Raw genomic sequence first — 144,179 nt, forward strand, 5'->3', positions numbered from 1 at the left:
TCTGGGTGCACAAATTCAGTTTTTTTTTTTCAGATGCTTTTCCATTATAGGTTATCACAAGATATTCAGTATAGTTCCCTGTGCAACACAGTCCTTGTTGTTTATTTTATATATAATAGTGTGTATCTGTTAATCCCTAATTTATAATAACTTCCTAATTTATACCCCTCCCCGCTTTCCACATTTTCCCTTTGGTAACCCTACGCTTGTTTTCTATGCTTGTGAGTCTGTTTCTCTCTTGCAAATAAATTCGTTTATTAGATTCCACACCCAAGTCATATCATATAACGTTTGTCTTTCTCTTTCTGACTTTCTTCACTTAATATGATAAGCTCCAGGTCCATCCATGTTGCTGAAAATGACAATATTTCATTCTTTAATTTTTAAGTTACCTCAGGATGACATCAGCTATCGAGTAAAAGACACTTCAGTTAAGTGGGCCTTTTTTTCCCTGGTGCCATCATCCTGGGATAAAGAGCATATAGAGAGAAACCAACTGAGTTACTTTTGTTTTTGTTTGTTTGTTTTGTTTTTTGTCTTTTTAGGGACAAACCCACGGCACATGGAGGTTCCCAGGCGAGGGGTCCAATTCGAGCTGTACCTCTGGCTTATGCCAGAGCCACAGCAATGTGGGATCTGAGCCGCATCTGCGACCCACACCACAGCTCACAGCAACGCCAGATCCTTAACCCACTGAGCAAGGCCAGGGATTGAACCTGAGTCCTCATGGATGCTAATCAGGTTTGTTAACCACCAAGCCACGACGGGAACTCCCTGTATTACTTTAGCTTGAATTGATTTCACAAAGGACTTAAATCATGAGATGGGGATCCAATATCAAGCTTATATACCCTGTTATTGATATAATGTCTAAAACAGGATTGCTTATAAGGTGGGGGAAGGCTAACAGGGCAATTCATTGACAGTAAGAGACCGAAGAGTCTATGTTTGGCTCTTATAGTTCGTGCCTAGAGAACAAGCGATTAAGATCTTTGAATAATCTAAACATCATAGTTATATACCACTGGGCAGATCAACATTTAGTATTTAAAGTGCTTAAATAAAGTTTTAGTAAACTGATGGATTTTTCAAGAATTTATTTACTTCTTTTAGTTATTCATGGGGTGTTTCCGTAAGGATTAAAAATACGTTAAATTACGCTAAAACAAGTAGCTAAAACCATCTTCATCTAGTAAATTGTTAAATGCTGGCACGATACCATTTTGATACAAAGTTGTGCTAAAAATGCTTTTCTGTTTACCGATTTTTACTGATAACCACCGTTTCCTCTAAAATTCTGTAGATAGAAACACTTCATTTGAGCCAGAAAATTTTATAACTGATGGAAGCTCTTAAACCATCTATAGGGTTTTCTACTTTTTTGTGTATCAAAATCAATATTTCCTGCTTCAAGGAAGCTCTACTGCTTTTGTTTAAATTGTTATATTATCAGTGCTAATGCACATCTAAAATTGATCACCCAGAATTCCCATCGTGGCTCAGCAGAAATGAATCTGATTAGTAATCACGAGAACACAGATTCGATCCCTGGCCTTGCTCAGTGGGTTAGGGATCCAGCGTTGGTGTTGCCATGAACTGTGATGTAGGTCACAGATGCGGCTCAGATCCAGCATTGCCGTGGCTATGGCATAAGCCAGAGGTACAGTTCTGATTCGACCCCTAGCCTGGGAATTCCCATATGCTGTGGGTGCAGCCCTAAAAAGACAAAATAAATAAATAAATTAATTAATTAAAATAAAATTGATCATCCATTCTGCTTTGGGCTACCTGCCATCACCTGGTGTAGACACCCTTGACTCTGCTTCTAAGTCTGCTGACTACTGACTGGCTCACTGTTCTGAAGCAGCTTATCTTGTTTGAGGCAAATATTAAACCCTTATGGCTGCTGTAACAAATTACACAAAACTAGTGGATTAAAAGTACCTGTATTTATTCTCTTACAATTCTAGAAGCCCCGAGTCCATTTTCACCAAGCTAAAGTCAAGGTGTCAGCAAGGCTGGTTCTGATAAAGACCCTGAGGGCAGAATCCATTTCCTTGCTTTTTTCAGCTTCTAGAGCTTCCTTTCTTGCATTTCTTGGCTCATGGCCTCTCAGAGCCAGGACCTTAGCATCTTCCATTCTTTCCCTGCTTTGGTTGCATCATCTTCTCCTTGTAGTCAAATCTTCAGAAGCCTCCTTCTTATACAGACCTTTGTGATTGCATTGGGCCCACCTGCATAATCTAATCTAATCTCCCCCATTTTAGGATCCTAAACTTAGAGTTGAAAGTCCATTTGCCATGTGGGACATGGACATTTCAGAGGGCCTTTATTCACCCTACTACAAGAGGTATATATGTAGGGTGAGGACAGGGTAAAAGTTGAAAAGCTCTTAGGTGAAGCTTTTAGAGAGTGATACCTCACATAAATTGAGTGTTCACGATGTGCCCACGGTGGCACCATCCTGGACCCTCTGTGAGCATCAGACCATTTAATCTATGGCCATGGACCTTCATCCCAGGGCACCAAGAACCCCAGGTGTTTAGAGTTAGAAAGGACTTTATGTTGTTAATTCATCTCACATCACGCTTGAGGAACAAATCTCAAATTTAAGAAATTAATTAAAATTGAATGAATTAAAATTGGAGAGATTAAGTGATTTATTCAAGGCTACACAGCTGCGGTGGCAAAGTCATTGGGGGCATACTCTGCTCTTTGCACCTAATCCAGGCTAAGACCCCTCGGCTTTCCCACTTCTCAAGGGCACACCTCATGTTATGAGCACATTCTCAAACTCATATATCTAAATCCTAACCTACTGTACCTCAGAATGCAACCATATTAAATTAACTTGTAAAAGTTAATTAAGGTGAAATAAGGCCTCTAAGGTGGGGCTTGAATCCAACACGGTCATAAGATGACAATGACACATGTGGTCATAAGATGACAATGACACACCAGAGGCACAAAAAGAGTGGCCTTCTGCAAGCCAAAGAGACAGGCCTCAGGACAAGCCAAACACTTTGATCTTGGACTTCAGACTTGTTAGAAAATAAATAAATTTTTATTGTCTAAGCCACCCAATCCATGATATTTTGTATGGCAGCCTGAGCGAGAGAGTCCATATACTCCAAGGAGTCCATAGGCCTTAGAACTCTAAAGGACTAGAGGCAGCCAGTTCATGCTCCAGATTCCTGGGATTTCCCAGAAGAAGAAACGGAGTTTATAAGCAATTTGAAATATTTATAAAAGCCTAAGGGAAATGCACAAATAAATCATAACTAAAATTCTAGGTTTCATTGCTTTGGGGTAGAATTGCATAGTCAATATGGCAACATCAGATATTTCATATTCATCTGAAGCTCTACTTAGCAACACATGTCTTAGATTAATTTAAAATTAGAAATTTACTTATATTTCATAAAGTTGATTTGTCTTGTAAGTAAAAAAAAACCAGGCTTTTGGACAGAAAGGAGGCCGAAGAAAAATCACTGCTTCCAGCCCCCAATTCATTTATTTAAATCTTCCAAGATCCATGCTGTTTAATCCTCTTCAAATTGCTAGAGCTCTTTCAGGGGTGAACTGAGAAATTATATGGCTTTAGTCATTTGTCACATCAGGGGTGTTAGAGCCTTTGTTTTCAAATCTGGGAGTATCACTGACATTTGCTAAAATGCTATGTATCTGGTTATTTTCCTGAAAGTCAATGAAATTTTAAGTGAAAATGATCCCAAGTGTATTAGTCAGGGTCCTCCAGAAACTAAACTAATGGGATACAGACAGATAGATATGTATTATGAAGGACTGGCTCTCCTGATTGTGAAACTGAGAAGTTCTACAATCTGTCTACAAGTCAGAGAGGCCCAAGACAGCAGGTGGTGTTGTTCTAGCCCACATCCAAGGTCTAAAAACCAAGGGAGCCAATGGTCTAGGTCCCGGTCTGAGTCCAAAGACATAAGGACCAGGAGCACTGACCTCCTAGGGCAGGACAGGTTGGATGCACCAACTCAAGGAGAGAGAGAGAGCGAATCCTTCTTCTGCCTTTTTATCCTTTTCAGGCCTTCCATGAACTGTCATGTCCATCCGCATCAGTGAGGGCAATTTCGTTTCCTCAGTCTACCAATTCTTTTTTTTTTTTTTTTTTAAGCTGTGTATTTTTTCTTTTTTTTTAATTTTTTATTGTTATTTCCCCAATACAATTTTTTTCTATTGTACAGCATGTTGACCCAGTGACACATACATGTGTACATTCTTTTTTCTCACATTATCGTGCTCCATCATAAGTGACTAGACAGAGTTCCCAGTGCTACATGGCAGGATCTCATTGCTAATCCATTCCGAAGGCAATAGTTGCATCTATTAACCCCAAGCTCCCAATCCATCCCACTCCCTCCCCCTTGGCAACCACAAGTCTATTCTCCAAGTCCATGATTTTCTTTTCTGTGGAAAGATTCATTTGTGCCATATACTCAGTCTACCAGTTCAAATGCTGGTCTCTTCATGAGATACCCTCACAGACACACCTAGAAATCTGGACATTCCTTAGCTCAGTTGACCTGACACATAAAAATTAACCATCACATCAAAATAACAAAATATGAAAATAGCTTAATTCAATAGGTAGATGGACATAGCTCTTTAACCTAATAGAAGCAAAATAAAAAAGCTGCTGTACCCAGTGCATATGTTAGAGTATCAAGCACCTTCCATAGAACACATATGAAAGTTTGAAAAACAGCACTTCCAGCAGAAATGTATTTTATTCAAAAAATAAAAGCAACTATAGGAAGAACACAAACTTGTATTAAGACTGGAGATTTATTCAATGCTTTATCATAAAACATTAAGCCCACTCGATTACAATACACGGGCTTAATGTTCTAACAAGTAATACTGTGCCTCAATCCAGGGAAGCTTTTGATGCCAATACAAGGTGGAACTGCGGGGAGCTACAAATACAAAGGTATCTTCCTTCTCCTTTTCCACAACAACTGCAATACTGATGTTCAGAAATGTTCAGGCATTGGGAAAAACCTGTAAAATTTCCTGAGTATTCCATTAAATATTTTTTTAATTAGATTACCTTATTGAAAAACAGGAAAAATTCTGGTGGAAAATCCATTTTCATAGTTATTCTCTTTGATAACTGAGAGCCACCATCCTAAGTATTTATTACACCATAAGAAAGTCTTTGGAGTTGTCATAAGGCTTTCTAGCACAAGGTAAATTTCAAGGCAATGTATCAAGGACTAAATTTTCTACAACGACCAACTGAGTGATATGTGCAGATGAAAGAAATGTCAAGGTTCACTGATTCTTTTCCGAATAACAGGATCTAAAAACTATCGGGGGAGAAACAAAGATGTGGGAATTAGTGGATATAAGATAATTACAGAGATGACTAGAAGAAGTTACTTAAAACTAGTTAGCATTAACTAGCATATAATATATTTTCATTCATTAGTCAATATTTTCTTCATATACATAATTATTTCAAGATAGTACTTCTAAACACTAAATTGTTTCTTTCATGTTTCTAGTCAGTTGCAAAGAAATTCCCATCCTCAATATCTAAAGTTACAGCTACTAGCATTTTGATATTTACCCCTAAGAATATCTGGCATTCTCAGCCATTGCTCTTGAATACATGGTTTCTTATAAAATATCACTAAAATAGAACTGGTATTGAAAAAGATACCTGGAGTTCCCATTGTGGCTCAGTGGAAACGAATCTGACTAGCATCTATGAGGACGCAGGTTCGATCCATGGCCTTGTTCAGTAGGTTAAGGATCTGGCATTGCCGTGAGCTGTGGTGTAGGTAGCAGACACGGCACAGATGCCCCGCTGCTGAGGCTGTGGTGTAGCATGGCAGCTGTAGCTCTGATTCGACCCCTAGCCTGGGAACCTCCATGTGCCGTGGGTGCAGCCCTAGAAAGACAAAAGAAAAGAAAAGAAAAGAAAAGAAAAGAAAAGAAAAGAAAAGAAAAGAAAAGAAAAGAAAAAAGATAACACCTACTTAGAGCTCAGGGCCCTAGACACAACCAACTTAACCATTTAGTTCACATAGAACTAAACTAATTTTACCAATTCACGTTTTCTAGCTTGCACAAAAGCTAGATCTTTTCCCTTTTAAATAATTTAACCAATACTATATAAAAACAATTATTCAGAAAATCACACCTAGGATTTACATTCACAATCATTTAGAAATCTACGTTGAGTTTTGGGCCCGAATTTGGTACTTCTCATCCACACCTTGGTACCCTGCCTTTTCCAAACTGGACATTTCGTTCTATGAATATGACCATCAATGAAAGAACTTTAAAGTAAAGAAAAGGAACTTTAATTTGGATGGAAGTATTTTGTATTCATATTAACAAAAGAAAAAGTGCTTTCTAAGGAATGGAAAAAACAAAATCATATGTGATAATATAAAGTACTGCAGTCATAAGTAACCCAAAGATATAACCATCTCCATTACAGAATTTAAGCAGCCAGGCCTAATACACTACAAATTATTTGATTAAAAAGGCTTATAACCAAGGCTTTAACAAGGAAACACTGGTGAAAATAGGTTTAAAATATACAGCCTTGTAAAATAATAAATTTTTCAACATTAAAACCTTGTTTCAGAAGTTCCCCGCTTCAAGTTGTTACTCAAAAACTCATCATGTTCAAAACTCAAATTATTGTGAGATCTTGAAATCATAAGAAGCTTCTCCTTATTGGTAAAGTCTTTCTTGACGGCAGCTTGGGGCACAAGCAGCCTCTCCACTGGGTCCTCTTTGTTCTCTAGTTTCATATACCCTTTGCTGTTGCTTCGATCCAACCGAGGCCAACTTGGATGTTTCCGCTGTTCTGCTTGAACAGTTAGGGTGGAAGGACCTCGGTCTAAGTCTAAGGATTTTGAGTGGGACGAGAGCAAATGCAAGGATGTGTTGGACCCAAACTGTCTTCTAGCAGCCCCAGGAGACAAGAGCTGTCCAGCCCCAGGTCCAAGGGCCACAGAGGACTTGTACTGACTTGACAATGACTCACCAATGGAATTATTCCTTGGAAGAATCATACTGACTGGCTGGAAGGGCTGACTGCTATTGGGTAGGGGGAGCATCAGGGAGTCCATTGACAAATTCCTTGACCTACTTTTAAGGGTATCAGCATCCTCAGTGATGTTGTCTATACTGGGCTCATCAATAACACAGTTATTAAGTTTGATCACAGGCAATGTAAAAGCACTGATGGATGATGACACAATTGACTTGGTTTCACATTTCTTAGGGCCACTGGACTTATCCTCAGCTGTCTTGGAAGGAGGTGGATAGAGGCCACACACAGAGGCAGAGTTGTCAGAGAGCAAAGGTGGTATAAGATGCCCCAAACTCTTACTTTCATTTATCACAAGCTCATCTTCCTCAACAGAACTGTCCATCCGAAAACTGCTCCTAAAACCTGAAAAAGAAGCAATGGTGTTAGCTGCCAGTCTCGAGGCACAGGAGTTCCCATTCTGTTTTACTTCTGTTTCTCCCATTAAACCAGTGTAGATGCCGTTCATATGCTTTTGCTCCTTGATTCTTAGCGTGTGGATATCAATGACTGTGGAATAGATATCCCTCATGTGTATGATTTTGGTTTCTTTGTCACGATTCTCATGAAGAATGGCATTAGCACAAATGAAAATGAAAATGCCAATCCCCATTGTGAAAGGGCCAAGCATTTTCATCTTATCGGAATGCAAATGCTGCTCAAAGAAGCGAACCACCACACCGCCTTGGTTCCGGATGACCTCAGTTTCGTTTGTTGACAACGTTGTCTCAGCATCAATAAAATGTTCTTTCTGGGGCCAATATCCAAGGACTGCCATTGCAATTCCTACAATGGAGATAAGTACTCCTAAAATGAGAAAAAAACCAGATGGGGAATAAAGCCGGATTTTGCCTCGAACAACCACAACATCGGCCCGTGGTCGACGTCTGACTGGTTTCTTTTCCTGGGCAGCAGGTGATGGGCTGAGGTTGACATGATGCTGTGATCTGGCAGAGTCTTGCCTTTTCAAGGCAGCCAGGCCAGTTATTACTCCACCAGTTGCTATCATAGCTCAGCCTTTTATTCTGAAAAGAGGAGAAAAAGGTGACAATGTAAGTCCATTCTGAGGTATGTTCATCATTTCAGCCATTGCTTACATATTTTTGTTGTTGTGGTTCATATACTGCAATGGGGCAGATGAATATCTTTTTAATTGACGTAGTTTGGGTAGAAGTTTTGTTTATCAACTAAAGTAAAATTCTGGAGATTTTTTTTGCTGAATTAATATTTCTATTAATAATGAAATGTGAGCTCAAAGTATATTTTACTTAATTTTATCATTTGTTACATAAAACAGTTCCCTGGTCACAAGACACACATATTCCCTCCCTCCCTCTCTCTTTCTCTTTCTCTCTCTCTCTCTCTCACATACACACTATTTGTTATTTTAAAGAAATAGAAAGATCCAGAAAACTTACTAGGCACCAAACGCTATATTTATAGACAGAATATATTCCAGCAACTCACAGTTCTAAGGCCACTCTTGTGAAAGTCACCAGTGAAGTCTTAACTATCACATTTCATTCTCCTGCTCAATTCTCATCTTCCCTTCTTCTCTGTTTCCATGATATTTCTTGATGCCCTCCTTTCTCGAAACTCTTTTGTCCAGCTTTTTATCTAATCTTCCGGCTCTTCCCTGACCTCACTGACTATTTCAATTCTGGCTCATCTTCCCTCACCTAAAAGTAGACCTCTCCCTAAGTCCTGTCCTTGGTCATCTTCTCTTGGCATTCAGCTTCCTCCTACCCCTCTACCATTGCCTTTAGGCTAATGAGTTCCAAGTCTCTATTTCAAACCACAGCCTGAGTTTCGATTTCACATTTCCAAGTCTCCACTGGGGAACTTATATACATACACTCATGCTCCACCAGCAAAGGTGAACTCACTTTTTACCAGTATTACTTGACTTGTCTGACTTTTTCAGCGTTCTCAGTTCTCAGGCTTGACTCCTCATAGTTCTCTTTAACTCCTCCCTTCTTCCTTCATTTTACAACCAAGCTCTAAACCTTAGAAATGTTCATGAAAGAATGTCTCTCAGTTCCATCCCTTCATTCCAATTCTGCTCCTCCCAGCCTAGTGCAGTTCTTATTAATTCTTACCATTTATTACCATTATAATAACTTTCCAACCAGTCTTCCAAATTCCATTTCTCTTCCTCCACAATCAAGCTTACATGCTGAGGGCGGATTAATTATCCTAATACAGACCTCCAAAGAACTTTGTTTAAAAACTGGAAGTATGGATAAAATATTTCTCACTACCTGCCAAAGTTTTAATTGGGGATTTCAACCCTTGGAATTTAGCTTTATCTCTGCTTGCTTTCATTTACATAAAACCAAAACCCAACAATATTCCCTATACTCCATACTAGACTGTTTCTGAGATTTTGTTAGTAAAATTTCATCAAACCCCCTTTTCTTCTCCCCCCATATTTCCCATATTATCACATACTCATTAAAACTAATATTCCACTTCCTTCATAAAGCCTTCTCAGAACTCACTAAGCAAATCCTACAAGAGTTCTTTCCTCAAAGCCTTTCGTCAAGTTTTCTATGGTACCACTGTACTATAATGTCTTAGTTCTTCCACTTCTTGTCGAACATCAAATTTAATTCATATTTTTATTACCAGAAACCTTTAATATAAAACACATAGCTAGTGTCACAAGATATTTGCTAAAATACTCAGTAAGAGAGTAATATTTTTCCTGAGATTTGCTGGATGACCATCATATTACTATACTAGCTTTCCTAGTTAAAAATTTGAACAAATTTAATACCAAACCAAAGCAACATTTTGTGAGTTGGTAAAATATTTGTCTTTATTTACAGTGAATAATTCTCAGGCTGCCAAATCTGACTGGTAGGAAGCAGAGGATATTTTCAGACCCACAAGGTCTCTGGCATATTTCTGAGAAGGTTTCTTCATGGCACTGAATTCTGTCGTGTAAGTTCTCCTTTTGAATTTCTATTTATAATTTCTGAATTATGTTTAAATAAGAGAGTTGTGGATGGTATCTACAGTTGTAGCTAGCTAAATTAGCTGGTGAGTAAATTTAGCCTTTGTTGGAATTATAACCTGGAATAAAATAGTTTAATGTTGGAAGAACAAACCATATTATAACCTATAGCTCTGGTCTATGGAATGTAGCCAAGTATACATCCTACAGTTTAGAACTTCTTTTTTTTAATTTTTCAAAAATTTATTTATTTTTAAAATTCTATTGGAATTCAGTTGACTTACAATGTTGTGTTAGTTTCAGGTGTACAGCAAAGCGAATCAGTTCAACATATACATATATCCATTCTTTTTCAGATTCTTTTCCCATATAGACCACCGCAGGGTCTTGAGTAGATTTCCCTGTCCTATACTGTAGGTTTTTGTTACTTATCTACCTTACATATAGTAGCATGTATATGCCAATCCCAACCTTGGCTAAAACAAAGCTTAGTGTCAACCTATGTTTTCTTGAACCAAAAACAGTTTCAGGAGTTTTGTTTTGTTTTGTTTTGTTTTAATGCTTAGATAAGATAGCAGATATCCCACTCAATTATTTCCATATGGAAGGATAAAGATTCAGCCTGAAATCCTTCTGAATTGAATGAAAGCAAAGGCAAAAGGCTTTTAAATGGTTTGAAAGCAACCACCATGAATTGCCATTCCATAGACATTCCTTGTCTTCCCCAACTTGTTAAAACATTTTCTGCTAGTGATGCCATATTCTATTCCTGAAGCTGATAGAAAAAAAAGGGGCTGGAAGAGAAAAAATCTACATATTTTGAGAAAGACAGATGAGGAGAGGAAGGTGGAAAAGAGCAGCCAGTGACCAGACTTTTGTGAGCAGGCAAAGCCAGTTAGATGAGATGGGAAGAAAAGGCAAGGGCAGACTCAAGAGTGTGAATGAATGGAGGAAAGACCCCTGGAGGAGTTTAGAAATCAAGACTAGAACGAGGGGGAAAGGGAAGGCTCACACAGCTTCTGCAGCCAGTGGACCCTGGCCTGGCAGACAAGGGCACCAAGATGCCCAAGGATTAGCGAGCTCAGGTTGGGAGCCAATGTTCTTAATTCAATTCAAGACAATTCGACACTAAGTGAGCCTCTTTTAGGACTCGGGGCCCCACACTTACCGTGAGTCGGGAAAGTAAAAGAGCACAAACTCAGTCACTGCTCCAAAGAGCTTGAAAGCTAACCAAGAGCCTGAAATAGCTACATAAAACAGAATGCAGTAACCCCTAGAATAAAAGTTTCAATCAGGGAAGACCTTGACAGTAGGCTTCATGCTGGCAATAGCATTCTAACATTTATCACTGTGAATGGCAAAAAAAAAAAAAATCAAGTGAATGGACTTCAGGTCAAGAGAAATAGAGGCTGGGGATGGGAGCACTGGGCTGCTCTGAGCACACAGACGGCTCGAGGGAGGGGGCTAGAGAGGAAGGAGAGAGCTGGGTCCTGGAAAGGAGCAAGAGTCATTCCCAAACACTTGAATGGTACTCTCACATGCAATGGGTTTGGGGGAGATTGCAAAATGCTGTTGTGGTCATCTTAAGAAAATTAACCTCAACTTGCAGATGAAAGCCTTAATGGGGGACAGATATTGGGAAAGAGCATGCGGAGGCTAAAGACGTTTTTCAGTAAGAAGGCTAGTGAAACTCTAAGACCTAGAGGCAGTGAGTACACATCTTCATCTGCACCATCAACTTAGTCCAAAGTAGTCAGTATACACAAAGACAGCTTAAGTCTCCCTTTTTTATTTATGCTGCAAAGCCCCATCTTCTTGGACCACTTGGTTTGTGGGGTTTTTTGGTGGTGGTAAGGGGTTGCAGATAGGAACCCTGTCAACTCCAGTCTTCTTATTGTGACAAATCATAGCATTTTTTCTAAGTTTTAATAATGGCAATCATAGGAATAATAGCTAACGCACACTGCTTATAGCCAGGCACCATTCTAAGTGTTTTAGGCATAAAAATATATTTATTCACACAACAATTCTGGAAGTGGACAGAATCATGATGATCTCCATTTTACAGATGAGAAAACCAAGGCTCAGAGAGTTTAGATAACTTGCCTAAGGTCACACAGCTCGGGGGTGGCTCCAGAGCCTGTGCTCTTGCAGAATTTGAGATGCAGATGGGCTTCCAAATCTACTTTCACTTGAGGTCTTCTTTCCCTGTCTGTTTTTCTTATTTTGATTCCTGTTTCTCTCAAATCACCAGACCCTAAAGAATGCTTTGTGCCTTTAAAACTAGGGCCATGAACCCACTGACTTGCATTTCTCAAATCACACTGACAACCTGGGGAAAACCACGGGGAGTAGAGGACAGTGAGGCCCATTCTTGGGTGAGCATCAGCTTGTCACATCTGCCAAAGTCCCCTTCAGCACAGGAAGGTGCTGGCTCAGAAGGGTCCACTCTCCACCCCCTTTCTCCCCTTCTCTCTACCCTCCTCGGTGGTGTAGGACCAGAACTTACTTCCTCAAACATCCATGCAAAGCATTTTTCTACACTGAATTTTATTTTGTTAACTTGACCACAGAGTTTTTGTTGATCAGTCTCTCTAGATCTGAAGCTTCACTCAAACTTTTGGAAAGCAAAGAAAGCCCTGTGGTAGGTATTCCACCAGAGACTCCCTCCTAGGTGGACATTGTTAATTTGTGTAGACAGTCATTCATGCAATTAGTAAAAACTGATAATCTGGTACTGTAGTAGACATAGGACTCAAAATGTGTATTCTATCCTGAAAAATATAATGATTAGCAGTGATCTTGTTGAGGAGGTCATTCAACTAGTTGTAAATAAACCTAACCATAGGGTCCGCCAGACTCAGCATTTCCATATTCTCCAAAAAGGTATCATCATTTTGTCAAATGCCAAACTAAAAGACAGATATACTTGTATTGACAACCCAAAACAAAAAACAATTAGTTTGGGTTAACTCTTGGCTGCATATAGATGATCCTATTTTTCATTCCCAGTGTTCATAAATCAGCTACAATTTTATCAGCAACAGCTATCAAGATTTCCAGCCTAAATTTTGCACAACACACCTTCTGCTTCAGGTACAAACCAGGATCCTTCTGGGCTATCTCCTGAACTTTGGAATCATACCCATTCATGGCAGATCTCAGAGATTACCAGTGGGAATCCAATCTCATTTGCTGTCTTCCTCACTACAGACATAGATTCCTGCGTTCTTTCAAGCACTATGTTACTGTCTACCTTGGGTGCATCTCCCCTCTGGACCTTGTTTTTTCTATGGCAAATCAAAGAAGCTCTTTGCTCTTGACTAAGAAGATTTCTGCCAGTGTATCATGTATTAACACTACACCATCCCACCTAAGTGTCAAGTTCATCCTCTCCTATTCTTGATCTGATTATATTTCTAAAAGCCTTATTGTTGTTGCCCTTTACCCTTTTCATAAGCTTAAGCTTTCTGGAATTTGCTTTCCATCGCACTAATCCATGCCAGTTTTTATTCACACCCCGTACACTTAAGTCTTCTTCTGACCACAATGACCTACTAGTCTGACCACATGTGAGCCTGCTCTACACCAGACGTGATTCTAGATGCATTCTGATACTTATGTCTGCGGTAATGGTAGATGGTGAGACGAGCAGAGTTGAAAGCTTTAGAAAACTCAAAACATTCCTTTCAGCCAGCTAAGAACCAAAAATGTTGTCTAAGATCCAACAGTGAATTAGAAGAAAGAATAGGATTGGAATTCAAGTTTTCCAACTCCCAGTCCAATGTTCATTTTTGGTTAGACATTTCTTTTTCGGTTTTTTTTTTTTGTTTTTCATGCCATCTCACTCTACCTCACAGAGTGCTTGGAATGTAATAAGTTCTCAGCAAGTTTATCTGCTGATAGTGAACTGCCTTGCTGAATGCTTGAATATGAGTGAAATATGTTAGAGAATTCCCATCGTGGCTCAGTGGAAAGGAGTATGACTAGTATCCATGAGGAAGCAGATTACATCCCTGGCTGCATTCAGTGGGTTAAGGATCTGGCATTGCTGTGACCTGTGGTGTAGGTCACAGATGCAGCTCGGATCCTGAGTTGCTGTGGCTGTGGTGTAGGCCAATGGCTGCAGCTCTGATTTCAACCCCTAGCCTGGGAACCTCCATATCCGCAGGTGTGTCCCTAAAAAGACAAAAAGTAAACAAATATACAAAATAAATAAATATGTTAGGCACCAGGGACACAAAGTTAATAACACCCAGGCCCTGATTTCAAGGAGTGTGGAGTCTAGCTGGAAAGCTGTCAAAGTACATGGTTTTTTTTGACCGAACCCATGGCATGTGGAAGTTCCCGGCCAATGATGGAACCCGCACCAAAGCAGCAACCCAAGCCACAGCAGTGACAATACCAGATACTTAACCTGTTGAGCCACCAGGGAACTCCAAGGTACACACTTAAAATGAATCAATTGCTCTGATGGAGGTATACCAGAGAATGCCCTTCCACACCGTCTGGAGGAATCAGGGGAGACTTTTGAGAAGCAGCAGCAGGTCACAGAGACATGGCGCATCAGGAGGAGTTAGCCACACAGATTCTAAATCATCCTCATTCCTCACTGTTTGACAAAGGTCCTTGCCCTATGGTTTTTCTTCCTCTTCTCAGCTGAAGTGTGCTTATTATTTTAAATACATTTGATAATTGTTTTACTTATACGTCTGAATTTTTATTCTTATCTTGAGGTTTAACAAGTTGCCAGACGGTAAGGCTATCTGCCAAAAGGAAGTAAAAATTAATCTAGGCCTTCAGGACCAAACAAAAGCATTACATAAAACCCCCATGTGGTATCCACAAATGTGACAGATGGAAATATTTTCTGTTCAAGCTAGAACAGTTTTAGGACTTCCTTCCCAGTAGAGACATTTTAAACTTTGAGAAGAGGATTTCTAATTTATATCTTTGCCAGAGTTGAGAGAGAAAATGCCTATGGGTGACTGATAGTTCAATCATATTAAAGTTTAAAAATAAGAATAGAATAGAAATCATTTTGTCATGTGTCGCAGGATGGTTTTGTACATCAGCCTTGGAATCAGCAAGACAGGGGTTCACATGCCTGTTTTATCACTTGATACCATGCAATCTTGGACACATTGTTTTAAACTTTTCTTATCTTAGTTCCTCTACCAGTAAAGTGGCAAACTCCTCTTTAATTTGGAGTATTCAGTACAGCGGGGTCAGAAGACCAGGGAGGACTTGAGTCTCTACACTGCACTTAATAGTCATCCTTGGACAATGGGCTCATCCTCTTGGAGCCTCAGTTTCCTCATATGTAAAAGGAGGATAGTAATAGTACCTATAGGGTTGTTGTAAAGCAAAGGCAACAATAAATGTAAAGCATAGCTCAGGGTCTCAGAACTAAGGTCTACACCAGTGACACAGCTGTGTCTGACTTTAAGGTCTTTTTAAGGATAAAATGCATTAATTTACATATATAGATAGTGTTCCTTATGGCGTTGTTTATAGTAACTTCTCAAGAAACAATAGCTACTATTATTAGCTCTTCGTTGTTCAGTATTATTAATCCCTTCATTGCTCAGCTAGGCAAATCAAAATATATTTTAATATATTGTGTTAAATAATTCATGACAGGAAATTATGACTCCAAGTTTGTACTGGGATTTAGAGTCAAAAACTATCTAAGTGGAGTCTATGTATTTTAGTGGCCGAAGCATAATAATTTGGTAGTTGAAGAGTTGAGTGTATGTAAGAGAGAGACAGGTGGGAAATTTATTACAGAAAGAATAAAGCATGATTTTTCTTTTTAATTCATTCTACTTGTTGAGATTTGGAGACTTGTCTGTGTCAAAAATAATAGTACTAATTTAAAATCAAGGTAAGAAAGCCCAAACCGGTTCATCTGATGTTTTTCCTATCTTCATGATGCAACTGAATCAAATGCCTGGGTAATCTGATCAATTCTGCAAGCACCTTCCTGTTTCTACTGGACATCTAGACATTTAAACAGTTTGAAAATAAAGAGGAGTATAGGGTTTGGGGATATGAGGACTAGAGAAGATGCTGTAAGAGTGATATAAATTGAAAATTTACACAATGTGAATTTTGTAACATGAAGTTTAAGCTATGATTTTATGTACATTCTGAAGACCTTTGCTGGCCTGCCTTGGAGAGAATGGTTTCTTTTCTTTTCTTTTTTTTTTTCTTTTTTGGCTGCCCTGCGGCATATGGAGCTCCCAGGCCAGGGATCAGATCTGAGCCATAGTTGCAACCTAAATTACAGCTGCGGCAACGCTAGATCCTTAACCCACTTGCTGGGCCAGGGATTAAACCTGCGTCCCAGCACTCCCAAGATGCCACTGACCCCTTTGTGCCACAGCGAGAACTCCAAGAACAGTTTCCTAATGCTTAGCATAGTTGTACTTCCACATGAATGCTAGAACCAAAGAGAAATATAGATTTTTTTTATAATTAGCAGCATGATACTCAAATCATTAAAGATAAAATATCACGTACACCCAAGTGCCTGCTAAACATGCAGACAATGCTAGGAATGAAGAATGCACTTGGAAATCTATGTTATGTTCTTTGTTCCAATGCTTTCATAACCTGCCAGCCTGACAAACTCTAAAATACGAGCCTAAACCAATTACAAGCTCTGTAACAATGACATGGAGCAATTTCTCTCCAACGACTAAAAGCCATGAAGCCCACAGAACACAAAAATCTTCAGGAGGCCAAATAACAAATCCATAATAAGCTGTTAGAAAAAACCCTGCTGAGAGCCAGTAGGAGACATTTTCCACAGGAACAGAAAAAATCAGAAACCTATTTCCCCCAAAGTCGAAATACCCTCCCTGCCCCGGACCCCAATTCTTCACATCTGGACAAGTTCTTCCAATGACTGTCACAGTCGCTGTTTACTGCATTTCCTGGCAGGAAGTTGACTTGAAATTGGTGTAAAGAAACTATTGCTAAGGAAGTCACAAATTTACTAAGATGCAGGAAATTAGCTGAGATATTCTTGGATAAAGAGCTGAAGTATTTAATATCACCACCTAGACTTTTTATGTGGATCCATCCTCTATAGGAGAACATGTTTGGTAACTTCATCTCTAAGTAAGTGACCATGTTTTTGAAGACCGTATTGGAAAGTGAATTTCTTTTCCTTTTTTTTTTTTTTTTTTTTTTTTTGTCTTTTTGCCATTTCTAGGGCCACTTCCCACGGCATATGGAAGTTCCCAGGCTAGAGGTCTAATCGGAGCTGTAGCTGCCGGCCTACACCACAGACACCGCAACGTGGGATCCGAGCCGCGTCTGTGACCTACACCACAGCTCACGGCAACGCCGGATCCTTAACCCACTGACCAAGGCCAGGGATCGAACCTGCAACCTCATGGTTCCCAGTCGGATTCGTTAACCACTGTGCCATGACAGAAACTCCGGAAAGTGAGTTTCTAATAGGTAGTAATGTCCTTTCTGGTGATTTTAAATGCCCAAAAATCTAAACAAACTGCTGACATACCTAAAGGACAAGAGAAAATCTGGATGGCCATAGTGAGTTTCAATCCCAGTTGCTCCACTTTCTAACCAATATCTTGTATATGTCTATCAGTTTTGCACATAACACAGGTGTGCCAATACCGTTCAGAATGCAAAAGATCTTACCTTATTCTCTACTGCACATAAGGAACCATCTCTCACCAGAGCAAAAACACCATCTAAATTAGCACTGAGCCATGCCATCTCTTAATCCATTGTAACAGTATGGTAGTACCTCAAATTTCTTATAGTTTTCCAACTGACAGTAGCTCTAAGCTACATAGCATTTTTAAAACCCTAGAAAAACATAAGGAAATAGTCCAAACTATATCATTTCCACTAGAGAATTTACTTTTTTCCCCCATAAATAAAATCTGAGCAGGATTGCCTTTCAAGTAAAATGGAGGTGTGGAGGCCTTATGAAGGATGGCAAAGTGAAACTGCTCACAACTCATACACACAAAAAGAATCACACAAAAAAAGTTATTGGATCATGCTAAATTTCTACATAAATATCAGGATAGCTGGCATTGTTATACTACTACAGCATCTTATCTAAAAAAAGGTTTATTTTATGTCATACCTTTTTTTCTTTTTGGGTGTGCCCATGGCAAGTGAAATCGAACCTGTGCCACAGCACCAACTCAAGCCACTGCCATGACAACACTCCATCCTTAACTCGCTGTGCCACAAGAGAACTCCCTGTCATGGTTTTTTTAAAACATTGCTCCTTATCATTTTTTGTTACTTTTTGTTTCCTGAGTATTTTATCACTGGGTTTCTATTGCACATCAGTATTTTTTCTGTCACTATCATTTCTATCTTCAGAGGGTTGTTGTTTGGATGTAGAAAGGCAACTGATTTTTGTACGTTAATTTTGTACTAAGCTACTTTACTGAAGTATCTCACTTAAAAAAAAACTTTTCAGTTCATTCTCTTAGTTGTTCTAGAAATAGAATTATATCATCCAGATATATTTTTGCCTCCCTTTCCCTGATTTTAAACCTACAATAGCTATTATCTAACTGTATCATCTGGAGAGCAAAGGTGAAGAAGTAAAAGCAGGGGTGACATGGACATTCTTGCCTCGCTTCTGGATTGAATGGGAACTGTTCCACCACAGAAGAAATACCAATCAATCAATGCCTGTTTTGACTTAAAAGATTTAAGAAGGAGTTCCCATCGTGGCTCAGTGGTTAACAAATCTGACTAAGAACCATGAGGATGAGGGTTTGATCCCTGGCCTCGCTCAGTGGGTTAAGGATCCGGTGTTGCTGTGGCTCTGGTGTAGGCGGCAGCAACAGCTCCAATTAGACCCCTAGCCTGGGAACCTCCATATGCCGAGGAACAGCCCTTGAAAAGACAAAAAAAAAAAAAAATTTAAGAAGATGTAGTTTATATACACAATGGAATACTACTCAGCCATAAAAAAGAACAAAATAATGCCATTTGCAGCAACATGGAAGGAACTAGAGACTCTCATACTAAGTGAAGTAAGTCAGAAAGAGAAAGACAAATGCCATATGATATCACTTATATCTGGAATCTAATATATGGCACAAATGAACCTTTCCACAGAAAAGAAACTCATGGACTGGAAGAACAGAGTTGTGGTTGCCAAGGAGGAGAAGGGAGTGGGATGCACTGGGAGTTTGAGGTTAAAGGATGCAAACTATTGCATTTGGAGTGCATATGCAATGAGGCCCTGCTGTATAGGACAGAGAACTATATCTAGTCACTTGTGATGGAATACGATGGAGGAAAATGTGAAAAAAAAAAATATATATATATATGGTGACTTTTCTGTACAGTAGAAATTGACATAACACTGTAAATCAACTATAATGGAGAAAGTAAAAAATCATAAAAATTTTGAAACTAAATTCATGGTTACCAAAGGGGAAATGTGAAGCAGGAGGGACAAATTAGGGTGTTGGGATTGACATACACACTACTGTATATAAAATAGAGTGTTAACAAGGACTTACAGTATGGCACAGGGTAATCAACTCAATACCGTATAATAACCCGTATGGGAAAAGAATCTGAAAACGAATGGATATAAGTATATGTATGACTGATTTACTTTGACATACACCTGATACTAACAAAACTTTTGAGGTCAACTATACTCCAATTAGTTTTTTTTAAATCAATGCCTGTTTTACTGAGGGTTTCCACCTAGACTTCTGGGATTCAAAAATAGTTGATTCAGAGCTGTTGCTAGAGAGGAAGAGGAAGATGGAGAAAATGGGCAAAGGGTAGAAAAGAAAGAAGAAAGACAGGAAGAAAACCCGGAGGGCGAGACGGAGAAATGTACTGGGAGAGAAAATTATGGATTACTAGTGCAACGTTAACTATCCAAAAGCATGAACAACTCTTGCATATGTCCTTAAAGGTCCTTATTTCTTTTCATCTCTTCTTTTAAAAAAACATTTACATAAGGACAGGAATTGTCCTCCTGGAGTTGGTGGAATGACTGAACCTTCTACAATTCTGACTCTAAATAAATCAGCGAAAAGGGAAAAATTGACAAGAATGATAGGCTGCATAACACGTCAGGAATATGAAAAAGGCTGGAAAGAATGCTTGGCAGTAAAAATGATTCAAGGGAGACCTAACCTAACATCAACGGGGGATAAAACTCTGTTTCTAAAAGCATTACACATACACTTTACGACTTTCTACAAAGGTAGGTTATTTGGGGGGTCATGCCTGAGATATTTTTAGCTCCAAATATCTGTTATACTTTAAAATGGTTGGCTTCACTGATAATTTTCTGTGAGAGGCATCAATCCAAGAGAAAAATGGACAGAAGACGTTAATAGTGAAATCATAGAAGAAAAAACTCAAATGTCCAGCTAACAAATGAAGAGCGCACATCAGTAGTAAGCAAAGAAATGCAAACTGAAGCAATTTCAAAAGTAAAGTTATAACTTCACTTGTTAATTGACATTGACACAAATGAAAAAAAGAAGGATTGATTAGGCTCATTACTGGTGAGATGTACGAACATAAACTCTAATCAGCTGCCAGGGAGAGGACAAATTGGTACTTTTTGAGGTTAATTTGAGAATGTCTTTCAAAGTGTAAATATCAGTTCCCTTTGCCATGCCCCCCCCCCCACATTTCACCTCTATGAAGACATCCTTTAGAAAGACTTGAAGAAGGATACATAAAAGTATGCATTCAGTGCTACAGTAAAGACAACAGCTTGAGAATAACTTAAAGGTTATCAGTAGAAGACTGGTTAAGTAGATCGTGTTATATCTCGGTAATAGATTATTATACAGATACTCAAAATGATTAATATAGACCAATAAGGAAAATTTTCACATCGTGTTTTTGAGATTGTGCAACAGAAAGAGTGAGATGGTGTTTATGTCAAATATACAGACTTGTGTTTGGATAGGCATGAAGTAATGGGAAGGCCACATCACAGCTAACGGTGCTTGTGCTTGAAGAGTGGGATTGTGGGGGATACCTAACAGAACCCTCACTTTCTACATATCCAAATACTCTCCTTTTCGCGAGGTGCAGGCACTGCTTTCATTCCATTTCCATCTGGGGGTTCTAATTAAATACAGAGCAAAAAAAAAAAAATGCTGAAGCTTGAAAAATAAGAGTAAAAGGTAGACTAATTTGATAGATATTTAGGTAGTATGGTGGACTTATAAATTTTAAAACAAATATAATGTAAACTTTGAGGCAAAAACACAGGACTTGACAAAATAGAAAATGGCTAAAATTACAAACTCAACTGAACCATAAATTCAGGAATGAAAGATGGACTTATGGGAACTCATAATCTTGAAGCACAGAAAGCAATTCAACCTACCTGGGTGACCCTTGCATTTACTGGGTGCAAGGAAACAAAGGATGAATCAAGAATTGATATCTGTCTTAAGGAATTTATCATCTAGATCATGCTCAAGGATAATGCTGTGCATTGTCCAGCAAATCCTTTATCAGGACTGATCAGCTTCGTCTGGGTCTGGGTCATCCTGACTTATTCACGCAGCTCCTTCTGGCTTTCAGAGAGGATATGGCTTGATTTCTTTCCCCAAAGCTCAGTCCACGTTGATGACTTTTGGTTACTCTCACCTTACAACTTTGATTCACTTAAGTAAATAAGCTTCTTACGAGACTATCCTGCAACTTCAGAATTATTATTCTCATAAAGCAGGCAGCCACAGAGGCTGGACAGAGACCTTCAGCATCATTATGAGAAGGAAACTGGACTGGGACTCCAAAATGTTCTTCTACTTAAACTGATTTATATTCATCTCCTGATAAAGATGACAGAGCAAGACTAAATTTCATTTAATTTTCATGCCTTGCAGTGACATCTCTGTTCTGCCCCCTCCATTTGCCCTATTTCATCCTTTGTGAGCAGCACAGCCCAATGTCTAGAGTACCGTGAGTCACCCCATTGGGTGAAGGTCTGTCTGGGCAGAACCTTATGGCAAGAGAAGGGTGGGATGGTGGGAAGGAGACAGTTCTGTACTCAAGGCTTACCCCATGCCAGCCTTCTCCCTGCTTAATCTGAACCTAAAGAACATATATTTACACTGAACTTTTCTTCAAGGCATTAACATCCCTAGGGCTTATTTAAGATTTTATGCTAAGGTTGAGCTGTCCTATAAATTCACGTGACTTCAACCTGAATTTTTTAAATGCCTTCAATCAAATACTAATAGGATTATGATGGTATTTTTTGTAATGTCCATGCTTTTTAAATAAATACTTCACATTTGTTTACGTTTTTGATATGTTTTTGATCTTCAAACATAACTCCTACAGTACACTGAAGTATTTTTTAGATTTGCTGTCATTACATGCTATACCACAGGTTTCATTTGGAGTGTAACCAAACATTTATTGGCATATTCTCATATCAGCTCATTAAATCCTTACAATAACTATGAAAAGTGATTATCAACATCCCCTTCATACCGAGGAGATAAAAGTCCAAGAAAAAATATAATTTGCATGTTCACTGCAAATATAGGACTTCTATATCACTTCTGAAGCCATGACATTACTTCCTAAAGAACTGGCTATCTTCCAAATGAAAGGGCATAGAGAATTGAAGCAATCACTCAGCTCGTTCAGCTTCAATATCCTTGGCTTTAAACTATGTATTTATAGAGTGTCTGGATTATCTTTGTATTACTGTTCAAATGACGAGGAAGACACTCCTTTCTTCCTAAAGCCTGCAAGATAATGAAATCTTGTAAGTAAATCAAATAACTTTCCTAACTCTTCCAGTTGAACACTGACTATGTGCCAGAGCTTGGAAGTGAATCTGACATTCCCTGTGCTCTTATCAGGGTGGGTGCCTAGAGCAGAGGGACAAGCAAGTACTAAGAAGCGTTCCAGGCTTGATGATGGAAGTATTGATGGGGCACAGGGAAGGTCAAAAGGAGACAGTGACCTTGGGGTAGGGGAGGGGGGAGGGAATGAGCCGAAGAGGTTTCATAAAGAAGGTGACCCTCAAGTTGTCTTAAAAGAAGGGAGGAGGAAAAGCAGAGAGGCAGAGAGGAATTCCCAGCAGAGCAAACAGAAGGAAAATAAGCCACAAGTAGATTAGCCATGAATTCAGACTGGTTGGGAGCTTAGACTCAAGAAACATCACTCTCCACCAGCAATCTCCCAAGTGGAACACAGAATTCAGTCGTAAAATCCTTAAGCCTTGCTTGATGGAGATACTAGTCACCTCATAGCTCCCCAGCCAGCCCTGCCTGCTTGACCCGTGATCTCAGACAGTAATTCCTTCTCATAAAATAGCTGAGGACTCTGTTCTGCTTAAAAAGATATTTTAGGATTCACTCAGACTTAACCAGAATAAAGTTGACTAAACCAAGGTCTTTAGACTTACTGAGATCAAAGTAAATATCAGTTAAATGGTGACTTCTTAATACTGATGAATTCCAGAAAGAAGAAGAAAAGTTCTCTCTTGAATCTTTTCCAAGAGAATGCCAAGAAGTTCAAATGATTCATCTGGAGATTCTGGGGGGAAGGACATAAATTGAGAAGAAAGAATCAAAAATTAAAAATGAGAAAGGAACTAGTGTTTACTGAGCTCTGATTTACGTTTTAGGGATGTAATACATATTATTGTATTTAGTCTTCAGAAAAAGTCTGTGAAGGAGGAAAAACTGTACCATTTCACTGAAGATCAGAGCGTGTAAGTAATTTGTTCAATACACAGCTAGGAAGCAGAAAAGCAAGATTTCAAGTCTAGATCTGTTTAGCTTAAAATCACGTGACTTTTGCTTCAATCATACTGCATGTTAACAGCCATAGGATTAGGGGAAGGAGGCATAATTGGCGATCTTGAGAGAAAACAAGGAGATGAGGGGGAGAAAGAAGAGTTTGTGATTGTGAATTTAGGATGCAGTGAGGTAAAATACATCATTTAAGAAAAAATATGTTATTTAAAGCAAGACATCAAATGCACCTCTGAATTATGCAGCACAGTGCCATGCCCTCAATAACTTGCAGTAGTTGGTGATGACAAAATGAGTTCAGCTTCTAACCTTTATAAAAACCCTAACTTTATAAAAGTTATCAAGATAATACATAGGAAATAATCAAGTTCCTCAAAAACAAACAAACAAATAAACCAAATACCACATCACCCAATGCATAGATAAAATAAAGATCAAATATTCTCCCAAAGCAAGTAATAGATGGTAACACTGAATCTACTTAATTGCTATGCATCCTATTGCTTTGAGGCATAATTTTTAGTATTTTATCTCTTTATTTCTAGAGATTTGACTGTCTCCAAAACTAAGAAGGAGATGAAAAACTGACTCCTAAACTATTACATGGGAGGATAAGCAATGAGGTCCTACGTACAGCACTGGGAACTATATCTCATCTCTTGTGAGAGAACATGATGAAAGAAAAGATGAGAAAAAGAATTTATACAACATATACAATACATATATGTTGTATCAGTTTCTGCTATGACTGACACAACATTGTAAATCAGGTATACTTTAATAAAAAAAAATTTTAAAGACAAAGAGAGGATTTAAAACTGAAAGTTATTGGAGTTCCCGTCGTAGCTCAGCAGTTAACAAACCCACTAGTAGCCATAAAGACGCAAGTTTGATCCCTGGCCTTGCTCAGTGGGTTAAGGATCCGGTGTTGCCGTGAGCTGTGGTGTAGGTCGCAGACAAGGCTCGGATCCCACGTTGCTGTGGCTCTGGTGTAGGCCAGCGGTTACAGCTCCGTTTGGACGCCTAGCCTGGGAACTTCTACATGCCACAGGTGCAGCCCTAAAAAGACAAAACAAAACAAAAAACCCTGAAAGTTATTGAAATATAATTTATATACAACAAAATGAACACAGTAAATATAAAGAAAAACCTGTCTCCTGTTATCCTAAACTGATAAATAATATTTTAAATCAATCGGTTTAAAGATTTTACTTTTTCACCTAAAGTATCACATGAGAAGTATGAACTAAGGAAAAGTCAGCCAAAGGTTTTTACTAGCAATGTTTCTGCAAAAGTTTTTTCTTTCTTTCCAGAGGGTAATTTGGCAACATGTTTTTTCTTTTCCTTTTAATTATATTAACATTAATTACATATCAACTAATTATGATACATTCAAATAAAGGAACACTACATAGTTACAGTTTTTTAAATGCAGAAAACCATTTAATGACCGGAAGTAATGTTCAAAAAATATGCTAAATGAATATAAAAAACAATGTGGTGAGCAATCTCATTAATTTGAGAAATATATTTTATACACACACACACACACACACACACACACACACGGCTGGAGAACAGACACCAAAATGTACACAGTTGTTTATAGCCTACTGATTGAATTACACAAATGCCCCTGTTGTACTAGAGATATACACAGAGAAAATACCCAGGATTTCCCACTGTGGTGAAGTGGGTTAAGAATCTGACTGCAGCAGCTTGGGTTGCTGCGGAGACATGGGTTCAGTGTCCTGCCTGGCGCGGTGGTTAAAGGATGCAGGGTTGCTGCAGCAGTGTGGCTTGGATTCAATCTCTAGCCCAGGAACTTCCATGGGCCATGAGTGAGGCCATTAAAAAAAGAAAAACCCCAAATAAGCCATTTGGAAAAGAGCTGATTTTATGGTCTATATAAATATAATTTCTAGTCTGCTCATCTATTAATAAATACGCCAAAGAGGACACTTAAAATCTGGACTTTCATTTCTTCAGGCTCATGTGTGTCTTTATTTATTCTCAAAAGTCAGATTATTCTGTTGTTAAGTCGAGATCAACTTCAGAGCTACAGCCATGAATTTAAAGCTTGAATTAGTCAACTAAATGATAAAACTCTTTGAGCAAAATTGCAGACACATTAATTTTATCTCCTACCAATATAGTTGAAGTAATTTTTTGTAATGATTTTGAGAAGGCAGACCAACTAACTAGCTAGATGCCCTGAGTATAATAATAATAATAATAAAAAACTCATAAATTTCTTAAATAGTTGGTTAAATGGTCCAAATGTTTTTGCTACAAGGAAACCATCCCTTTATTGTTCTGACCAAATACAGCCTTCATAAGCGACGGGCAGGCAACTCCCTTGACTTTCTCTCTCTACAAGGTCTTCTGGGATGAGACAGTTCCCATGCGTAGGAACTCATAATCCACAACAATCAAAATAATATTTGGGTAGACCCATCAAAGAGAAGACAAGTATTATAATATCAGAGAGAGAAATAACTGGGATCATTACAACCGTTCAAAAGCAACACGCAACACTGAGCAAAGCCAGAGCCTGGGAAGAAACCAGCCCTGGGAAATGGGGGGTATGATGGAGAAGGAGCACCAGAAGAGGGCAGATAGAGGGGTGCCGCTCAAAGCTTGCAGCATTGGTAGAAATGCCAGCTTGTTAGAAATGCAAATTCAGCGACCCACTGCCACACCCTGCCTCAGGAACCCTGGGGATGGGCCTAGCAACCTGTTTCCACAAGCCTCCAAGTGACTGATGTGTACTGAAGTCTGAGAGCCACTGGATGGAGGAATTTTCTTAGACCCAGTCTTACTCCAATGGAACAGTAAGAGAGACTGCTGACTGTTTCTTCTAAAACAGAATGCTTTTGGAGTTCTCACTGTGGCTCAGCAGTAATGTACCCAACTAGTATCCATGAGGATGTGGGTTTGATCCCTGGCCCCACTCAGTCAAGAGCAGCAGCATAGGCCAGCAGCTGCCCCTCCGATTGTTCCTATAGCCTAGGAACTTCCATATGCTGCACTTGCAGCCCTAAACAAACAAACCAACCAACAAATAAAACAGAATGCTTTTTCAGGAATGGAAGGAGGTGGGGAAGGGAATGTTGTTGTTAGGGAAATATGACTCAGAAAGACAGTGTCCAGCAGTGCTGTTGTATCACAGAAACGCCTCCTTGCTTCCCCAAGAATTATTGCCAGGCCACGAGGATGGAAGAAATGAGAAAGGAAGAAGTTAATTAGCATAGGAATCCAAGGTCCCTGCAGTGAGAAAATGTCCCCTCATTCTCTCTTTATGGCTGAACTTCCTTTGAATGGGCTCAATACCTTTGTTGCACAGTTATTCTGTTCTTCGTTCACAATTAATGGAGACAGACTAAGTTCCAGATGCTTCTGGGCACTGGGGATCCAAGGCTAAATGATGACAGGGTCTTCACTTTAGAGGTGCTCACAGGCTAGAATAACACATTTAAGATGAAAGTGCCAACTCACATACTTAAATGTAATCAACCAACCATCCATCAAAAGACCCAATGGCCAATTCTTTGCTATTTAGCAGGAAAGAATTTTTAAAAAAAATAAGGCAAGAGAAAAGTCTCCTGACAAGTAAAAAAGGGGAGACAAGAGAGGAGGACGAAGTGAACCTATTTTTGTCTAAACTCTTTAACTATGATCTGACCTGCTTACTATAAGCAAGACTTTGCAGCTAAACATGGTGCAAAGGAAGGTGCAGAAACAGGGTTGGACACTCAAAAATAATGAACTTGGCTCCATACAGTGAAATGTATCATTCCAATTCTCTTTGTTCTTTAGCAGTTTATACATAACAGATTTCCCATCTGGACAGAAAAGAATAACCTGACCACTGTCACCTCTAAGTCATCTGAGTCCTGATGTTGTATCTGTGTACCACACTGAGGTTTTTTTCCCTCATGCAAAGTTAGGAAGTCTTGCAGCTCTTTTGTTTTCCAGACACAGGCTTTACTTTAAAAGTTTTATTTTCTTAGGGGACACACAGCCACAAACTGGAAGCAGATTCAAGTTATCATTATGAACAATGTTTGTAAGCAATGTAACTTATAACAATCTCTAATATTTACTCAGTCCTTGTAAGGTAGCAGCATTGAGCTTAGTGTTTTATTTACATCCACTACATTAACCTTTCTGACCATCCTAATAGGGCAAGATGGTGATCATTAGGGCTGTTCCCCAACATTTCAGTTCTCTTTCCAAGTCTACAGGCCCATTGCTGGATTTCACTTTCTGAATCCTATGAATTTAGGTAAGAGAGATGGCTTGTCCTGGTCTGTCAAATGCAAGTGAAAGGATGTATGTCCAAAGACAAAAGCCTTTAAGAGCCAGTGTGTGATTTGCTATGATCCTTTCTCCTTGCTATGATGATTGACAACCTCCCAGAAAGTAAAAAGTCAATCATCCCAGCTCCTCGTATGTATGATGTAAAAGAGCTACTGGTCAACCCACAATGGACATGAGTGAATGAGAAATATATCTTTGTTATTATAAATCACTGAGACTTGGGGGTTGTTTGTTACTGCACATAACCTATTCTGACTGATACAGATAGGTACTACTGTTATCCCAATGTTATAGACAGAGAAACTGAGAGTCTAATGGCTGAAAAAATAACTTAATAAAACACAGAGGGTTGGTGTCATCAGGTAAATGTCTTTTGTTTAACACCTGATCCTCTGGCTTCAGGAGCCAATAGAAATTCATTAGCTGATTCCTCAAAGATTCCCCCTAGTGGCTCTAGTTCCCACTTTGCCAAACTGATATGTGATAATATCGCATGACTATATGGCTCGTTTGCCCTCATCTAAAGAGATTAAGCACCTTGCCCACTGTGATTCAGCTGGCATGTGACAAAAGGAAGGATACATACCTAGATGTTTCCAACACTAAAGCTTGCTATTTTATCACAATGCTATACTGCTTTCATGGTTAAATGTATCCAGAAAAACTAAAAGTTATTGTCCTTAATGGCTATAATCTTGAGGTAATAATTTTAAGTTACAGATTTAGGTTTTTACTTGTAAAGTGAAATTACTTACCCTCTCTTCCTTATAGGCTGCTATCAGCTAGGTTGTTCAAATGTTTGCAAACTATCCATCAATAGAATCAGAAGTAGTAAATAGTAAAACTTCAGCTCTGAGACATGGTTTTTAAATGGCTCTAAATAACGGAAGTAATAACTTTGGATTCAGCTCTTTTAGAAGAAAAGCTCTTTATTTCCATTATTGGGATGAAAACATTTCTAAAATATAATGCTTCATTCCAGCCTCCTCAAACAATATTAAATATAATTTAATTTTCTCTAGATGACTCACAGTTGTTTTGCTTTGTTTTGATTATGAATATCAACTACGGCATGATTTTCTGTGATACTCTGAAAACCTTGTGAAAAGTCAAGGTCTCTCCTTAAGAGCTCATGATCAAGAATGGGAAATGGCTTTTTAAAAGCAAAATCATGCCACTAGGCTAATGTGGTTAGTGCTGTCACACAAGTGTGGTTCCACAGAAGCATGGAGGAGGGTGAGATGAGATGACTGCTATCAGCTACACTGGCACTGGAAACAGCGGGTAACTGCAACTACCTTTTCCTGTCCAGCTCTTCTTTGGGGCTTTGGCCTTAGAAATGAGAAAGCCAAGCAAATAGATTTATTGATACCGTGTGCAAATTAAAAGCAAGTGAAGTGGGAGTGAAGACTTGGAGGATACATACGCTCTGGGCTTTATGACGTCTATTTAACTTGTTTTTGAGTTTGGGTGTGTGTGCCTACTTCCTGGTTTTGCTGTACTCTTAATAAGCCTACATATTTCCAGTAAGCATGAAGTATTATCCTAGACCATCCTTTATATGTTAGAGAGCTGTTTTGACATGCAGCATGACTCCAAAAAAAAAGTCTTTTCTAGATTTTGCATTTCGTAGACATTCTTATAATGGAAAATCATTCTCCTTTCTACATTTAAGGGCTTACTGATACATTTAAATGCCTCCACCTGAAATCTTCTTTCTACATATACCCACACATTGCCAAGTCACTTTGAACCTAAATAGACAAGGTTGTTCATGATACTTTCAAAAAACTTTTAAAAGGCACCACTCACTTGTGCTCAAATTTTCATCATTTGCTTTTTTTTAAGCTCAAATTGTCATAATTCAACATCAAAAGTAACTTTCATACCAGTCTTCCATTCATTCATTTTTCATTCATCCTCAAATATTTATGACACATTTACTATGGGTCAAGTACTCTGCTAGGGGCCAGGGATAAAGTGATGGACAACTCAGACTTGATCCTCATCTCCTTGGATCTACCTGTTGAATGGTAAAGGTATACTTTGAACAAATAACTACAAGTGTTGTATGTATCAGGAATGTAGGGTGGCGTGGAAGTCAATATCAAGGTGACCTAACCTAGTCTGAGAAGTATGAGGTAGTGACTTTACACTGAGATAGTGCAGGAAACAGAGAGAAGAACAGAAAGTTTCAGGACTCTGAAATAGTAGAGTACACAGTTCTCAAAGAAATGAACAAAAGCACTGTGACTCAGGCAAGAGGTTGAATGTAAAGGTTGAAAGGTGGTAAGGGCAAGATCACGTGAGGTTTCATAGTTCATATTAAGGGCTTTGAACTTTACCGTAGGAGACACAATGAATGTGTTTTATGAAGGGATAGACCAGGATCATAATCTGCATTATTATAAGATTCCTGCCACCATAAGAAAGGAGGCAAAAATGGATCTAAGAAGACCCATTAAGAATCCTACAGCAGGAGTTCCCCTTGTGGCTCAGTGGTTACAAAACCAACTAGTATCCATAACAATGTGGGCTTGATTTCTGACCCTGCTCAGTGGGTTGAGGGTCTGGTGTTGTCATGAGCTGTGGTGCAGGTCACAGAGGTGGCTTGGATCATGTGTTGCTGTGGCTGTGGCATAGGTTAGCAGTTGAAGCTCTGATTTAACCCCTTGGCTGGGAAACTCCATATGCTGTAAGGTGTGGTCCTTAAAAAAAAAAAAAAAAAAAAAAAAAAAAAGAAGAGGAAGAAGCCTACAGCAATCCAGGTAAAAGATGATGGTAACTTAAACCAACCAGGGTTGTGGCCATGGGGTGAAGAGGTAGACAGAACTGAGAAGGCAGTTCAGAAGGTAGAATAAAGAGATCTTGGCATTAGAACAGATGTGGGAGGTAAAGGAGAGAAAGTTGTCAAGATGATGCCCACTTGCCGGCTTGAGCAATTGGATAGATGATGGCACCTTCTAGAAAAATAAGGAATAAATGAAAAGCAGCTGTTGGAAGGGAAAGTTTAGTTTTGAATGTTACTGGTTCTTATATTCCTAGAGACTTACTGTTAATTGACCATATGTATACACACACACACACATAAATCTGATAATCAAAAGCTGGAAATTTAATCCACTGATAAAACAAGCATGAGGCTTAATGACTATGAATCATAATAATGTTGTTTTTCTTAATGAAATAGAATCTTTGAATCATTACACTAGTCAAATACTAAATGATGAATGTGATTTTGGAACTAATTTCTGTTCTCTTGCAGCATTATTTATGTTATAACTTGAAGGGGAATCTCTGCAGCAATTAGCATGGAATAATTATTAAACTTAATTTATCATTAAGAAAACAAAAAACAAAAAAGCCTGATTCTAAATAAATGTCTTAATAAAAATCAATGTAATCATGACATTTAAAAAAGGAAAACAGCACCAAGGTCTATAAAATATTCAGTATGTGAAACACTTTGAAGGCTTGGAAGAAAAGCGAATTCAAAATGTTATTGTTATCAAATTATTTCTAGTTTAGTTTTCAAATGACTTGTTTCAACAAAGATGATAAATACAAAACAAAGTCATTTGAAACTTAAACTGGAAATAAATTTGGTAACAATAACAAAACAGAAACAGACTCACAAACAAAGAGAACAGACTAGTGGCTCCCAAGGGAGTGAGGGGAGGAAGGGGAATGGACAGGAGTTTGGGGTTGGTAGATGCAAACTTCTACATTTAAAAGGATAAGCAATGAGGTCCTACTGTACAGCACAAGGAACTACATCCAATCTCTTGGGATAGAACGTGATGGAAGACAGTATGAGAAAAAGAATGTATATATATATATATATGTATGACTGGGTTACTGTGCTATATAGCAGAAATTGACACAACACTGTAAACCAACTATACTTTAATAAAAATAAAATAAAATAATCAAATGTGTTCATCTATCTGCAAAAAAGATGATACCTTTTCACTAATGACATTTACAAATACTATAATACTTCCTTACACACACATAGCACAGTAACTCTTTTACACATCAGATTGAAGTTTCCTTTTAAATAAGGGCATGACCGCAGACACCCTCCAAGAATCATCTTGTGGGCAGCAGGGAAGGAGGGGTCTAATAACACTTAAGTAGAGAAAAAGAGATCTCATGAGCAGAAAAGGGGTGCCACAATTACTGTCATTATTTAGTAACCTAAGAAAGAGGGGTTCAAAGGAGTCCCAAAGTCCTTTCAAAAGTTAAGGATATACTAAGTTATAAAAACTTTGGTTCTCTTTTTTCTAACTACTGACACGTAGTTTTACTAAAATTATAAAGAGCTGACTTCTTCACCAAGCAATGATGCAATTCATTAATAATGAAGCTTGCTGTTGGTCAGTCAAGTACACAGAATTGAGGAGCACAGAACACATGGTTCATCTCTTCAGCTCCCAGTTTTATCTAGTGGTCTCTACAGGGTGCATGGGGAGTTACTCTCTTCTGTTCATCTTCCTGACTTGGTACCTTATCACGTACCCAGTAAGAGGAAAAAACCCTCCTCCTTTGGGCCAGACCTCTGATCTTTCCATCCTCAACTGTCTCTAATTCCCCGGCTCTCTTTTCCTTGCTTAGACATCTTCAGGGGCTAAATTTGCAAGTCCTTACATTCCACTGAATTCTATTCTGGATGGGGTGGTAGGGATGGGTTTTAAGTTCTCATGGATAGATCATCCACAAAAAATAAAATCTTTTATACTGCTCCCCAATAATTTGCAAAACAATACAATCATTTACAGTGTCTTAAAATGATTTACCTCCTATGAGTTAATCATGACAAGAGTCTCTGACTCTTCTCTTCCTTTAGATTTAATATCCAAAGCTCAGTTTGAAAATTCAGGATATTCCTGGCTCCAGAAAAACAGTGTGTCAAGCAAGGAAAAATCTCTCTCCAACCACATATATGCATTTGCTGGATGACTTGTTTATTATGCATTTCCTCCATCAGACCACAAGCTTTAAGAGAACATTTTTGCTCATAAATTCCTAGCATAGCACTTGATGCATAATATACTCTCAAATAATAGTTATCGAATGAAGGCGAAGTCTATAGAGAACTGGATTTGCCCAAGTGATGCTACACAAGTCATTTTCTGTGCTCATGAGGTTGGAATTCGAGAGATAACGTAGGCACATATTCTTGTACCCCGGACTGCACAATGTACATGTAAAGAATTATATATAGTATTTCCAAACACCATTAACAAAAATTCATCATCTTCACCAAAACGGGTCATGTGAAAGTTAAATGGGTAGTAATTTGGAAACAATAATACATTTAATTCCCTTTTCTTCCAGGGTTTCAACATGTATAAATATTCAATATACTGAATATTTTATAGATATTGTGGCTTCTTTTTCCTTTTTACATTTTAAATGTCATAATTACATTGATTTTTATTAAGATTTTTATTTTGGAAGCAGCTGGAAGCAGACTCTTTCTTGTGGTTTTCTTAATAGTAAATTAAGTTTAATAATTATTTCATACTAATTGCTACTAAGACTCTCCTTCAAGTACCAACTAAATAATACTGTTAAGAGAACAGAAATTAGTCCCCAAATCACACTCATCCGTAAGCATCTGGCTCTAGTGTAGATTCCAAGGTTCTATTTGGAATAGGGAAGTTAATGATATCCTAGGCAAACGATGTTCAAAAGCTCTAAGGGAGCAAAACATTTGGTATGTTCCAGGAAAAAAAGAAGACCTATTGCTTGGGGGTGAAAAGCACAAGATGAGCCTGAAGAGATGAATGGGGCTGGCCATGCAGCTGTACATAAGAAGCATGGAATTTGTGAAGTGTGTTTAAGTAGGTTAGTGACATGATCCTATATGCAGGCATCACTTTGTCAGCTGTGCGGATAATGAATCACAAGGTGTCGAGAATGGCATTGAGAGGTAGAGCAGGTACAAGAGGTTGGTGGATTGGACTAGGATTGAGACAGAAAAGGTTAAAAAGAACAGAACATCCCACAGAATATAATGATCTAGTCTACATAAAGGATAAAGGAGAAGAACCAAGAACATTTTCTGATCTCTGACTGGGGCGATGACTGTCCCATTTATTGAGACTGGGAAGAAGAAGATTTGTGATGCAGAGGGCAGTATGGAGCACCAAGAATTCCGGTGTGAGCGTGCCAAGTTTGAGATGCCCATGGCTTCCAAATGGGAGATGTCACACAGGCAGCGGCTATAGAAGCATGAAAATAGGGGATGCCTACTTGACATCTGCATTTTACATTTCACAGGCATCTCAATGACAAAAGTTTAGCACAACTGAGACTAAAGGGTAGTCCAAAGTAGAGGGAGTCTTAAAGTAATTCCAGGACCAAGATCTGGGCTGGAAATACAAATTCAGGGTCATTAGTATACATCCCACGTATAAAACGGGAAGTACCTTAGACCTTTTGTCTGATTTAAAAGGCCACAGATCTGATGGAATGTAAACGAGGAACTGTTGGTACCTGGACTCTGAAATTTTCATCATGGATTTGGGACACAAAATTCTCTGAAGACAAGTTACTCCTTACTAATTAATGCACATGTATATTTTGAAGAAGATATGCTATAAATATGTTTGCTTATCTCTGAAAGCAGACTCAATTAAACATCAAAGCTTCGCTTTATTAAAATATGTATCTTCACATTAAAAATAAATCTTAAAAAAAACTGACATGAGGAAACTCAAGGAATCATTTCTCTTCAATTATATATTCCAGAACCTTGGTTAAAAAATATGACCACAGATATTCCAAATTTGGCAAATTATATTAGGTAACTTCTAAACCCACATTTTTATTTTTACGTTTTTTTATTTTTTGACTTTGTTTGTTTGTTTGTTCTTAAGGGCACACTTGCAGCATAAGGGAGTTTCTGGGCTAGGGGTCGAACTAGAGCTGGAGTTGCTGGCCTATGCCATAGCCACAGCAATGCCAGATCCAATCCATGTATATGATCTATTCCACAGCTCATGGCAACACCAGATCCTTAATCCACTGAGCAAGGCAAGGGATCAGACCCACATCCTGATGGATACTAGTCTAGTTCTCAACCCAGTGAGCCACAGTGGGAACTCCTAACCCCATATTTTAAAATGGCACTGAGTTCCAAGTTCCTGTTGCAGCAGAGCAGATTAAGGATCCAGCATTCTTTCTGAGATGGAGGTTTGATCCCCAGCCCAGCACAGTGTGTTAAGGATCTAGCATTGCCACAGCTCTGGCATAAGTCACAGATGCAACTCAGATTCAATCCCTGGCCAAGGAACTTCCATATGCTGTGGATGTGGTCATAAAAAATTCTTTTTAATTTTTAAATAAAATAACATAGCTTTGAGTTCCATTCCCCTTCGTGAAAAATCCATTCCTAAAGCCATTTGGTGAGGCTGAGCAAGGCAGAAATCCACACGGAAGTAGGGGAGCCATGATGGCTGAGAGTGGGGTGTCAGAGCTTAGCTAGAATGAGGAAGACATATACTCAGATGGGTGGCAGCCCCAAGCAGGGGGTCGAAACCCAAGTGGAGGAAAGAAGTCATCCCCACGGGGAGAGGGTTGGGATGCCCAACCATAAAATTGCAGGGCCTAAGCAAAGAAAGGAGCAAATTCCACCTGCAGCTATGGCCCAGCACAGGGCATCAGAGCCTGAGCAAGGTGAGGACGCCCTGTGTGAGGAAGAAAGGTGACCTGACATGGGTGTTGAGACCTAGACAGCATGTGGAAGGAGTGCTGTTCCACTGCAGCCCAGTGCAGGGAATCAGAGCACTGACAACTAGGAAGGAGTCCCCAGGCAGTGGGGTGGGAGCAGCAGTGAGGAGAGATTGTGCACTTACTGAGAGGGTCTGTGAGCAGCAGCAACACTCTGCTGGCACACCTATCATCTAAATCTTAGTTTCTAAATACCATTCTCCACTAAAAGAAATCACAGCTTCTGGGGAAATGGCTAATTTCAGAGCTAAGGCATGGAAAATATAAGATGATCTCAGGGCGTTCCCATCATGGCGCAGTGGAAACGAATCCAACTAGGAACCATGAGGTTGTGGGTTCTATTCCTGGCCTCACTCACTGGGTTAAGGATCCGGCATGGCCATGAGCTGTGGTGTAGGTTGCAGACGTGGCTCAGATCCTACGTTGCTGTGGCTGTGGTGTAGGCTGGCAGCTGTAGCTCCAATTAGACCCCTAGCCTGAGAACCTCCATATGCTGCAGGTGTGGCCCTAAAAAAAAGCACACAAACACACAAAAAAATGATATCAGAAAAACATCCACCCCAAAAAAAGTAAGGAAATGCTCAAAGCATAATAGGAGGGTGTGTCAGAAAGGGATAAAAGCAAACTTGAATAAGCTCCCACTGGCCAAATATGGGATAACTGAGCATCAAAATAAATAATGATAGTAACAGATTATAACTCATTAAACTATGAGACTATAATAATATAAACTCATTTATGTGTAAACTGAAAGATATTCACATAAATTCCAAGTACCCCTCACAAAAAACTTATCAACTAAAAATGGAAAACAACGTGAAGCTTTACAGTGGTGGATACCCATTTATCCAGTAACCAAAGTAAATATCATTATCATGAGACGAACTGAAATCATACACTGAAGGACACAATGAGAATACAGTGCCATGAGGGGATCCAGAATAAGCCACTGTGGCATAAAAATTATTTTAAGCTAAAGGCATTTGAGTTCCTGAAATCCCTTATCTGCCTAAAAGCAGAGCCTCTCAAAAGAACTCAGAAAATTCAGTTGTCATAAATCCCATCCCTGGGAACAACTCCAATCTTCTCTTTCAGAAAGAGAAGTTGGCACTACAACCAAACAGATATGGTCACAAAACTATTGTATCTCTCAGCTATTCTCCTAAGGCCTATTTATCTTTCTAAAAAAGTTATTTGTTTTTCCTTAAGTGCCCTTTCTCTCCACTTCCCTTCTAAGAAGTTATTTGTTCTCCCAGAAGCGTCCCTTTGGCCTTCCTCATGCCCTATGAAGATGGCCTATCAACCCCAAATCCTAACTCCCTCTTTGAGTCTCATTTCTTTGTGAACTCCTGTGCCTGTGTACATTAAATCTGTTTTTCTTTCCTCTTGCTAATCTGTGTTTTATCAGCTTAGTGTGAACTAAAACACTAAAGAGGGTAAAGGAAAGGTCATTTTCCACTCCATCCACCACTTCTGCAAGACTCCCACCAAAACCTGAATCTAAAAACAAGGGAGCATTAGACAAATCCCCACTGAGAGACATCCTACAACACCCGACCATGAAAGTTTTTTAAGATCATGAAAGTCTAGGAAAGACTAAAGAAACACTCTAGATTGAGGGACACTAAAGAGACATGACCACTGAATCCAACACATGATTCTCTGGACTGGATTTTTCTGTTGTAAGTGACATTATTGGGACAACTGGCAAAACTTGAGTGGGGTCAGAGAATGAGATGGTAGTACTGTACCAATGTGAATGTGATGGTCATACTGCAGTTACGTAGAGAAGGTCTCAGTTTGTAAGAAATACACACGAAAGTCCTTGAAGGTGAGGGTATCAGGCCAACAAGTTAATTTCAAGTGATTTAGGAAAAAAATGTCCTTTGCATCATATGTGCAAAATTTCTGTAAGCACAAGATTTTAAAAAAGTAAATGCTTCAAAAAAAAATGGCATTGATTTGCTTTAGTGCCCCATCCACTCATCCCAACACTTAATTACTGGTTTGAAACAATTCTCCAGTGTCCACGTGAGGTGCCATATTGAGTTGTCCAAAACTTCCAGTGGACAAAGGCAGCCTCTTGATGTAGAGAGTTGCCAAGTCTACAATCCACTGTGGTTTCCCTAGAGCTACAACAACACTGATAACTTATTCTTAATTAAATAAGAAAGTCATGCCCCCCCAAATTCAATCTTATCAGAATGAAGATATAAGTTCATTAGCATTTCATTTGGGCTTTTGAAGTAATCACTCTTGTCATGTTCGCTGATTATCATTTAGCTTTGTTTAAACAAGAGATCTGCCACATGAACAGGAGCAACGTCTCAATAGTGCAGGGGTCTTAATAATGCAAAACTATATCATACAAAATCCTTTCACCAGATAGACTTCCTCGCACTATTAGACAAGTTCACAGAAATAGGAGATTTTTCTTTAAGTAGCTCTTTTTCATACTTAAGCAACCGATATGCATTCTTCTTAAATGAAAATTTGCCAGAAAATGCCCACAATCATGGTTAGAGCATTAGGACTTAATAGATACACATTTTTTTTTTTAAAGAAAAGTTAATGTTAAAGGCATTTAGCCGTGTATCATTCCGCAGATTTTTAATCCATTCGAATTTTTGTCAGCCTTTTAGTCACCACTTACTAAAAAGATCCTAATGCATAAAATGACAGCAAAGCAGTGCAGCCAAAACCACAAAGCTGGTCTTCAGTTCCTCCCTAAAGCCTGGACCGCACAGGGAATCCCTGTTCTCAGAGAATTCACAAAAGAGCTCTGATCACAGGGACACTTGAAAGTCTTCCCAGGAGATTAGATAACACTCAAGTCTACAATTTAACTTGAACTGATTCATTTTAGCTTCAAGAATCATGATACTCAACCTAGCATTTTATTTTAAATTTATATATAAATGCAGTGCACAATTTTGCTCTTAGTCATGTTATATAAACTGCAATATGACAGACCTTCCGAAAATTAACTTCCATATTTTTCTCATGGTGGAAGATTACAACCTACTTCAAGAACACAATTCAGTGTTTTTACTTAACATGATTTTTTTTTATTAAAGAGGGGAAGTGTTTTTCATATATAAGGCACAATATTCCAAACAGAAACATTGCCTCAAAAATCACATGGTGATTTACTATAATTAATCCTCTTCCCAAATGCTAGGTCATAGGCTTTTAAGACGCTGAATTATCTTCCTCTTTTATCTAACCACCTGCTAGTCATGAGATATCAAAATACTTTATAAGAATGACAGTCAGGAAAAAAATCCTATCTGTCTGAAGCATTTCCTATCCATCAACTCTTTGAACCCGAGCCAATCCTGCCACGATGGGATGTGGGAAACACACTACTAAGTAGAATTAAGCAAGGCTGGCAGTTCTACCCTAGTCCTCCAGAAGCCTGTCGGATCCCTGGTGATCGTAGCGATTAACTCTTATGGAGAAGCTTGGTGTGCCCAGGGGTCCAAAGTGTCCTGAGATCATTTATTTAAGAGGACTTCTGACTTTATAAAACAGTGTATTTCATATAGAGGAAAGCAGGCTAGTTTAGAGGATAAAACATAAACAACCGCTTAAAGATATACACTAAAATTTAAAAATAGACTTGGAGGCATCATGTGTCAGTTCATGTCCTATGGGAAGCAGGTGTCAAGACAGAATTAGAACTACAAGGGGGTGGGAGGGAAACACCTGTGACAGATAAAGAGGGCAGGGCTCAGGAATAGGCAGAGGAAGCCTCAGACCATCATAACTGCTTGGCACACATAAGAGGAGAGAGAAAGGAGAAGGATTGAGTAGGAGAAGACTCAGAAGTGCAGCTCTGAGAAGGTCTTAGCCAGCCTAGCCTCAAGAAGACCGCCCACTGGAACAGTCCCCGTGGGGCAGAACTGGCCTGGCCCTCGCCCCCACTGTGCTCAGGCATTGCCCTGGGACCAGCCCACACAGAGAGTGGCCCTGTGGGAATGCTGTGACAGATCAAAAGATGTGGCACCTGCAGGCTGTTGGCCTACTATTCCTGCAGCAGTTTGCTCCAGAAGGGCAAGGGAGGTCAGAGCACTGCCTCTCACGAAGGGCTTCAACACAGAAACAATGAAAGTAGCTGCCCGGTACACAGGTACTTACCACACAAGAGTTTTCCTGTCATTCTGCTACCTGAAAACTTTTTAAGGTTTTTCCATTTCCACTTAATAATGCGCAGACTCCTTAGCAAAGCACATATTTTTGGGGGGGGATATGGACCCTGCTTTTCTCTTCCTGGTCAACACCGTTTCCACCAAAAATTATAGCAAAAGTGACAGAGAAAAGAGATGAAGAAGGGCTCTTGCATACAAGCAGATAATCTAAATAGGCAGTTTTCATGGTAACTTAAGAAGATATTACATAAATAACATTCCTAACAGAGGCAAGCGTATTTCACTTCATTGAACATACATACTTTTGATAAACTATGCATGTCAACTCTGTAAAATTAAATAAATCGTAAATCTAAGATTTATAGAAATCCCTCGAGTTTGTTATGAGTTGTTTAAACTGCACACACCATATTATTTCTTTTTGGCTTCTGCAGAATATACTGCAATAGGATATATACACTTTGAAAAATCTATATTATAAGCTGAAGGACTGGACCCAAAGAGGAAGGGAAAATATTGAAGATATAGAAAGGCAGGGATAATTCATAGAGGTAAACTCTGGAAGAGAAGAAGTTCCCATTGTGGCTCAGTAGTAACAAGCCCGACCAGTCTCCATGAGGGTGTGGGTTCCATCCCTGGCCTCGCTCAGTGGGTTACGGATCTGGTGGTGCTGTGAGCTGGGGTATATGTTGCAGACACCACTTGGACCCCACGTTGCTGTGGCTGTGGTGTAGGTTGGCAGCTGCAGCTCCAACTTGACCCCTAGTTAGGGAACTTCCATATGCCACAGGTGCAGCCCTAAAAAGCAGCAGAAGAAAAAAAAAATCTGAAAGAGAAATAGAATTATGGAACATTGAGGAAGCTAAATGAGCCTTACCTCCTCCTAGAAGCTGGGGATAAGAATAAAAAGAAGACAGGAGGAGAGAAGGGTGAAGTTAAGTATGAGGTTGAACCAGATGAAACTGCTGATACTGCAGAGAAAAAAGGTCAAACATCAGCAATTTCATATGGATCAATCTCATAAGCCAAAACAATCACCCACGAACTATTTCCTGGAGCACAGCAGGTAATCAATACATGTTTAGTGACTAAAAAACACAAAAATTAAGTTTCCTTAAAGTTGAGTAGATGCCCAAGTAACTCTCATATGTATAATAAAAGGGTTCTTTTGTAGATCCCATCGAGTTAATAATATATCCCTAGTAATATGGAAACAGATCAGTTGATTGTAGGGTTTATACTTCTTTCATCTTAGAATTGATAGGTCCACCAAGCCTCTTTTCTCCATTTTCTACTCAACTGATTGTCATTTTTCCATGAACAGTGTTGTTGTCTCTCCCCATCAGATGCAGAGGGTATCACTTTTCATTCCTTAAGCACTATTTCACTTTTAAAATTTCATTATTTTAATTATTTGAAATGTATCAATATGTTTTTCCCATCTATCACAGAAACATTATTTTTTTTCATAATGGTTCATTTGCTTGTTATGTCTGATATATGTCGATTCTATTTGTGCTAAATACATTAAGTATGTAAACGTATGTGTGTATATATCTAACATGTATATATATTTATATATTTTTAAAAATCAGGAAATCTATGCCCAAAATATGCGTAATCAATATCTCTGGAGAGAGAGCTTATAGCTGACTTCTATTTACTTCTTTATACTTTTCAGAGTTATCCAATTTGTTTTTTTAACAGACAAGTTAAATATTATTTTCACAAAACCACACTACTAACAATCACAAAAACCTCATCTCTTCTTAAGAAATTTGATTTTTGACAACATTTATCTCACCAATTTGGAATAGTCTTAGTTTAAAAAAAAACTGATCAAAATCCAAAAAGTCTGAGGAATTTCTCAAAATTCCAATAAAAATATAAGCAAACAAAGATACATAAAGAAAGAGTTGGTGCAAAAGACTCTCCTTAAAATTTTTAATCTTCTATATTACCACCTGCTAATATCTGCAAAGCACCCATTGTGCAGTATGAAATGCCTGGCTTCAAGCCCATAAATGTTAGAAACATGAATAAATAAAACCTCTGAGAGTGGAGGAAGTTTTTACAAGCTTTGGTTGATATTTTTAAGCTCCTCCAAAATGTAAACCATATTGATTGTGCACACAAGTTCATAATAAAATATGTCTGATACTTTCTTTTGAAAATGATTTGGACACCAAATATCCCTCGTCACTATTTTCACATTTACTCCAGGAAGGAAGATGACGATGTTGAATTAAAGATGTTAAGTTAAAGATGAAGATGACATGTTAGGTTTTAGCCACTAAGGGCATGATCACAAACTTGATATACCTGCCCTTTTGAGAACTGTCATCAAAAAATAATGATTGTCTTAAATGACCACACCATGATGGTCTCTGTATATTAAACTACCATTATGCATAGCACTTGCTTTAATTTCAATTCAATCTTTGATCCAGCTAGGGTTACCTTCTTGGATATATAACACAATCCAGTCAAGGAAGTGTGTGGTGAGACTGTTCTAACATCGTTACTAGCGAAACCTTCTTCACCTGATCAGTGAATCTAAAAGTAATTGTTATGGACAGAAATTTAGTTCGTTTATTTAAAAAAAAAAATCACAGAGAATGCTACCCAATAGTCTGTGATAATCTGGGTGGGGAAAAAAAAAAAAAAAAAACAGAAAAAGAATGGATGTGTGTACTTGTATAACTGAATCACTGTGGTACAGTAGAAATTAGCACAACTTTGAGAATCAACTATACTTCGATAAAACTTTAGAAATTGAAAAAAATGAAAAAAATCACTTCTTAATATCAAGCGTAGTACGAACTTTGTAAAAATGACTTAATTAAGCAGTTAGGATTCTCAACGAGAATCCGAAATAATTTCTGAGCTACTTTCACTCAAATTGGTTGTTTATATAATCATTCCCTCTGAAGAAACAATTTCTGAGATCTGTTCTTCCTGAGCATGCCTTCACACATGTGCTACTCATGTTGCAGATAGTATAACAGAACACACTGTCCAGGGCAGGCGATTGGAGCTGCTTTTCCACAGCCTCCAAAATTACAGATTGATCTTGACATGTTTCAGCTGGCTGGCATTTCAACTAAGGGTTCCAAGCACTTGGGAGAGGGGGAAAAAAAAGACTGAAATGACCCCTTTTCCGCAACTCAGTCTAGCTACAAGAATTAGAGCCCATCCATCCAGCATGACTATATAGCTAGTTAGAACTGTTTTGTGGGGAAAGGAGTGAGGTTCTTTTTTTTTTTCCTCCATTCTATAGGCAGAAAGAACTATAAAGATAGATATTCAACATACCTAATACAATTTACTGAATACCCACTCCTCTCAAAACATTATTATATAATGAAAATAATACCATACAAAGAGAAAAGACCAGCGTTCTGGCACCGGCTCTAGCACTGGCCTATGGCAAGTGGCCTTAGGCAAATAACTTAAATCTGCTTGGCCTCAGCTTCCTGGGAAATAAAGGCAATGGATCATATGAACTTTCAAATCCTTTCTCACTTACAAGTGTAAGATTCTGATTCACTGTTCGCTAAAGGGTCTTGAGACTTTTGCAAAAAGGCAAGTAAATCACACCCACTATCCTCTGTTTACCCAACACCATAACCTCTATTCCAAAGAGAGAACGCCGAACATCCTGGAAGCTCCAGAATGTAAATTCAGCCTTCACTCCAATGCGCTGTACACACCATTTGATATCTTAACAAATGCATTAAAAATGCCAAAAAATAAATAAATTAGCAAGGGCACTGTCAACCAGACGTGAATCGAAGAGGATAAGCTCTGCCAAAAAAACGTCCTCCCACATGTAAAGAAACTGGTAATTGGAAGTAAGAGGAATCCCCCACCTCCAGGAGCAGACCGTGCAGAGGCGGGGCGCCCCTGCCAATACCCAAACCTTTGCCAGAAGCAGAAGCAGCGTGGGGAGAGAAGAAAGCTCTTCCACCTCCACGACTCTGAGTATTTACAGGGATTCATTCCAGTTCCTGGCAAGAAGCTGCTGGCAGAAGTAAGTATTCCCTTCTGTAGGAACAGAAGGGAATTTCAGTGTGATAGCTGTGAAACAGCAGAATCAGACCAAGCTTTAGCAAAGGGTCTCTCTTGCCTATCAGTCCAGCCCTGCCCTTGAAGCAGTCTTAGCCTTACAGAGTCTGGGTTTAGAAGAAGGGTATTGGTTTCTTCCACATAAAACAGTTAAGAGCCTAATCTTCTGGGGTCAGTATAGGTTTTTGGAGAAAGGGACAAATACTGACTTCAAACTCTAACTGACTCACAAATACAGTTGATTGACTCCCTAAATACAACCAGAGATGTGATTCATTGCTGCGTCACCTCAACAGCAAAGCCGTGTACAAATAATGGGGATGGAAACTCATTCATTATTCTAATTAAAAACGGCAACATGTGATACTCAATCTGTCAGATCGAAAAAGGAAGAGACATTCTTTCTCAGACAGTGAGGTGACATTTCAAAAGATAACATGTGATTAGAGATTTTTCCAATGTAAAAATTTATAAAAGTAGATATTTGAGCAATAAAGAAACACGTTCTTTGACCCAACATGGTTCCTTCCATGAAATCATGGGTTAAAATGGTTAGGGACGTTGGTGCTGAGAACGCTGTATTCCAGGTTTCCCTGCTTTACATGTCAGATCTGAAAAATAATCTTTCTGGGAAAAGGACTCTTGAGACTATTGCTTTTAGCAGCAAACTAGTCTAAAAATGCTTAGGTAGAAAATGACAAAACACCAGCACCTTTTTTGGCTGAGGCCATGCGATCCTAAGAGAGTCTGGTCCACTGAACACAATCTTTCATCAGGCTCTTTACATGAAGCTGTGACGGGCTCTGGAGGCTTGAAACGGATGGAAAACATCTGCCCACTGCACATGTGCCTTTGATGTTTGAGCGGGTCATTTCTGGCCCCCAGGCCATGATGTGACTCCATTTGTTGAAAAATGACTTCATCTCTGTTGCCAAAAGTATAGACCTTTTTAAACAGCACTCGACTGTAAGAATTGATAAATTTTTTCTTTTGGTGTTTCTCCCTCCTGAGATCAAGTTCCTAGAAACCAGCAAGAGTAAAAGGAGGCAACATGCCTTAACCCCCAGACCCTTTGATAGGCCTCCCTGTGCCACCTATTACAGATGATCTGCCTTAGCTAAGACTTCGAATTTGATCTTACCTTCAAGATGCCATACCTACTGATGACTGGATTCCATCCAATGGAGAACCTCCATGGTTTCCTTTCACTCCTAATTTTGCTGATTAATTTTGTTGATTTATGCTGATTCTGTTTTGTTCCTGCCATTTTGTAAGCCCACACTGCCTGATTCAATCTTCTGGAATCCTAGCTTTCATCAACTATAAATAGGTATTAAACCCTACTATGTTGCCAAGAAATGAGCTACTCAGTATAGAAACCAAAATGAGTGAGAAATCAAAACTAGTGCAATGTCAAAAACTCGCAAGTTAGGAGTTTCTGTTGTGGCGCAGCAGAAACGAATCCAACGAGGAACCCAGAGGTTGTGGGGATTGATCCCTGGCCTTGCCCAGTGGGTTAAGAATCCAGCATTGCCATGAGCTATGGTGTAGGGTGCAGACACAGCTCAGATCTGCGTTGCTGTGGCTGTGGTGTAGGCTGTCAGCTGTAGCTCTGCTTAGATCCCTGGCCTGGGAACCTCCATATGCCGTAGGTGCAGTCCCAAAAAGCAAAAAAATTCAGAAGGGAGATGGGAAGAATCAGCACGAAAGCATGGAAGCATGAGTGGACATAGCAGGTTGGATTCTGATGGATAAAGGGTGTTGGGATGCTACCCATGGTGAGCCAAAAGATAAGCAGGTCACCAAGGGCCATTTACATCAGGCTTAAGAGACTGACTTTCATGATAAAGGCAATAGGAGACACTAAGGAGTCTTGTGACACTGGAGGCAGAAAGGCTGGTTTTAAAGACTGCTGTGATAATGCAATAAGCAAGAAAGGATCAAGGCCTTCACTGAAGCCATTGCACTTGAAATGGATAAGAAGGAGCCACACAGAATTGAAATGACAGATGGGATTAACTACATTTAGAATGGGTAAGCAATGAGGTCCTACTGCACAGCAAAGGGAACTATAGCCAATCTCTGATTGGAAGACAGTATGAGAAAAAGAATGTATGCACATGTTTGATTGGGTCACTTTGCTGTGCAGCAGAAATTGACACAACACTGTAGATCAACTATACTCTAATTTTAAAAAAAAGAGGATTTGGAGGGATTGGCTGGGTGGAAACAGGGAAATGGTGAGGGAAAGAGTAAGAGATGGTTCTCAAGTACCTGGTTTCAGAGAGTAACATCATCTACCATTTATTAAGAGGGCCAGGCACTATTTTCTAAGTGATTTGCATGCATGACCAAATTTGATCTTCCCAACAACCCTGGAAGATCAGAATCCATTTGATAAATAAAGACAATGAGGGAACAGAGGAGAAGTCATATGCACAAGGTCACTGAGTTATCAAAGTGCAAAGGAAGATTCTGACTCCAGAGCCTAAACCAGTCCTTGGGATAAAGAATCCTGAAGGAAGTAAGATGATGAGTTCAACTGTATACGCACCGGGGTCTGTTTCTGGAGTTGTGATTTACCTAAGACAAGCTCTCTAGAGTGGCTAAGAAGCATGATTCCAGAATTAATATGGAGGTTCTAAGCTAAAGATACATACTTAGGAATCTTCAGGGCATGGGTGGTAGTTGGACTCTGGGTGCAGAAGGTGTTATAACTTTTAAAAAAGAGGTGGACATAAAGAGGTACCTTTGATCTCTGCTTAGACCTTGGAAGCCTAAAGTCTCAAGTATCTAAGGCCAGATTTCCCTTTACTTCGAGTGAACCCACTGCATGATGCTGCTGATGACCTGGACCTGGGAGAGGAAAATCTGAGAAGAAGCTGGTGGCATTAAGGATTTCAGGAAAGAGACTTGAGGTGATGGCAAGCCCTTGCCCTTTATGTCCAGAAGAAAACAAAAAAATCCACTACATATAATGAACCAACACAATCACTATAACTGGTCAGTTCTTTAAGTATCTTTTCCTTTTTGTCCTTCCATATTCATTGCACTTCTGCCCCAGTGGGAGCTGTGGCTCAGTGAAAGACATAGTACTGCCCTCTACAGGACGGGGGGAGGAGCACAGGCAAGCTGATAATCACACACAAACCCAGGGATGCCGCAGGACTGCTATACACAATGGTTCCCAACTGCAGGCAACTTTGTCCCCAGAGAACAAGAGGCAATATCTGGAGATATTTATTTTATTGTTCAACTTGGTCTGTTCTCAACACTGAAGTTACTGGCATCAATAAGTAGAGGTTCCCCATCCTGGGATGCATGGGACCAATCTTCCACAACAAAGAACTGCCTGATCCCAACTACCAAGAGTGGGAAGGTTGAGAAATCCTGCTGTAATGAAGGAGATCAAAGCCCAGGCCAGAGGGACCAAACACTCAAGGCTGCCCTGCACGATCAAAACACTGGAATGGATTCCAGAAGGAAAATGCCAGGCAAGGAATGGAGATCTGATCTTAGTGGACCCATGTTCCTTGCTGAGCAGTATTTTTGGCACAGTTCCAATCCATTATCAGCTTTACTTAAATACCTACTATATACAACGCATTCTCCCCATGATATGGAAGACAAATAGTCATAAGACAGCATTTGCCTCCTTAAGTATATAAAGAATACTAACTCCTATCAAGTTTTTTCATATGCTTCATCATTTAATCCTCAGAGTAATCCTGTGAAGTGAGTAGTACTAGACTCACTTTGCAAATTCAGAAATGGCTCACTGAAATTAGATGACATACTTCAGACCCCAAAGAAAGTGGCTCTGAATGCTGGAGTCTCTCCAGTGCTCCTCCCACCCTCTGCATGACAGCACCCTACAGACTGTGGGTCACATTCACCTGGTATGACAACAGACACTGGTCGTTTCACCAAAATGGGACACATTAAAGCTTGCTCTACAGTTACAGTGAAGAAATTCAAAATGCTTCTTGGTTAAAACTAGATGGCTGAGAGGTATCATAAGATCTCATTTCTCAGGATCCAGAGATAAAATAAATAAAACTGTATGACTGATAATCATGTCTATTAAGCTCTGAGATTTTGTAATCAAAGAAAAGTTAAATGATAGTCAAAAATAGTTTGAAGGCTGTGGTGTATTTAATTTTATATACTTTTTTGGAAACTGAGCGAGCATTCATAATAATTTTCAGTTTTCAGTTAACCAGAACATCCAAGAAACCAAACACTTCTGGCCATTCTTGATGTATGCTTAATGCACTCATAAGCAGAATAACTTTTATGAGTAATTCTTAAGTGTCAGTATGAGCGCTTTTATGTAGCTAAGTCTTCCTAAGTAAGGTATATGAACAAAGAACTGGAGTGAAGATCCTATAGCTTTTCTATAACAAAATAAGCCCATGTAACGAGCCCATGGAAGCTTGAACATATCTCCCTTTGCACAACTGACCCAGAAACTTTACCGAGAAATTTCGAAATTTTTCAGAAAATCTGAAACTTGGTAAATCATCAGAATCAATTGATGCTGTTCTGGCTGTGATCTCCTGTATCTAAAAGTAATGGTTTCTCAATATTCTGGAGCTTTATCATTGTTTTCTTCCTATCATATTCAAAATTTTTGGGTTGCGGGCCCTGGAATCCACATTAACTTTCTATATTACTTTCAACTTTATATACTATTTTCCTCTCAATTTTTTATGAGATGATAGAGTTGTCAGTTGAGGGAGGACATATTGTCAAAAAAGAAAGAGCTCCGGTGACTGACCCCTTATTCAGTGAGCAACCAAAGAGAAGATTGTTCACTTTTCCAGGATGTTCTTAGATGAAGAATTGTTACCTTACATGGTGCAGTGAGAATCAAATGAGAAGGCATGAACAAAGCAGCTCGCAAGGTACATGGAGTATCTGTTGTACGTACTAACAAATGTTAGGCATCCTTCACAGAAAGATGAAAGTTGAGTGCTAAAGTAACATCTTCCTTGCATAGCCCTTTATATTAGGAAAGGCTGCCTTTCAAGGGGTCATGTACAGTGCAGCTGGCTTGGGGAACCACACACAGTTCCTGGTCCTAGCTTTCCTTGACCCTTTTCTGTAGGTTCACACCTCCCTCTTTCTCAACGGTATGAACACTGGAATATCTACTCTCCTTATCATTCCCAACACAAGCCTTCACTGCCTGTTTCCAAGTCTATACTTGGCATTCTGGATGGTGTGCTGCAGTAGAACATGCCCTGAGCTAGGAACAAGGAGACCTCTGGCCCCTTTCCAGTCTGGTTCCTACTTCCACTAATATCCACTGATATCTTGCTGTATGACTGCATCTCAATTCTAAATCCCTGTTCCCTCATATGTCACATCAGAGGACTATATTATAGTCTATCCAAATCCAATGATCTAGAATTATAACCTAAAATTATGTATTCAAAGGTTCTAATTTTTTTAAGAGGGGCCATGAAAATGTCACTGACATTTTTAGTTATTTAAAGATAATGAAGCTAGAATATAGTAGTATTTTCTTTCTTTCTTTCTTTCTTTTTTTTGTCTTTTTTTTGTCCTTTTCAGGGCTGCACCTGTGGCATATGGAGGTTCCCAGGCTAGGGGTCTAATTGGAGCTACAGCTGCCGGCCTACGCCAGAGCCACAGCAATGCCAGATCCGAGCCACGTCTGCAACCTACACCACAGCTCACGGCAATGCCGGATCCTCAACCCACTGAGCAAGGCCAGGGATCGAACCCGCAATCTCATGGTTCCTAGTCGGATTTGTTTCTGCTGTGCCACAACGGGAACTCCTAGTAGTGTTTTCATATTATGTTTATTTTGTATTTATATTCAATACACTTTTACTGGATGAATGATGAACTTTTTTTTTTTTTTAATTTTTCTTGGAATTCCTGTTGTGGCTCAGGGGGTTAGAACCCAACATAGTGTCCGTGAGGATATCAGGTTCAGTCCCTGGTCTTGCTCAGTGTGTTAAGGATCTGGTGTTGCCACAAGCTGCAGTGTAGGTCGCAGATGCAGCATGGATCCCATGTTGTTATGGCTGTGGCACAGGCCTACAGCTGCAGCTCCAGTTCAACCCCTAGCTTGGGAACTTCCATATGCCACATGAGCAGTCATAAAGAGGGAGAGGAAAAAAAGCTTTCTTGTCTTCTCCTTAAACATAATAATTGGTGTTAAAAATATTTCCATTTAGTGATGGACTGAATGCTATGAGTTAATGGTTATGTAGGCACCCATAACTGCAGTGATTAATGTAATTCATATAAACTATAATAAATATGCTTTTTGTAAGGATACTAAAGCACTTCTTTTTTTCAGTCTTGGTAATTTTAATGTTTATAATTGAGTGATGCATGCATTATTTAAGTACTGGAATTATTTAAAAAATCAAATATGTACTTACATACATAAAAACTAGTAGCAATTGTTTCTGATGACAGGATTGAGAAAGCATGATTATCTAATTATGCCACTCACTAAAAGAATCACCTTATCATTGCTTTGCATGCAGCTGTCCAGGTTTCCCAGCAATACTTGCTGAATAGACTTATCAGAAGAAGAAAAAAACAGGGTTATATGAATTTAGATTATGGAGTGATAACACACACAATCAAGAATGCACATATAACATCGATCGACACTGAACTTATCTAAGCAATGAGTTGTCATACTCTGAAGATAGGTCCCATTTTCCCTAAGGACAGATATAATACTTCTCTTGATAATTCATTCTGGGGATTATCAATTTAAGAAACAACTATATAGCTAACTTTCGAATGTTAAATTTAAGCACATTTCTTTTTTTTTTTTTTCCCTAAAGAGGGAGAGATCTGATTCTTACATTTGAAAGCTATTGATATAAGCCTTCTCTTCTCCAGAATTATCCTAGTTCCTTTCACATTGTGCAACTTCTTAATCAGGCCTTTCTGCTCACCTAGACTTCAACTCCCTCACTTCATGCTTCTCGTGGAGATCACTAACACAGACGTGATGCTCTCCACAGACTGTCCACTCGTGTACCATTTTTAAGGACGTTACTGATGTTTAAAAGTTCATTCTCAGAGTTCCCATCGTGGCTCAGTGGTTGGCGAATCCGACTAGGAACCATGAGGTTGTGGGTTCGATCCCTGGCCTTGCTCAGTGGGTTAGGGATCTGGCATTGCCGTGAGCTGTGGTGTAGGTTGCAGACGTGGCTGTGGCTCTGGCATAGGCTGGCAACCACAGCTCTGATTCAACCCCTAGCCTGGGAATCTCCATATGCTTTGGGAGCGGCCCTAGAAAAGACAAAAAAAAAGTTCATTCTCCTCTTTCCTGAGTGTAAGCTATGTTTCTCCTTCCACACCCACCCAACCCATTTATGAGAACACCCACCTGTGAAAGGAAAATGATCCTGAGAAGCATAAACAAACTGTAAATTTCAATTCTCTGAGACACTGGAACATCTACCTCTCATATCTTTGTATTCTTTTCTAATTTCACAAAAGCAAACTGGATTTTGAGACTTCCAAAGAGAAACACCATCCCCGCCCCCTACAATTGGAAAGGGCTCTGAACCACTCTAGTCAGAGAGTTTACACCTAAATGCTCCCAAATCTAATTGACAAAGAGCCTCAAGCATAACTGCTTCAAGGAAACATAGTTACAGGTTTGGAAACCAGCCCTATTGCAATTTTACTAGAGAATTTCTTCTATAGTTTGAGTCCCCTGGGCTGCACCACCTGTAAACAAAGTTGAAAAGTCATGTGATGAGTCCACGTGACCATACTCCAAAGACACAGGGTGGCCCACTCTTTGAAAACCCTATCCAAAGAAAATATCCCTCTGCTATAAAGGAATTATGGGAGTTTTCCCAAAGGCCTTTAATATTGTTATGTTATTCTTATTATAAACACAACAGGGCTGGGGGACAGTTACAGACATGTAACACCACCTTCTTTCTTTTCAAGAATTTCAGAGCCTGTGTACCACCGACTTCACATGACATAGTATCACAAGATGACAGAGCTAGAAAGGACCCTAAAAGTCAGATCATTAAAGGGCCCTCTGCTACCCTCTTACTTTAATAGCCTTAAAGGATTATTGATGAATGAGCCTTGTGGTGTGACTGCCTTCACAACTGAAAGGTTTCCAGTTTTTCTTCACTCCTCGAGGGAGTGCCTGGGAGTTCTGCAGGATCTACAAGAGGACTTGGCTTTCAACTGCTGCTGATGAAGAAAAAGGAATACTGACTTTTGAGCATTGTTTTAAAATAACAAAGCAAAATTTACAAATTTGTTTCATCAAAAAATGTTCCAGAAAATGATAATGAGGTTTCCTTTAGTAATTCTAAAGGCAGGCTGTAAACGTGAACTCTTAGGGCAATCAGAGCTTGCTCTGACAAACAGAATCTGTGTCCAACACAGCTTTGCCCATGGTGGCTCAAGGGGTTAAGAACCCAACTAGTATCCATGAGGATGCGGGTTCAATCCCTGGCTTCACTCAGTGGGTTAAGGATCTGGCATGCCACAAGCTGTGGTGTAGGTCACAGATGGGGCTTGAATCCCTTGTTGCTGTGGCTGTGGCATGTGCAGCTCCGATTCACCTCCTAGCCCGGGAACTTTCATATGCTTCAGGTACGGCAGGAAAAAAATGAAAAAAATAAAAGGAAAAAATTTTTTAAAAAAGAAAATGTTCCAAGGTTATATCTGTTGAGATTACATTTTTACTGGATTCTTTTTTCTTTCTTTCCACTTTTTTTCCCCCCTTGGGGAGGGATGTGAAAAAATATTTCAGTACTGATCATCTAGAGCAGCTTTTAAAACCTATAGTTTCATTTCTGCCCAAGAAGGCTGAGGTTTGAAAGGGCTAGAGAGTGAACAATGTTGCATGGATGGGGGTGGTAGGCGGATGGGTAAACTGGCATTTGAGCTGATGAGGTTAGAAGGCTTCTCTAACCACTTCCCCACATTCTCTCTACTGGTCTGAAAAGATAATCGATTCCCAAGTGCCAGTGTTTATGGCTGACAATAATAAGGTTTCCTTTAATAACTCTAAAAGCAGACTATAAACCAGCACTGTTAGGGCAATCACAGCTTCCTCTGACAAACAGAATCCGGGTCCAACACAGCCTTCAGCTGTGCCCCCAGCAAACAGCCACCACCCTTTCAGCAGAGATTTCAAACACCCAAGTGCATCGATATCACGCACCCTTCCTCTGAGCCCCTGTCTGACTTTGCGAGAGATCATTTCAGGGATGGGGCTGGGATTGCCTCAGAGAATGGAAAGCAGAAAGGTCTTTCAATACACTAGAAACTGAAATATTTTTCAATACTTTATAGACGTCTTTCCCAACACTGCTGTACAGACCCAGATCCAGACACGTGTGTGAAATAACAAATACAGGAAAATTCTAGATAATGTAAATGTGAGAGCCTTTTGCTCACACAATATATCAACAATCTTCCTTAAAATATCAATGGGATTTCAGAAAAAGAGGAGTTTCTTCCTCAACTGAAGAATAATTTGCTCAGTGTTCATTTTGCATTTCAAAGCATGACCAAAGGGTGAAAGTTTGCCCCTAAAAACTCATCTGAAAGTTCTTCTCTTGTGGTTTATTTATAATAAAGGGAGATTACATGGTGTGATGCGTTAGTTGATGCTCAGACTCGTAGAAAAGGTTTTCAAAAAGGAGAATGACAGGCCAGATCACTGGTTGCCATGTTATCACCCTCCTTTTATTCCAATCAGAACATAGTGTAATTTTAAAATTACAAAAGTGCAAAGAGATGAATATTTCCTTTAGACAATGAGCTTCTAATTAGGGGCATTTTCTTTGGGGGATCTGGGTGGAGATGAAAGACCCAGAGTGATGAGGAGCAGTCCTGCTCAAAAGCCTCTCAACAAAACGGTCACTTGATGGTACAGTGTTTTACCAGAGTAGCGGCCTATCTTTATAGTCCATTAAAAGTATTTATTGGAGGAATTTTGACTTGGCAACATAAGACAACTGCTTTATGTAATAAGGTTAACAGAAGAAAAGGCCTGACTAATCCTGACAATAAACTGTTCGGAATTTAAAGGAACTCTGTTAGATCACTGGAAGAATAAACAGATTATAAAATAATCATAAAAAGCCATCTTCCCAGTGACAACAGGCCCCCAGAGCCCTGAAGTCATCCTAAGCTGTCCCTCACTCACCTCCAGGCACAGGGTCCCAGTAGGGAGCCCTGCCCCCCATCTGATCTTGCAGTGGCTTCATACGATAAGAAATTGAAGGCTTTATTATATGATCTCCATGACTAGTAATTCCCCAAAAGTGCATGCTTGGAGCATAATGTTAACAGGGAACAAGCCCTTTCTAAATAAAGACTTTTTTCCTGACTACTTTCTTCTGTATTTATACCCAAAAGAGCGTATTAAACCTGATGAATGGTCTTCCTGTTTTTCTCTCTACCACTGGATGGGATCCTATTAGAGCTAAATCATTTTGCAAAAAGAAAATAAGTGCTCTCCAAATGTAAAATTTTGTAACATTAGGAGAAAAAAAATCCCCAAGTGTCTGACACTGTAAGCTTCTAGGAAGAGGAAAAGAAAAAAATTCCATCAGAAAACTTCAGGAGAATCAACTACACTTTAATTTTAAAAAATACAATAAAAAATAAGAAAATAAAAATGTAAAAAAAGAATTAGGGGATCATTATTATTGACACGTTATAAGTGTGATCTGATGATCACTTTAAATATTAAACTTCTTTTTTAAAAAAATACCAAAATGTCCAATGATTCATCTAAAAACATGCTTTTCTTTCCCAAGATTGCTAGGAGATAGAAAATAAAGTTTTAACTATCCAAAGAATCAATATTTCCTTTTTTATTAATTAAAAACTATCATTAAAAACACAGGTAACAGACCATCATGCAACCTTCAGAAAAGTATGTTTACCAAAAATTCATCAATGTGACAAATGTTAATATTAAACTAAAAAATATATATTAAGAGTAAACTTATTTTGTATAAAATACTAATTAAAAATAACTTACAACCTTGAGAAAGTACTTAAGAAGTGACTTCTTTTTCATATTGTTTGAATAAATTATTTCTATAGACTTTGTGGGTCCGTGGGCCCTCAGAGTTTGAATATTTGTCAAAATTATTCAGAAAATTTGAAAAAGGGAGTAATAATCCTTTGTACTCATAACGACGACAGTGTTCACCACTTTTTGATGTCCATTTTTATCTCTATGCCAATCAAATGTGATTCACTAAAACACTAAGAATTAAAACTGGAGACATTTATTGGGTTTTGAGCATGACAGCTCATAACTTATTGATCTGCATTTTCAGAGAACTGGAAAGTACTATCTAGATCAGAGCTGAGTTATGAATTATGTTTGGGGAACAAGATATTTGTTAGTGCCAGGCCCTCAAGTGTTCAACTCTCAAGTGTATGAAGATGGCTTCATGATGTTTCAAAACATCACAATGCAAAAGGCCAAGTAAAGGACTGGATTATCTATTGTCATTGGTCATTGAATACTCCCCATCTGGCTATGCTCTGGAATGCCAGGGTGCCCAGCCTGGCTGCCTCATACTGTTTCATTCTGCTTGAGATAGCACCACTGACTTCTTAGCAACCATGAAGAAGAAAACTTCTAAGGTAGCTCCTCCTCTGAACTAGCTAACATGTTTGGCTTGATAAGACCTACCTGTCAATCAAGGTGACACTATCCCACCCAGGAACTCCTCAGAGCTGCTGTCCTAAGTCAACCAAAATCGACAATTCAAAAACTACCTTGACAAGTCTTAAACACAATAGAACAGCACACCTAGCCTCCACGAGCTCACATCACCCATCAGGTGAATTTGCTTCCAGTCTGAGCCCCTTAGGAGCCGGAGCAGGTGACCAGAGGAGCCTGGCCACAGAAGGATGACTTAACAGAAGAAACTTAAGAGCAGAAATTTAGCAGACTTAGGAGCAGAAATGTCCCTGCCCAGAGAATCAGCTTTGCCTCTGCCCCCAAGAAGACAGAGAGAGAAGCTACCTGGGGCAGGGAAAGAGCACTTCCTATTTTAAAAAGAAAAACTAGATATTTATACTACTTATGCTATTATGCTAGTTTCAGGTGTACAGCACAGTGCCTCAGTATTTTTACAGATTACACTCCATTAAAAGTTATTCCAAAATTAATGGCTATAATTCCTGTCCTGGCTGCTCACCAATTTTATACATAGTAGGCTGTATCTCTTTATCCCATACCCTCACTTCTAGTGGGGCTGCAGCCCTCCCTATCTACTGGTCTCCAAAAAGCGAGTGCTCAAGCTCACATCCCTGGACCCGAAATGGTTTTATTTTTCAGTAATATTGCCAGTGGCAACACCACTAATGGAAAAAAATAATTCCCCTTCCACTCTCCATTCAACTCTTCTTGTTGTCCTGAGGGAAGCAATGGGTCCGTTTTTACTATTTATACCCTTGGGTCTAGAATAAAGGTAGAAGGTAGACAGGTAACTCTCTGTGCATCAGGCTTAACTGCAGATGTGAGCAAAGCACCTCGAAGGTGCTGGAAGGTGCAACCAACTCTCCAGAACAGGTGCAGGAAGACTCCACAGAAAAGTGCCATCAAGGTGGGATGAGAAGAAAGAAAAGTCCTCCCCCCGCCCCATGAAAGGATTTCAGCTGAGGCAGAGATGATGGCTGTTTCACACACAGCGCATGCGCAAAACAAAGGCAGGGTGGTGGGAGTCAAAGGAAAAAACGCCAGGTGAAGGACTGGATTATCTACTGTCACTGAATATTCCCCCTCTAACTATGTTTCGGAAATGCCGGGATGCTCAGACTTGCTGCCCTCATGGTCTCTGCACTTCGTGCCCCACGTTGTGCCAGATTCCTTCCTTACATGACCTTTTATAATCTAACCACCCTCCAAGGAAGCCACAGTGTCCCTCGCTAAGGACAGTCAACTGAGGCTTGGTAAGGTTAAGTAACTTGAGCAAGATCATGTAGTTTTTAGGGGGTAAAGCTTGAACTTTCCAATGATTTTCAAATTATCCCTGGCCATGGGAGTCTTTTATCACATAAAATCTCACTTAAATTATATATGGTTCAGATACTCAAAGGTTGTCTAAAGATTTTAAAAATATCTTTGAAGGGGACCCACTTCAACTAGGCAGCCGGATGACAAAGATTTTGGAAAAAATGGAAAAGAGATTGTAGATCAGAGATAGGATCCCATTCAGAGATCATCCAGGCAGGTCGAGTAACAAGCCTTTCAAAAGTTAACCTTTAATTAGCAAGTCCTCATATCTCATTGGCTAAACTACAGAACTAAAGGGTAAAAACCAAATAAACCTTTCTGGTGGCTACACTTGAATTTTAAAATGACACTCTCAGAGTTCCCATTATGGTGTAGCAGAAACGAATCCGACTAGGAACCATGAGGTTGCAGGTTCAATCCCTGGCCTCGCTCAGTGGATTAAGGATCCGGCATTGCCATGAGCTGTGGTGTAGGTCACGGACATGGCTCGGATCTAGAGTTGCTGTGGCTCTGGCGTAGGCTGCGGCAACAACTCCAATTAGACCCCTAGCCTGGGAACCTCCATATGCCATGGGAGTGGCCCCAGAAAAGGCAAAAGGCAAAAAATAAAATAAAATAAAATGACACCCTTTTTGCACGAACTGCTTCTTATATGTGCACCTCAACAGAAAAAAAAAAAAAAAAAAAGACTGTCTCCCACTCCACAGGGATAATATCATGCTATAATTTATGTCTGACAGCATAAGGTAGCTTAGAGACTGCCTGCCACTCAATGTACTGCAGTAGTAGAGAAAGATGGCTGACATTCTAAGAGCCTGAACTTGGGAAAAAGTCAGTGGAGTCCCCAGCACCATAATCCAGGCTGGTGGTTATTTTTCACTCAACTTCTGCACCAGGCACCAGTTAAGGGAAGTCAACTTTCTCTTTTATGAAAATCCTCTCTGAACTGGAAAACAGCCCCACTTCTCTACTCAAAAGATTATCTTCAGTGATGGTTTGCCAAAAGGCACAGAATTGAGGAAAAACAAATTCTTTTTTTGGTTGGAAATAAGAATATGAATCACCAAATATAGCCAACAGTATCTGGCATTACTTCCCAAGTCACATTGTTGTGGTTTTACATAACTGATGGACACTTACGCCAGGACAGATAAAACCATGGGTATGCTCACCTTCTAAGCATTCAAGTAAGAAGAGAAAGGTGCCAAAGGAGGTGTGAAGGATGGCCATTGACACAGGGGACCCTGAGCAGCATAGCACAAACTCCCAAAGGATTCAAAGTCCAGGAGAGTTTTTCCATTTTATACTTTTCAGTCACAACTTAAGAACCTGACATAGTGTCCATGAGGAAGTGGGTTCGATACCTGGCCTGGCTCCATGGATTAGGGACCCAGCGTTGCCACAAGTTGTGGCATAGGTCACAGATGCTGCTCAGATCCACTGTTGCCATGGCTGTGGTGTAGGCAGCAGCTGCAGCTCCAATTTGACCTCTAGCCTGGGAACTTCCACATCCTTCAGGTGCAGCCATTAAAAAAAAAAAAAAAAAAAAAAAAAGTACTATGGACATAATAAGCACTACTAAGGGTTTTGATAAGTTCATATTACAAATAAGGTTACTCTTGAATCTTAAATAATCTCAAAATGATAAAAAAAAATGAAAAGACTATTAGAAGATTAGCAAAACTGGAAACGTAGTTAATCATCTCTAATTTGACAATGCTCGCACAAGAAGATTTACGATTTTTGCACATTCGTTTCATGTACTACCGGTGACTCTCCACTGTGTCTTTCCCTGTAGGAAAGTAAGAACAAGGACGTGATGCTCCCTCCGGGTCCACCGTCATACAGAATGGGCTAAGCTAAGCTCCCAGATGGAGAGGCTAAAGGCAACCTCAAATACTAGGTGTCATTTCTCTTCCATTTTAATGAGCTGAAATGCATTTGTAATAAAGCCAGGGTAATCCTCTGAGTCTTCCACCAGCTATCCAAGCAACTCTCTTTTCAATTATGTAGTTTCCTTACAGTGTCTTAGAAAAGTAGAGAAGAAAATAGCTAAAACTTTTATTTGTGGGTTTTAAAAAACAGAAAAAATTAACACAACATTGTGAGTCAACTGTACTTCCATAACGTCTTTTTAAAAAATAAAATAAAATGAAATTTGAAAGAAAATTTATCACATAGATAATATATCCTTTAAAATAAAGTTATGGGGAGTTCCCGTCGTGGCTCAACGGAAACGAATCCGACTAGGAACCATGAGGTTGGGGGTTCGATCCCTGACCTTGCTCAGTGGGTTACAGTTCTGGTGTTGCTGTGGGCTGTGGTATAGGTCACAGATGCTGCTTGGGTCTGGCGTCGCTGTGGCTGTGGCTGTAGGCCGGCAGCTGTAGCTTGGATAGGACCCCTAGCCTGGGAACCTCCATATGCCATGGGTGTAGCCCTAAAAAGCAAATAAAATAAAATGAAATAAAATAAAACAAAATAAAAAGTTATAAAACAAATAAAGTCCTAGGATGTACTGTGCAATACAGCAACTTCAGTTAATAATTATCTATATTTTATATTTGAAAAATTCCTGAGAGTAGATCTTAAAATTTTCATCACAAGAAAAAAATCTGTAACTACGCGTGGTGGATAGATTTATCGTGGTGAGCATTTCACAATATATACATATATTAAATCATTATGCTGCATACATGAAACTAATATATTACACATCATTTATATCTCACTTTTTAAGTATATATGCAAATGCTTTTAAAAGGTCAAAGACCTACTAAACTGGAAGGCAGCAATGGACCTGATAGTAGAAATAGATAAGTAATCAGCATGATCATGAAACTGACCTTCAGATACACTATTCAATCATGATTTTACTGTGAAGATACGACGTGTGAATCTAGTCTGTGCTCATTTAGCATCAACAACTGGAATTCAAAAAAAGACTTCCAGAAATTTCTAATCCCATTTCACCCAAAAGTTTGTAAGCTTACACTGCATCAAGGTTGTACTGATAGGTTAAACTGGAGACAGAAATTGAACCCTAATCTTCAGAAGGGCTTCAGAAAGAAGCATGCTGCAAACAAAGCTTTCTTGTTAATAGCATGTACCTTTTATCAGCGACATCACCCCTGGCTCTTCTCCTACCTCCAAGGCTGCGACTTCTCTGTATGTTTCTCTAACCACCTTTAAAAATGTGGAAGTCCCAAAAGCATGCTCCTAAGCTACCTTCTTTGTTCAGTCTTTATTCTCTCCATGGCTTTATTACCAAAGAGAGCTAAGGACTCTCAAATTTATGTCTCCATTCTAAAAAGTTCTCATCTGAGCTCCACACCCATCTGTCCAAACAACTACTTGTCTTTTCCCCTGAGATATCTCACAAGCAATCAAATGTAACGTGTCCAAAGCTGAACTCATGAACTGAACTTAGGAAATGCCTTCCTCACCTATGTGAATATGACCACCGTCCCTGCTCAAATCTGGGAGGGTCCTGGACCAGTCACCCACGTGCTATCAGCTGCCAACGTCTGCGGATGCTGCCTTCAAAACCTGTCTTTACTCTGTCCACCATTCTCGAACATCACCACCACCACCCAATCAAAGGCCCTGTCATCTCTTCTTTATACATTCTTGCCTCCTCCAGCCCCTTCACCAATAAGCTCCCGGAATAATGTCCAAATACAAAACAGTTCATGTCATTCCTCTTGTGTTCAAAGCCTGCTCTTTGGCTCAAGTCTCCAACCCTTACCATTTCCCTCACAGCACAGCATGAAGGCCCTGGCCTGGCTTGCAGTCTTTCCTTCCACCCTCTCTGCCCTGCTCACTTTGACCTGGAACAGGGCTGGCTTCCTTGTTCCTCAAAAACAACCCAACTCTTTGCTTCCTCAACCTTCCTGCTTGGGTCTTTCTCTCTGGCAAGCATCTTCTCCAGACAAGCTCCTCCGGTCGCTGGTCCCATCTTATAAGTTGGGGGAGCCTTGCTAACCTGTGACTCATGACCCTTTCTCTTAGCAACCTGTGTGTCTTCATAGCATTCATCATACCTATTATTTATGATGTACTTTTTGCTCCCTGTCCACGCTTTCACAGCCTTCCCCCAATATCATGCACAGTCAGTAACTAGAACTCAGCAGTTGCTGCATAAGCATCTGTTGACCAAATAAATGCTTATATTTAAGGTTGTTTTCTGGGCATGCTCCAAGTCATGAACCCTGACAGTTCATGACTTTAATCCTGTATCTGCATCCAATACTTAGTAAGTGGACTTGAGAAAAAGTACACCGCCTCTCCAGACTTCACATTCCTCCCTGTGTATGAAAAAGTCTCTTCGTAGCTCTCATATTATGATCTGTGACTGCCTAATGTTTTCAAACCACAACAAAATTATATTCACACTCTAAGTAAAACATCTCCTTTGGGATGCTCTGGGCTATTCCTGCTTCAGTCTTTATCAATGTCACTTTCATTTGATCATATCACTTCTGAGAATCCTGAATTAGAGCTCAGGCCCATCAGGCAGGACCTACAGGTGATGAATGCAGAAGCCTAGGTCTTCACTCACAGCATATTCCCTTCTGAGACTAGTAATGGCCTTAAGAACTAGACCCAGCAAAGCCCCCACTGTAGGTTACTTCCTGGCAGGTGCTTCCTAGGCTACTCAAAGTCCAAAGTTCCCTGGGGCATCAAGGCCTCTATAAGCCCCTGCTTTGTTTTAATCACACTGGCCTCTTCCTATGCAAACATTCCAAGCCAATTCCCATTCCTGACTCCCTGCTCCTTCCTCTGGCCTTTGCACTTCCTGTTCTCTGCCTGGCACTCTCCTCCCAACGACATGCTAATGATTCCTCCCCTGCCTTTCATTCAGGTCTCTGCACAAGTATCAGACCTAACGACAGGGGCTCTCGGTGTCTAGGCTGCACTACCAGCAACCCCCATCCCAGTGCTCTCTGTCCCTGAGCCGAGCTTCATCTTATTTGTCACACCAGACTGCACGTGTCTTGTCTGTCTCCTCCAGCTGGAATATAGGAATCATTAGGAGAGGAACTTGAGTTTGTTGCCTGCTACATGTCCAGTGTCTAAATCAGGAGGTACTCAGAAAATATTTATTGAATGAATGAAGCAAGCAATGAATGAGTGATGCTCTGCTGGCAATCAAGAAGGCTGCGGAATCAAGAATCTGTCCATCTAAGGCTGCAGGAGTATATGAAGGTCAGGAAATTCCCATGAAGAATTGGAAGTGGAGCTTAGGTCCCTCGACCCTAAAGCTGGGGAGTCAAAGGGGCAGGGTTCATGGGGAAGAAGGTAGGGCTGTGAGAGCCGGGGGGAGGCCAATCAGTGGGTCTCCTGCCAAATGAGCACTGAGTCTCTGGCAGTTGGGGTATCCCCAGGGAAATATCAGTAGAAACGAGCATCAGGACGCAGGTGGCCTTGTTACCTGAAGATGGATGGCAAAGGCTGCCTTTCTCCTCTCTGTCTTCTGTTTATAATCTGTATTTTAAAAATCACTTAACCAAATTACAAACCGAGGGCTTCTGTGAAATTATCCACAGTTTTACTCACTACCATCTCCTTTCCCCAAGCTTACACTCAGAGAGACCCAAAGATCATCTTTCAAAATTCTCACCTTTGCTCTAAGGACTTACCGGATTGCTCTCTGGATTGTGAGTTGCTGCAAGAATCGTGTTAACTCCCAGCACTGCTCATGGTGGACGGAACTCTCCACAAAGGTCTGTTGACTCAATAAGTGTATTTTGGATGAGATCTCCCAGAAGACACTGAGCTAAACACTCATTAACAAACATCACTAATTATATCCTATTATCATCTATACTCCACTATGCAGGTGCTGGCAGAAGAGTTCTGAACAGAGATGGGTTCGATGATTGGGAGACTCAAAATAAATAAGGAATTTTTACATGTGTAAAATAAAGTGTGATAACACCAGCTGATGCTCATGAAACTTTTATGTAACATGTAGACTTTCTAGAGATTTCCACCTATATTAGAGTGAGGGAGAAATATAGAAAAAAGATAATTGTAGCTCTATATTAGATGTTATTTTCAATATTTCCATTTTTAATTTTGAATATAATTGCAAATATTGTTAATATCCAGAGTACAATTAACATTTTATTTAACTCTCTTTTCAAAGAATGATTTGGTCTTTTCGTAAAAATAATGCATCTTAAATGTGATTTTCATATTCTAGGGAGATATTTTACTGACAGTATAGAAGAGCCAGTATAATTAATTCAGCAAACATTTACAGAATGCATACCATACACAAGTCACTCTGCCAGGCACAGTTAAAAAACTTTAAGCTTTACACAAAAACTTCAGAGTGGACTGATTAAGCTATTTATATTCTATGGCGAGAACTCTATATTAATATGAAATATTTGGATTTATATTAAAAATGCTTTGAAGGCGGATATACTGTTTGTGGGATGTCTTCAGCCACATAATGATGTGGGGCGCATCTTAAGCAAAACTGCCCAGTGAATTTCTAACGTGAACATTGCTTTTGTTCCCAACTCCAGTACCATCATCACCATGGGGTACTGTTTAGCATCCTTAACCTCACCCTCAATTTTTATTTTCTTATTTTTTGTCTTTTTTTTGCCTTTTTGCCTTTTCTAGGGCCGCTCCCGCAGCATATGGAGGTTCCCAGGCTAGGGGGTCCAATCGGAGCTGTAGCCACCAGCCTATGCCACAGCCACAGCAACGAGGGATCCGAGCTGCCTCTGCGACCTACACCACAGCTCATGGCAACGCCAGATCCTTAACCCACTGAGCAAGGCCAGGGATCGAACCTGCAACCTCACGGTTCCTAGTCGGATTCATTAATCACTGCGCCACGACGGGAACTCCTCTATTTTTAATAAATGACCTCAACCATCATGCTCCAAGAGAAAAAACAACCCTTTAATGGCTTCCCAGTGCCCTGAGAATAAAGCCTGCCTCCCCTCCCTCGTATGCAAGGCTGGATGGACTTAGCTCAAAAACCTCAAATGCACAGAGGTCTTTCCTGACCCTCTGATCTACAAAAGCCCAGGCGCTCTGTTACATCAGATTCCTTACTTTCTCATAGCACTTCCTACTTCCTGAAAGGACTTATCTTCCTCATTTAGAAGGTACACTCCCCCACAACCTTCGTTTTGATCCCTATTCTATCCCCAGCAACCAGCACATTTATTGAATCAATTATTAATTAATGCACTTCCCACAGCGCTTGCATTTACTACTCTATGCATGGTATGAGAACTTTTCTATGTCTCATCAGAGAGCAAATAATAAATGTATAGGTGACACTTTCCTACATGGTTTTTCTACATTATCATGGTGCAAGATGTGCTCCGCCACTGACCAAACGGGTCATGAACATAATTCAATAGCAACTACTGGATGAATCTCACTAAATAATGATTTGGTAAACTAATGAATGAAAATAATTTTGCTCAAGAGTATTGACTGAGATCCACAAAAGAAAACAGAGTCATAACACTATAATAATATTTTCCTCCAACTTTTAGAAGAAAACCCAAAGCATCTTTGTTGTAGTTGTGAATCATATCTGCAGCCAAATAGCTGTTGTGGAAAAACAGAAACTGGCATTCGAAAACCACCTCGAGTTGACTGCTATGGTACATTCGATCATTCCCTTGTCATCTCAAGCAATGTTTGGGGGCAACAACACATGCCACAGAGGTTGGAGTAAGCTCCAGTTCCTTTTCCTTGTGGATTAAGTCAAGGTTTATCACTCTGAAAACTAGATACCATGATGGACTTTGTGCATCCTTGGGAAAGGGAGTAAAAACAGAAGGTTCAAAATGCAGGATCTTTGTTTGGCTTGTGTTTGGGGAATCTGACTAAGCCAGCAGAGGACCTCTGGGAGAAGGGGTCTCTCAGGTGTTCAGATCCTACCTTAGGGCCCATCGCACCTCAGTTCTACCTGCAGGCACAACCTGCTCCTGAGCTGCCTGCTGGAAGCACAGCTATGAACAGAACAAACAAGGGCCTGGGCTCCCTGACTGACAGCCCCTTCAAACGGTGTAGGCACCATGGGCACAAGAGTTGCAAACATGGTACGATTCCAGGATGCTGGGTCCTGACCACCAAGCTACAGAGGCGGGACTGGCGGAGGGTTTGCTCTGAAAAATGGGGTCCCTGTCCAGCGTCACCTTCATGGGCAGCTTCTCCACATCACCATCCATCAGAAGAGTGCCCTCACACTATGTGCTTACCATCCACTTTTTTTTTTGGTCTTTTTGCCTTTTCTTGAGCCGCTCCCGCGGCATATGAAGGTTCCCAGGCTAGGTGTCTAAATGGAGCTATAGCCACCGGCCTACACCAGAGCCATAGCCACGCGGGATCCTAGCCACGTCTGCAACTCATACCATAGCTCACGGCAACGCCGGATCCTTAACCCACTGAGCAAGGCCAAGGATCGAACCCACAACCTCATGATTCCTAGTTGGATTCATTAACCACTACACCACGACAGGAACTCCACCATCCACTTTAAAAGTCATTCACAAGCTAATCTTCTCTCGGTCATGCACCTCTACTGTATATTCAGGACCACTTTGTGAATAATTTTTTTAAAGAGATCGGTCCATCACAACATTTGACCAGTCTCCATTCTAAAAGAGAGGTGTCAGTCACAAAGGAACAAAATCAGCAGTTAGCATACACTGCGACTCATTTTTAAATGGTGGCTTTCCTTATTTAAGAAAGAAAGAAATCCCACTAAATAGTACAGGGAACTACATCCAACCTCCTGGGATAGACCATAATGGAAATTTTTAAAAAGAAGGGGTGTGTGTGTGTGTGTGTGTGTGTGTATGTGTGTGTACATAACACACACACATATACATGTATAAATACACATACATATATATGTGTACGACTGAGTCACTTTGCTGTGCAGCAGAAACTGGCAAAACACTGTAAATCAATTTTACTTTAATAAAATTTTTTTACAAAAGCGGAAAGGAAGGGAGAAGGAAGCCCTGGCATAGTGAGGGGTGATTTCCATGCACTGTCATTCCCAAGTTCACCTATTGTGAAAATCAGTTTGGCATTATACCGAAAGTCTCAAAATATTCAAAAGCTTTGACCCAGCAGTGACCGTCCATGGATTGTGCTTAAAGAATAATATGAAATAGAAACAAAGACTTCATCGAAATCCCACTTATAATACCCGATACACCTTAGGAAAGAGCCTAAAGGTGCAATTTTAAGAGAATAGTTAAAAAATTATGGTAAATCTTATAATCAAATATTATATAATATTAATAAAGCTGGCAGAGAAGCTGGAAAATATTTAGGACATAAGGTTAAGCAAACAGAGCAAGTTGTAATATGTTATTAACTATGGAAAAACTTCATTAAAAATAAAGGGAATAAAATGCCAAAATGCCAAATGGCTGCTTTCAGGTCATGGAATTATAGGCAAATTTTCTCCCCGATTTTTTTAGACAATGTATTTTCCAAAATTTTCATTGGAACCATGCATTGCTTTTATGATTAGAAACAATAACATCCCTTCAGACATGCTAAGTAACCCTGCTGTATCACAAACACTTGCACATGTATGTTCTGATTCTTGTACTGAGCTGATCTGATATGTGGGTGAGCTGATCTGATATGTGGTTTGCCCAGTGAGCCAAAAATTTGTGCTTCTCCTATGCCAAAATCAGCTTAGAAGGAGGATTGAGATTCCTTGATTCATACTGCATTTCAGCCCAAAGATGCTGATTCTCAAAACCGAAAATATGCCTTAGCAGATGCCAACCTATCAGCACCTCTGTGATTAGCTCACTGCAGAAAAGCCTCCTCCTCCTCAGCATACCTTTTGTCCCAGGAGCCTCTATTATTCTTTATCTATTCACATATCTCTACGAGCTTTATTTAAATGCATCATAATCACTGATTTACATGCGGTTCTCTCATTAAATCATGAGATTTTTGAGATCTTTGTCAACCTGACAGCCCCAGAATCTAACACAGTATCTGGTAAACAGTGGACACTTAAAAATTATAATTCAATAAATTTTTACAGTATAGGTAGAAAATCACCTCAATAACCCACAAGAGGAGATTCACTAACAGTATCCTATTGTAACGGGAATCTTGGTTGGTGCATGAAAGCAGATACACTTTGGAATATAATTTCCAGGTTATGGAAGAGCAGAGTAGCCCTGATATCCGGGAGCTGGCCCTGGTCTTCTCCTGTTGAGTGGAAACAATTTCATAAAGCATCAATATTCACAATGCCACTGCAACCATGAGGGATCAGGACAGAAACAAGATCACAAATGTAATCATATCAGAACACAAACAAAAACACGAATATTATCCAACTCTTCAAATGACCAATATTCCCCTAATCCAGCAAATGAGTGTTTGCTGCTTCTTTGCCAATTACAGTGCCAACCTCTCTAGTCTTGCTCCTTCTAGATAAGCTTTATTAAGATACACACTCATAGGATTATCCCTGCTTCAATGCAGAGCAAAGTCCTGCTTTGTTAAATCCTCTCCTAAATCACTACCAAGTCCAAATCCTACAATCCCTCATGTCCTATACACTTTTACTACGACCCCTGCCCCCAACATTTTCCTATGGTGAACATTTTCCCTCATTGTAACAAGCAGCAAACCCAACCTGTTCACCTGCAAGTCATTTCCGAAACTAACATGGGGAAATTGTTAGTTCTCCTACCTGGACCACCCTCTTCTCTTCGCTTTGCCCATACATACTCATCAGAACTCATCTCCTCCTAGAAGCCTCCCCTGATCAGCCTTCCAGGTCGCAGATGGTTCCATTCCTTTTCATTTCCATAACATTTATGTTCAACTGCTACTCTTAAGTTTGTATTTCAAGATACTAGCTAGCACTGTGATCTTGATTACTCCTGAAAGAGCCTTCAAACTCTAAAATATTATTCTACTGTGTAGCTTTAAAAGTTTTAAGTATTTATCTCCCTAAACAGGCTATGAATTCTAGCAAATATGCCTCAAATATTTCTTTTCACTTACCTTTTTATTCTGCTTTCTCTTCTCATACGTATACACAGTCCACTGCACATAGAGGAATCTACATCCAGCCATAAATCTATGCAGAGACCAATCTGACCTTGCATTTGTTGGAGAATATCACTCACATTCCATCAGTAAATAGTTTCATTTAGAGCATCTTCAAGCATAGACCTCTGTAGCTGGAGTCCACATACTGGCCACACTCAGTGTATGCTCGTACACTTCCTCTCTAACTTTCTCTTTATATGTATCTCTTTCTTATGTATCATATTTCCAGGCAAAGTACCTATATAAATAAAGGTAAATTCAGGCCATGGCAGCTGGCAGAGGTCCCTTCTCTTCAACTGAAATCAGTGACTAAAATTAAGCCCTCCAAACATCTGACTTGCTGATGTAACCGTCCTGCATAATGACAGCAATCCTGTGCTGAGGGGGAAAAAAACCTACTAGATTATTAGGTTTTCTGCCAAAGCTGGATCTAGTCCTGATGGACAATGCTGTCCAGATGACCTGCTCTCAGCTCAATTCAGATGTCTAAACGTTTCCCCACAGTCTCCCTTCCCAACCACATGTCCCTGCTGACTGCCCCATGTCTATGGCTCTGACTTGAAATTGACCTTGCCCTGCCAGGACCAGGATGACTCCCTGAAGATACAAGATGAGGCTGAGATTCAGAGAGATATCCGTTTCCATGACAGCTCCTTCATCTTCCAGTCTGCCTCCAAGAGCTTAGGCAAGTAATTTAACCTCTTTAAACCTTCATTTCCTAGCAAAAAAAAAAGGCCATGATATATCTCCTCCCAGGACTTTAATGAAGATTTGGTGATATTATGTATCTAAGGCACATGGCAGACACTCTACAAATGTTAGCTCTTTTTCTCCCCTAATCGTGCCTGAGGACTAGTAGAAAGAACCTTGTCTCCCTTTGAGAAGCTGCCCATTATGTCTTCTTATTGACTTAGACCATGAAGAATATTTAAAGCAGGGCAGATGGTACAGTTCCTGTTCTCAGATTAACAATCAAGCTCTGGTTGTTCTATTGATCTGCCCACCTGTTCAACTTCCTGATGCTGCTCCCACCCACTTTCCTGGCTACACTCAAGCCCCAAACCAAGAACCTACGTGTGTGCTAGTCTTTGTGGCACTCTGGCCCAGTTCTGTCGCTGAACGTGGACGTTCTTCACCTTCACCCTGATAGCCTCTCTTCCATCCTCCCTGTCTGACATGGACGTGCAACTCTGGATGCCCTATTGGAAGACCAAGTTTGGGGCCCATCCATCAATATGGCCTGATACACTGCCTTCTGGCCTTGACCTTGAGAGGTGGTGTTGCATAGCTTAAGCACAGGCTTTTATTTCGGACTGCCAGGGTTTGAATCCCAGGTCTACCACTTAATGACCAAATAACCTTGAGCAAGTTATTTACCTTCCTAACTTTTAGGTTTCTCACTTAAAGGGCTTTTATGAGACTTCAATAATATCATGAATATACAGCATGTAACATGGGACCCGGCATACTAGGTAGGTTTTTAATAAATGTCAGTACTATACACAGAAAGGTTGTGCCCCTAAGATGTGTAGCGGCCAAAGGCCTCTTTTCTGTACAGTCCAGCTGCTATGAATCTACTTAGAACATGCAGCCTTCTCACCTACTGGCCCAGCCTACCTTCCTGGTATGGTCCTTCCTGATCTGTTTCATTCTACCAATGCTTCTGTCAACACACAGATTCCTTCATCCTCACCAGACCTTCATAATGTTGCTTACAAATGACAATATTCTAATTTGGGACCCATCATTTCAGGTCTCCTGAGTGATAACTGTAGTCTGTGCCTGCCGCCTTCCCTCTGCACATTTCCCACAAACTCCATGAGTATGTATAAACAATTGGGCATTGATGCTTTGTGAAATTGTTTCCATTCACTTCCTTGTTCAAACTGTCACTGTGTCATTGGATCTACAACATCCAACTTCAGAGTCTTCGATCTCATGATCCCTAGATAACCAGGCACTCTGGAAACAAAATCCCTAGGCTGGAAATAAGGCACAGGGGTATCTGCTGAAAGCAAATGGACATAGGTAAATGGTGGGCTCCTCTTTCAATAACATTATGAGTCTTCTCAGCAAAGTCTGACATGGAGGGAAATTATCTCATCACCAGGCTTTGCCTTAGCCAAGAGAGAAGAGGTCCTACTTCTGGAATTTGCATGGCCTTGGGTACTTGAGTTGCTTGCATGTGCAAACTTCACACTGTTGTGCAAGGAGCTATCCCAAAAAAAGGAGGGGGCAATTCTTCCCAATAATAGACATGTTGTTTTTGATTGGTAGCATCATTGGCTTGGGAGATCTATAAGATCTTGACAGAACTGTCAATAATGGTGCACCTGCCAGTGTCTTCTTCCCCATCCCACTAAAGCACCACATGATCCAGTCCAAGACTATTGCAGGAACACCCTCTGCCAGACATAGATTGATTCAATGACCACATAGCAGGGCCAATCAGAGCCATGTCAGGAGATTTCTATAAATGGGACCTGGATGAGACAAGACTTCTCCTTCTTATAGATCAAAGGCCCAGAAATGCAGGCTTGGAACTACCAACACTCGCCTTTCTCAGCATGTAGAAAGGGGCTTCAGAATGTAGCTGATCCAGAAAGAAGAGAAGCTGAGGAATGGGGAGAGAGAGAAAGAACTCAAACAGACTCACGTGAGGTGTTGGTTATAGCCATGACCGAAGCAAAGTCCACGTCTGGACTTTCCAGTCACACGAGCCAGCAAAACCATTTTTGTTGCCTAATCTAGTTAAACATAGTTTCCTCCTCGAAGGTATAACCAAATGAATCCTGATCAAGTTCCCTCCACAAGAACACAGAGTGGGGGAAGGGGACTTGACCCCCTTTAGTGCCCTTAATGCTTAGAGTGACAAGGACACTGTAGGAAGGAATGTGCAGATCCACATCTTCACACTCTGCTCCCATTCTCATGAATTTTGTGTAATTTCACCTCTGGTGACAAAGTTTCCAAAGCACAACTTGTTACTGGAACATATCCCGTTAATTAACAGCACAGTGGTCCAAGAAATCGGCCCCCCGCTCCCCAAGAATTTCCTTTTTCCAATTGCACTCAAAGCTCTTGGAAGAGGAGTTCCCATCGTGGCGCAGTGGTTAACGAATCCGACTAGGAACCATGAGGTTGTGGGTTCAATCCCTGCCCTTGCTCAGTGGGTTAAGGATCCGGCGTTGCCGTGAGCTGTGGTGTAGATTGCAGACTCGGCTCGTATCCTGCGTTGCTGTGGCTCTGGCGTAGGCTGGCAGGTACAGCTCCGATTAGACCCCCTAGCCTGGGAACCTCCATATGCCGCGGAAGCGGCCCAAGAAATGGCAAAAAAGACAAAAAAAAAAAAAAAAGCTCTTGGAAGAGCCTTATCAATGACTCTAGAATAATCATACCCCAAGACTTTCTGCTGGGGATGGGTAGGGGGGTGAGATGAGGAGGAAGCCCAGAATAGGAGTAATCAAACTAAAGATTAATCAGCGCTCAAGGGAGTTCCCACTGTGGCTCAGCAGTAACAAACCCAACTAGTATCCATGGGAACACAGGTTCGATCCCTGGTCCTGATCAATGGGTTAAAGATCTAGTGTCCCTGTGGGCTGTGGCATAGGCCAGCATATGCAGCTCTGATTCAACCTCTAGTCTAGGAACTTCCATATGTCACAGGTGCAGCCCTTTAAAAAAGTTTTAAAAAAATCAGAGTTCAAGACATTTCAGGTCTTGATCTCACAATTGGAGAGTCTTATCTTCCAGAATGTAACCTAAATTTTTACTCAGAAATTTGAAGCTCCTCTACAATGGGATGCCACTCTTAGCTCTCTCTCCCATTTACCCAGGGTTTCCAAAGTGTGTTCTAGCTTCTCCCATCTCTACAGATCCTGCAGAAAGGCAATGGAGCATACTGGTGCCAATGTGCTTTGCTGTACTAGTCTTAGTTTCATCACATTTCTGCTTGAATTACCTCTGGGGTAATGAAAATCAACCATTATTTGTGAAATTTTGCCATTATTTGTGAAAATTCATCAAAAGTCATCAAGTCCTACATAACTGTCACTGTTTATCATTTTATTACATATTTTGAGCTCATATAATCAGTGATGGGCCAGATGCCCCAGGTCAGATCTCTTTCACCTCCTATTATCATGGTCATTACTCTTTCCCCGTGTCCAGCACAGCCTCCAGTCTGTCTTCCCCTAACCCAAACTCCACTCACCACACCACCTCCACCCCCACCCCCACCGCATCCTGACTTCCCCTCTTCTTAATTTCTCTAGGGCTCATCATGCAGCATTTTTAAAAAAGGATGGAAAGATCACAGTCCAAAGTCTTTAGTCTGTCGACGAGTCCAGAAAAGCCTAGAAATGTATTCAGAGCCACCTAATCAGTGTCTCAGCTAGTGTAACAACTTAAGTTTTCCAGCTCCCCATCCATCGCCCTTGGCATCCACCATCCTGCTTCCCAGTGTGACAGGCCCTTGATGCTCAAGGACCATGCCAGGTGCTCAGTAATCTATGGCACATTTTCCAATTCCCTCCCTGCCATCCTGTAAGCTCCCGTAGGACAGGCTACTTTGCTATCCATCAGCAAGTCTGGCACTACAACAAGGGTTCACCCCTGTTGTTTGAATGCCTGGGCACATATCAGACATTATCAGACAAAACACATATTAAGTCCTGAAATGAATACACTTGATAAAACTGCAAACCACATATTCCTTAACAAAAAGAAGGGTCGGTCCCACTGCAGACTTTTTTTTCATCTCCACACAAGTTCTTTTTGCAAATGTGTTCTGTTTGACATCAACTCCCTAGTGCTATCTCCTATTTAGGTAGAGTAATACCAAATGACATTTATTTTAAAATTGCCTCCTCTTTTAGACTCTATAATCTATTTGATCAGTAATATGCATTACCATGAGGACTTATTTTACCTTCTACCGATTTTAAGAAATGTAAAAAGTGACATCTGCTTTTATCTTTGTTCTTATCTACTTTTCTACATTAAAATGAGCTTCTTTTCCTTTATGCTGAATATTATCATGGAAATCAGACCATTTAAACAAACGATTCAGATCCATTCCCCCTATATGTCAGCAGTTATCTTTCTCTGCCAATGAGCTGTGGTCAAAATTCTGAAACTACAAAAGTCCAAATATAGCAACCTAACTCCTGGGACATTCAAAAGCTTCAGTAATAATTCCTCCCAAGTTGGAGCAACAAGTGCAGCCACCTTCTTTACAATGCTCACTCCTGAAGAATCCCTTCTGAATATGGGTGCCTTGGAAATACTACATTTATTTTCCTGGACCTGACTCAGAAGCAACAGGTAAGCTCTCTCTGTGCCAACCGCCTGGAAATTGCATACAGAAGCTTCCCACACAATCCCTTCCTCTGCAGACTTCCCCAGCCTAGGATACAAAGCTAATTATAACCAGGGTTACAAATTATAGCTAAATCATCTCACAATTATGCGCTCTCTAGTAGGACTTCATGAGAGAAAATGATTCCCAACACTCAGATATATATTTTAAAAGTTAAAAAAAAAAAATCCCATGACATGAAATTCCTAAAGCATTTAACTATAGTTTCTACCTAATAGAAACATAATTTTCTGTTTAGAAGAACATTCGTTCTTCACTTAAGCTGTTTGAAAAGCATGAAAGCAAAGCAAATGCTTCTGTATGGGTAAAAAGTAGTGGAAAAATAAAGTAAGGTTTCAGAAGTTTTGAAATTTAGCCTACCTTTCACAAAACAGTAATATACTCTAGCATCAGTAGTCAAATAACAAACTGAAGGTCATTTTACAAGTGTTTCCATAATGTAAGATGTGACAAGCCAGCAAAGTAAATAGCTTTCATAGGAGCTGGTAATATTTATTCATAAAGCACTACAGAAAGTGTATCTCACAACTTGGTTGGACAGTAAAACCTAAAGAGTTCAATATTTTTACCTACAAGTAAGAATATTTGTCAATTCTTTAAATGTTTTCTCTACATGCATCTGTCCACAACTACTTCCGAAGGTCTTCAGAAGACAAAACAAGACAAGAGACACTTTACTTGAACGTATTTAGTCCAACACTAGGTTAAGATGTGCTTGGATTGACTTCAATTAGTAAATTACATGTATACGAAGCATCTGACTTTTTGTCATTACCAATGTCTCGTACTGAATAATGAATTGTTTTTATTACAAACATCACTAACTCGCACATACACATATTTCTCAATCGAAATCTAGAGGCAGTAAACACACACAGAGACTTTGTACCTACGAAATGTGAAATGCTGGCTTCGGCAATTAATTAGAGCAAAAGAATGATTAATGGAGCAAATCTTGCAAACCCCCGGCCCTTTCTCTTAAGGACAGAGTATACAGGGAGAAGAAGAGTGCTGAATTTGACAAATAATTGCTTCGCCTCTCCATTTTGCCTATGAAGATATTACCACATACAGATATTTCTTTAGGAAATCCTGACCACACTTCGCTCTTTGCCAAAGACTACTATAAATTAACGCCGTGGACATCTTTACAGAGAATGCTGACTCTCTGGAACGGAGACAAAGGAGGGTGTAGCTTGGAGAATCCCAGCCAGGCGCTCTGAGGCTCTGGGTTCCGGGAGGCTGCCCCGCACGGCTCCTCTTGCGCTCTGGGGACCGGGGAGTCCAGAGCGGACAGCGGGCTTGGTTTATTTCCCAAACTTCAGGAGACAATGTTTATCCTAACTCTGGGGGCCGAAGCTGGGCGAGGGGTTGGGTTGGGGTGGGGGGGAGTGTGAAGCAGCGCCCCGTTTCGGCTGCACGGATGGCCCACCCAGCCCGCCAGCCCCAGCAGCACCCTTTCCTTCCCCCTCACCTGTCCTGAGCGCGGGGCCTCGGGGGTCCAGTCACCTCTCGCGGCTCTGACTCCGGGAGCGGTGGGACGTCGGGCGCGAGCAGAGCGAAGGAAGCGATGGGGACGGGGGCGTCAGCTGGAATCTCAGCAGGCGCGGGCAGCCGCGGTCTCCCTCCCCATCCCCGCCAGGCTTGGGCAGCGGACGCGGAGCGGCCACAGCGGGCGGATGAGTCAAGCGAGGGGGCGGGTGGCGAGGGGTGCTGGCGGGAGGCTGGGGGTGCGGGAGGCGGCCTCTGGGCCGGGCCCGGCAAGGGTCGCCGGGCGGCTGGCCGCAGCCATAGGGCGCACGGAGTCCGAGCGCTCCTGCCCTCGGAGGTCACCCGGCGCGAGGCGCGGGGCAGGGGACAGGGACTCGCTGCTCTGTCGTCGCCGCCGCCACACAAGAAAGACAAAAGAGCCCCGGGCGCTGGGAGGGGAAAAGTTTTCTGCTTGTCTCCAGAGAGATTTCCCCACCAAACCTCAAGCCTCAAGCGCTGCAGAGGCGGCTGGGGGCGGAGTGTAGGGTGCAGGGCTGGCTTCCAGGAGGGGCGCCACGCGATTGCGATCCGGGTGCGCTCCAATCTCCCGCCGCCCACGACCCGTGGGAACTCCCACCCCCCAGGCCCCCGCCGTTCCACTCTCCACCCGCCTCCTCCTGGAGGACGCAGACAAAATCCAATCCTCCCCCTCCAGGACCCTCAACCCCCACTACTTGTGCCCCAGCCGCAAAGTTGCGCTTCCAGAGCAGGGAGCACTGCAGACAAAATCTATCTTTGGGAACAAAATACCCGCTCTCAGGAGCTCTTCTTTGGGTTCGAAGGCCAGAGGGTGAAAACGGACACACCCACCCGCCGGGCGCGCCTCTCGCCGAACCCTAGGTCCCAGAGTCTGGGTCCTGCCAGCTCCCGGAGCAGTGGAGAAGCCCCAACTGATTCCCGGTTTTCCTAGAGCAGACGCTGCAGGACCCTTGCTCCACGCCCCTTGGACTCTTTCTTATCTGACTCCTCCTGGGCGGGTCGGGGTCCCCCTGGCGGGCTGCGCGGGCGCTGCGCGAGCCGAGCCAAACCCGTCGCCGGGCGGACACTGTCAACGTCCAGGAGCGCCCATCCGGTCTAGTCCAGAAAGGGACTCCAGGAGCGGGTCCCTCGGGCGAGGGTCATGAGCAGGGCGGACGAGAGAGAACCTGATCGTTGAAGACTTGGATGAGCAGTGCTCAGGTTCAACTCCAAACATCACAGCCAAGGAGGGGTGTAGGTTAATCCTCCTTGCCCCCAAACATCCGGTGGGTGGGGACTGTGCCCTATTCACAGAGTAACATGTTATGATGGTCACCTCCTATTAGGCAGAGTCAGAAGTGAGGATTAAATATACGCAGGTCAATTCCGTAAATAAAGTTGTATGTTAAACTCTGAAATACCAGATAGCCCACCCATGACCCTGGCATGTACAGAGCATAGCCGCCCCCAGACCTGGGCATGGGGTGTACCTGTGTGTCTCCAGGTGGTGACTGGAAGGCAAATATGGCATTCTAGTGCACTGTATCTGTGTTTTTCAACGTGCAGTCTACTAATCTCATTTTCACTTAGAGTTTGTTTCTGGATATGGAAAATGTGTGGGGTGAGGGGGACAGAATTCCATGCAAAACTTTAACATTTAAAAAAATCTTGGAGGAATTCCAGTGGTGGCTCAGCGGGTTAAGAACCCACGTTGGGGGTTCGAGTTGGATCCCTGGCCTCCCTCGGTGAGTTAAGGATCCTGCAAGCTGTGCTGTAGATATGGCTGGGATCCGGTGTTGCTGTGGCAATGGCTCTGGCATGGGCCGGCAGCTGTGTCTCCTATTGGACCCTTAGCCCAGGAGTTTCCATATGTCACAGGTGCAGCTGTAAAAAGACAAGAAAAAAAAATCTTGGAAATCAGATATGTGTGGCAATGAGGAGAGACTGCTGTAGAAATGGATTTCTTCAGTACAATCTTCCTGGCTTGACTAGAAGAATTTGGAGATTTGGCACTTTTAGTAAAAATTTCACAATCAAAATGTTAAAAACAGCTAAAGAGGTTGGAAGTTGGAAGGGGGTGGAGAAATGAGTCACCCCTGTAAACCATCTGTAGTTTTATTTTTGCCCCACCTGCTCCTATACTCTTTAGCCCACAGCCACCTGCTCAACTGCTTAGGTGTTCTCACATATTTGTCCAGGTGTCCCATCAAAGGGGTGTGATTCCATGGGGCCTTCCTTCTAGCTGTAGCCTCTACATTTCATAAAGAAATATCCTGAAGCCACATGTCTCTGTAAAGCCCCTGAGAAAGGCTATCTCCTGGTTATGTTCACTAGCTTCCTAGGGAATGAATAATGGGCTCATAGTTCCCATTAAGATCATTAAACATGACATCCTAAGACAAGCAGTGACACATTTAAAAGGGTCATTTAATCATTTTACACATTGAAGGACTGAGCTTCACTCAAAGAGGGACTGGTGAGGGCCATGAAAGAAGGAATAAGCACATTCTTTTGGCCACAAATATTGATGATTCACTTCTGAACTTAGATTTCAGTGATTCAACCAAAAAAGAAGAAGTAGAAAAATGGACTATTTAAGATCACCAGAAGGGAATTATTTACATTCCTTTTTGAAATAATTACTATTAGTCTCAGAAAAGATGGGGTAAAATGTCCTATAAAAAAAAGGATTATCTACAATTCAGTAGACCAAGCAACTCCCAAGATACTAGTTATAAATTCTGCTCCAGCATTGAGTGCTCAAGACAAACTCAGGTAAATTATTTAATCTCTGCTAATGGCCAGTATCTCTCTGTCTGAAAAAAAGTGCAGTGAAAATACCATGCCAGTAATGGATTTTGAATTTAGCTCCATATCCTCTTTTGAGATAATGGATGGGACCTCTCAATATCAAGCTGCACTGCACTTCACACATAATATTATTTTTGCAGTGTCCTTCTGAGATGTGTAAATTTCCACTAGAAAAGCCCATCTTACAAGAGTGCATAGTGGGAACAGAACATTCCCTATAATTCAAGCTCAACTACCTACTAACAGAGGGACTCTGAACCTCATTTCTTCCATGCCTTTAGTCAGAACAAAGTACCTATTTCAAAGAGTTCTTGCACAAATTAAATGAAATAATACACATAAGACTGTGACACAGGTTCTTAACACATACTTAGTTTTACATGCATAGTAAAAAAGAAAACTCTTCCTCTGAAATCAAGAATTAACTTGAGGAGTTCCTGTCGTGGCAGAGCAGAAACGAATCTGACTAGGAACCAAGAGGTTGTGGGTTCAATCCCTGGCCTCACTCAGTGGGTTAAGGATCTGGCGTTGCCATGAGCTTTTGTGTAGTTTGCAGAGATGGCCAGGATCCTGCTTTGCTATGGCTGTGGCGTAGGTTGGCAGCTACAGCTCCGATTCGACCTCTAGCCTGGAGATCTCCATATGCAGCCCTAAAAAGCAAAAAGAAAAAAGAAAAAAAAAAAAAAGAATTACCTTGAAAAAAATGTTGAAATATGAAAATCAATATTTTCATTCTTGGTATACTATAAATGTAAGCTGGATAGATGGCAACAGATTTTGAATGGGTTAATTTTGAAAACATACACTGGTATGAAAAATAATAAGTCTTCTTAAATAAGTAGATCATGTAACAAGGCTAAGGGAAAGCTTATTAGAAAGTTTGTGTGGAATTATACTCATTTGCTTTTGCCATAAATGTAGCCCATAGCATCTACAGACCTGAGAAAACTGAAAAAAAAAGCAAAACAAAACCACTCAACCAGAAAATAAAAAATATCTTCAATGGAAAGCAAATGTGATTGTTTGCCAGACTCTTATCTGAATTACTTTGCTCCAGCTGTGAAATAGATTGCCCCTGAGGAATCTTTGCTGGAACCCAGAGTTACTGTTTCAAAGAGGTAAAGAAGGACAAAGTCAAAGAAAATTATCTATCTGAGATTATCTTTAAAATATGGAATTAGGTGGAAGGAATCCAAGGAGAAAGAAAAAAGATAGCAGAAATACATTTAAAAATAAAAATTTTAAATCATTTTTATTTTACTGTTATTTTGACTAGTATTTGCCAAGTTTAAATTTTTCTCTCTCTCATTTGGTGCTATTACTTGACTAATAGTTGAGTAGATTTAACAACAGACATTGTTACTAATTTCTCTTCATCAGATGTGCAAGTTAGATATTTCAAATAGATATTTTATAATGTTGAGGCTGATAGTATTACTTAAATATTTTATGAATCCTGTATTAATGCCCCATTTGATAATAAATCTGATTACTATCTACCTGAGAAGTACTAGCAGCATACATTTTTAAAATGCAGAAGCAGGTCCCCCCTGTCCCTTCTAAGCCCCAATTCTTTCCTCTGGACAGATCTGTACCTATCTCTATAAAGGGAAGGATCACCACATAGCTTCTGGCAATCCAAGAAGTACTTTAAAAAATATTCTGACTGTGTGTTTCATTACAAGAATCTACTCACAGAAGATATTAGAGATTTGACAGAAATGGCAGAGAAGATGGCTGTGGCTACCCACCTGTTCCACTGTCCATGGTACTGAACCAATCAAGGGGCATTAGCACCTGGCCACTCAAAGTGTGGCCTGACATTTGGCAACATGGGCATCACTGGGGAGTTGTTAGAATAGCAGGATCTCAGTCTCAGTTCTAATCTACTGAATGATATTCTGCAATTAATAACATCCTTATGTGATTATTCTGTTGAAATTTGAGAAGTGTTGCACAAGGACACAATTTTCATTGCCTTGTGACTCTCCTGGTGCTCTGCTTATATCACCTCTCATTTTAGTCCCTCCAGAGGCATATCCCAAAGGTTGCCCTTTTAGCTACATTTATTTGCTGATGGCAGCGTGCTGTTACACAGAGAACATAGCCTGTGAATCAAACAACAAGGTTAAAATCTCAACTCATACTGACCATTCTGAGCTTGAATTGTTCTCATTCGTACTGTTAATAATTATAGTATGACCTTATAATACTGTTTTAAGGATTCAATGATAATCAAATAGTATTTTTTAAGTACTTGGCCCGGTACATAGCAGGTGTTCAACACCTCTCTCCACCACCGTGCGAGTGCTCTATCCACTACCCTGGAGGCGTGCCCTCTCAGCATAACACTCTCAGGCATGGTGAAAATTTATTGTAAAACAGTTTAATCTCCACTTTATGCTGGAGATTAATCAAATCAACAGCACATGGACATTAAATTAATAATATTCAATAAAAGAGAATTTTAAAACCTACCAAATCTTTCAGTTTGGTATTCTCCACTCATAATTGCTGATCTGGAATAAAGAAAGATAAAGTCTTTCTTGACAATTATATTAGATATGTTTTTAATAATCTGGTACAAGATGACTTGGCATTTTGAATTCAAAAATATTTATAAATATCTGGATGCCGTAATTATACTACCAACAGAAATCTGTACATCACACGGCTGACTTTGTAAACAGTAATCACTTACACTTATGTGTAGACCTTAATTAAGCCACAATGTTGGTAAAATAGAAAGCAGTTTAAATTGTGCTATTTAAAAGCCCGGGGAATACCCTTTCACACATTTTTTTTTTAGAACAGGAGGAAATGTTGACATATTCATTTTTCAAAAGAAACGTCTAACCTGATCATCTGTTCTATCACAATAGTCATTTAATGAGTTTTGACCCTTAGGATCATTGCTCGTTGTGTACTGCTGATCTAAAAACATTCGTTTCCATAAGGGAATGAGCTGTAATGAACTTGAGCAGGCCAAATCTTCTTTTAGGCACTACATTCTGTTTTTAAAGTTGCTGGAAAACAACAACTTTAAAATACCTTAGCTATCATTCTTTTCAGCTGCCTCATTTTAAAATTTATGAACACAAGATAAGTGCCTGTCTCAGAATCGTAAAACCAGAGAGTGGGAGAGCCATGACCAGAACCCAAGTCTTTCCTTTCTATTCCTATTCAGTGAGTATTCAACACTTGTAAAACATGACCAATGATAGGTTGTTTTGAAGTCCCTGGGGGATTGAGAGATGTCAGCATATCCCTAGAAGTCTATGCATTTCCTCACCCTAACTATGTCTCTACACCTAAGGAAATGGCCTTATGATAAAATAAGTAGAGCTTTGTAAGTTTTAATTGTTCATTCATTGATTCAGAAAGCATTCACATAATGCATTGGACATTATATTGCATTAGGGTTCTATAGAAATGAGAGGTTCAGAGCCCTTTCTTCATATCTGTGGACTGGTATGTTTGGCCCTCTCATAAGCATATCATTACAATATGAAAAATGCCCTAATCAGGGTACAAGATGGTGATATAAAGTAAGGTAATCCTTTCAGAAGCTATACCTCAAAGGAGATTTCAAAGACATGGAGATACAAGATCTTGGCGTTAAAAGACAAGGAGGCTTCAAAAGGTGGACAATGGGGGAAAGAATTCAAAGAGGAACAACCGAGCAATTTCCAGAGGAGAAAACAGTGTGGTACATTCAGAGGTGTGTCGGTAAAGCCGGTATGGATAGAGTGTGGAAGTAAGCCAGGGCTATATAAAGGAGTTCGGAGAGGCAAGCAAGGACCAGCTCACAAAACATCTTGCATTCCAGGTTAATGGGGCTAAGTTTTATCTTGGAGAAATTAAGGAACGTTAAACTATCCCTTTGGTGGCAGTGGTAGAGCTTGGTTAGAAGGGATGGGAGACTCAGAAGCAGGCAGGCAAAGATAGTAGAGGATTTTGGTAACAGCCCAGGTAAGGGAAGATGATACACTGAACTAGGTCTTTGAGAATATGGATAAATGTGAGAAATTCAGAAAATAAATGTCTTTATATGCAGTTTCTAGCACTGGTATTCAATGATCAGAGCAATGCATCGCCTTTTCTCTTCAGACTACTTCTGTTACGTAAGAAATGAAGACTAAGAGTTCATTGGCTGTTTTAACCTCATCTAATTCTGTGTCCTCAAAAACATCTGATTTGTTCAAAGTTGGTAGCTGGGGCTACCAATGGGGAATAAAATTAAAGTTGAAGATTCTTCTAATTTTTACTTCATACAATTTTGTCCTTTAAAAAAAAAATTTTGGGGGGGTGCAGGTGTGGCATATGGAAGTTCCCAGGCTGGGGTCAAATCAGAGCCATAGACCCTGGCCTATGCCACAGCCACAGCAATGCTGGATCCGAGCCACATCTGCAACCTACACCACAGCAACACCATCTGGAAGCAACACCAGATCCTTAACACACTGAGCAAGGCCAGGGATTGAAGCCCCATCCTCATGGACACTAGTGGAGTTCATTACTGCTGAGCCACAATGGGAACCTCTTTTAAATAGCTTTATAGTGACATCATATTATCTTTATAACAAACATTCAAAAATTGACAATAACAACCATCAAGAACTTTCACACCTCTCTAACTGTGGACCTAGCAACAAGAGAGATCTTCCTTATAAATGCCAGATTTGGAAAGTTCACCTCCGTATTTTCAGAGCTTTTCTCCAAACCTGACATGTACAAGCAACCACAAATTTAACAGCCAGTCTTCACCATCCAATTCATCAGCTAAAATACAGAATTTCTGAAATCCTTCCTGAGATCTGCAAACTGAATTGAAATCTTCCTGAACTTTCACTGTATCTAAAGAACGTCCCAAGGAATCTCTTGCAAATGCAATCCATCTGAAGCTTTACTGTATTTCCTTCTTTTAGATGTGTGAAAAAATAATTTACTTCAAAATGTGGAAAAAGCAGGATAATGTTTGCCTGATTTTTCGATATCTTTCTAAGAAGAACATTATCTGCTTATATTCTTCTGCCTCTATGGGAGAACTTTTTGCTATAGTATATTTGATTCGCAGCCATCAAATGATTTTTTAAAAAGACAGAAAGTGATACATTATTGCTATTAGAGACATTAATCCTATTAACTAGCCTTATACCAAATTTAGCATTTCTTCTCCTGACAAGATAAATCCCCATTCTTCAAGTGTTTGTCAAATCAGCTCTTTTGTCTTCCTGTAAGCTTCCTCATTAATTACTTAAACAAAAGTTGACACATGCCAACAAGAAATGGTGAACAGTGCTTTCACAAAGTTTACCAAATATAATCCTGAACAATGCTCTTTTACAGTGTTTTATAAAGTGTATAGCGTGCCAGAAGGCTTTCCTTCACAGATTGATTAATTACCCAATGGAGAATTTGAAATTACTTTTTTAACCTTGGGCAAGAAGATACACATTGAAATGTCTGGAATTCAAAGAGTTTAACTTGCCCAGATTCTGACACCTAATAAATGTCGGGCCTAGAATAAAAATACAAGTTCCTTGTCTTGTTGCTCGATACCCTTTCTCTTCTGGAAAATGACCCTAGTGACAATACAGGTGATTTGCCAGGGGTTACTACAAGTCAAGAGATTAAGGGCCCAAAATCTACTGGGCCCGAAATTTTGAAGGAAGTTTTTTGTTTGTTTGTTTGTTTTTGTCCTTTTAGAGCTGCACCCACAGCACATGGAGGTTCCCAGGCTAGGGGTTTAATCCGAGCTACAGCTGCCAGCCTACGCCACAGCCACAGCAATGCTGGATCTGAGCCATGCCTGTGAGCTACACCGCAGCTCAGGGCAACACCAGATCCTTAACCCACTGAGCAAGGCGAGGGATCGAACCGGCAACCTCATGGTTCCTAGTCGGATTCATTTCCGCTGTGCCACAACAAGAACTCCTGAAGGAAGACTTTTTAAAATGGAAATGAAAAGATGATTTATGAGAGACGTTTACAAATCCAAGGACATTTAAAGACAAAACACTGTATCAAAGAAACTCTGCATTCACATCTAATGATTTGATCTATGCTTCTAGTTTACAGCACGGGAGATAGAAAAGTAAAAATCCGCTTTCTTCAACAGAAGGAATATTTTGATAAAAGTGTTTGAATCACTTGCAATATGAAAAGTGAAGTAACACTAAGCTGAGCCACTCAGGTTTGAGAACTATGAATTAATTACTGCAAGCCAGAAAGAGTCTGATTGTCCTCTTATTTTTTCCCTACTGTTCCAACAGGTGAACAAATATTCCACAGGAATGGGAACCTACTGGATCTAGAACAAGGTAAGGGACTGAGGGTAGAGCACATTTTGATGAGCTCCACGTCAGGGAAAAAAGAAAGCCAAGAAGGCCATTGGGGCCTCTGGTGCCATCTTTGGGAAGGCTAGAAGCAATAAACTTGCGATAACAACTCTTTGCTCTTGTATTCAACACACCTTTCATGAGTTCTTATTATCACGTGCCAGGCCCTGTTCTGGGCCAGCTGCTCCCACCTTTAATAACTTAACTCCCAGAGGGGCCGAAAAAATCATTACCTGCAAAACATAGCATCAGGAAGTGATCAGTGCTATGAAGAAAATAAAGCAGGGAAAGAGGCTAAAGAGTGGTCTCGGGCTGAGAGTGCAGTTTCATACAGAGGCATCAGAGAAGTCCTCTCCTGGAGGGGATTATTAGGGAAATATCTGTGTGGGATAAGGCTGGGTCTTGCAGATATAAGGTGGAGGGAATGGCAAATGCAGAAAGACTCTGAGGTAGAAAGTTCTGGGCGTGTTTGGGTACCATCTGGAAGGGCAGTGTGGTGATGCGGAGGAGGGAGAAGTGAGTGTTAAGAGATGAGAGCAGTGGAAGGGTCAGGAAGCCCACTCATCAGGGCCCTGCAGAATTCAAGCTTTAATTCTAGATATGATAGGAAGCCAGGGAGGCGTTTGAAACAGGGGAGAGATGTCCATTTTTTACAATCAATTTGCATCATCATGATTCTAAAAAAAAAAAAAAAATGGAATAGATGAAAAAGCACCTCAACATGGAAAAGACCCTGCAGAATTTTAATTGGCACAAACCTTTTGTGGTTTCTCCAACTATTCAACACCCCACACCACTGCACACCCAGGGTAAGATGTTTTACTAGCAGCCACCACACTGAAGTTTCTTTGTTTCTGCCACTGCCTTTCCTGCTCTGATCCCTCTGGCTCCTACCACCCCTTCCCTGTATCTGTCACATCATCTGTCCTACCAAGGATAGGCACCTGGGCTGCCCTGCTGAAGCACAGTCTCCTTTCATTGCCTGGTGGGTTCAGCATTTTTCTTTTTAGAAAACAGAACTCCTCACCAGGAACCATATCAAGGGATCACAAACCTTCTCCACTAGAGAGGAGCTTATTTCTTTTCACAGCTTTTCAGTGAAATCACCTGGATAAACAAGGAGACCGTGGCTAAGGAAGAATCCAACACATCATCCAAGTTTAGGAACAAAAGCGACACCCAAATCAATTGGGTCCCCCTTTGGAGACACACTGAGGGAGCTGCCGCTGAGGGCACGTAGGGGGCAAAGATCTGAAGTGCAGCTTCCCCTGACTCAGTGCTGAGAGAACCAGGGGCTTTAATAGTAGTCTATTGGGTTCTTAAAAAGCAGCTCAATTCCGCAGGGACCAGTGACTCTAGAATATCATACTTTGAAAGGGAACCCATGTCTGAGTGAAAGCTGTTGACCTGTGGATACATATATGTTAGTATGTTTTCTTCCACAAGTCTCAGGTTTTTAGGGTCCTTATTATGGTCCTCTTTCTGGCCTCATTCGCCTTCTCCTCCATTACTCTAAAATAATGTATGTGAGAGAACCAGACACACATAGTCAAAGGTCACTTTGGGGAACTGATTGCATTTTGTAATAAATTTGAGGTTTCTAAAATCTGGGCCAAGGACAGGACAGACAATCCCAGCAAACTCCCTAATTTGTTGCTGGAGGGTGATCCTAAATCATGTCCTTTTAAGTTGTAACCTTATTTCCTTTAACAAGTTCAGTGACAGAAATTGGAATTTTATTTCTGAAATTCATTTCAATCTACAAAATACCCATATTAATAACCTAAATCAATAAAACGAAAAAATGTCACAGGCACTTAGTTTCTAGAACTCTCTTCTCAACTCTAGGTTTGATCAACTGCATGGACACAGAAAAACTGGCACCACGTAGAAGACAGATGGTCACTTCTGTTCGTGGCTATGAAGATGCATGAAGTGACCTTCAAAATGAAGTGCTATCAAAGAAAAGCACTTCTCTGTAAGCACTACTCTGGACCAAATTATTCTACATCCCCTTATCTCTCCATCACTGAATACTCTGTCTTGGGCAGTCAAGCTACAGCAGAGCAATGGCCTTCTTAACTAATGGGGAGTTGAGCATTTCAGAGGTAAAGGGTTGTGGACTAAGGGAACCTTCATCACAGAGACCCCAAAGGAGTCAAGAGAAAAGTGAGAAATATGTACTCCAATACCTTACCATGCTTTTTGCCCATACGAACATGAGGAAATGGAAAACGAAGGCTTCATGTCCAGCCGTATAGTTTTTCAACAGTTATGAACCAAAAATATACAAGTTATATCACAATGGATCCTTTTGGTGGAGGCCCATTACTATAAAACCTCTTAAGAATCTCAGAATGAAGTCATGCAGTTATAGGTAAGTCTCACTAGAGCATAATGTGTACTTTCTTTGTTGCTCACAGAAACCACGAATTCCACTCCAAATAAAAGTTTCCTCTTCAGACACATGCACCTGCATGTTCATGGCAGCCCTATTCACAATAGCCAGGACATGAAAACAACCCAAATGTCCATGAACAGATGATTGGATTCGGAAGATATACACAATGGAATACTACTCAGCCATAAAAAAGAATGACATAATGCCATTTGCAGCAACATGGATGGAACTAGAGAATCTCACACTGAGTGAAATGAGTCAGAAAGACAAAGACAAATACCATATGACATAAAAAAGAATGACATAATGCCATTTGCAGCAACATGGATGGAACTAGAGAATCTCATCCTGAGTGAAATGAGTCAGAAAGACAAAGACAAATACCATATGATATCACTTATAACTGGAATCTAATATCCAGCACAAATGAACATCTCCTCAGAAAAGAAAATCATGGACTTGGAGAAGAGACTTGTGGCTGCCTGATGGGAGGGGGAGGGAGTGGGAGGGATCGGGACCTTGGGCTTATCAGACACAACTTAGAATAGATTTACAAGGAGATCCTGCTGAGTAGCATTGAGAACTATGTCTAGATACTCATGTTGCAACAGAACAAAGGGTGGGGGGAAAAATGTACACATGTAAGGATAACTTGATCCCCTTGCTGTACAGTGGGGAAAAAAAAATTTAAAAAGAAAAAGTTTATCAGACACAACTTGGAATAGATTTACAAGGAGATCCTGCTGAATAGCATTGCGAACTTTGTCTAGATACTCATGTTGCAACAGAACAAAGGGTGGGGAAAAAAATGTAATTGTAATGTATGCATGTAAGGATAACTTGATCCCCTTGCTGTACAGTGGGAAAATAAAAATAAAATAAAAAATAAATAAAATTTAAAAGAAAAGAAAACCATCTACTTACAAAGAGGTGAAAATAAAAATTTCAAGGTAAATACAAAAAAAAAAAAAGAAAAAGTTTCCTCTTCAAAATGTTTAATGTCGAGCTCTGTGAGCATGAAGACCCCAGACATCTTGCAACGATAAGTTTAAAAGGAGACATTTTCACACTCTTCAATGATCTTTAAGTGCAGCACTGTTGCCTTATCCTTGACTTTGCATTAGCACTTGTGTTGATGACAGAAGGGATATTTGAGGCTCTTTTCACTGGAAGTAATTTATAAGAATAAATGTGACCATTGGTGGTTACTAGTGGCAGAGGTGAGGGTTCAATTACAGTGAGAAAAGTCATAAAGTGAAGAGGTTTCAATTCAAAACTTAAGTTGTGAGTCACACTTGGGCTTTTAAATATGATGAGGAAAACCACGTGCTCGGTAATTTGAATGGCCTTTTGCTCATAAAGCCTTAATATCTTTCTTCATTAACGTCGCTCCTCGGCTGGAGGTGATCCTCCCCTTTCTTTCTCAGAATGACCACATTAATTTTTAATCAAGTCATTTTCTTGCTTAAAATTTTCTATGGCTGCCTATTGCAACAAGATAAAACACAAAACATTCAGCTTATTGTGGCAAACTAGGGTGTGCTTGACTTTTCTAGATTTCTCTATAACCCCTCTCAGGGCATTAACAGAACCGCTTTACCTGGTTGTCCTAATATTCGGCTTGAGAAATGGACCCAACCCACGATCCATGACAGGTACTGAGAACTTTCCAGTCCCAATTACAAGGGTCTGTTACCACGTTTTTCTTGAGCCCCTTGTGATCATCGGGGAAGTTATGCAGCCCGACTTCTTTTGTGCTCTTTGGAGACAGCTGATGAATTCTCACTTCCCGGCTGGCAGAAGCAGCTTAAAACTGCGTTTCTGTGTTTACTCTTGCAAAGAATGGGTGCCCACAGCCTGCCACGCGCCAGGTACACGGACTTGAAAGCGCTCTGAATGGGCTCTGGGGGGATTTCTGGAGCCCCGGATTCTCTTCCTATTTCCCCCCCCCACCCCCCGCCTCTAAACCCATCTCATTCACAACTTTGCCTAAGTCTTGTCTTAGCCTAGCCTAGGGAATTCTTTTTTTTTTTTTTTTTTTTTTGTCTTTTTGCTATTTCTTTGGGCTGCTCCCGCAGCATATGGAGGTTCTCAGGTTAGGGGTCGAATCGGAGCTGTAACCACCAGCCTACGCCAGAGCCACAGCAACGCAGTATCCGAGCCGCGTCTGCAACCTACACCACAGCTCACGGCAACGCCGGATCGTTAACGCACTGAGCAAAGGCAGGGATCGAACCCGCAACCGCATGGTTCCTAGTCGGATTTGTTAACCACTGCGCCACGACGGGATCTCCTAGCCTAGGGAATTCTTATTCATCAACCCCAGTAGTTCTGTCTACAGGAACACAGCTCTTCCTATTTCATCCAAAGCACCCCTTTCAGGACAAGGAACCCCCTCCCAGACAGGAGAAGTGAGGAGTTTTTTCCATAGCCTTCAGACAGGAAATGCCTCAGAGGATGACCGCGCATGCTCCTTTTCACGGATTGATAAGAAGAGATGGTGAGTTTTGGAAATTTTGTCCTTTTCCTCTCTAGGCCCCTTTTTCTAATATCTTCCTCTTGAGTGGGTCCCCCACTACCTCCACGTCCAAACAGGCACTTCAGGCCTTCCTGTTCACTTCAGGGTTCTCCCACCTCTCCCTGCCCTCTCCTCACTCAAAAAATTCACCTCAATTCAGCACCCATCCATGAAGTGCTTATTAACTATTGGGCCACTTGGTTATCATCCCAGCTTGAGAGGTTTTGAGCAAATTGTTGGATTAATTTGACAGAAATTTATTCACAGCACAATTTGAGGTTGATTAGAGTCCCTTTTTCCTCCATTTGTGTCCTATTCTGCGTTTGGGGTTCAAACAAGGTGTGCAGAAATTTCAACAGAGGAGATGGAGGGAGTGAGTTGAGCATAGTGGAAGCAGGTGTTCTGAAATGGCAGAAGGAAATTTTCCAAAGCCAAAGTAAAACTAAGACTCTCTCTCTCTCCCTTGCTGCCTTCCTGCCTTCTTCCCTTCCTTCTTTCCTTTCAAATATGTATACATAGAGGGTGGGGAATCAATAAGATGGATGGCCTATCAGAACCAGGGAAATTCAGAAGCAAATGTTTCTGGAGAAATCTTTACACATAATTCATTAAGAGATAAAGTTGCATTACCATTTAGATTTTGGGATTTTGTCAACATGCAAGCAAACATATAGACGGATAGCAGTAGGGATGTAGCAAAATTACTGGGAGGGAAAATAGTAATGTGTCAGTAGGTGGTCTTACTGGTAGGGGGTAAATTTTTTAAAATATATTAACAAATTTTCTGCAATGAATATTTATTATTCTATGATAAGAAAAATAAATTGTTAAGACAGAGGAAAGGCAGAAATAGTTTCCTCCCTGAGGGTTGAGGCTTGTTGGCGGGGGAAATCTAGCAAGCCCCTCTGTTAGGGGATTTACTGGGGCAAAGACGTGTCCTTGGCCCTTTGTCAGATGGGCCCTTTGTCTCCCACCGTTTCCCCAGAACCTCCAGCCTCTAACCCATCCAGCTCCTATTGTGCCATTTGTCTTTTGCTCCTGGCACTAAGTTCCCCCCATAGTGAGTCAGCATTCATCTGACCCCCCCACCCCAGTGTAAGAATACATGGACTATGTTTAAATCAGAACAGTAAAGGAGAATCAGGGCCATAGGATACACTTAGCTTTGTGACAGTACTGCAGAGATGCGTCTTTCCTTAAAGATTTCTCCACCCATACACAGGCATGCTATTTTTGTGCTGCCCAGAAGTTTCCAACAAAGTCCTCTGTGACTGGAAAGCATCTGATCATCTCTTGGTCATGACGTAAAATGTAGATAATTCACTTAAGATCCCCAGTTGTGGAGATTTGGAGCTGACTCGAGGGATGTCAGAGAGAATGGAGAGAATGACTGTTTAATGAAATGAAATCTTTTCTAAATTAAAAAGGTTCTTTAAAAAAGATTCTGAGAGCTGTTGATAACACATCCCTGAAATTGCCTCTTGTGCCAGATTCAATATAAAATTACACAAAACCCCAATGTACATAAAAATCAATAACAACAATCCTTAAAGTAATTAAATGCCATCATCATTTCCAAAAAGTTGTCCTCTTCCAAAGTTTTCTAAAATTACTTATTTGCCTCTGTCCTAGGAAAGTCAGGTTTTGTTCCTAATAGTTTTGAACCAAGCTCCCCACCCCCCCCGAAATTTTCTAAGTTCACCAAAGCTTGGTCAACATTTCCTTTTCTTTTATACACCATAGATAAAGACTTTGATAACCTCCTAAAATTTTAATAATTTTGTTATTGCTACCTTTCAAGAAAGCTATTTAGCTTCTTATAGTAGGTCAAGAATGGTTAAAAATCAGTTAAGATACTGAGTTACGTATGAAACATTATGTAATTACAAATGGGTTAATTTTCTTTTTTCTTTTTTAACAATAGAGTCTTGAGGAGTTCCCTTCGTGGCTCAGTGGTTAACGAATCCAACTAGGAACCATGAGGTTTCGGGTTCGGTCCCTGGCCTTGCTCAGTGGGTTAAGGATCCAGCATTGCCCGTGAGCTGTGGTGTAGGTTGCAGACACGGCTCGGATCCCGCGTTGCTGTGGCTCTGGCGTAGGCCAGTGGCTACAGCTCTGATTCAACCCCTAGCCTGGGATCCTCCATATGCTGCAGGAGCGGCCCAAGAAATGGCAAAACGACAAAAAAAAAAAAAAAAAAAAGTAGAGTCTCTCATTTTAAGCTATGATTAAAGAAAAAATATATACATTTCTGGTATTATGGGACTCTGTCAAGGTGATATGTCATTTCATATTTTTAAAAAGAGAGATCCTTGAAAAAACAAAAACACACTGTGGTTTGCAAAGCCTCTAAAGTGAGTTTTAAAATGATTAACTTTAATTAATTATGAATGTGATTTTAAGATATTAAAATTAATAGCCCAATTCTTAGCTAAAATTAATTGAAAATGATGCTTAATGCACAGGTTGCTTAGCAATTACATTTTTATGTTTTCATATTAATTTTCCAAAGTGGCTGCTCAGTTTATGCATGATAGCACAAAATAGCTCATTGCGGATTCCAAAATAATTTTTTCTGAGGCTTGTAAGCAACATCTTGCTAAAAAAAAAAAAAAAAAAAAAAAAAAAGATTCTGAATCTCTGGTTCTTAAACATTTAATTTTATTATTTATTAGACACAGGGCTGTTTGAAAATCTGGTGAAAGGCATGGTTTCTCATCCAGAAAAAGACATGTGATCATATCTACAATTTTTTCTTATACTTAGAATTCACTGTTGACCTGATATCCTTTAGGGCCATCCAATTACCATCCAATTATCCACAGACGTGAGGTTAAGCACCCTTGTCCAAAGGCTAGGTCCATGTTTTATGTCCATATCAAGAGACATGTCTGTGTTTTTGCTTTGTAGGAACCATTTCCCTGCCAAGTTTAATCCATTGGTAGAATAACAGGAATAGTTATGATTGTTTAAAATTCATCGAGCTAAATTTATGAAGGTGTTTGGATGTGGAAAGCACTTAATTATGCATTTTAACATTTCAGACAGTCAGCAGGCTTAGAGAAAGCAGAGAAGACATAGTGAAATGACATCCTTTAGCCACTGATTTCCTGAAAGGCTCCCAAAGAGCATGTTTCAATGTGTTTAACAACCTGCTACAGTACCAACAACTTCTCACTCATCTATCCTGCCATCAACACCACTTGTGTTATGTCAATTCGAAGACATCTTGCAGATCCTCAAGGACAGATAAAAGTCATTCCACATTGAAGTAAAGATCTGACCACAAAGACACCTCTATCATCTGTGCTATGGAATCTGCAGCCCCAGAGATCCTCATTCACCTCTACTTAAAATCAAAATGTCATTGGAATTTTTAAGCCAGGGTGAGCCTACACTAACTAGAATGGATTTCATTTGCTTCTGAGGCAAGCGAAGTCTGATTTTATTCCGTTTCCTATACAACAAATCTCAACAGGTTCATAAGAGACAAACAAACAACCAGCAAACAAAACTAAAACCTTAATTAAAAACAAGAACTCGGCATTCTTACTGTGTCTTAACTCTAAACGTTATTAATGTTGGACCATTTACATCATCCATTAGAACTGTCTGCGTCGTCAATTAGCTGAAGAATGCTGGTGCCATGTGTTAAAGCAAGATAGCGTGATAGACCATATTATTACCACTCAGTTTTTCTTTCTTTCTTGACAGCAAACTGTCAAACAATACACAAACAGACCCTAACACTGAGAGTTTGTGGAATCTAATGTTAGTAAGGCTCAATCATTAGAGGCACCTAACACTCTGTGCAGCCCAAATGTATTGGAAACCTTTTAATGCTTCTGGCATCAATTTTTGCTTCCAGACAGATTTCACTCAAAGAGGACACACCTTGTCTGGAAACCTGACTCCATCAGGGAAATTAAACATCATCAGAAAAAAAAAAAAGTTTCAAGAAGAGATAAGCAAAATTTGAAGCAACATAACCTTGAACTTAATCATAAAGGATGCCAGGTGGCTGGCTACAATAGCAGGAAACAAAGTTGTCTGTGAAAAAAAAAAGTCTTAAAATGATATGAATATAAATATGATCAGAATATCAAATTTTTCTTAATAATTTTTTTATTTTCCCACTGTACAGCGAGGGGGTCAGGTTATCCTTACATGTATACATTACAATTACATTTTTCCCCCACCCTTTCTTCTGTTGCAACATGAGTATCTAGACAAAGTTCTCAATGCTATTCAGCAGGATCTCCTTGTAAATCTATTCTAAGTTGTGTCTGATAAGCCCAAGCTCCCGATCCCTCCCACTCCCTCCCCCTCCCATCAGGCAGCCACAAGTCTATTTTCCAAGTCCATGATTTTCTTTTCTGAGGAGATGTTCATTTGTGCTGGATATTAGATTCCAGTTATAAGTGATATCATATGGTATTTGTCTTTGTCTTTCTGACTCATTTCACTCAGTATGAGATTCTCTAGTTCCATGTTGCTGGAAATGGCATTATGTCATTCTTTTTTATGGCTGAGTAGTATTCCATTGTGTATATATACCACCTCTTCCGAATCCAATCATCTGTCGATGGACATTTGGGTTGTTTCCATGTCCTGGCTATTGTGAATAGTGCTGCAATGAACATGCGGGTGCATGTGTCTCTTTTAAGTAGAGTTTTGTCCGGATAGATGCCCAAGAGTGGGATTGTGGGGTCATATGGAAGTTCTATATATAGATTTCTAAGGTATCTCCAAACTGTTCTCCATAGTGGCTGTACTAGTTGACATTCCCACCAACAGTGCAGGAGGGTTCCCTTTTCTCCACAGCCCCTCCAGCACTTGTTATTTGTGGATTTATTAATGATGGCCATTCTGACTGGTGTGAGGTGGTATCTCAGTGTAGTTTTGATTTGCATTTCTCTTATAATCAGCGATGTTGAGCATTTTTTCATGTGTTTGTTGGCCATCTGTATATCTTCTTTGGAGAAATGTCTATTCAGGTCTTTTGCCCATTTTTCCATTGATTGATTGGTTTTTTTTGCTGTTGGGTTGTATAAGTTGTTTATAAGAATATCAAATTTGATTAGATCTAGTAGTTTCTTTTTTATAGAGAATCCAAAGAATTTTTGTAGAATTAAAAGATGTGATTTGAAGACTCCATCCTGATTTTACCTTAACTCTTTTTATTTTCACTGAAGTGATTAGCGTTTGTGGTAAGCAGAATAAGGCTCCCCATAGATCACCACGCCCCAAAGCCCTAGGAATCTGACTATGTTATGTCATATAGCAGTGAAGAATTATAGCTGTGGATGGAGTTAAGGTTACTAACTAGCTGGCCTTGAAATGGGGAGTTTATCCTCGATTATGCATGTAGGCCCAGTATAATCACAGTGAGCTTGTAAGTGAAAGAGAGGATAGGAAAGTCAGAGTCAGAGAGAAATTTGAAAATGCTATACTTCTGATTGTGAAGATGGAAGAAGAGGCTACAAGCCAAGAAGTGTTGGGAAAGGCAAGGAAATTGATTTTCCTCTAGAATCACCATAAGGAGACAGCCCTGTCTCTGTGGGGACACCTTAACACCTTGAATTTAGCCTAGGCAGACTCATTTTGGACTTCTGACCTCCAGAATTATAAGATAATAAATTTGTGGGGTTTTTGTTTTGTTTTGTTTTTGGGGCCGCACCCGCAGCATGTAGAAGTTCCCACACTAGGAGTTGAAAGGGAGCTACAGCTGCCAGCCTACACCACAGCCACAGCAACATAAGATCTGCCGCCATGTCTGTGACCTACACCACAGCTCGTGGCAACAGCAGATCCCTCACCCACTCAGCGAGGCCAGGAATCGAACCTGTATCCTCATGGATTCCTTCCTGCTGTCCCACAATGGGAACTCCTAAATTTGTGTTGTTTAAATCACTAAGTGTGTGTTATAGCATCAATAGGTAACAAATAAAGTATTATGGACACATATTGTTTAACCAACTCTGCATTAAAGATTGGGTACAGGAGCTCCCACTGTGGCTCAGCGGTTAATGAACCTGACTAGTATCCATGAGGACTCAAGTTAGATCCCTGGCCTTGCACAGTGGGTTATGAATCTGGCATTGCTGTGAGCTGTGGTGTAGGCCACAGATGAGGCTCAGATCCTGCACTGCTGTGGCTATGGTGTAGACAGCTCCTATTAGACCCCTAGCCTGGGAACTTCCATATGCCACAGGTGCAGCCCTAAAAAGACAAAATAAAACAAACAAACAAACAAACAAACAAACAAGACTGGGTACATACTGAGGTATAAATCATGGTCCAACACACTCAAAAAGTTTAGTGGAGAATAAGACTATATTTTTAAAATATCTGCTCTACATATCATGTAGTGAGTCCTATAGGGGAGCTTTCATGATATCAATTGCCCTGTGACTTTTGAGGAGCTCATTAGGAGGATAAATGTGATCTTATAAACTGAGAGAAATAGAAATTTATGTCAAGGGAGTTCCTGTTTTGGCTCAGGATGTGATCCTTAATTCAATTCTCACTCAGTGAGTTCAGGATATAGCGTTGCCCCAAGCTGCAGCAGTGGTCACAGATGCAGCTCGGATCCTGTGTTGCTGTGGCTGTGGCATAGGCCAGCAGCTGCAGCTCTGATGTGACCCCTGGCCCAGGAACTTCCACAGGCCACAAGTGTGGCCTTAAAAAGAAAAAAAAAAAATGTCAAATATTTGAATTGGAAAGGCCAGCATTTTACATTAAATTAGGACTGGTAGCCAGACTACTAATATTCTTTCTTCCACACCCAACCATCTGCTGCAGAAGTTAACAGTGTGAACCAATTCTTAGAAGTCTTATTTTCTGAATGAGGGGGTTGGGCAAGAAAAAGTGTAATCATAGTTTCAGGTGTCCAAGTGTCCTCAGTGCAAATGGCAGGTGGTGGATGCTGGTGGCCCTGAAAGTCAACATCCCCCAACTTGTGGCTTGCTTCAGCCTGGTTTGACATCTGATGGTCTAGCTGTGGTTTCATTATAACTTACATTCAGAACTTCAGAGCTGAGTCACAACACTTTATATAAATGCTTTTTGAGTATAAACAGTACCTCACATCTGAGGTGGTTGGAAGTCAATCCAGGGCAGGGTCCATCAAAAGACTGTGTAGCATACTCTAAATTCCTTATCTTGCACATAGGAATTGAGATTTGAAAAAGAGTGTCTTGCACATCCAGAGTCTGACATACATACCAGGAAGCGCTACCTCCCCCTGAGAGGGTCACAATTTATAGCAAGTACCCTTCCCCCTGACATAGAGACTCAAAGACTCATCAAGGATCTTTCTATCAGTTGTTTGGGCACCATATACAGGTGTGAAGAACAGTGATGGCAGATGCTCCGCCATTATTCACGTGAACAGCTGAATTTTTAGGTGCTGCTCTAACTTACAATGACCAGCATTTCAGATAAAGAGTTCTCCAGCTTAGTACTCCATACACTCGCATTTTAGAGCACTTATGGAACACTATCTGCTGTTGAAATGTTGATTACTACATTTTCAGGTAGGGAATGATTCTATTACAATAGGTGCTTGCGTAAGACTACTCCTTTACAGTATGTAGGCAAAATGTGGTGAAATTCTCCTCTGTTTCTGAATAGAAATCACTATGAGGTGCTCGTTTGACTTATGGGAAATACACAAATACAGAGTCAGCAAATGTTACTTCCATGGGGGAGTTCCCGTTAGTCAGTGGTAACAAACCCCATGAGTATCCATTAGGAAGTGGGTTTGATCCCTGGCCTTGCTCAGTGTGTTAAGGATCCGGCATTGCCATGAGTTGCAGTGTAGGTTGCAGATGTGGCTCAGATCCCGTGCTGCTGTGGCTGTGGTATTGGCCAGCAGCTACAGCTCTAATTCATCCCCTAGCCTGGGAACCTCTATATGCTGTGGATGCAGCCCTAAAAGGACAAAAAAAAAAAAATGCTACTTTTGTGGGAAAGGAATCTGAAAAAGAATGGATATGTGTACATGTATAGCTGAATCACTTTGTTGTACAGCAGAAATGATCAGAGCATTGTAAATCAACTATACTTCGATAAAACTTTTAAAAAAATGTTACTTCTCCTCAACCGGTATATTCTCTACAATTGTAATTAGCACCCCTCTTTCCTTCTTAAGAATGAAAATTTCCCAAAAAGAGTCCCATGCACTAGGTTGGAACCCTTGAGGGTAGTGTAATACAATGATTACACACAGACAAATCAGGATTTGAATCCTGGCCCTACCACTGTGCATGACCTTAGCAATCTGAACCTCTCTATAAAACTAGAAAATATTTCATAGCTTTTTTTAATGATTGAATAGATAACTCAAAGTCCTTAATAAATTGTATTAATAAGTGCTAGCTTTCGTTTTAATAGCCAAAGCATAGAAATCTACTGACACTGAATATTTGTTGATAAGGTTGGCTTACAAAGTCCCAGATTTGATAATATTTGAGTGAATAAATGAGTTAATGATTGTAGATCTGATTTGCTTAAGTCTATAACATGCAGTGAGTATACTGTTCTTTTCTGAGTAGGATGTAGGTGCTGGTCCTCTCTCAGGAAGCTGCACTAATGGAATTGTCTCCTTGATGGTGATTGGCCTGGGCTGAGCCAGCCCCTCCCCTGAAGCATTCCCAGAGACAGGTCATTCACATTTGAGAGTTGGTCAGTCAGGCTGAGGGCTGGACTCGTCAGTCTTAGCACATTATTTTCCCTTTCTGGAATATACCTACCCATGAATGGAGAGAACTCACAACCTTGGCCTCATTTCCAGTCCCCCATGGAACATGACAAATGCTGCTAATCAACTGCCTGCTGACAAACTGGCTCATCTGGGAGAATAGGGAAGCCAGCTTGAGAGAAATAAGAACAGGGGCTTGACCCTTGACTACTCTTGAGCGTTGGCCCATCCCCTCCAGCTTAAAGACAAAGGCAATCGGTGTTGCCAAGTATTTTTGCAAATGTTATAAATCTTTTAAATAAAACGGGCTGACCGATAAATGACATGTTTCCTTTTTACACTGAGTGTGCACACTACCTGTCTGTTGGTAACAGATTATCATACTATTTAGAAGGACTGGTTGTTGATATTTCACTACATTTCTCCAATGACCACACTGATGGTGCAATATGGTCTTGATGGAGGGGAAGCTGAGCTTTTATTCTGGATCTGCCACACATCTGCCCCTGGCTTTGAGCAAGGGGAAGGAAACTAGCATTGTTGAATGTCTTCTATGTACTAGTCTCTGGGTGAGATACCATGGGTGCAGGTAAGCTCTTTAAATCTTCCAGCAACTCTCCAAAGTAGCTATAATGGTCCTCATTTTGCAGATGAAGAAGTTAAACCTCAGAGAGACTATACAACTTGTCCAGGATCATTGAGCTAGCAGATTAGAAAACTAACAATTCTGCTCATTGCAAAGCCTTTGCTGTTTCTACCATACCACATTATCTCTGAAACTTAGTCATCTCATCTGTAAAATAAAAGAGATGAACTAGATGGAGCATTCATGTTTTCTCAGTACAGAATCACACAAGATCGATATCCAATGCCATATAGATCATAGCCTTTTTTTTTCTTTTTCTTCCTTTCCTTTTAAAGCCATTTTCTTTAATAAAATGCCCATGCATTACGTAGAAGTATTGCAGAATTATTCCCTGAGATCGTAAATTTGTTTAAATACGTTTTCCTCCTCCCCCCGTCTCCCACTGCTGTGTTCAAGCAATGGGCAAGTCTACGCTCCTTTAACTCAAACAGTATTTGTGGCAACTTGGGAAGCAAAGGCCACGAAATCAGAGAACTTGCCTAGTTTTTGTAAAAGCCTAAACCCTTTGACAATATAATGATGAGTGTTCCAAGGAGCGATGAGAGAGAAAGAAAGGTGGTGCCTTTGAGGTCAACAGCGGGAAAAGGAAAGATTTCGACAGAGAAGGAAAAGAACAGAGATCTGTGTGCAGGAACCTGAATGTAGCTCCAGGGCAGAGACCTAGAGAAGTGGAAGTTCACAGAGGGGCCAAGTATCCTCTGGATCCCATTGTGGCTGGGCCTCAAGCATGGTCTTTGCAGCCTCCATCTGGCATAAAAACAAAGAGCACACGGGTGTAAAGCATGAGGATGACTGTGATGAACTGGAGATGAAACAACCTTCCTTCAACTTGTCAAGTACCATATTCACTTCCTCCATTCTCATGCAGCCTAATGACTAAGACTGAATTTCTCTCCTTATAGGAGCTTAGAATAGATTTTATATGAATATAAAATAATAAATAAAGGTGTTATTTCCTGCCACCAGAGTTTATAGACTGAATCACACCTGTTCTACAGCAATGGATGTGACTCAAATATGAGTCAAGTGCGTACGGAAGCTTTTTTCAAAACTGTCTTCCTGTTGTTTATAATCTCTCATAAGGCCCCCCTTCTATGGTTTAATTTTAAAAGAATTAAATATGAGCCACTCAAAATTCTATATTAAATTATACCGAGCTTCAGTTAGAATTGCTAATTGATCCGAGCCTATTTAACAACATAATTGCTAGTCATCACTCATGAAGCTATTGCGCAGAAGGGCTTAAGAAGCACTGGGTCACTAGTTCATACTTAGACTGCAACACACAGTTTTGAATCTTGGTTACTTCTGGGGAGGAGACAGAGCACTGGGATCAGGGGAGAGGACACAAGGAGGTCAGTGAGCTGTGATCAAGTTCTAACGTCTAGATCTCAAATGAGTGGTAAGAGGACAAGGCTTTCCTTTATTATATATACTTCATAATTTAACACATGCATAACAAATAATCCTTTGCATGTTTCAAATATACATTAAAAACGTCTAAAGCTGAAAACCTCCAGCAAGATCTAGGGATTGACATCTCCATTTGACTATATATCTCAAACTTTGTATGTCCTCCCCCGCCAAAAAAATTGTTCTTTACCCATTCTCCTTCTCTGTAAGTAGCACCACCTTCTACAGACTTAGTCACTCAAAAAAAAAAAAAAAAAAAAAAACAGGAACTATACTTCATTTCCTTCTCCTTCCCTTTACACATCTTAATTCTCACATTCTGTCAATTTTACCTCCTAAAATATACCCCCAAAATCTCAACTTTCCTCCATTTCTACTACTACTGTTCTAACCTAGTCTCAGCTTCTGCAGGAGCCTCCTAACTGGTTTCTTGCTTCCCCTTTGACATCCTCATAAACCACCCTCCACAGAAGAGTCAGAGGTACTTGAAAGCATAAATCAGATCACATCACTGTGGAGCCTTTGCAGAGGTGGTCAGGAGTAGGTCATAAATCCCCAATGGCAATGCGATCTGATTTATGTGACCTACTCCTGACCATCTTTGCCACTTCATCCCCAACCACTCTTGCCCTGCTGTCTGTTTTGTTTTATTTTTCATTGCTTGAGCTTGCCAAGCTCTTCTCCCTTTTTAAAAAAAAAAAAAATCACTGCTTTTTGGCTGCATGCAGAAGTTCCCGGGTCAGGGATCAAACCTGAGCCACAGCAGCAACGATGCCAGAGCCTCAACCTCTAGGCCACCAGCGAACTCCAAATATGTTCTTACCTGTATGTCTTTGCTCTTGCTGTTTTCTCCTCCTGGGATGATTTGCCCCTAATCATTACAGAGCCTACTTCACCTTGATGTCCACCTCTTGTCATATCCTAAGAGAGGACATAATTTGCCATATTGAGTAAAGTTGTAAACACATGCACACACACATATACACATACAACAATCATCCCTGTCATATCAGAAGCCTTCTTTGATGTGCCTCTTTACCCTATTCCCAGGGCCTAGAATACTTGCCTAATGGATAGTAGGCACTCAGTGATAACTTGTTGAATAAGGGAATAGTGGCTATTCCAAAACCATATGGTTATAAGGTCTCACATTTCAGCTTAACATTTCTAGTCATTTCATGGCTCGTTTTTATTAATATAAATGGATCTTTATTTTTACCATTTTTTTAGCTGGTTAGTATGGGTACTTAGTAAAAACTAACTAATTTTGTATAATTATTTTGTATCCAGTCACCTTCATGTGTTCTCTCTTCAAGTCTAAGATTGTTTGTTTTATTTTGCTTGGCTTTGGCGACCCTACAGCATATGGATTTCTCAGGCCAGGGATCAGATTTGAGCTGTAACTGCAACTTAAGCCACAGCTACAGCAACACTGATCCTTAACCCACTGTGCCAGGCCAGGGATTTAACCTGCCTCCCAGTGCTCCTAAGATGTCTCCGATTCCACTGTCCCACAGTGAGAATTCCAAGTCTAAGATTTTTTAAGTAAATTCTCTTGAATTTTCTATTATACAATCTTATTTTCTGAACGTAATGTTAGTATTATCTTCTTTATCACTGTTATATGTTTTATTTGCCTTCTTTGTATTATTGCATTGGACAGAAAATTAAAAGCAAACAGTAAACAACAGTCTTGTGATTCTGATTTTAATAGAAATAACTGGTGACATCTTTATTTGAAGTCTCCATGCAAACTCTATTTTTTTCTGCCTGTTGATTTAATATGTAATATCTTTGAGTTACAATTATCTTTCATACTCAATTATGGCTTAATCTAATTTCTATCCCCTTTTACTTCAGCTCATATTCTAAGAAATCTATCCTTTAAGATGACTTCTGCAGATCGCTAAATTCATCCTTACTGTGCTAATTTTTAAATCAATGTCAGCAAATAATCTTATTTTCATGTTCTTAAGAGGGATAAAGAATCTGGAGGTTATATAAGTGACAGAGATTTTGATGTTGGTTTTTCAGAGCAACAATTTTCCCAGTTCTTCCAAGCCTGATCAAGGAATCAGGTAGCAGCCTCAGGGCCAACACCTATCCAGCTCACGAGGAAGAGATCCTAAGACATCTTAAATAGACCCTTTCCACCAGTGAAGTTTGATACCCCGGAATCCTCTTCCTTCATCTTTTTACTTGTCACTACCAATGTCTGAATTTTTACTTTTATTTTTTTAAAAAAGTTATTCTAGCTCTGGAGTGTCTGTTGCACAATTCTCCCCCCTTTTAATGCACTTGCTCAATAAAATATTTATTTATGCGTTCCTCCAGCTCGCTGGTCATGGAAGCCATCCTGGTCCCTTTGGGCTGCTGTAATAAATGACCAAGACTGAGTAGCTTAAAAATAATAGGAATTTACTGTTCACAGTTCTGGAAGTTGGGAATCCAAGGTATTGGGGTATCAGCAGAGGTTGGATGAGGGTCTTCCTCCTGGTTCCTCGTCAGTTTATTTTCACTGCGTCCTCATGTGGTAGAAGAGTCGAGAGACCTCTCTGGAGCCTCTTTTATAAGAGCCGTGATTCCATTCACGAGGCCTTTGCCCTCATGGTTTAAGTACCTCTCAAAGCGCCACTTACTAATACGGTTACACAGGATGCTGAGATTTCAATGTATGAATTTGGAGGCTGGGGACTCTAACATTCAGACTATAGCAGATGCACTTGAACACTTTATTGACACTTGAACACTTTAAGCTCTAAACCATCTCTAAAAACATAGCTACAAGATTAAATCTCTGTTTTGCACCCACTGAAGTCCTGATATTGGTAACTTTTTGATTAGTTATACAGAGTAAAACTTTGATAGCAATATAAGCTCATAAGTACAGTTTAAGTGAAAAGTTTTTAATACAAAATATAATCATTTTAACTGCATCCTGACACCACATCAATACTACACCACTACCCTACAATGTCATTGCATCCTTATATTATGCCCCCATATTCTTGTATCCATCGCAAGCCTAGACAATATATTCCCATGCTCTGGGCCTAACTTTCAGGTGACTATTCTCACTCCATCATACGTGAGAACTGTTATCCTCAATTATTTATTGTTCCCACATTTAACAGAGTAACTGGACTATTTAGCTTCATTAGGATACCCCTCCGGACCTCACGTTGGGTGCTGTGTATCTGAAAGTTGATGGCAAAGGTGTCAGGCAGATGCCATTGTTCCTTAAAGTGAAGGTAGTTTCAGTAACACAGGCAAGTCTAGTCAGCTGTGCAGAACTCTACTAGACTTTTTTTTTTTTTTTTGAGATTTGTTGTTCAGGCTAATGTATTTAGCTATTATAAACAAGGGAGTGGTGATGACAAGTCACCACCATATTGAAGATAATTACAAAAAATATGGCCTGCCTAATCCAAAACAGGAAGAGGAAGTGGATTAAAAGTGATCAATACATATAAATGTGCCCACCTCAAATCAGTCTCCTCTGTTCTGATGTCCCTCTGATACTCTCAGTCTTGTCTTAGTAAGTCTACCATCTTTCCTTTGTACTCTTAAACCTTATACTTATTTTCTCTCCATTTAAATTTCCCCATGTAAAATCCGTCTACTTGGGATCCCAAATGAGTTTACAGATTTTATTATGCATATGCCTTAACGTTGACAATAAATAGATGCCATGAAGAGAGAGTTCTAGCAAACTGGGTCAATATTTGGATGACTGAAATGAACGAAAAATATTTTCAAGGTTCAGGGATTGTAGTTTACTAAACAGTCTTAGCCTCAAATTGTTCTGTCATCCTACCAGCAGCCTGGGGGAGGTGAGCTGAGAGTATGTTGGGTAGAAACTGAGAGAACCCAGCTTGCTTTGGGGTTGATCTTGTGTGTTGCTGTCTGATAGTAAAAGGTCAAAGTCCAAGATGACTGGGCAAGTGCAGTTCCCTTCTGGGCTGATGTGAATAACCAGAAGATCTACTCTTTTAGATGACGTGTAGAATCAGTATTTCCTAGGCACTGATGACATTTAAGTGGTAGCATCTGGATCCTAAGAGAGGTGGGAAAAAAAGGGAATTTGGAATGGAATTAGAACCCCAGCCTGTATCTCTACATAGGAGACAGAGTTCAGCCCATGAGAAAGTAAGGATTGGCAAAGGCTAGGCAGTTGTTTGGTGATAGCCAGCAGTGAGGGTCCAGAGCACACATCTCCAGGCCCAGAAGATCCTGCAATATGAGTCAGAATTGGGCATGAGTCCCATCCCGCAATAAAACCTACCAGTAGAAACTGTGGGAAGAGTACCAGTCAATCATCCCATGGATTTGCTTCCAGAAACCCCACCAGATCTGCAAGGCAGGGCAGCAGGCGGATTTCCAAGCTCAGTTTCTGTGGAAAACTCAAAAAGTGAGTAGAAGACAGGCAAGAACAGACAGGGGCTGATGGACCGTATGTGGAGAGTTATATCCTCCTCGACTGGTTCATATTTAACCTCATTTCTAGGGATAGACAGTGATGGTCTCCTTAATGTTAACTGTTGATTTGAAAATATTTACCTTTTGGTTAAATTTTCATTCAGTTCTTCCTTATCTTATTTATTTACCTCTCTACTCATATGTTTCTCCAATCATAATATGGGCATTGCAATGATTTTTATCTTATAAATTCTTTTGTGTATTAAAATGACAAAATTAAAAGTATATAACATTGAGCAGAGTGCCTGTTATGTAACCCTCAATATGGTGATTATTATAAATATTAATATCCATATCTATTCCATACAGATTATAAACACCAACTGTTAATAAGTCTGCACTAGGCTTTATGCCAAGTTGACCATGTATCCACTTTTTACTTTGATACCTTTTTGATGCACAAGTTTAATAGATATTTTCACTAGATTCATTTTCTTGAAATAGTTATCTGGCTTTTTGTCCATTAACTTATAATTTGCTAGCTACTAAATATGGAATCTCATGTTTTTTAGTCCTCAATTCTCTAAGAGTTAAGCTTTTCAATTTCCTAGATGAAATTAATATCCCTTTTAAAGCTATAAATTTGAAATTTAATGGTAAAGTCAATGACTGGGTCTAATTCTAGAATCTTGAGGAATGTAATATCTTTTTACTGGTAGCTTTTTTAGAATTAACTCTCGATCTTCTTATTAACAAAATAATGTTCTGATTTTGATTGATTCGTTTTGCTGGAAATAACTATTTTACAAGCCAATGTTTATCCTTCATAGTGAAACCAATTGGCTTATATCTGTCCCTCTATACAAACTTTGTGTTCCAGGGTTTGCAGATTCAATCAAGGAAATGAGTATATGCTCCAGGAGAGGAAGGTTAAACATTTCACAGTTTATGAGGTACATACTGGGAAGAAATATGTTATGCCAAGACAAATGTTTTCCTATGAAAAGAGACAGTAACAGATAAGTTATCACAGAGTTATTTGTTTAGTGAATATAGTTCTGATTTTTAAAAACCCAAAGTAAATTTCAATTTAAAATATAACTGTCTGAGTTCCTGTTGTGGCTCAGTGGGTTAAGAACCTGACTAGTATCCATGAGGATGCAGGTTCAATCTCTGGCCTTGCTCAGTGGGTTAAGGATCCAGCTTTGCTGCAAGCTGTGGCATAGGTCACAGACACAGCTCAGATCTGGTGTTGCTGTGGCTGTGGCATAGGCCGGCAGCTACAGCTCCGTTTTGACCCCTAGGTTGAGAACTTTCTATATGCCACAGGTGCAGCCCTAAAATTAAGGGGAAAAAAGCATAAAATATAACTCTCTTGCAGTTAATATAGTTGCTGCAGTGTTTCTTCTAGCTAAATCAGGGCAACTGCCTGTAGTTAGGTAACTTGTGCAGTTTACAAGTCAAGGGGTAGAACAGACATTTGTATTATAATCTATAGCACTAGTACCACCCTTTGAGTTATACAGGGCACAATATATACAACTGTACTCAGCCTTAGATATGTACATATTTGAAGTGTTTTAAATTAGTAACAATATTAAATTTCTGTTTATTCATTCCACAAAGAGAAAAATACCCACATTTCAAATAACAAACATTTATGAACTGACTTTTGTGAACAAATATTTATGAATTGAGCTTATTACAATGCCAAAGAAAGAATTCCTACCCAAAGGGAGCATAAAAGGAAAGCTAGACAGATAAACAAACAAACAAACAAAAAACAGAATATAATGCATGTATTCAGTTAAGGAAATTCACAAGATGCAATGGAACAAAAGAAAAGGGGCATTTACTACAACCTGGGATTACAGAAAAGAATTACTGGAAAACGTGTTACATGAACTGTGCTTGCAGATGACCAAAAGTTTGCAAATAAACAGAAATTAACCAGGTATTTCTAGAGAGAGAAACATCAGGAGTAAAGTCATAGAGGCAAAAAAACACAATGGTGTATAGGAGATACAACCAGCTCAATACGATTTAAGTTGAAAAAAATAAGGTCAGGAGTGAAGAAAAATGAAGCTAGATTTAAGGCAGGTCCAGTGAAGTAGGAAGAGAGTCAGAGAGTCCAAATTAGAGGCTGTTGCAACAATCTACACAAGACTGTGGGGAATGTTTAAACTATGAAAAATATGGCAGAAATGGAGAGGAGGGAATAAATTAGATAAATATTCATCATTCATTCATTCCTCAAATATGAACATTTGGGACTGTGATAGCCCCTCTGAGTTTGTAGACCAAGTCCCAGTCCATGTGGCAACTGCAGTCACATAGGGGAGACACACAAGGGAAAAACTCAAGGGTTAGGCATCTGAGAAATGTGGACATGAGCAAGTACAGGCAATACAGGCTGCCTTCTGGATTTCTGGGTGAACAACTGAATAGATTTCAGACACATTCCCTGAAATCAGTAATACTGGAAAGGAGAAGGACAATGTCAAGTCCAATAAGGGACACGTTGAATTTGACATTTAAAGAATAATCTCAGTTGTTTAACTAAACCAAAATTACAAAGAAACATAAATTCCAAATGAACAGCAGTGAGATTTCTGCTAAACTAAAAACCTGCTAGGTACAGCTTTTGTTTGCAAATGGATACAATTCTCCAGGGACAAATTGCACCTGCAGAATTTCATTTAAGGCTACACTGATATTTTTGGCAATAAAAAAATACTTAACTTTAAAATGGCAAGATTATCATTTTAAAGAGCAGGAAAAAAAAAAAAAAAAAAAAAAACAAGACTTCCTGATTCCTCCTCGGCAAGCGTTGCAGGTTGGGTCCCACCCTAAGACACAGTAAAGGATTAGTTCTTGTGTGAAGGTTGCACCCAGGCCAGATTAGGTGATGCTGTCTGGGCAAGTCTTATGCATGAATTAACATTTTTCTGTTCCAAGAAATTTTCTCCAAAATGTAATTTTGGTTATTTTAGTTCCAATTGTTTTCAAGATCTTCTTTAGGGTCTAGGAATTTACTTTGTCTAATTAAAAGATCATTTGTCAAAAAAAAAAAAAAAGAAAAAAGGAGTTCCCGTCGTGGCACAGTGGTTAACGAATCCAACTAGAAACCATGAGGGTGCAGGTTCGATCCCTGGCCTTGCTCAGTGGGTTAAGGATCTGGTGTTGCCATGAGCTCAGATCCCACATTGCTGCGGCTCTGGCATAGGCCGGCAGCTACAGCTCCAATTCGACCCCTATCCTGGGAACCTCCACATGCCACAGGAGTGGCCCTGGAAATAGCAAAAAGACAAAAAAAAAAAAAAAAAAAAAATCGTTTGTCTTCCTTCCAGACTAATTTTCCTAATAAACAGAGTTTTAACCTGGTTTTTTCAAGGGAAGAGAAATGGCTTTAAGGAAGAGAAAAACACACAGTAAATTGGTACAAATGTCCAGAAAATGCTTCATAATTTGAAAAAAGCTAAGAGCAGATCTAAGACTAAAATTTTATATTTTTATGATAAGGGAGTAAGTTCCAAAATTAATTATGTTTCAATATTCCATAAATCGATACAACCATATAAAAGCATAGAATTCCAAGAGTGTTCTTCACATTATTTTTAACAATAAAATCAAACACACTTAACATTCTCATGCTATGGCAAATTGGGGTAGCAATGTGGCTTAAAAAGGAAAAAAAAAAAAAAAGAATTACTGAATTTAAAGTCCTGATTTTGAGTCTGAAAATAAGAGAGCTGACCTAATTATTTCAAAAGTAATTTCTCATTTGAAAAGTCTACTATTCTAAATCAATGTTTTGGGATTCAACTAATCTTTCTTAACTATTACCCTAATATTTAATAACATTTGATCTATCTAAAATGTAAAGAAATATTTAAAAGCCTTTCTTATACCTAAAGTGTTCTGTTTTTTAATCATACAGGTATATTATACTTATAAAAAATGTTTCAAATGTTTACAGCCATCTTGTATGTAGTCTTTCTTTCTGCATCTCACATGCGCCATCATATTTTAGCCATTCATTTATTAACACTCATTGATTTAAATAGTTATTGAGCATATGCTGCATACCCAGCACTTAGAAGGCACTAACAAAAGAGAACAAGAATGCACAGTCTTTTTTCCCCTTTCCCTTACATTCAGATTGTGAAACTGAGCAGGACCCTGCAAGGCCTTCCTGAAAACAGAGCTCCTCACCCCTCCCGTGTCTCTTATTTGTAGAAAATCTTTAGCCTCTTAAACCTTCCCCAAGTTCCAGGAGCAAACTGAATCAGAGAGGGAGAATATGCCAAAGCAAAAGAAAGCAGTCAAGCAAGACAAAATAATAATTGTTTAGCCATAAAACAAAATCAAGGACTTTTGTTCCTCTTCAAGGGCTGTTCCTAATATTCTAAGCAATAGTCCCATGTTATTTTGCAGATGCTAAAACCCCCATCAGGTAGAAGAAGTTACCTCCAGCACATGGACCCTAAAGTGATTGGAACCAGAAGGTTGATGATGCTGACTCCAAAAACACTATCTGATTACCTCATTACCAACGAATCAGAAGAATATCCACAAGCTGATCAGGCACCCCTCAACCCTCTCCCTCATCTTCCCTTCCTCGAATTCTCTTGAGGAGTTCAGACCTTTTAAGCATGAGTTGTCCACTCTGACTTGCCTTCACCACAACCTGGTGTCAGTAGATTGGCTTTACTGCACATCAGGCAAGCAGACCCAAGTTTGGTTCAATAAAAGTTAGGAAGAAAACTACTATGTCATATTTTCCATGTGTCCCTTTAGTGTAAACACTTTTATATTAACACTTGCCCTATGAGGTTAGTCCTATTGTTATCCTATTTTACAGACAAAGAAAATGAGGCACAGAGGGGTTAAGTAACTTGTCCAAGGTCACACAGCTAGCTAGTAGAAACAGAAAAGAACAGGGAAGATTAACAGTGCAAAATGTTAGCATGTCTTTGTACATAGTTTCAGAGAAATACAAATGGGGAGAGTGAATAAGACAGTGAGATGAAGTGACTGGTCAGGGATTTGTCTCCAACAGCATCTCAGAAGGAAACAGGGAATGTGGATTGATAAGGAGGAAGTGGAGCCTGAGGACACAAACCCCTTAAACCCTGCTAGGCACCGCTAGGGAGCCTGGCTTTTGTTGGGTTGTCAAAGAGCTACCCATCATCCTATTTTCTCCCAGTCTATTTTCTTTAGATATGTCTAACACTTATCTATCAGAAAGAAGATTCATTAAAGAACATAGCAGGCAACATTCTTTGCTGTTTTGACTTTTATAAAATGTTTCATTGTTAACTACTTGTAAAACAGTTTTATTTCACACGTCAATGGCTGTTGGCATGATAGTCATTGTTTGACTTTCCATCTATTATTCCAGGAACATTTTCTATTGTAAACTTGTAAGTGTCAGAAAGAACTAGTAGCTTGAGATTCAACTCTAGTAAGTCTGTGTTTACCAGCAAATCACAACCACACTGCCACCTAGTGGGATTTAGCAGCAGCCTCCAGGATTGACAAATCATAATTCAAGGATCTCAAGCCCATGATTCTTTTTTTTTTTAATTTAATTTTTTTTCTGGTTTTTAAATATATATTTATCTTTTATTTTTTTAATTACTCAATGAATTTATTACATTTATAGTTGTACAATGATCATCACAATCCAATTTTATAGGATTTCCATCTCACAAGCCCATGATTCTTTAAAATTTCTGTTTATAGATTCGTTGCTTGGAGTACGAAATTCATTTGGCTATGGAAATTGATATCATGAGTGATTGTTAGATTTCCAGCTTATTCACAAAATCATTCACCTCCTAACATATTCTGAAGGAACACCTTCCAATTCCGTTGACCCATCTGCAGGCACAGGTTCTCGGTCTTCCTGTATCACACACATGCTCCTTCTGCTTTTACTATTTTGATAGATCCTGAGGAAGTGCCTGGCTCTCAGCCCTCCACTCCAGCATGTTGTCTCAAACTGTCCTCTGGCCTTGGGCAGAAAAGGAATCTCCAGGGAGGGAGGGGTCAGTCTCTTTCTCTCAGCCTGCTGCTGGTTCCTGGTGCTGGCCCAGCCTCTGTCCCCTGCCCCCCACCCCAGTTCAGGGCCAGCCTGCTGTGAGTCTCCCCACTTCTGCCCTTGCCTGGCCTCCTCCAGCCCCCTGCAGCCCTGCCTTGCTGATGGCCCAGGGGCACCTCACTGATGAGTTCTTATCAGTGACCCTCACCTTGCCTTCCTGGCGCTTCTTGACTGGAGAGGTAGTTTTCTTCCCTACGTATTCCTCTATCCGAAATACTTTAGTGCATAATGAATTAATACCTCGGTTGCCTTATATAGGGAAGAAAGAACATGGTCACTTAAGAAAATTTCCATTCTTCTGATTTCCTGTGAAAGCCTTTCTCCTAGAGTTGTGATCGATATATGTCTATGGGTCTATTAGCTAAGGAGACGCTGCCATACAATCCAGACCTTTGTTTAAATTCTTTGTTATTAAAATGTATTCTATTCTGTGACTTAACACATGACCACGTGAGAGACTTTCATATACTCTATTGCATCGCCATTGCCACCGATAGTATCAATCACACAGCAAGTCTTCAAGACACACTTGTGTGAATGTTCAGTGAGCTCTAATTCCTCTTGGGAAGATGCTTGTGGACTGGCCACCTATTCATTTAATTCTGGACAATTGCCTTCCCATCAGTATTTCAAGATTCTAGGAAGGGGCTGGACTCTGCCACTGTCTTCTTTCTTCCACTCCCTTGTCATCTCATTGCTAATGGTTGCTAGGGAAAATGACAACCCATGGAAACTATAAGAACAGCAAGGCAGATGGTAGCTATGAGGTAAAACCAAGTCGTGTCTCTTAGGATTTCTCATTAGTCCACCCGCATTGAATTCTTCAAAGATCATAGACTAGGAGTCAGAAGATCTGCGTGTGCAGATCTGTCACCTATTGGCTGTGCAAACCAGGGCAATTAACGAACTTCCTGAAAACATTTTCTCATTTGTTAAATGGGGATGACAATAATAGAGATGTACAATCCCCCATTTGCAGTTCCAAAATCCTAAAAGCTATGAAGACCAAATGCTTTTATTTTCTTTCTTTTTCTCCTTCTTTCCTTCCTTCTTTTCTTTCTTTCTTTCTTTTTTCTTTCTTTCTTTCCTTCTTTCCTTCTTCTTCCTCCCTCCCTTCCTTCCTTTCTTTTTCTTTTTAGGGCCATACCTGCGCAGCAGTATGTGGAAGTTCCCAGGCTAGGGGTTGAATCGGAGCTGCAGCTGCCAGCTTATGCCACAGCCACAGCAATGCCAGATCCTAGCCAGATTTGTGAACTACACCATAGCTTGCAGTAACACTGTATCCTTAACCCACTGAGCAAAGCCAGGAATTGAACCCATATCCTTAACCCACTGAGCAAGGCCAGGAATTGAACCCACATCCTCACAGACACTATGTCAGGTTCTTAACTCATTGAGCCACAACAGGAACTCCCAATGCTTTTCCATGGTTCATTTGGTATCAAGATTTGACCTGTATGGTATGAATTAATGTAAGCTTCTTTAGAACTTTTATTTATATTCTTGGTGTGTTGTTTAATGTATGGTAAAAGCGCCAATGTATCTTTCTAAAAAATTAAAAATTCTGAATTCCAATTCTAGCTCCAATGTCCACACTTTAAGCATACACTTGGCCTTAAGCATTTCCAAAAGGGGACTACAGATCATGGGGTTGTTGCAAGGTGTAATATTATCATTAATGAAAGCTGTTATCACAGTGCCTGGATATTTTAAGCCCTCAGTAAATGTAAGTTATTATTATTTTTAAATTTTAGCACCTACAAAAGACATTTTCTCAGTCCTGCATGGGCACAACCAAGAGCTCCCTCTTCCCAGCAATGTGTTTAAGTTTTCTACTCCCCCTCTTTTCTCTTTCTTTTTCTCACATTTTCTTCTCCTTCCTTTCTCGCCTCCTAATATCCGCCCCCCATCTCTTTGAGAATGTAATAAAAGATAAGGATCTTATTCCCAGGAAACTGCTTCTTAGCATGTATATACACACTTTCACATGCACTTCAAGGAAAACTCAAAGTTCCCTAAAGTCTATCCTGCTTTGGGGAACTCATTTTTATGGAATTAAGTGATATTATATGTGTAAGGGAAAAAAATCCCATTCACATGGTAGATTTTTTTTTTTTTTTTTTTAGGGCTGCACCCATGGCATATGGAGGTTCCCAGGCTAGGGGATGAATCAGAGCTGTAGCCGAGGGTCTACAACACAGCCAGATGTGAGCTGCATCTACAAACTATACCACAGCTCACAGCAATGCTGGATGAGGCCAGGGATCGAAACTGCATCCTCATGGATACTAGTCAGATTTGTTTCCACTGAACCAGGATGGGAACTCCTGGAATAATTTAAAATTATTTTCAGAATGATTTCATACTAAAAAAAAAATTCAATGCCCTCCTTTAACAGATACAGTTGTGAAGTGTTTGGAGAAAATTGAAACATCAAAATAAATAAAAGAAATATATAGATAAATTCCTTTCCTGATTGGCCTAGGCAGGTGAATAAACCAAATAACCTTTTATGGATACTACTAGTTCTAACTTTTCCATGATTCTGTTCTTGTCAAAAACTTACATTCATCTAATATGTTTAGTTTATAGAGTGATTTCACATCTATTATATCTATAAATTCCTCACAAACCTATTGGGAGCCAAGAAAGACAGATATTATCATCATTTTAAGACAAAAAATTGAAATGCCAGAGATGCCAGATGATTTGTTTCTAAGGTCACATAACTGGATCTCCAAAGGTCCAATCCAGCAAATATACCACCATATATCACTGACTCTTATGATAATGATTTCCAAGTAAACCGTGTCCATTCGGAGCGATCACTGACATTCTAATTCATATATGCATTTGAGTTTTTTTCGATATACATATTAGATTAGTTATATATATATATATAAAATATATCCATGTTCCATATCTATCCCTATTTCTAACATACTTATAAGATGGCTATGACCTCTTCTCTCCCCTCCCACACTTGCATTGACTTCCATCCCAACACTTTCAAGTTATAGAGCATGTCATTATGAGTCAACAGATGTTGTGAAAATCAAGGACTGGAACACCATATTTCTCAATGCTTGTTAGCTTGAAAGCACAATATACTACATAATTTCCAAGGCACTTCTGGACTGTCCATATGTTGAAAGTCAAATAAATCATAATGCAATAGAAGTATTAGATCTAGTGACTATGTGCTAACCAGAATTTTTTAAGGTGCTAGTATTCAAAAAGCACTGATCATTCCTAGAAGTAGCTGGAGGGCATTTTGTCACATATAGCTATCCCTGGAAAAAGCTCAAAAGAAGTCAAATGCCAAGTCAAAGTTTTATTCATAGGACACTTAGTCTATTTCAGCTGTGATGTCTTTATGATTCTCCTACTGAGAGAGATTTAATCCTGAGGGATCGAGTCATTTTCCCACAGCCAGATATTTATCTAGAAAGAATTTCCACCTGTCATTTTGTTCATTATTGAATTTAAATTCAATATCCTCTTTGGTTACTTATGGCTAAATGCCACCTGATCCTCAAAAGTCACGAGTTGGGCTCTCTCAAAAGTAAGAGGAGTTATACATGAGCAAGTATGACTAATACCTAAATAACACTTTCAGAATGTGTTCAGATTTCAGATTGCTAATATTTGGGGAGAAGCAGCCAAGTGATTCCACTGACTAGAATATTAATAACAAATAAACCAAAAAAAATCTCTAAATTCTTCAAGGGCTTTTAAACTCATTCTTAAGCTGCTTGGATTACTGCCAGTGTTATTTTCAAAGCAGAGAGCAAGTCTACTGTAAGAATGTATGGCTTTGATTCTGAGGGTAAAATGAAGACCTATAATCTTTATATTTTTAAATGAGGAATTATGACCTATCATAGGTGCATATCTGAGATTTATAAAAGATTTTAGTAAATATAGTCTTGCTCAAAGATATCTGTTTTGGGGGGTTTTTTCATTTCTGAACCTCTAAAGGGCTATATTTGCCACTTCAAATGTTGTCTTTAACTGAAAAGATGATAAAAAAAATTATAACCATCAGGGATTTAGGCAAAAGAAAAAATGAAAAGAATGTATTTTGTGCCTTTAAATTCCTTTTCTTCCTCTTTAACCGAAATCATTAATAACACCTCCCCAACTCACATACTTTTATGTCCTTTCCATCCTCCCTTTCACCAAAACCTAATAGCAAAAAGGCAGCTGGGAATTTTGGTGATTTACAGTGGATTAAACACCTATGTTTATTATCAATCCTTTGTAATACTCCAAAACGAAAAAAAACAGCATAAAGGGCATAAATCTTCAAAAACAAAGAAAATGGGAGAACAGATAACATCAGATGAAAGATGTCAACAAACTTCCGGCTCAGGGAAGCAGATGGATGAATAGTAATTGATTGAGCAGATCAGAGAAAACAGAAGTGTGAGCTTGCAGGAGACAAAGTTGCTTAGCTTCTGCTGAACCTCAGAAAGACTCAAGTTTTAGGGACAGTAGATATTTCTGAAAGCAGAACTTGAGCACAAAACTGCAAACTGGAGGAGAGGTTGAAAGTTTATGTCAGGGTTGGTTAGGACACCCTCACTCCCAGATTCCTTCTCTAAGAGTCTCACCCTTTTCTACTTCTGTTGAAGAGACTTCCCTTTGGAGAGATTTACAGTTGAAAATGGAGAGTGCAGTGGTATTGATGAAAGGCAAAACTGAAAAAAGGCTATTAAATAGAATCTTCTAGCTTTACGGTAAGACTCTGCAGGTCCTTGTCCTCCATGCTGCTTATACTTGAGCTTTCTTTTCTAGGCCAGAGACAGAAGAACTCCTTAAGGTGTTTAGCAGTTCTCAGTCCAGGGTAATTTGTCCCTTAGGGGACCTTTGGCAATGTCTGGAGACATGGTTAGTACTGCATCTAGTGGTAAAGGCCAGCCATGCCCCTAAGCAGTCTACAAACACATAGACTAGCCCCACACAACAAGGAATTACCTGGCATAAAATGTCAACTCTGCACAACGGCAGTGATTTTCAAAGCACGGTCCCCAGATCAACCCATCTGGAAACTTGATAGGAATGCAGATTTTCTCAGGCCTCTCTATAGATCTACTGAATCACAAACCTTGAGCAGTGAAATGAGTGATGCTCGGCCCTCTGTTTTAACATGTCCTCCAAGTCATTCTGATCCAGGTACTGTTCGACAACTACCGCTGAACCATTGCTCCAAGAAAATTGCAACTCAAGAGGTAAAGAAATGGTGAGAGTTGGTGATCCTCCCAGGCAAAAGTCTGTCACTGCCTCAACAGTCTCTCATGGCATGCGAAACCTCACTCCTCCCCCATGAGATCCCCATCAGCTTGTTGGTGCTTTCTTCTTAAAAAGAACAAGCACCCAGATAAATCACAAGATTCTCAAGGAAGTCAGGGGCCAAAATAAACAAAATGCGTGTGCCTGGGTGGGTGAGTGTTTACATTGCTCCTTGAACACTGTGGAGGTCAGGACTGAAAATATGCATATAAGCTGGTCCACCACATCAGCAGTTCTGCCTCCATGGATTCCACCAAGAACCGATCATATAGTACTATAGTATTTACTATTCGAAAAAATTTACATATACGTGGACTCGAGTAGTTCAAACCCATGTTGTTCAAGGATCAACTGTATACACACACACACTGAAATTCCATACAAATGCACCTCGGAATATTCCAGATTTTGGTTCTCCACTAGCACAGTAATGCAGATGTCCCCATAAAGCGAGTCACATGAGTTTTTCATTTCCAAGAGCATGTAAATGTTAGTACATTAAGTGTGCAATAGGATTATGTCTGAAAAAACAATGTGCTTACCTTAATTTAAATGTATCTTATTGCTAAAATATACTAACCATCATCTGAGCCTTCAACAAGTCATAGTAGTAACATCAGAGATCACTGATCACAGGTCCCCATAACAAATATCACATGAAAACATTTGAAACATTGCACGAATTATTAAAACGTGACACAGTGACATGAGCAAATGTTGTCTGAAAAGTGGTGCTGATAGACTTGCTTGATGCTAGGTTGACACAAACCTTCAATCTGTAAAAAAAGAAATATATATATATATATATATATGAAGCACAATAGAACAAGTTTTATCTATAATTAGCATTGACACATCAGGGTTCCCATCTTGGTTCAGCAGTTAATGAATCCAACTAGTATCCATGAGGATGCGGGTTTGATCCCTGGCTTGGGGGGATCCGGCATTGCCATGAGCTGTGGTGTAGGTCGCAGACCCAGCTCAGATCCCAAATTCTTATGGCTGTAGTGTAGGCTGGCAGCTACAGCTCCCATTCAAACCCAAGCCTGGGAATCTCCATATGCCATGGGTGCAGCCCTAAAAAAGACCAAAAAAAAAATTGTCATATTAATATTCAACAAAGGCAATTTTCAAAAACAAGGCACAGAATCAGAACAGGGGTCTCAAAATTAGGACACAAATTGTCACAAGAACAACCTGATGCTTAATCCCAGCGCACAGAGTAAAATAACTCTTCTAAGGACTGAGTTGGTTCCGGACACACAGGTGGTTCAAATGATGGCACTTCAGCTCTGGCTGAGGGGAGGTGCAGATCTTAGGGACCAGGAAGGTCCTTCCTGCCAAGGAAAGAGCACCTTGCAACAGTATCTTGAACCATATGACTCAGGAATCAATGCAGGACTTTGTTTCCCATTGTGGTTTTCAAATGTATTCAGTGAAAGTTGTCTTCAGTTTTGGGATAAAACATTTAGCAGTTTCATGACTTCTCACTCTTGAACTAACAGAACATTCTACCATCACAAACCAAAACCAAGGTCTCACTTTGCACATGAGAAATGTCTGGCTCAGTATATCCATCAACACTTCCATGTTTATTTGTTCTGTATCTATTCTCCTCTCTCTTTCAGCTACAACCCTCAAGAGACAAATGCTTTTGTTGGAAAGAGTGTTTGTTAGCTGTGGCTCTCTCTTTCTTACTCTGCTTCTACCATCCTTGCTAACTGTGGTTTAGCACCTCAGATCTGGGGAGTGAGAAGGAAGGGGGAAGGGACACTTCCTGCAGGTTGCAGACTTGGCTCGGATCTGGCGTTGCTGTGGCTATGGCATAGGCCAGCGGCTACAGCTCCAGTTAGACCCCTCGCCTAGGAACCTCCATACGTCTCAGGTGCGGCCCTAAAAAGACAAAAAGACAAAAAAAAAAAAAAGAAAGAAAGAAAGAAAAGAGATGGAAGCAGACTGAATCCTACTCTTACGGACTTAGACAATTATACATATGGAGGAATGTGGGAGGCTCCAACAAGGAAATAAATGTGTGGTAAGTCAGCCTCCCCCCAATACATAAAATAACCCCTGCTCCAACTCCAGGTTGGAATGATCACACTTTCCTTGACTAAAGACTGAGTAGTTTGCTCTGTTAAAAATTCAGTCATGGGAGTTCATGTTGTGGCTCAGTGGTTAACAAACCCTACTAGTATCCATGAGGACGCAGGTTCGATCCGTGGCCTCACTCAGCACATTAAGGGTCCAGCATTGCCAGGAGATGTGGTAGGTTACAGATGCAGCTCAAATCCCGAGTTGCTGTGGCTGTGGTGTAGGCCGGCAGCTGTAGCTCCAATTTGATCCCTAGCCTGGGAACTTCCATATGCCACGGGTGCAGCCCAAAAAAGACAAAAGACAAAAGTAAATAAATAAATAAATATAAAAATAAAAGTTCAGTCATGATTCAGGGAGAAAAAAGACCTAGGACTGGATGCCCCATAAATTGGGTCAGGCCTCCAGATCTTAGGCTAGGAAATTTGAATTTAGCAAAGTATTTCCTTTATGTGTTTTTGATCCTTCTCAATGGGATGTTTCTGGACTAAAACCTAGATGAATCAGGAAAAAGACCCCCAAAAAAGTAGTAGTCCCACAGATGTCTTGACGAATTTTATTTTTAACATTTCAGGTGTTCCCCTTGCTCTAAAGTCTTCATGGATTTTAAAAAGTATAGGATGCTTAGACATTCCCAATGTGGCTCAGCAAGTTAAGAACCCAACGTAGTGTCCAGGAGGATGCCAGTTCAATCCCTGCCCTCACTCAGTGGGTTAAGTGTTCCTGTGACTACCGTAAGCAGGCAGCTGCAGCTCTGATTCCACTCCTAGCCCCAGGCACTTCCATATGTTGCAGGTGCCAGCGTAAAAGAAAAAAAAAAAAAAAGCATGGGGATGATCAGCCACTGGAAGATGCTTCCCTCGATTTTTGAAGGAAGACTCAGAATACCACTCTGCAGGCACGCAGTACCACAAGGGTGGCAGCAGCAATGTCCAGGGCAGGATGGTGGGCTGTGGTAAGGACTCATCCTTGCCTTTGGCCTTTGGCTGGCACACAGCTTCTCCAAGCCCCAGTTCCCTCATCTCTCGTAAAATTGCAACTTTAATAAAATTTAAGCGATTTCTAAATAAACTTCCAGTCCTAACACGCTCTGATTCTGACCATAAAATAAAACACGATTTGGTAGCTGGATGGATAAAATCAATAGTCACAGTAGAAAAGGCTCAATTACAAGAATAGATTCAATTCAAATAATTCTAACCATTTCCAGAAGTATGAAAAACGGAAGAATGAGCAGGAGGTCGATTCTGTTGGCTTACTTGCTCGGTTTTCCTTTTTAAATATAACTCCTCCTCTCTGCAGCTGCGTGATTTGGCGGAGGAGGTGAGATGGAGCACAGAATGTGTGGTTCTTTGTTGAGGCTCCCTGGCTCTGCTTCAGTCTCCCCTCCATCCTCCCAGCACTGCTCAGCCTGGGCTGGCACAGGTGCTCCTGGCTAGGGCCTTCCATTGGATGGACCACCAGCAGACGCCCTTCTCAGTCCCTAGGGAAAGACGATTAGCTATCACTTGGGCTTATTTTTAAAGATCTAAACCTGCTAAATCCAACATATTGCTGTGGGTTTTTGAACGCCTCATGCCAAGATCAAGCCAATGCAGTAGAAAAACCTAGTGGCTGAGTTCATAGATAGACATTGGCAAATCTGGCTTCAGTTCATTATTTTTGCAGTATAATTCAGATCCTTAAGCCTTTGAGATATGCAATCTACAATTGTAGGGCTTGGGAATTTACAGGTGTCACATTATCTGCACGGAGCACATTTACTGTAATTTTGAATTCAATAGAAGTACATTACTTATTGCCAGGAAAAATTATAGGACTAAAATAGAATAGAAAAGCTATAACATTCAAGGAAATTGTGTTCCCTAGCTCATGACCAGCACTGTATATATGCACAGTGTGTTGAAATTTTGTTAAAATGTGATATATTGTGCCTTGATTTTTAAACAAAAGAATCTAACAATTTTTATTAACCAAGAAGTGTTTTTAGAAGACAAAGGTAATTAACCTTGTAAAACAAAGCATTCCTAGGTCAACAATGAAATAAAATATATGAAATACTTTTATTAATACAAATTCTACCCATGAAGGGTTCTAAAATGCATTACTTGTGAAATGAAATCTTCTCACAAGGCAATATAGGTTTTCCTAAGATTACATTCACATTACAGATATTGCAATATTTATAAAGATATGGAGGCAATTATGGTGAGGGTGTCTTACCTTCTTTGAAACAACTGAAACTCCTCGAAACTGATCATGTGACTCAAATGCAAAGGACAGCCAGAAAATTCTGGGAGATTATTATTCCCTCTTATAAGAATAGAGAAACCATGGGTACACTATTCTCTCATTTTTCTTTGTGTCTGCAGCCTATTTAAGGTTTCAATTTAGGACAGGAGGTTATGCTCGGTAAAGGTATTATCTTAATTGAATAACAGAATTACCTGCAATTTTGTAAATTGGAGAAAGTTTTTTCTCCTTCGTATGATAGCATTAGGTAATGGTTCTCTGAGCCTGAAGGGAAAAACTGGGAAGGCTAAAATATACAATTAAAAAGGAGTCACGGGAGTTCCCATTGTGGCCCAGTGGTTAACAAATCCGACTAGGAACCATGAGGTTGCGGGTTCAATCCCTGGCCTTGCTCAGGAGGTTAAGGATCCAGTGTTGCCATGATCTGTGGTGTAGGCTGCAGATGCGGCTTGGATCACTCGTTTTGCTGTGGCCCTGGTCTAGGCCGGTGACTACAGCTCTGATTCGACCCCTAGCCTGGGAATCTCCATATGCCGCAGGAGTGGCCCAAGAAAGGGCAAAAAGACAAAAAAAAAAAAAAAAAAGGAGTCAGGTATGGAGCTTTTCCTTCCCAATGGCTGAGGCATATAGAGGAGGAGGATTGAGGACACTTAACAAAATGCAGTGGCCATGAAAATGTCCAGACTCTGACTCCCCTCTCAGCACAATGATCAGTGCCCCAAATCTGGCAAATAACCTCCTTCCTCTGCCAGGGTACCAGGAAGCTCATACTTCTTGGTGACTTTCAGGCTTTCTGCTGCTCTGTTTCAATTCCACTGCTTGGTGGCCATATGAGCTACAGCTCGTGTCTCTCAGTCTGATTTATTGACTCTGTAGCTTATGATGTCCGTGATCTTAAAAACACTAACTCTGACCTTGTGGCTCCAATATTAAAAGCCACAACAACAGGAAGACAGTCAACAAAAAGAACTACTATTTCTTGAGCATTTTTTTGTGTGCCAGGCAGAGGGCAAACACCAGTACCATCTTATCCGATAACAATGGCAACCCTACAAAGCAAGGAAAGTTATTTTCCCTATTTTACAAGTAAAGAAAGTGAACGTGGAGTTCCCGATGTGGTACACTGGGTTAAGATCTGACTGCAGTAGCTCAGATCACTGCGGAGGTGCAAGTTCAATCCCTGGCCTGGGAATTTCCATATGCCATGGATGTGGCCAAGAAAGAATGAGAGAAAAAATGTCTGAAAGTTACACAACAAGTTGGGTTGCAAACCCAGAGGGTAGACACTCACACCTGACCTCTTATCCCTTACCTTCTAGTTTCCTGCATCATAAGAACGAATATTTTCTGACTGCTTCCAAGATGCAAGGCATGACATCAAAGACTCTGCTGGAGTTCCCGTCGTGGCTCAGTGGTTAACAAGCCCGACTAGGAACTGTGAGGTTGTGGGTTCGCTCAGTGGGTTAAGGATCCAACATTGCTGTGGCTGTGGCTTAGGCCTGCAGCTGCAGCTCCGCTTAGACCCCTAGCCTGGGAACCTCCGTGTGCCACAGGTGCAGCCCTAAAAAAGACAAAAAAAAAAAAGACTCTGCCTTTAACTTCCCATTTGTGACCACAGTACCTTAAAAAATCCTCTGGCCTTCCCTCCATGAACTTGGAGTAGGCTTTCTTCCCACTGAGGTCAAAATCACATAAAAAGACTGCTGATGTAGTAGCCAAGACTTACCACCAGAGGTTAGAACAGGAGTCCTGATTTTGTCACTCACTCATTTTGTAAAGTTATTTAGACTTTCTCCACCTAAGATTCTTTACCACCAGAGTAAGGGTAACAGTTGTATGTGTTTCATGAGTTATTAAGAGAATTAAGAATTATAACATCTAAAGAAAAATTTGCACTCCTATTAATCTCTCAATAAATGTTGGCTATTGAAGTATTAATATTGGTATTTTTCCCCTGAAAGGTGGCCTCATAAATCTCTCTCCAAAGCACCCTGGGACTTCTTTACATGGAGTTAGGTCAAATGGCCATTGTGAATCAGCATCTAGGAAGAATTTTCAGCACCATGATTTGCTTCTCACATCAAAGTAACTCTACTTCTCAGGAAAGGAATTTTTGCCTTGATTTGAGGCAGTGATTATCATTCCCCTGTTCCAGAGTCCTTTCTCTCCCCCCCCCCCCCCCCGCCCCCCGGGCTAGAGATCTAGTCAGAGCTGTAGTTGCTGGCCTTTGACACAGCCACGGGAAAGCCAGATCCAAGCTCCATCTGCAACCTACACAATTTACAGCAACACCCAATCCTTAACCCACTGAGCAAGGGCAGGGATTGAACGTGCATCCTCATGGATACTAGTCAGGTTTGTTACTGCTGAGCAACAATGGGAACTCTTGGTTCCATTACTTAATCTTTTTATCTAGGACATACCCACCAACCACCAAATTTACTCCACCTGTATCTCTTACAAGGAATGATGTGTCACCATCAAAATTGGGGTCTTGGAATATTTCCACGTCCGTTTACAGATGAGATTTCCCTCCCTACTATAGTAGAATTTTTTCTACTGTAAATAGATGTAGTGGCATGAATTTTCGAACTTGCCAAATCAAGGAGGTTGAGATGGAAGGAGGGCATCTTGGCCCTCTCCAGAACAGACATCTAAAAATTTTTTTTCTTTAACTTTCTGAGAGAGATTTGCCCAGGAAATTGTTGGTCATTCACTCTAGTTCCCTGGTTTTATCAAGACTAACATAGAGATAAACCAAGCAAACCCAAACAAATAAAGTAAAAAACAAACAAAACCTTGTTCAGTTAGCAAGGGCTAATATGAGTAGAAGATGAGAGAAGAGGCCTAGGAATTTATCATATATAACTCATCAAATTCTTTATGTTTCCTAAAAACTTAAATTTGAAATAATGACTAGGAAGCCCTTAGCTCCCTGTAAGATAGAACTCTTCTGCCTCATGGTCAGCCACTTATGTCAATGGCCAAAGACATTATGAAAGCATAAGTCTCAATTGACAATGCAGAAACAGACTTTTAACAATCTTCAGTACTACTACAACTAGCTCAGGTATCCCTCATGGTTCAGCGGGTTAAGGATCCAGCATTGTTACCACTGTGGCTCTGGTTGCAATTGTGGAGTGTGTTGGCTCCCTCTTTCAGGAACTTCCACATGCTGCAGGTGTGGCAAAAAATAATAGTAATACAATAAAATAAAGTAAAATTAAAAACTAGCTCATTCTTGATAGATGCCAAGCACTTTTAGCCCAGCATCTATCTACTCATATTTTAAAAATTGATTAGAATGATCAAATTGAATAAAGTATTGGCCTACTACATTTTATAACCAAAGCTATTTAAAACTTATTCTCACTTATGGACATAATCATTAACAGCCAATTGACCTAAATTAACTCTGTAATAAAATCCTACAAAAATGTACTGGGGATAACAGTTATTCAATTTTCAAAAGTAAATTCTCCTTTTCTCCCATGGTTTGTGGAACAACCCAACTGAATATTGGATTTAAGTCATTTCTCCTTTATTAAATTGTAAACCTAGGTTTCCTAAATTAATACTCTAATTCCTCTCTTAAAGAATATTTGAGTTATATTTTTAATAAGGTCTTAGAAAGAATACTTGTTTTCACAGCTAATGAATACTTTTTAGCAATTACCAAAAGAAGAGGGGAGAAAAAGCTTAACTCTGCAGAGACCAGCTCAGCAGGATGGGGCTGAAGAACAGGTGCTGTGAAACTCAAGGAAAAAGGTTAACATAAAACAAGACACAGAGACATTTACCTCAAGTAAAGGTGCGAAGCAGGGGACTCAAGTTCTCAAGGACCAAGAGCCCTGCCTCAAGAAACCACACGGCTTTTATGGTGCTCTTTAGGATAACATCAACTGAGGAGGGGCTATGGGTGGAGGATATAGGGTTTGTTTACTATTTTATAAATTCTTTTATTATTTTAAAAGCCACTTAGCTGGTAGAAGGTTAAGCTTTTACTCTGAACTTCAGGCACATAACAATCATTAGCATTAGAGTTAGCTATCTATGCATAGCATTTCAGAGAATCCTCACTGAGCTTCTGCAAAGGGCATGCCTATTTGTGGCAACCCAGGCGTGCCTAAGATTTGCACCTTGGTTCTCTTTGCTAATGCATATTCTGCTAACGACCGCTCATAAACCACTTGGCCATGAGGTTCCTCTTTCTCTTATTTTTTTAGAGGACATATCACGCTTGTGCAAACAGCGTGCCAATCTGCACAGGTCCAGGGTGCCTAGACCAATGCATTATGTCCTCATTCAGCTGACCCTCTGAATAACTTATGCCTTTAGGTCTTTGTTCTTAAGCTTAAGTCGTTTGCCAGCACTGTGACTGTTTTTCAAGCAGGAAGATGGGATAACGTAAAGCAAGACAAGATGGAGTTTTCAGCAAAGAGGCTAAGAAAATATTGCAGAAACATGTCTCACAACATAACTCCAAATATATCTTCCAATGCTCACTATAGAACCAGGTATATAATTTGCAGGGCCCAATGCGAAATGAAAATGTGGGGCCTTTTTTTCAAAAATTAAGAATTTCAAGACAGAAACAGCAGAGGGATAAACCAAGACTGGGCCTTTCCTAGCCTGGGTCTCTGTACAATGCCCAGATCACATGTGCATGAAGCCAGCCCCATCACAGCTGTAGTAACCCTATATGTGGTCTCTCACAGTTAATTGATGCTTCCTTTTTCACTGTATGGTAAGTTTAGATATGAGTATAAAGTTTGAACTCCATGACTTTATCACAGAATATTTTAGATACACTGAAGTGTGTTCAGGAGCACAGAAAATACAGGGGAAAATGGATTAAAATAATTCAAAAAATTAGGAGAAAGAGAGTGGGATAGAGAATAAGTCAGAACAATTCCTAGATCATGCATATCCTTTGTCACATTATAGAAATAGAACCTCAGTAGTGAATCCATAGTTAAAATTTAAAGAGTAGTTTAAAATATTTACAAAAAAGAAACAATAGTCTCAGATGATTTGTCAGCTGGTTCTACCAAATATTCAGTTAACCAATAGTTCCATGTTCATGAACTCTTCCAGAGAATAGAGAAAGAATATTCCCTAGCTCATTATATGAGGCTAGTATGAATCTTGTTACCTGTTTTGGGTAATGTTCTCCCTCTACTTTCCACTTGCCTTCTCTACTTTTTTTTTTTTTTTTTTATATTCCTGGGGCTAGAAGCCTGCAAACTACATCTCAAAGACTTTGTCACCTGACTTTCTGTTAGTTTCTGCTGACTTGAGGCATTGACAAGAGTTTGAGAAATCAGAAAAATGGAGAAGTGATTACTCGTTTCTGGCAGCCCCTTCGGCAATGGCAGCTTCAGCTGGGCAGTGGCAGACACCCAGGAAAGTGGGCTAAGTGCTTAGACAATGCTCTTTCAACTGTAGCAACCTCAGAATCATAACAATCATAGGTTCTAGATATCATTGAGTTTTTCCTCTTGTGGTCCTCTAAATTGTTCAATAATTTTGTAACCAATTTTATTGCCCATAGTATGTTTCCTCTTCTTGCAATATCTAAAATGGTCCTATATTTTCTTGCTTGGATGCTAAGTTAGTCAATGCTTAAATCATCTGAGAATAGTTTGAGAAAGAGTTAAATATTTTTGTATGAGTGCAAAAATCCTAAAGAAAATATTAACAAATCAATTTAGCAATGTATTTAGAGAGATAATGTGATTGTCAAGTTGTATTTATTCCAAGATTTCAAGGTTGTTTGAATGTGGGCTGATCAATCAACACATTTCACACCAATAATATTTGAAAGGAGAAAAACCATTCGATCTTTCTTATAGACTCAGGAAAAGGATTTAATAGAATTTAGTATCCATTTATGATTAAAATTATTATCTAACTAGGAATCCATAACATGATAAAGGAATCTGCAAAGGCTTTATATAGCTATCATTTTCTTTAATGTCTAAAAGCTATAAACATTCTCTTTAGAATCAGGATATAAAGGATCCTTGATGAGTCCCACTATTACAATTTCTATTCAACATTTTTCTGGAGATCACAGTCAGGAAAATAAGGCAAGAAAAATATAAGCAAAATGATAGAGTATTGAAATTAAAAATGAATACTGTAATTTTTAGATGATATAGATAATATAATTGATTGTCTACACAAACCCAAATAATCTATAGAAGAATTATTATTTGATTAAGAGTTAAGCAGAGTTGCTGAAAACAAAAAACAAAATTAATGTAAATAAGGTAATCTTATTGTTTAGAACAGCAGTAAACAGAAAATGCAATTTTGCTATTTATAATAGCAATCAAAAATCCATAAAATGTGTAAGCACTTTGTAGAAAAATTATAAAATTTTATTGAAAGATATTTTAAATCCCTGAATAAATTGAGCAATATGCCATATTTTTGGAAAGAAATATTCAACATAACCAGATATAGATAAATATATATATATATAAATCTTAACCTCATTAACTAAATGTTGGATAGAATCTTTTTTTTTTTTTTGGTCTTTTAGGGCCACACCAGAGGCATATGGAGGTTCCCAGGCTAGGGGTCCAATCAGAGCTGAACTGCTGGCCTATGCCACAGCCACAGCACCTTAACCCACTGAGCGAGGCCAGGGATCAAACCCACACCCTAATGGATGCTAGTTGGGTTCGTTAACCACTGAGCCATGACAGGAACTCCTGGACGGAATTCTAATGAAAAGTTCACTATAATTTTTATGTGTGTGTTAAACCTGACAAAGCAATTTTATGCATTGAAGATCAGAGTCCTGAGAAGAGCCAAAATTCTCCTGATGCAAAAGAACAGGTCAGAGAGATTTGCTTCAACTGTCGTAAAAGGTATGAAGGTCTACTAACTAAGATATTCATGTGATATTAGCATAGAGATAGAGAATTTGGCGGAGGAACTAAAAAGAGAGCCTCACTGCTAATCTACACATTAATAGAAACTTGCTTTATGAACAAATTTAGGATTTCAGATCAGAGAGGAAAGGAGGGGATATTTAATAATGTTGGCAGAACAATCATTTAACCCCATGGGGAAAAAGGAAATTGATAGGTACCCAGAGGTTTAAAAATTTAAATTTGAAAGGGAAAATACTAAAATGTTCAGGAGAAAATATGGAGAAATATGTTTAGACACTCAAGTTAGAATTTATTAAGGTAAAACAGAGATGACAAACTTTAGAGGAAAAGATTGATACATTCAATCACTTGAAAAGAAAAGCCTTGAAGTTCCCATGTAACACAGCAGGTTAAGAGTCTGGCATTTTTACTGCCGCAGCTCAGATTGCTGCTATAGTGTGGGTTTGATCCCTGGCCTGGAAACTTCCACATGCTGTGGGTGTAGCCAAAAAAAATAAAGTTCCAACAAAAATTGACAGAAGGTTGTAAATCAACAATAATTAAGTAGTTAAAGCCTTATGTTCATCAAAACTTTTTTTCTTTTTAGGGCCACACCTGCAGCATATGGAAGTTCCCAGGCTAGGGGTCGAATCAGAGCTGCAGTTGCCAGCCCACACCACATCCACAGCAACTCAGGATGCAAGCCACGTATGTGACCTATGCCACAGCTCACAGCAACACCAGATCATTAACCCACAGAGGGAGGCCTGCATCCTCATGGATACTAGTCTGGTTCATTACCACTGAGCCACAATAGGAACCCCAATCAAAATGTTTTTAGAAGATGAAAAGCTGGACAGACACTGGAAGAATATACTTGCAACACATATGAATAGTTAGAATTAAAAGCTAGAGTATATCCAGGAGAGAAGTGATGTGACTTTATACATAGCTTTGAAAGCTCACTAGGCCATTGCTTGTTTAATAAGCTGTATAGGTGCAAAAGTGAAAAGTGGGAGAACAGTTGAGAGGCAAGTTAGGTGAATAATGATGGAATTTTAAACAGGTAGCAGCAGAGGAGAAAAGAGAAATAAACAGATTCAAGATATGTTTTTGCCTGTGTGAGCTTGCTGACAAATTAGACATGTGCTTGGAAGAAACACACACACACAAAAAACTTTAATATGATTCTAATTTGATTTTGAGTTTGAGCAACTGGATAATGGGGTTCTATAAATAAAAACTTTTATTTCTATTTATGGCAATGCCTAAGGGAGCAAAAGTGTAGGACTGAGGAGGAATCAAGAGTTCCCTTTGATATGTCAGGTTTGAGTTACCCATTAGATATCTCAATGGAGATCGAGGCCCATTAAAATAGATACTGGCTGCTTTGACTCAGAACAGAGAGATCAAAATTAAAATACTAATTTGGAAGTCAATGGCCATATACGGTGTAAGTGTACTTCTCCCACCCTCACCCCCCACCCCAGACTGTGATCTGAAAATAAAGAAGGTTGTGATTTTTTTACTTTGAGGAAGAGAGACAAAGTGAAAAGGACCCCTACTTGGTGGAGGCATGCTTCCCCAGATGATGAAGGCAAGAGAGATATTAAAGACAGTAAATACAGAGAAGGCACTCAGCTGATCAGCTCCAGGAACAGTAATGCATGATAGTCTGTATCACGTTGTATTAACAAGCTGTAGTCTTCTAATGTCTTCACAGAACGCCTGTGTAAGGGATAATTAAAGTTGCTCTTGTGTCCGTGGCTAGGGCCAAGCAGGGAGAGAAATAACTTCAGCCTGGAGAAGTAGGTATGATGTAATAAGTGAAAACCAATAGAAAAGCCTAGCGCATTTGTCCCTACTGCATGCTATGGAATGACTGACTACTCACTACTCATTTCCTAATGTCTGAGGCAGGGGTTGGGAGGAAGGGTCAAGAATCACTGATTAATATGGGCCAATTGCATTTATTCCATCTCCCCTGATGGAGGCTGTTGATAGAAATGCCTAAGCCAGGAGTTTTCGGTTAAGGGATCCAACTAGGAACCATGAGGTTGTAGGTTCGGTCCCCGGCCTTGCTCAGTGGGTTCAGGATCCAGTGTTGCCATGAGTTGTGGTGTAGGTCGCAGATGTGGCTCAGATCCCACATTGCTGTGGCTGTGGTGTAGGCCAGCAGCTACTGCTCTGATTCAACCCCGAGCCTGGGAACCTCCGTATGCCACAGGAAGTGGCCCTAGAAAAGGCAAAAAAGACCAAAAAAAAAAGAGAAATGCCTAAGTCTGTTTACACCAATGAAAAGTGGGGAGAATTTTGCTGGAGGCTTCTGGAAAAGAAGCAGCTTGACTTTTAAGAGAAAGCTATAGAAGGCCAACCTCCTTCATCTTAGAGTTGAAGACAGAACTCTGAAATTTCAGTTTTTACTGACCCCCATCCTATGATGACATGACAAATTTGGGATGAAATTGATCCAGATGATGTAGTGGGCAAAGACAGTAAGAACCCAGTCCTTCTTATCAAACAATCAGCTCTGAGGCTGGTTTAAGATCCTCTGATATGAATCAATATATCTCTTACTTTCTTGAGCACAGTTTAGGTTGGATTTCATGTTGGTTGAAGCTAAAAACACTTCAACTGAAACAAATGTTGGTACACAAAAATGAGAAGGATATATGGGAAAATTAAATATTTATGGAGCTCAAAAACGTGAAAATAAGAAAATCCAATAACAAGAGATGAAATACCTGCAGAAATTCTAAATGAATGATTGGACTGTAGTGGTTAGATATTAGAAAATTGACTTTAGAGATAAAGTTCTTGGGGATGTTTGGAATATTCAGAGTACTCAAAAGTGTACAATTTTCTGAAGAACCCCAAATCAGGGGACTATGTAATTTTAAGACCATCCTAAAAGTCATATTGAAAAATAGATAAATAGGCGTTCCCACTGTGACTCAGCGGATTAAGTACATGACATTCATTGTCTCTGTGAGGATGCAGGTTTGATCCCTGGACAAGATCAGTGGATTAAGGATGTGGCATTGCCACAAGCAGCAGCACAGTTCGGTTTGGCCATGACTATGGTGTAGGCTGGCAACTGAAGCTCTAATTGGACCCCTACCCTGGGATCATCCACATGCCAAAGGTGCAGTTGTAAAAAGAATAAACAAATAAATAATAAATATTGACAAAATAAATCCTTGAAATTAGAAATATTAATAAATATGTAATAATAATGATGAATGTGGTATTAGAAAATGTACCGCAAGAATATTAAAGGACTAATAATACTTTACGTTGGTACTTAATTATTATTCCTTCTTCCCGAAGAGTCTAAAGAGCTTCACAAACAAGGTAAACATTAATAACTGGAAACTGAATAGAATTCTTTCTTAAAAAATACACACAAATGACTGTTCAGGCAAAGATGTTCTTAGATAGATTAGTCTGAAATACCCTGAAGAAAAGCTTATTCAAAACTCTCCAAAGTAATTTTCAGAGTTGTGTAAAATGTATAAAGCCTTTTGAAGTCTAGTATATACATATATATATATATATATTATATGACATTCTTAGGCTAATCTCAATCGAAATACAAAAAGTATATCTTAAGTTTCTCTAAAAAGTATGATTTTAAAATGAACGGTTTCCTCTTACTCATCAGCTCTTCAAATCCATAACCTTCAATGCCTAACACACAAAAAAAAAAGGCTTGGGAGTGAAATCTCTGTTCCTTACAGAATATGAAAGAGCATGTAAATTAAGGCAACCCAAGAGGTTGTCTGCCCTCTTCTGGTCGTTCATGAAGCCAAACCAGACTCAGCCAAACTCAAAGACCAGCCTGTAAGCATCTCTCTTTGCTCATGTAGCACAAAGCTTATAGAAAACAAATGCAGTTCTTATCTAGAAAAGTTTGGAAATTTGGGAGACAAACGATGAAGTCTTTCTTAGTATGAGGTACTAAAAACAAGTGATCAGGTAGTTCTCTTGTGGCACAGTGGGTTAAGGATCTTGTGTTGTCACTGCTGCAGCTCTAGTCACTGCTGTGGCTCAGGTTCGATCCCTGGCCAGGAACTTCCACTTTCCACGGAGATGACCAAAAAAATATTTTTTTTTGCTTTTTAGGGCTGCGAACACAGCATATGGAAATTCCCAGGCTAGGGGTTGAATCAGAGCTGCAGCTGCCAGCCTACACCACAGCCATGGCAACACAGGATCCGAGCCACATCTGTGCCCTACACCACAGTTCAAGGCAACGCTGGATTCTTAACCCACTGATCAAGGCCAGGGATCAAACCTGCATCCTCATGGATACTAGTCGGGTTCATTACTGCTGAGCCACGATGGGAAGTCCAAAGAAAAATTTTTAATTAAAAATAAATAAATAGGAGTTCCCATTGTGGTGGAGTGGTTAACAAATCTGACTAGGAACCATGATCTAAGAACCAAGGTGGGTTCAATCCCTGGCCTTGCTCAGGGGGTTAAGGATCCGGCGTTGCTATGAGCTGTGGTGTAGGTCGCCGATGTGGCTTGGATACCGCCTTGCTGTGGCTCTGGTGAAGGCCAGCGGCTACAGCTCCGATTCAACCCCGAGCCTGGGAACCTCCGTATGCCGCAGGAGTGGCCCTACAAAAGGCAAAAATAAATAAAATAAAATAAATAAAATAAAATAAAATAAAATAAAATAAAATAAAATAAATAAAATAAAATAAGAAAATAAATAAATAAAAACCAGTGATCAGCATAAGGTAGCATGGAGTGCCCTAAACTTGAAGATGGAGTCAGTCCTCAGTGAATTAATAATATGTCAATATCATGCACAAATCTTCTATTTTTGAAGAATGGGTTTTTAAAAATGTTTATGGAGACCATGGAAATACCATAGTTCTGGGCTGTTCTTAGGACTATAATATAATTAAAGAAACCTCCATCCTACTTAAGGATATTGTCACCCGCCAGAAAAATGTGGTCACGGGGTTTTCTGCCAAAGAGTACTTAGTTGGATAAGATTTTTTTCAATATTTGCCTAAGAGAAACAGGCAGTGTATCTGGAAGACAACTGCATTCTAATGACTAGAGTGAAATGAGTACAGTGAGGCATTATATTATGGGTCAAGGATATTCGTGAACTTTTTTCAATAGCTTAGATCAAGGGTGACAGATGCATGGAATGCTGGACTCACACCAGGAATCTCAGGCAGATATAAGACACTGTCATTCAAAAACAGCATTTCTTTTTCACTGGCATCAGAGGCTGTCTCAAAAGGCTTCTCAATGCAGCACACCAAGGAAATAGGGTTGTTTCATAATATAAAACCAAATAGCTCCTCTAGCATAGATGCAACTGTCCACTTCCTTTTACCCTAACTGGATTTCCTAAATATAATTTAAATGCTAATTCAGGGTTTCAAAGACTTTGATAGCAAAAGAGGGTCGTACCCTAGACTAATCTTTGGATAGAAATAATCTCCAGTATAATTAGATAAATCGACATTCTAAATAAAAAGCAACCATTTATGAGTTTGATCTGGGGTGGGGGAAAGCTGCACCCATGGCATGCAGAAATTCCTGGGCCAGGGATTGAACCCATGCTACAGTAGCAACCCAAGCCATAGCAGCGACAATGCTGGACCCCCAACCTGCTGAGCCACCAGCAAACTCTATGAGTTTGATTCTTAGAAATTGTTCCTGAGAATCAAATTGATTGAGGAGTGATGAAATTGAGGTTATAACGTGAAAAGCCAGGATCCAGGCCCGGGGTCAGAGTGGTCCTGCCATCTCAATGCCAACCTGTGATAGATTCTCCTTGGTGGCTCATTTGTGCTCTCAGCTCTGTAAGTTCAACAACAACAAAAAAATGACTTATTTTCAGTCATTATTTAGTAAATCTATGTTCAAATTTTGTTTCAAAATCAGGTAAGTTCTAGATTAGTTCTAAAAATAAAAAACATTTAACTGACTTTTAAAAAACTTGAATTCCTTTTTAAATTTCTATCTTCTTTTCCTAAGCTAAATTATTTTTCATCTAAACAGAACTGGCTTAGAGACCCATTAAGAACCCATAGATCTGCCCACATACAGTTACTTTAATGGAATGGGGAACTTATTAAATATACACTTATGCGACTGAAGGAAAACTCACAGTTAATTAAGTAACTGAAAAACCAATAAGACTTGGAAATGGTAAATTCACATGAGTATTTGCAAATAAAATCACATATCAACAAATTGTTTTAGATGATGCTGATATGTTCAGATGCATAGAAATAAACAAACAATATCCCTCTGAGATGGTAGCAAAAAGTAATGAATAACTTTGCATGAAATTAAGAATCCATTAGCAAGATACTGCCTACAAAGCAACGAGGCTTCTTAGCTGACAGATGGCTAACTAATTTGCGGTTCTCTATTAAACTATAGAGTAAACCATGAGTCTGAGTAGCAAGGCTTACCTACCATAAAGGTCAATTATTTTGATAGTTCTAGCACAAATATTTTGTAAACCAAACATCAGGATGGAAGTTCTGAAGAACAGAGTGTGCTAAAGGCAATAGTAGAGCAGAATATTGAAATTATGATTGTTCCAATAAATCCAGGATGATTGGTTACTATCTTTTTACCTGAACCCTAAGGAGAAAGAAAACAAAAGGATTAATAAACATAAAATTTTGTTTTCCATTTCAGAGTTTTGCCTTGGTATATTTCCAGACTTTAAATAATAATAATGATGGGTGTTAAATAAATAATAGCCATAATTTTCTGCACATTTATTCTGTGCTACCCTATTCTGAACACGTTACTTGTATCATCTAATCTCATAAAAACTCTGTAAGGTGCTTTAGCAGGAAAGGAGATTGAATTACAGAGAGAATATAATGTTTACTCAGGGAACTCAGCTCCCAAAAGGTGAAGGTGGAATTAAATCTAGGCAGCTTAACTCAAGAACCAACCATTAATCACAGTGCTGTATTGTGATGATTAATTTGACATGTCAACCTGGCTGGGCTATTGTACCCAGTTGTTTAGTCAGACACCAGTCTAGATATTGCTATGAAGATGGAAAAGATGTAACTAACATTTAAATCATTACACTTTAAGTAAAGTAGATTAGCACTCATAATGTGGGTGGGCCTCGTCTAATCAGTCAAAGGCCCTAAACGCAAAGACTGAGGTTTCCTGAAGAAAAAGGAATTCTGCCTCATAGAAACCCTGTATGAACTCCCAACATCCAGGTATAAGTCAGGGCTGCAAGATCACCTCTTTCTCGAGTTTCCAGGAGCCAGCCTACTCTACAGATTTCAGACTTGCCAGCCTTCATCATTGCATGAGCCAGATCCCTAAAATCAGTCTCTCTCTTGCACTAATACAGGCATATTGGCATCATCTGAAAGTTCTGTTACACAATTGAATTTAACCCTCACTATAACCTCATGCCCTAGGTAAAACAAGTATTATTAACATGTTAGAGACAAATAAAATGAAGCCAGTGGAGGATGAATTATTTCTCTAAATCATAGCTCTAGTAAGCAATAAAACTTGAACTAAAACATGAGTCAAAGATTACAAGATCTGCAGGCAGATGTGTTGTGTTTGACTGCAGCTGATATGTTACATTTCTGTAAGGATTTGAGTTTACCACCACCTACCTAGGTCTTCCAAATCCATGGTTTAAAAATATTTCCTCTACCTCACACCACCTCTCAAATAAACAAGTACCACTTATCAGATAATCCAAACCAACATAGGGAGAAGAAAACACTGAGTCAAAAGCTTTAGATGTATTTTGCCTCCTTGCCACTTTCTGGGGCACAACATGCAAACAGGCAAAGATGTAAGAAATAGAACCAAGAAAACTAACATCTTCATTTGTTATTTAAATACATATGGAGTGTCTGTTGCACAGTATGTAAGCCTGTACTTTGAGAGATGGCAAAAGGAGTATGTTAATATTGAGTTACAGAGCAGTGGGTCTGTGCTAAAAGCCTATAAAATACTTCTAGCATTTAAATTAGTCCCAGTAGTCATTTCCTTCTCCTTAAGTTGATACACTATGTCATCTGTTTAAAATATTAAATTTTTATATTTATCATATGCATAGTGCTACAAGGCAGACAATGATAAGGTCTTTTAGCCAAGCAGACTGCAGGTCATATACTTAGGTCTAATAAATAGAATAAGATGTTATATTAGGGAGCAGTGTACTTAACTGAAGAGTGGTGGTTACCAGCAGAAAGTAAAGAGCAACAGTGTATAAATACTCATAAAGATGTCATGGCTATGGCGTGAGTATTTAGGAAGGAAATTTTACTACTCATGCTATGGTGATTACCAGCCCTTAGCTCTGCTCTGCAATCTGTCTCTGTTTCACTTGGCAACTCACACTTCCCCCTTACATCAGTGAATTTTGCAAACCTTATCTTCTATCCTCCAATCTTCACTCCCTTCCTCCAATCCCAGAAGAGCTCATCTACTTTATAGAGAAATAGAAGCCATCTGAGGGACCTCACTAATCTCCACATCAGCACCCATCCTCACTTTCCCATTTATGTTGGAGGAGCTGACCCTTCTTTCTAGAGCCAAACCTTCTCCAAGTTCCTTGCTTCCATCCCGTGATGGTGAGTTTTATGTCTCTGCTAGGCTATGATACCCCATTTTTGGTGGTTGTGAAAGTGTTGTTTTAGAAGTGACTAGTATTTAAATCAGTAGACTTTGCCTAAAAACAGATTATATTCTTGTAATGGTGAAACTTATCCAATGGAAGAGGCTTATCCAATGGAAGTTGAAAGTCTTAAGAGAAAAGACTGAGATCTCCAGATAAGAAAGAAATTCTACCTCTAGATTTAGGATGAGATCATCAGCTCTTGCAGAATTTCCAGCCAGCCAGGCTGCCCTGCAATGTTCAAACTTGCCAGTCCCATGAGCTGACGCCTTAAAATATGACCCCTCATCCTTCCTATTCTTTTTTCTTTTTTTTTTGTTTTTTGTTTTTGTGTGTGTGTGTGTGTGTGTTTGGTCTTTTTAGGGCCACACCTGTAGCGTATGGAGGTTCCCAGGCCAGGGGTCGCATCGGAGCTACAGCTCCTGGCCTATGCCACAGCCACAGCAAGGCAGGATTCGAGCCACATCTACAAACTTCACCATGGCTCACGGCAACACTTGATCCTTAACCCACTGAGCAAGGCCAGGGATCGAACCCACATCCTCATGGATATTAGGTTCATTAACTACTGAGCCACGACTTGAACGCCCTTCCTATTAGTTCTGATGCTCTAGAGAACTCTAATTCACGTCCCCATCTACCATCTACAAAATGGCCTGTATAGACACAATAATATTTCTATAATACGCTGGCTGCCTAGGGCTGGACACTCCTGCTACCTGGAGCTGAAGACACCTTGACTTTTTAGCTCTACTCAAAGCTGCACCTATAATTTTCAGCCGAACAGCCCTAGAAGGAGCCTCTGACTACCCATCTCTTCGTTTGCCTCTCTCCCTTGTATGTTCTACTTCTCCTTGGGTTTTAAATAAGCACAAGCAATCAGGTTAGAAAAATAGAATATGAATTTCCACAGCACCTTCAAACGGCCGCCTTATTTCTCTTCCCCTTGTAGCATGTGGAAACCACCAGGCCAGGGATTGAACCTGTGCCATAACAGTGACTATAGCCACAGCAGGAACAATGCTGGATCCTTAACCCCTTAGGCCACCAGAGAACTCCAGAAAAAACCTGGCTTTAATCTTTACTGCTGTCTGATCCTGAGCCAATTACTTAAATTTCATGGGCCTCACTTTCTTCATCCCTGAAACACAGACAATACCTTCCTTATTGGTTTGTTACAAGGTTTGAATGAAATAAAATCTTTATACAGACACCTCTATGTACACAAGGTATGCTATCATTTTTATTATGATACCAAACTAATGTTTCTGAAACACTGCCTTTACTACTCTTCACTGGTAATCAAAAGGCTTCAAGGCCCAGCCATTTCTTTCCACTTGGCACATATATTTCTCTCTTGGACTATGTCTCACCCTGTCTTAGTCATCTCTGTAACCTAGTGAACAGCTTGACATATTTATTTAACACAAACTTCTTTTATCTAGGAAATACATGGAATTGTTATACTGTCAGTAGGATAGAATAAGATGCTTTTGGCCTCAAGTCACAGAAAATAAAACTAGCGGTGAATTTACAAAGTAGATGCTTCTCTCATATAACCAAATTCTGCAGGTGGTCAGTGTCAGTTTCCAGAGGAGTCAAGTGACTCTCTGATGTCAAATCCTTTCCTTTATTTATTTATTTTGTTGTTGTTGTTGTTGTCTTTTTAGGGCCACACCCTCAGTGCAGTGGTTAACGGATCCGACTAGGAACCATGAGGTTGAGGGTTCGGTCCCTGCCCTTGCTCAGTGGGTTAACGATCTGGCGTTGCCGTGAGCTGTGGTGTAGGTTGCAGATGCGGCTTGGATCCCACGTTGCTGTGTCTCTGGTGTAGGCCGGTGGCTATAGCTCCGATTCGATCCCTAGCCTGGGAACCTCCATATGCCGCGGGAGCGGCCCAAGAAATAGCAACAACAACAACAACAACAACAACAACAAAAAAGACAAAAAAGACAAAAAAAAAAAAAAAAAAAAGTAGGATTTTCATGGAGCACTGGGAACCAGTTCTCAGGCTAGGGGTCGAATTGGAGCTATAGCCTCTGGCCTGCACCACAGCCACAGCAACATCAGATCTGAGTCTACACCACAGCTCAGGCAATGCCAGATCCTTAACCCACGGAGCCAGGACAGGGATCGAACCTATGTCCTCATGGATGCTAGTAAGATTTGTTTCCGCTGAGGCACAACGAGAACTCCTCAAATTCTTTCCCAATCCATCATCCTCAGCATGCTGACTTTTCACCTTCAAGCTTCTCTCCCTCATGATTCCAAAGTGGCTACGTAGCTTTGGGCATCAGATGGCCTCACAGGACGACATTCAAAGCAGGAAGGCATGAGGACAAGAGCTTTCCTTTTTTGTCTTTCTGTTTATCACTGAGGCTGTGTTTCTGGATTTCACTTGCTTGAGTCTCTACCTCTCAATTTGCTCTGTAAATGTTGGGAAGCCACAGGGTTTCAGAGGAATATCTTCTCTACCTAACCCCACTTGGGAAATTTATTCATTCTCGTGCTTTATAGAGATATACGCAGACAATTGCCAACTTTATATTCCAACCCAAATCTCATCTCCAAGCTCCATTGTTCATATAAACAATTCATATCTCCACTCGGCGTCATATCGTATATGATATTTGTCATCTTTGTTGTGTCATCCTGCATCATGTTTTAGAGATTTTCCATGTTGTCCTTGAGATCTGGTCCCTTTTGTGTGTGTGTGTGTGTGTGTCTTTTTGCCATTTCTCGGGCCGCACTCGCGGCATATGGAGGTTCCCAGGCTAGGGATCGAATCGGAGCTATAGCCACCGGCCTACACCAGAGACACAGCAACGTGGGATCCAAGCCGCATCTGCAACCTACACCACAGCTCACGGCAACGCCAGATCGTTAACCCACTGAGCAAGGGCAGGGACCGAACCCTCAACCTCATGGTTCCTAGTCGGATCCGTTAACCACTGCACCACGACGGGAACTCCGAGATCTGGTCCATTTTTAACCACGAATACTAATCCTATGTAGAAATAAACCATAGGTTAGCTATGGATTTCCTTGGCTTGGGACAGTTGTCTTACATTGCTATTACAAATAGTGTTGCAAATAAAGAATTTTTACATATCTGCTTGATCTACTACTATGCAATAAGGGGCATTTACTTCCAATATAATTGTGAGTTTGTCCATTTCCCCTTCTAATTGTATAAAATGTTCTCTTTATATGTTGTGGAGGTGTATATATTTTGAAATGTGATCACTTACTTGCGACTTGAAGTACAGCAATGCATAGTAACCATCTTTATCCCTCATAACATTTTTCCTGTCAAAGTGCACTTAATATTTTTAATTTAGCAACACTAGCTTACTTATGATGATTATTTACCTGTTCTTTTTTTCATTCTTTTACATTGCAGTGTTTTTTATCAATATGTTTATGCTCCCTTATAAAGAGAATTTTATTGGATATTTATTTATTTGGTCTTTTTGCCATTTTCTTGGGCTGCTCTCATGGCATGTGGAGGTTCCCAGGCTAGGGGTCCAATTGGAGCTGTAGCCGCCAGCCCACGCCAGAGCCACAGCAATGTGGGATCCAAGCCAAGTCTGCAACCTACACCACAGCTCACAGCAACTCCGGATCCCCAACCCACTGAGCAAGGCCAAGGATCAAACCTGCAACCTCATGGTTCCTAGTTGGATTCGTTAACCACTGAGCCACGACAGGAACTCCAATATTGGATATTTAAAACACTGTTATAGCCTCTATTCTCCACCTGAAGAATTGTACCCTTAATATTTCTTATAATTAATGAAATGTTGGGGGTTTATCTCTATCTTCTCATTTTTTCTCTTTCTCTTTATAATGCTTTTATCTTTCCCTGTATTCTATAATATTGACCAAGTTTTCTTTATTCCTTTTTATCCTTTATTTAGATATTATACAACAAATGTTTTTATTATTTAAGTAATTATGTTGAAATTGTTAACATATATGCTTAATTAAATAGGAACAAAAATGAATAATTCTATAGCACAGGGAACTATATTAAATATCTGTAATAAGCTATAATGGAAAATATTGGAAAATCACATATATATGTAAATATAACCGAATCACTTTGCTATACATCTGAAACTAATTCAATATTTCAAACCAACTATACTTCAAATTAAAAAATAAAAATAATTCTGGAGTTCCCGTCGTGGCGCAGTGGTTAACGAATCTGACTAGGAACCATGAGGTTGCGGGTTCGATCCCTGCCCTTGCTCAGTGGGTTAACGATCCGGCGTTGCCATGAGCTGTGGTGTAGGTTGCAGATGCGGCTCGGATCCTGAGTTACTGTGGCTCTGGCGTAGGCTGGCAGCTACAGCTCCAATTTGACCCCTAGCCTGGGAACCTCCATATGCCGTGGGAGGGGCCCTTGAAATGGCAAAAAGACAAAATAAATAAATAAATAAATAAATATAAATAAATAAATAAAAATAATTCTAATCTTATTTTAGATGATAATTACCAACTTTCTTTATTAAATGTTGTAGATGTTTGGAGTTGTATTAGATCTTAGTGTTTTGGGGGTTTTTCCTTTAGGTTTTATTGAGATATAATTGATACACAGCTCTGTATAAGGATAAGGTACAGCATAATGATTTGACTTACATATATCATGAAATGATTACCACAATAAGTTTAGTGAATATTCATCATCTTATATAGATACAAAATAAAAGGAAAAAAATTTCCTTGTGATGAGAATTTTTAGGATTTACTCTTACTTTTTTTAATTTCCCAAATTAATAATTATTGAGGTAGCATTGTCATTTTCTACGTACAAAATGCTTCTATAAATTGACCCACATGTTTACTAATTACTTATTGTGCTATTTGAAGCCTATTCTTCTTTCTGGATTTTTCCTTACTTCTTTTAAAAGGTTTTTATTCATCATGGCTAATTTATTCTAGAGTAACAATTTCTTTTCTCTTAGAATTTTGAAGAAAAAAAATTTTTTTAATACCATTACCTTTTAGTTTCTATTCTTGCTCTTGAAAATTTGTTCCAGAATAATTTTTGTTTCTTTTTACTTTCTTAAGTCCTTTCTTGCTCTGCGATTGCCTTCAAGAGCCTCTCTTTGTCTTTTGTTTTCTACAGTTTTCCTATAAGGGTCTAGGTGTGATTTACTTTTATGTAATGTGCTCATAACTCATAGTGTTCCTTTAATCTAAGAAGTCATATCTTTCACCAGTTCTGGAAAACTCTTAGCCATTACCTCAACACATACGGTTTCTCTCTTTTCCTCTCAATCACCTGCAACAACTCCTACCAGCCCCCATATCTCAATTTCTCCTTCCCATTTTCTAACTCTTCATCTCTCAGTACTTTATCCTGTGCAATTTCTCCAACCTAACTTTCTATTCAGGAATCCTCTTTTTAGTTATATTTTCTTTTCTTTTCTTTTTTTTTTTTTTGTTTGTTTGTTTGTTTGTTTGTTTGCTTGCTTGCTTTTTAGGGCCATACCAGCGGCACATGGAGATTCCCAGGCTAGGATTCAAATCGGAGCTATGGCTGCCAGCCTGCGCCACAGCCACACCAAAGCCAAGCCTCATCTGTGACCCACACCACAGCCCATGGCAATGCCAGATCCCTAACCCACTGAGCAAGGTCTGGGATCAAACCCACAACCTCATGGTTCCTAGTTGCATTCGTTTCCACTGCGCCACGACGGGAACTCCAGTTGTATTTTATTTTCTATTTATTGTACATATTTACTTTCATTTCTAGAAATTCTATTTATTCTTTTTAAAATGCATACTTTTTTATGGTATTCTGTTGTTTTCTTATGATTTATATCACACAGATTTTGGAATATATATATTCTTTTTCAGATTCTTTTCCATGATAGGTTATTAAAAGATATTGAATATAGTTTTCTGTGCTATACAATAGGTCCTCATTGTTTATTTATTTTATATACAGTAATCTGTATCTGTTAATCCCAAGTTCCCCATTTATCCCTACACCTCTTCCTACCCTTTTGGTAACAATAAGTTTGTTTTCCACTTCTGTAAGTCTATTTCTGTTTTGCAAATAAGTCCATTTGTGTCATATTTTAGATTCCACTTATTAGTGATACATGATTCGTGTCTTTCTCTGTCTGATTTACTTCACTTAGTATGATAATCTCTAGGTCCATCCATGCTGCTGCCATTATTTTAAGATTACGCTTTCTTTTAGAGATGCCCTGAAATTTAGTACTTCAAGGGTCCCATATTTATTAAATGGTCTCAGTTTCAATCTCCTTCTTTTGAACACAAAGCTTCAATTTCTGTCCCTCTGAGGATGTTAAACTCGGAGCCTCTGGATTATGGAGACCGAGGATACCACACCCTCACACACTTCACTGCCCCAGAGGAGTCTGTTCCTCCTTGTGTGCTCAATGATGCATTTAACATTTTTTCTTAAGTTACTGTTGTGGTTCAGTGGGTTAAGAACCCGACTAGTATCCAGGAGGATGTGGGTTCAATCCCTGGCCTCACTCAGTTGATTAAGGATCTAGCATTGCCGTGAGCAGTAGTGTAGGTCACAGATGTGGCTCAGATCTGGCATTGCTGTGGCTATGATGTAGGCTGGCAGCTGCAGCTCCCATTCCACCCCTAGCCTTCAAACTTCCATATGCCACAGGTGTGGTCCCCCAAAGAAAAAAATAAAATAAATAAAATAAAATGTTTCCTTTATAACATGTATCCAACATTTAATGAAAAGTGTTGGTAGGGGAATTTCTGCTTCTCTTTGTTCTCCATTTAACATATCTCTGTAGGGATAGAAAACAAGGCCATTTCCTCAGGTAGAGAAGCCAACACTAGGGCAAAGAGCAAGGTCGAGCATGTGTGTGTGTGTGTGTGTGTGTGTGTGTGTAAATGGACACAAGCACAGCTGTGTCAGTGCAGTAAGGGTGTGAAAATAGACCTCCTGATGGGAAGACTTTCCTGAGGAGCTGGAAGCAGAAAAAAAAAAATGCCAAAGACACACAGGAAGCCTGTTCCAGGCAGAGGAGACAGCGTTTGTAAATGTTGAAAGGCTTAAGGGGACATGGATTATTTAGCCATCGGTAAGTAGGTCCATTCAGCAGAAGCATAAGCTGAACATGGGGAAATGGTCAAAGTCCAGGACTGCATGATGTAAATCCACTTTAATTCCATGCTAAGAGGCTTAGATTGCATCCTAAAGACAACTGAAAGTCCTCGAAGGATTTCAAGCAGAAAAGAGACATGATTGGATTTCCTCTATAGACAGCCAATATGAAGACCAGATGCAGGGTGACAGGACACCCTGGCACTAATCACTGTGTCTTTTCTCCGTGCCATGAAGGATCATTTGGGAGCAGATGATGTTGAGGTGGGGGAGGGGATACAGAGAATGAGTGCCAGGGACAGATGACCTGGCCTCCAGGATGTAAAAGCCAAAACAAAACAAAACAAAACAAAATAAAATAATAAAATAAAACCCAGGTGGGAACCTGGGCAGAGGTTCTGGAGTCCAGGAGAGCTGGGAGAGGAATGGTGAGGTTGCCAAAACTGAGTCCCAGGCCAGTATTCAAGTTTGGTGAAAGGGCCAAGAAATCTAGGCCAGAAAGATGCAAACCAACCCAAAGAAATGGTGAGAACAGGGATGAAAGTTTGGTGCTCTCTGTTATAGGCTGGGGTCAATAATATAAAGCTTTTAAATGCATTCATTTTCTTTCTTTTTTTAAAGCATGTTTATTTATTTACACACTTTCAAGGAAATTTTCCATTTACAATTCTTATAAACTATTGGCTATATTCCCCATGTTGTACAACACGTGCTTGAGCCTAGCTCACAGCCAATAGTTGGTCAATTCGTCCATTGCCACTCCTTCACATGACAGGCACCCCTGCTTCTTGCTACTACCTTTCCGACTGGGTCTCTTTGATCCATCAGCATCATTGAAAATTCATCCTTAAAGTCGACAATAAAAAGGATGAATAAACCTAATGGTATGTAAATAATGCTGCACTCTGCTTTGATTAGAAAGAAATCATTCTTTAATGTACTGAAAGCTGCATCTCAATGGGTACAGGGGGGAGGCAGCGGTGTTCTGGCCAGAAGAAACAATCCAGGCTGTCTTGATGTTCCATTTTCTACGTAAAGAGGAATCTGGCAAATCTCTTGCTGCCTGGCAGGTGTTTATCACTCTATTCCTACTCCCAAGGGAGAGAAGCAGCACGAAGATGTGATATTCCAAATTTACAACAAAACCCACTTTCTCCCAGATGACAAGCTCTAACGGGTGATGCTCCAGGGATGTGGCTTTTACTTTCTTTATTTTAATTTTTTTTTTTTTTTTGAGACATGTAATCTGTGTCTTCTCCATCTTGGCAACAAGGCACCTTTAACCCTAATTAAATATTACCCACAGGGGTGCATGCCTGATAGCCCTGAAATTTACATACGAGGGAAATAACTTTATACAGTAAAATCAATAAGCAAGAGACTCTCCCTTTTTCTACCATTTTGTACTGTGAGAATTCCTACTGCG

The 144,179-nt window shown here is 39.9% G+C and overlaps 1 protein-coding gene across 3 annotated transcripts; it reads right to left on the reverse strand.

Annotated features, from left to right (window-relative positions):
- On the reverse strand, positions 1,771-76,097 carry TMEM200A (transmembrane protein 200A). 3 transcript variants are annotated; one of them, XM_001927883.6, is made up of 2 exons: positions 75,082-76,097; positions 1,771-8,109 (listed from the first exon to the last, which is right to left on the reverse strand). In XM_001927883.6, exon 2 carries the CDS (start codon positions 8,091-8,093, stop codon positions 6,618-6,620), a length of 1,476 nt encoding a protein of 491 aa, XP_001927918.3. In that variant the 5' UTR covers positions 8,094-8,109; positions 75,082-76,097; the 3' UTR covers positions 1,771-6,617. The 3 variants fall into 3 exon arrangements, with proteins under 3 accessions (XP_001927918.3, XP_020944014.1, XP_013848019.1); XM_021088355.1 differs by lacking the exon at positions 75,082-76,097 and adding an exon at positions 68,180-71,383; XM_013992565.2 differs by lacking the exon at positions 75,082-76,097 and adding an exon at positions 23,476-24,497.

Source organism: Sus scrofa, chromosome 1 (assembly GCF_000003025.6).
Source record: "Sus scrofa isolate TJ Tabasco breed Duroc chromosome 1, Sscrofa11.1, whole genome shotgun sequence".
Taxonomy (NCBI): domain Eukaryota; kingdom Metazoa; phylum Chordata; class Mammalia; order Artiodactyla; family Suidae; genus Sus; species Sus scrofa.

Excerpts from the sequence above, each read along its gene's own strand:
- TMEM200A (XM_001927883.6), bottom strand. The coding sequence starts at position 8,093 with ATGATAGCAACTGGTGGAGTAATAACTGGCCTGGCTGCCTTGAAAAGG.